The sequence below is a fragment of the Lotus japonicus genome, chromosome 5, assembly GCF_012489685.1.
Source record: "Lotus japonicus ecotype B-129 chromosome 5, LjGifu_v1.2".
Classification (NCBI taxonomy): domain Eukaryota; kingdom Viridiplantae; phylum Streptophyta; class Magnoliopsida; order Fabales; family Fabaceae; genus Lotus; species Lotus japonicus.
The window spans coordinates 32,097,179-32,241,357 of record NC_080045.1 but is presented as its reverse complement, the minus strand read 5'-3'; the positions used below and the strand labels follow the sequence as shown (position 1 = coordinate 32,241,357).

The following is a 144,179-nucleotide window of genomic DNA, read 5'->3' as shown; positions in this document are numbered from 1 at the left end:
AGTCATCCGTAATTGAGGTTGTGAGTCATCCGTAATTGAGGTGTAGCATTGACTATGTCGTCATTTGCGGTTGAGTGAGTCTTTGGTCTGGTCAAAGCATCATGCCTGTGTTGCCCTACGGTATTTTTTTATGGATGGGCCTCTTGGAGTAACAATACCGGCTCGGTGTCAATGTTATGTCCGCGTGGCCCAGCCTTGAGACGACCCGGATGTGCCCCCTGAAATGGTCTGTCCAGCCTAATAATGGTGTCTCATCCGGTCCAAATAACGGAGCGGTCCAAAAACATTAGTGAACCTAAATAGGTAGTCCTTCAATTTCTCACCTGTTTTCTGCCGGATGTTGAACAAGCTTGCAGAGGTAACTTGGTTGGCTTGCTTCGCGGAAAATTGAGACAAGAAGCGCTGAAGGTAACAATTGACTCGTCCGGAAGGCTTGCACACCATGTCAGCGCCGCCATTTTTAGGGTCCCTTGGAACATCTTACATTTTAGAGGTTCGGTTGCGCCGTTGATCAACATTTTGGTATTGAAAACGGACAGATGTTCACGGGGATCGGTAGTCCCATCATAAGAGTCGAGGGCTAAAGTCCTTAAGTTTTCCGGTATCATGACTGTCGCAAGGGCTTCTGAGAACGGCTGGAATTCGATGACCGGCTCGGCTTGAAGAATCGGTTGCCTCCGATCCCTAGTTAGATCTGCAACTTGTGCCTGCAACGCTTGGTTCTGTAGGCGGAGCTCTTCCAATCCGGCGATCTGGGCTTGCATCGTCTGGTTCTGCTACTGCATCTGGGCCATCAGGGCAATCATGACCAGTCGGGCCATTAGAGTCGGTGGTGGTGGATCTGGTGTCTACCATTCTCCTTCAACGTTGGTAGTAAGACAAGTACTCCTTGAGGACTCGGGAAGAGTTTTACCGAGGCCCCACGGTGGACGCCAATGTTCACGAATGAACTTTCAGTCAGTAGACCAATGAAAATGACTAAGTGTGTTTGTATTGCACGAGTGAAAAATAAGATGCCTTTGATACATACAGAAGACCCTCTTTTATAGTAGGTGAGTCTCCAACCCTAGCTCTCATTTCTATTACACAGTCCATTGACTAAAACGGTCGGATCGCACTGATCAGGGTGGACTTCTTGATTTTCCCGTCGGTCATGATGTGATGGCGAGTCATCCGTGTTGTGATTGTGAGTCATCCGTAATCGAGGTTGTGAGTCATCCGTAATCGAGGTTGTGAGTCATCCGTAATTGAGGAGGGCCTGACTGTAGCACTGACTATGTCGTCATTCGCGGTTGAGTGAGTCTTTGGTCTGGTCAAAGCATCATGCCCGTGTTGCCCTACGGTATTTTTGGATGGATGAGCCTCTTAGAGTAACAATACGGGCTCGGTGTCAATGCTATGTCCGCGCGACCCAGCCTTGAGACGACCCGGATGTGTCCCTTGAAATGGTCTGTCCAGCCTAATAATTGTGTCTCATCCGGTCCAAATCACGGAGCGGTCCACTTTGTTTGTTAGAGAAGAGAGAGATAGAGAAGAGAGAGTAGAGAAGAGAGAAGTTGTGTTGAGAGAAATAGGTGAGAAATATAGTAGATTTAGATGTTGTTTGGTATGATAAAAAGAGAAGAGAGATAGAGAGGAGATAATGTTACTTTTGGGGTTTAAAAATAAATATTTTTATATTAAACATTTTTCGGCGGTCTGAAAGTAAATTTGAACCTGGGATTCAAAATAATGATTTGTAATATTGAACGATTTTTGACGGTTTGATGACATTTCTCTTCTTTATCTCCCACCTCACACTCAACAAACACACATACTTTCTCCTTCCTTCCCCTAACTCTCTCTTCCTCATCTCTCTCTACCCAAACCTCCCTCTACCAAACATAGCTTAAGGGTAGTTACGGCCTTCTAAAATTCACATTTTTATTGATGATATGTACTTTTATATTGAATTTTTTTTGTTTTTTATTAAATGAAACACAACAACAAGAGATTTAAAGTAATAAAAAATCGGATAAAATTAAGTGCTGACAAGCATCAATATCCCACTCTGCAGATCTAATCTCATCAACAATTAACCTCACAAAGCTTCTAACGGACCTAACGGTGTAGCGAAGAATAATGATAAAATGGTGGAACGTTTTTTGGTGCCACCCCTTAGTATCATTTTTTCCCGAAATGCCTCTCTCATACTTAAGCCATCCCTTTGCTTATCTCTACCATCCTATAACCCATTCACCATCTCCTTCCCCTTCATACTTCATCTCTCTCATTCTAGGACAAGCTTGGTGATCATCAAGCTTCTCCACCATCATCTTCATCTTCCATCTGTTTTGTTTTCTCGATGTGAGGTTTCTAAGCTACAATAACAATAACAAAAGCCTCTTTTCAATAGAACAACAACACTAAGACAGGTAAGATATGGATTTAAATAAAAGTCTGTAATTAAAGATACTATTCACCTTCTGGAACTGATATCTTATTTATGTCAAGAAAACGGTAAACATTAACTCAACATAAGCACACCATGCAAATGAATTCAGGTTTTGCCCAAAATTTTATAAATACACAATTATGAAAACTGAAGAATATTTAGAAAATTATCACTGTCTTTTCAGCAACCTATCAAAATCACAATGCATAATGCCTTGTACTCCTCAAAGTCTCAAGTTTTACTAACTACATTGTCAAAAGAATCATACTACTATTAACTCACTATAAAGGCGAATATTCTATCGGACTATCACCCACAATTCTCTAACTCTCAACAATCATGTTAGACAAAAAAAAATGAAGAAAAAAAACCTAACTTTCAGGTTTCTGTACAGTCTCTCTTCTACTTGAATAGAATAATAGCATTGAAAAGCATGAACTTGAGCTACAGTTCTAATTGCATCGACAAGAGGAGGGGGTTCAACCTAAGGCAAAACAGCAGCGTCCAGAACAAATGTCAACACCGCACTTAGGTCAAACCGTCACCCAACACATCGTGAGCAGAACGTGCTTGGCAATGACATTGCAACCCTGAAATGACCCTCATGCCAAATTTTTCGCATATGGCTGAAGGGTTTACGCGGGGGGACACCAGAGAAGAGAAGGCATCCTCGAAGGAAAGGAGCTCGAATTCGACGAAATGCGTGCAACACATTGTCGTGTGGTTGTCATTTTGGGCGATGAAGGAGACAAAGAGCATGGCTTTTAGAGGCGGGGACGAGTGTAGGTAACCACTTGTGAGGGAAGTGAACCATGGCCCACACTATGTCCTTAGTGTAAGATCAAGTTTTGATCTAGTAATACAACTCTATGTTTTGATGATTACAAGTTAACTATTAAGTATTAACAATTATGGTACTCTAACGTTGTTTTCTGAGTGTTCAAATGACAGGCCAAGACTTTGGACCTATCTCACAAAAATTAGAAGCACAATGCTCAAAGAGTAACCTCTGCAACGCTTTCGCACGTACTATGTTCAATCTGAACAGTAGATCAAGCTTCAGAAGATCTGAAGATTACAAGGCTCTGATATGGATTCAGCTCACTAGAAGCTCTGAAGGATCAGACGCTCTGAAGGATCAGACGCTCTGAAGGATCAGAAGCTCTGAAGCATCAGAAGCTGAGTAGTGAAGACTCTGAAGTCCAAAAGTAAGCTGGCTCTGAAGACCAAGTACTTCTCCTCTGAGTCCAGAAGCAGATGGTACAAAGGTCAGAGGATCCAAGCTTCCCTCTTACTCTGATCATCAAGCTTCACAAGTTCCAAGATGAAGCATCCTCTGATCAGAAGTCAGCAAGGTTGAAGGTCATGTCGCTATCCAAAGTACAAAAGCAATTGTACCATTCCTGACGACCTTACCTAACTGATTCAGCCACAACAGAACTTGGAAATCCCATATCTGCCCTCCAACGGTAGCATCTCCATGCAACGTTCAAACCCTAATCCTTGGAGTATATAAAGAAGCTGAAGATTGAAAGATGCGGTCTAAGAAACTTACTCACGCGCAAGAAATATTTAAAATCTTCTTAGCAATCTTTCTTCAAATAGAACCAAGTGTGTTTACTATCAGCTTTTGTAGAAGCACTTATTTGTAAACCCAATACTTTCAAACAGTTGTTTGTTTTACCTTTAGGAGATCAAGGTTGATCGAATCCTAGAGAAGACTAAGAGAGTGAATCTTAGTGTTAGCTAAGTCAGTGTATTGTTAGTCACTTTGCAGGTAGCAAGTGCAGTTGTAACAAAACTCTGATTAGTAGATTGTCTTCATTCTAAGAAGGAAGAAATCACCTTAACGAGTGGACTGGATTAGCTTGAGGGATTTATCAAGTGAACAAAGATAAAATCATTTGTGTGCTTTCCTTATCTCTTATTTCTGCACTCTTATCTTTGGTGTTCCAAGAGATTTATTTAAATCTCAAGTGGGTTGAGTTTTTAGTTGTAAAACGCTATTCAAACCCCCTTTTTCTATCGTTTTACATACCTTCACTTAGTACTGCAATTCATGCTTATACCAATGTCTGTGCACCCTCAAATGAATTCCAATTTCATCATGCACCATTTTTATATTTATGTGTTGGCCCTCCATGGCGATATTTTCATGGCTTTACCCTCTCTTTCCTTTGAATTGTATTTTTTAGGCGAGTAGTGGCTCATAAATTACAATATTTTCATTTTCACAATACTTTTTTTCTTAACCAAAGTATCTCACAGCGTGAGACTAATCATTCATCCCACTGTCAGCACACTAAGCGGTAGGAGACTGACCAATGAGTTTTTTTTTAATCACAAGAGTTGGGATTCGAACCTTCATCCACTTGCTTAAGGGACGAAGCGAATGTCGCCACCCGTTCGGGAACTGTTGCAGTTGCATGCTACAAAAATCTAATTTCTAAAGTTGTAAAATCAGTAAAACCAATCTTATTTAGCATCATTATAAACACGATTTTTTATGAACTTCAACAATAAATAAAATACACAGAAAAAACAACAGTCTCTTTCAACTCATCATTTCAAGAACCCTACAATTTCAAGCTCTCCAGCTGCTCCCCTGCCGAAACCTGAGATCAGGAAATGAAATAATACCAAATTAGCCAAGAGTCCCATTCAAGAGAGAATTATTACTTAAAACCACTCCTCATAAAGGGGCACACAAGAAGTTCAACCAGTTTCAAAAAATCATCCTGGATAACCCTTTGAATAGAGACTCAATTCAAGTGAAGTAAACAAAAACAGGGAAGAGTAATCAAGTGAAACATAAAAGCAAATCTTTTCATCAATCTTTACTTTGAAATTCAAGCACAATTTACACTCTTCTTTGCTGAAACTTAAATCTTACAAGTGAAAGCGGTTATGCCACCATATTAATTGCTAATAAACTTAAAAAATATATAATTACGGTACCACATAAAACTAACTTTTTTTTCTGAGGCTAACTAATGTTACTTAGCCATTCATTCTAACATAGTTTCTATCTTAAATATTCGTATGGTCTTAATTTTATTATCTCCTTTATTAAGATCGTATATCTAACTTCGATATAAAGCAGCAACCTAGAAAAAGCAAATTAAGATGAACCTTATGTTTCATCAAAAGTGTAATCTAGAGAAACAGATAAGTTGTCTAATTTGCATATATACAGCATTTCCTCCAAATTACTGTAAGGCCACCATTTTATAAATCCATTAAAAAAAAATTATTTCAAGTTTTCAACAATCCTTTAACATACAAGTTTATACGAATTGTCATGAACCAATTAACTCAAAAGCTTAAGCTGCAGGGTAAATGACACATGAATGGTTTTATATTATATTTCTAACATGAATTAATCTATATATTCTATAAAAATTGAAAGAAGAATGAGTGACACTAACTTGCTCTAACTTCAGATCAGCATCCTTGAGTGCTCGGACAAGATGAATAATACGATTTTGAAGTTTCTCATTTTCTGCAGCAAGCATCTGAACCTGTAAATCAAATCATTTGTAAAAGGAAGTGAGACTCAACACATTACAGAAAATGAAATGTAAATAAGTCTAACCTTCTCTTTTTCTGAAATTAACTCTGCATTAGCATCTTTTAGCTTTGATTGAAGATCATTAATCACTTTAGATTCTTCCTCATTTCCAGTATCTGAGCAAGTTTCATTTTCAGATATATGTAATTTAGGCCCACAACATCAGGAACAAATTCCAAGCTAAATATACTATTGCTTGTTCTGAGTACCTTAGCACCTACCTTTCCTACTGTTAAAAGCAGCTTCAAGCCTTGATAAGCGGTCCTGCAAAAAATATATGCTGGTAAGAGATTTGTAAGAAATCCTTTAGTAATTTACTTATACAAAAAGCTTTAGCAAAACGCATCGAGAGAGAGAGAGCTTCAAATAAACTTTATAAGATATAGTTTAGAGCACAGAGGAAACATGGTCACCAATCACATGGATGTAAGACATAAGAGTTGTTGATTCTTAAACATAATGCTAATCATCAATGTCACTCCCTGTATAAGAAAATTTGAAGTTCTTTCAATTCCAACACGGAATTCTTAAAAACAAATATTCAAATTTATCTTACAAAGGAGTCATGCCGCACGACATGGCACCAAAATTCCATACAGTTGTTAGTGCAGTAAGTCATATGAGTAAATAACTAGAAAGCAAAGAAAGAATGTCCAGGACAAGTCATTTCCATAATTTTACACTGACAAGTTAATAGTTAAGTCATTTCTATCCTAGAGACTTTCAAAACACAGTTTCACGTAGTTTGGGTTAGTTGACTTAGCAATAAAATTACTCACTAAATATCCTACCTAATACTCGAAACATCGTGCTAGCATGAAGAAAATTTCCATTCAAAATAGAAGGAATGTTGATGCGAGAGAGAAAGAGGGGGGGGGGGGGGCAATTATTATAATGTTTTGACTTTGATGATTGCAATATTTGTAGGAGTTACTTCTGGGTATTCTATGTACTTATTAGGCAATTACAGTAAAACTCATTTCCTAACAAAATGCTATACAGATTACGGGTGCCCTTGAAAATTGATTCGCTCCCAATCAATCTTAAGGTGCCTATAAAGAGCTATGTATGTGTAATATCACATAGAAGATTAGAGCCTATATTTTTCACTCATGAATATTATTCTAAGGATTCTCATCATAATCTGGTGAATTTTAGATCTAAGGTTTCTAACCCGGGAACCCTTAATTTTGAAACCACTATCCTTCTACCCTAGTTCTGTCTCAACCTAGTTTGCCTTCCTATAAATGTAATCAAATTACTAGAATTAGCAACTGAAATTTGGTACCAACTGAACATAATAAAAGATAAAGAACCACAAGAAGTTCTTTTGGAAACAGAACCAAAAAAAAACTTTCCCAATTTAATGTCTTTATATTACATAACCTACAGGATCAATTCAAATTTTATCTAGTGCATATTTCTTGAACAGTTGGACTCTTAATACCCTAGACATTAATACGAACTTGGTTGCATTGATATAAAACGAAAATACAAAAGAAACAGAATCATACATTTCAAAAACGAGAAGCTTCAGCTATGGCAGATTTTTCAAAAAAGAAAAGGGGGAAAATTTTGAAGTTGTGAATGATGAGAAATCGGGGAAATGAATAGAACAGTTACCTCTGCTTCTGAAGCTCTCTGATAGAAGGGCTTTAAGGTGAGTTCCAGGTCGCATAGTTTTACGGACTCCACCATTCTTCGCTATCAGCGCCTCTTCACACAAGCGCACTCAAGTACTGCCCGAGGTTTAATAACAACCACTTGCGGCTCTAGCCAAGTAAAAATTTAGGGGTGAGCAAAAAAAAAACTTGGTCCAACCGAAACCGGTCAATCCGAAGGCACTTCTCGATGTTGATGACTAATTTACTAACATTATTAACGGCTAATATTTGCTTATAAAAAAAACATTCTCGATGTTGAGGCGGGTCCGAGCAAGTTAACGGTTTACATCAGATGAAAATATACAACTAAACACAGGTGAATCGGGTGGGTTGGTATATGAGCGCTACTGTTTACATACAAACTAGTGAAATTACCCTTGCAATCCGAAGGCACTTTTTGATGTTGATGCGGGTTAACGGTTTATATCAGATGAAAATATACAGCTAAACACGGGTGAATCGGGTGGGTTGAGATTTACAATATTATTTTTGTCGGTACATGAGCACTACTGTTTTCATACAAACTAGTGGAATTACCCTTGCAACGCACAGGAGACTTTTGTTACATAAAATCTAAAGTTTGTGCAATATTATATTTTTACAACTTTTTATTAATTTTAATTTCTAAAATATATAAATAACTTTTATAAATATAAATATAAATTTGATATCTTTATTTTATATATTAGTATTTTCTAAAAAATAAGAGAGGTTAATGTTGATTGAGAAAATCTCTTGGATAATAATTTTACATAAGATATTTCAATTTAAAATTACAACAATAATAGAAATGATATCAAGGGTTGTGAATGATAACTTTACTTAGTAATTTTCTTCCTCTTCTTCTACAAAAGGCTTTAAGTTGACACTTATATAGTTTAGTGGTCTTAGGGATGGCAATTGGTCTTCGACCCATAGGGTACCCGCAAAAAATATTCACAATGGGTAGGGTAAAAACCCACTACATGAGTATGGGGTTGGGTATGGGTAAATACCCGCAAAAATTAATGGGTATGGGTACTATAGTTGATAGCAACTCCGCAAGTATACGGATTGCCCGAAGTAATACAAAGATATCGAACCACAGAGATAGTTGTTTATCAAATTGTTCAAAGACTTTAGTGTTCATAATTGTAAAAGGCAAAATCAATATATGTTTGAAGTTTGGTTGTGTGTAAAAACACTTGTAATCGAAAGCTAGAATTATAATTCAGAAAAAGAAGTACCCTGGGCAAAGCTCCACTTAGTCCAATTATGTTTCTCAAAACCAAATTCTTATATGAAATTTAGAATCCTTATCCATGATGTTATAGCCTCTACCTCTACTTGTTAATACCTTAATCAAGTAAATCCCATTTGCCAAACCTAATGCCTTAGTGCCTAGTCAATTCAATTGAAGAATGAAGTTTATAAGTTCAGGCCAACACAATAAGTTTCTACTCTTATACCTAAGTGATAGAAAACAAATCAATCTAATCCCAAGTCTCTTAATCCTCACCAACTACCGTTGTGCAAGAAGAAAGCAAAACACTTGTGTGCACTCAAGAGAATATTGATTCAGGGAAAATATTCATGGAAAAGAAACTTTATTCATATAAGAAATTCAGAAGTTCAAACCATAATCAGAACTAAGGTTCACTTCACCCAAAGTACAAAGAAAAACTAGCCAAGCATGGCTAGGGAATTTATACTGCAAATTAAAAGAACAAAAACCTGAAATTAGAGTGTCAAGAAGCCTCCCACAAGCTCCAAGAAGCTAAAACTTAAGAAAAGCACAAGATACCTAAAAGAAATAACAAAATCCTAGTTTATAGACTTTGCAGCGGCCCGCCACGCATGTGCGTTGTAAGATCAAGGTTTGATCAGTGGTTGCATCTCTATGTTTTGATGATTACAATTAAGGTTTGTGATGATGAACAATTGTGGTACCCTAACGTTTGTCTTTTTAAGTTGTGACAAATAGGTTCTGAATCTGACCCAAGCCTATTCGTTTAGAAGAAGAAGAACCAAGGGTTACTAAAAAGAGAGTTATTTAATCTATCATGTTCGTTCTGAACAGTGGCAAATACTTCAGAAGCTCTGAAGATGGAAGCTCTCAAGAAGATCTGAAGAACTCAAGTCAGAAGATCTGAAGACCAGATGTTCCAGTGGAACGGTCCAGAAGCAGAAGACTCAAGTTCTGAAGACTTGCAAGAAGTTGGTTCTGAAGACCCAGGCTATTCTAGCTCTGACGATCAGAAGTTCTGAGGAACTCGTTCAGAAGTAGAAGTTGCATGATCAGAAGACTCCAAGCTTCAATCTGACGATGATCAGAAGCTTCATCAACGTTCATCTGAAGCTCCTTCATCACAAGTCAACTGGTGAAAGGACAGGTCGCTATCACAGTACAACGTCGTACAAAGTCTCAGTCTGTCCGCCACCTACCTTGTACAGCCTAGCAGTCTGATATTACAGAATTGCCACTCCAACGGATAAAACCCTAGCAACGGCTACATCACAAGTGTTGGAGTATATATAAAGGCTGAAGAAAGAAGAAAGAGATGAAGAAACTCTGCTGAAAATATTCAACATATACGAACCATTCTCTTAGCATTATTTCTTCACTGTTCTTAAACTTCTGAGTTTACTATTCGCTTGTTAGAAGCACTCTTTGTAAACCCGAAACCTTTTACATCATATTGTAAAGTTCATCAAGAGACCAAGGTTGGTCGGATCTTGAGAGGGCTGAATCAAGGTTGATTCAGTATTTAGCTAGTCTTAAGAGGATCGGTAGATCAGCTTCTTAAGAGGATACTAGTGAGAAAATCAGTGTACTGTTAGTCACTAAGCAGATTGCAAAGTGCAGTTGTAACACTCATTGATTTTAGTGGATTGCCTTCATCAGAAGAAGGAAGAAATCACCTTCACAGGTGGACTGGATTAGCTTGAGCTTTTATCTCAAGTGAACCAGGATAAAATACTCGTGTGCTTTACCTCCTATCTTTCTGCACTTAGTTTTTATCTTTGAGTTTTGAAAAAGCCAAAAAGTATATCTGGAGATTCAAAAACTCTATTCAAACCCCCTCTTTCTAGTGTTTTTCGCACCATCAATTGGCATCAGAGCTCCGGTTCTGATTTTAACACCTAACAGTGTTCAGTGATCCAGAGCACCAATCTTTGTTGTGTGAAAAACAAGCAATGGCCCAAGCCAATACTTCCGCTGACAATAACAACAACAACAATCAACTCAGAGCACCAATCTTTGATGGTGAAAAGTTTGAGTACTGGAAAGATAGAATAGAATGTTATTTCCTTGGAACTGACCCAGATCTCTGGGATATGGTCATTGAAGGCTATACTGATCCAGTAGATGCTTCAGGTGTGAAGATCCCTCGTTCTGAAATGACTGACGCTCAGAAGAAGCGTTTTAAGGATCATCACAAGGCGAAGTCCATGCTATTCAGCTCAATATCATATATTGAGTATGAGAAGATCTCTGACAAAGAAACTGCTAAATCCATCTTTGACTCCTTGGTCATGACGCATGAAGGAAATGAAGAGGTCAAGGAAACCAAGGCTCTTGCTCTCATACAACAATATGAGCAGTTTAAGATGGAATCTGGTGAAACCATTGAGGAGATGTACTCAAGGTTTCAAACTCTGATTGCTGGAATCAGAGTGCTAAACAAGGGCTACTCTACTGGTGATCATGTCAAGAAGATTATCAGAAGTTTGCCTAAGGAGTGGAGAGCTTTTGTCACTGCACTGAAACTCTCCAGAAATTTGAACTCCTTGAAGTTAGAAGAGCTCGTGAGTCATCTCAGAAGCCATGAGATTGAACTCAAAGGAGACAAGCCTCAGAAGAAAGACAAGTCTATTGCTCTTAAGTCAAAGTCTGACAAAGCAAAAGCCTATCAGGCAGAAGAAGAAAATTCATCTGAAGAGCTGTCAGATGCGTCTGATGATGAAGAGCTGTCTCTTTTCACAAAGAGGTTAAGCAAACTCTGGAAGAACAGACATAGCAAAGGCAAAGGACCAAAGAAAAGTTCAGGAAGATATGAATCTTCATCTGGTCAGAAGAAGTCATCTGGAAAGGAAGTCAGTTGCTTCGAGTGCAAGGAATCTGGGCACTACAAAAGTGACTGTCCCAAGCTTAAGAAGGATAAGAGACCAAGAAAAGTCTTCAAGAAGAAAGCTCTCATTACCTTTGATGCAACTGATTCTGATGAAGCTGAATCAGAAGAAGATGAAGCTGTGGAGGCTCTAATGGCTATCACTAGCAAAGGTGCTGGAGCTTCAGAAGATGATTCAGACTCTGAGAATGATGATGAGGTATTCTCTAACTTTTCTCTATCTGAGCTAAGAACTGCTTTATCTGAAATAATGAAGAAACATGATATTCTGCTAAATAAGCATAAAGAGCTCAAAAAGAAATATGCTGCTAAAACTAGTTCTATAGAAGTTCATGAGAAGTCAGTCTCTGAACTCATGGATGAAAACTATATTCTTGTTAATGACAATGCTGTTCTTCGTGCTAAAAATGATGTGCTAGAAGATCAACTTCCATCATCTGATGTTAAGTATGAGACAAAATATGAGAAAACGTTTCAAAAGTTCCTTGCAAAGGGCATAGACAGAAGTCTTATGGCTTCAATGATCTATGGCATGAGCAGAAATGGGAACAGTGGCCTTGGCTACTTTCAATCCATGAAAGATAAGTCATCTGAGCCCAAACGCGAACCCTTGCATAAACATTTCGTTCCCGCTGGCACTGTCATTCCAGAAAAGGTTACACCAAAGGTGGTGAAACCAAAGGGGAAGTTTAAACTTGATATGTCTAAATATTACACTCAAGTTCCTCTGCATTATCCTCATGTTGCACCCAAAGTTCCAAGAACTTCTGGGAAAACTAACAAGAAAGGACCCAAGATATGGGTACCTAAAACAAAAATTATTCCTGTTGCAGACATCTTATGCAGCTCAGTTAAGACACCTGTCATGGTACCTGGACAGTGGATGCTCGCGACACATGACGGGCACAAGGTCTATATTCCAAGAACTGACACCGCTTAAGTCAGGAGGGGACGTTGGCTTTGGAGGAAACCAGAAGGGAAAAATTATTGGAAAAGGTTCCACAGGAGATGGAAAAATTCCAGTTATCAATGATGTACTTCTGGTGGAAGGATTATTTCATAACTTGCTCTCCATAAGCCAAATTGCTGACAGAGGTTACGATGTGATCTTCAATCAAACCGGATGCAAAGCTGTTAGTCAAACAGATGGATCCGTTTTATTTTCTGGGAAGAGAAAAAATGATATTTACAAGATCAGATCCTCTGAACTGCTATTTCAGAAGGTCAAGTGTCTCATGTCAGTTAATGATGAGCAATGGATCTGGCACAGACGTCTAGGAAATGTAAGTCTCAGAAAAATTTCTCAACTTAGCAAGCTAAATCTCGTCAGAGGATTGCCTCATCTGAAGTATTCATCAGAGGCTCTATGTGAAGCTTGTCAGAAGGGTAAATTCACCAAGAAGCCTTTTAAAGCAAAGAATGTAGTATCTACAACAAGGCCCCTTGAGCTACTTCACATTGATCTCTTTGGACCAGTGAAAACTGAATCCATTGGAGGAAAGAAGTATGGGTTAGTCATTGTAGATGATTATAGCAGGTGGACATGGGTAAAGTTCCTAAGGCACAAAGATGAAACACATACTGTGTTTACCAACTTCATTACCCAAGTTCAGAAGGAGTTTCAATCTTCCGTGATAACTGTCAGAAGTGACCATGGTGGAGAATTTGAGAACAAAGCTTTTGAAGATTTATTCAACTCTCAAGGAATCTCCCATAACTTCTCTTGTCCTCGCACTCCTCAACAAAATGGAGTAATTGAAAGAAAGAATAGAACTCTTCAGGAGATGGCTCGCACCATGATGCAAGAATCAAGTATGGCCAAGCACTTCTGGGCAGAGGCAATCAACACTGCATGCTACATTCAGAACAGAATCTCCATTAGACCAATTCTGGAGAAAACTCCTTATGAGCTATGCAAAGGAAGGCAACCTGATATTTCTTACTTCCATCCTTTTGGAACCTGTTGCTACATGCTCAACACCAAGGAGCAATTGGGTAAATTCGATTCTAAAGCTTTAAAATGTTATTTTCTTGGTTATTCTGAAAGATCTAAAGGTTTTAGAATTTATAATATTATTCATCAAACTGTTGAGGAATCTATCCAGATTAGTTTTGATGATAAGCTTGGCTCAGAAAAGTCAAAGCTGTTTGAAAGATTTGCAGATTTAAGCATTGATTGTTCAGAAGCAAATCAACCAATGAAAAGCCCAGAGGATGTTGCTTCAGAGGCAGAAGCATCTGAAGATGTTCCAACAACTTCTGATCAACTTCAGAAGAAGAAAAGAATAGTTGCTTCTCATCCAGAAGAACTGATCATTGGCAACAAAGATGCTCCCGTCAGAACCAGGTCTATGCTCAAACCTTCAGAAGAGACTCTTTTGAGTCTGAAGGGATTTGTGTCTCTCATTGAGCCGAAATTAGTTGATGAAGCTCTTGAAGACAAAGGCTGGATTCAAGCAATGCAAGAAGAGCTAGATCAGTTCACCAAGAATGATGTATGGACCTTAATGCCTAAACCTAAAGGTTTCCATGTCATAGGAACCAAGTGGGTATTCAGAAACAAGCTGAATGAAAAAGGAGAAGTAACAAGAAACAAGGCAAGACTGGTAGATCAAGGCTAAAGTCAACAAGAGGGAATTGATTACACTGAGACCTTTGCTCCTGTAGCAAGGCTTGAAGCTATAAGGCTACAGATTTCCTTCTCAGTAAATCACAACATCATTCTCCATCAGATGGATGTCAAAAGTGCCTTCCTCAATGGCTACATTTCAGAAGAAGTGTATGTCAAGCAACCTCCAGGCTTTGAAGACAACACACATCCAGAGCATGTCTACAAGCTCAAGAAGTCACTCTATGGATTGAAACAAGCTCCCAGAGCGTGGTATGAAAGGCTCAGCTCCTTTCTTCTACAGAATGAGTTTGTAAGGGGTAAAGGTGACAATACTCTTTTCTGCAGAACCTATAAGAATGACATTCTTATAGTTCATATTTATGTTGATGATATCATTTTTGGTTCTGCTAATCCCTCCCTGTGCAAGGAATTCTCTAAGTTAATGCAGGCTGAATTTGAAATGAGCATGATGGGAGAACTTAAATACTTCCTGGGAATTCAAATAGATCAACGACCAGGAGTCACCTACATCCATCGGAAGAAGTACACCCTGGAACTTCTGAAGAAGTTCAACATGAGTGACTGCAACATCTCAAAGACTCCAATGCATACAACATGCATTCTTGAGAAAGAGGAAGTTTCCTCTAAGGTTTGTCAGAAGCTCTATCGTGGAATGATAGGTTCTCTTCTTTACTTAACTGCATCTAGACCTGATATATTGTTTAGTGTGCATCTCTGTGCTAGATTCCAATCAGATCCTAGAGAGACTCACTTAACTGCTGTTAAGAGGATCCTCAAATATCTGAAAGGAACTACTAACCTTGGCTTGATGTATAGAAAAACATCAGAGTATACACTTTCAGGTTTTTGTGATGCTGACTTTGCTGGAGATAGAGTGGAAAGGAAAAGCACTTCTGGAAGCTGCCACTTCCTTGGATCAAATCTTGTCACATGGTCAAGCAAGAGACAGAACACAATTGCTCTATCAACTGCAGAAGCAAAATATGTTTCAGCTGCCACTTGCTGTACACAAACCATATGGATGAAGAATCATCTAGAAGATTATGGCTTGTCTTTGAAGAAAGTTCCCATCTACTGTGACAACACAGCTGCTATTTCACTCAGCAAGAATCCCATTCTACACTCAAGAGCAAAGCATATAGAGGTAAAGTATCATTATATTCGTGATCATGTTCAGAAGGGCACTCTATCATTAGAGTATGTTGATACTGACCATCAGTGGGCAGATATCTTTACTAAGCCCTTGGCAGAAGATAGGTTTTTATTCATTCTTGAAAACCTGAACATGGATTTTTGTCCAGAGTAAGGTTTTCTTCAGAACTTCTGACCATGGTACCTCTGAAGTCATCAGATGTTACCTCTTTCAGAAGTTACTCGATCAGAAGCACTTAACCCACTGGTTAAACTTCCGTGGTAGACAACAATACACGTGTCACTTCATTTGTGACATAGTTCCTTGAGTCGCGTGGTATATCTGCTATAATGATGATGTCTACTCTCCTCTACTATGCTATTTTCAGACTATATAATTTATAACCGTTGATTTTGCTTTTAATTTCTTAGAAAAACTGTCAACGGTTACCATTAAACCCACTATATGCACTATCACACACGATCTCCCACTCACTTACACTTACGATTTTGAAACTATTCGTGTGCATTGCATTCATTCATATTTCTTCCTCCAACATTTCCCCTTTCTCTCTGAACCCTAAACCTCCATCTCTAAGAATCATGGGCAAATCAAGGAAACCTAAGGCGAATGTTTCTGCTTCTACCACACAAACTGCCAAAGATCAAGAGAAGCAAAGATTCGAGGAAGCACAGAAGATTCTGAATGCACCAAATGTTGTCACCTGTGCAAAGAAAGTGGAAGAACTGAGTGTGTGCTGCGAAGCAAGATTTATTTTGATAATCTTGCTCAACATGGGTTTGATATTAGGAACCAAGTCGAGTTGCAAGGATGGTCTGGGTACTTCAACAGGCTCGTTGGTCCAATCTATCACAAATTGGTTGTCGAGTTCTGGAAGAATGCAGTTTGCAACGACTACTACGTCGTCTCCCATGTACTGGACAAGAAAATTGTGATCTCTGAAGAATCTATAGCAAAACTGCTGGGTATGGAGTTTCAGCAGGGAAAAAGGATCAAGAATGTTGAAGCAAATGTTGCTGGAATGAGGACCGTGGTCAACAAGGCGCTCTATGATAACTGGTCCTACGAGAAAACCAAGTACAACATTAAGGACTTAAAGTCTGAGATGAAGATTTGGCAAAAGATCTTCATGCACTGTATTCACCCCAGAATTGGAGGAACTGATTACCTGAATGCAACTCAGAAGGTAATCATGTACTACATTTCAACTGGTGAGCTTATTTATCTGCCATTCCTACTTTTCAATTATCTGAAGGAGTGTGTTGAGAAATCAAGGACCACAACTGGTTCTGAGAACAAAAGATTCATCTCTTATATTCCGTATGGAAGGCTGCCGTCAGACATCTTCGTCCAAAATAAGCTTGTCAAGACTCTATCAGATCTTGGACTTCACGAAGATCTGGCCTTGACAGTTGGTGATGCTCTCAATGGCACAAAATTGAAGAAAATGCAGATCATTGAGAAAATTAAAGTTGCTCCCAAAGAAGACACCTCTGATGTAGTTCGTCGGAGAAATTACCCCATTGATGACTTTCCCATTTGGTCCAAGAAGGACAATCCAGCATGCATTCTGGAATATGTAAGGATGCTCAGAAGACAAGGAGATCCTATCACCCTTACAGAATTTGTTAACACTCTTCCTGAAAGTCCTCCTAAGCTGACTACCAGGAATTCCAGGAGAGCAACAAGTAGCAAGCCCTCAGATCCTAAGGGAAAAGGGATTCTGATAGAGGAACCTGCAAAGAAGAAGGTTGCTTCCAAGACTGTGATCATCAGGGAACCATCTCCTGAAAGGGCTCAGAAGAGAACTTCAGCTCAACCTCAACAAGATTCTAATTCTGAAGGCTCAGAAGACTCATGGAAAGACTCCTCAAGTGAGGAAACTGAAGATGAAGACATACCTCGGGCTAAGAGACGAAAAATTATTCTTGAGGAAGAGGAAGATGAGCAGGATGACCATGAGATCATCCAGAATGTGATTCAGGGCATAAGAGACTCCTCAGAGGCTGAAGAATCCACAGATTCTGATGAGGTACACTTGGTAAGAAGAAGAAAGCTGCCTCTGAAAGGTCCCCTTCAGCAGAAAGAGACAGTTGCAGAACAAGCTTCTGAACCTGCTTCAGAAGTACAACGTGAAAGAAGATCTAAAAGAACTTCTGATCCAGCAAGGGCTGTCAAACTCACCAGAACCTCACCCATCAGAAGCCCCAGTAAGGTAATTACTGAAAGCATTAATTCTGATTCTGCTTTAGTAGTTATACCTGAACAACCCCTGCCTATATCTACTTCCATGCCTACCTTAACCCAAACAGCACCCACTCAACCTGAAACACAAACTCACACACAAGCTGAACCTCAAGCTCATACTTCAACCATCCAAACAGCTACCACAGCCATCCCTTCCATTCCAATTTACACCTCTTCCACATCCATCCCAACTGAACCAGTACCTCCTTTCAATTCCTTCATTCAAGGCATTATTCAAAGTGAGGCAACTCTAAAAACCTTAGTTGAGCAATTCACTCCCAAGCCAGCATCCACTCCACACACCTTTCTCATAACCCAAACTGGTGAGATCCCTGCTGAGAAAGAAAAGGAAGATGATGATGTCTAGATCCTTGAGCCGCCTTTCAATGTGAAGCCTCTTCAACAAATTGCTTCCAATTTTGAAGATCGGATTCCAGATGCTGCTGAGACCTCCTACGTGTCTTTGTCTAACTACTCAGCAGTCAACTCACAGGATCTGAGCTTCACTTCACCTGAGAAGACTGTCACCTCAAGGCAAAGGCCAGATTCTATCTCTAAAGCTGAGTATATGGATGAATCAGATCACTCAGGCGTAGAGAAGATCCATGAGATTGGTTCCACTCTCTCAGAGAACATGGATGAATCAAATGCTTCAAGTTCCAATGCTGCCAGAACTCCTCAGCCTGTCCTGACCCTGGCCACCTCTTTCCTTCCTCAGAATCTTCCTCAACTCATTCAGGAGTTTTCTGAAGAGGCCACCAGAAGGCTGAACTGGCTGTATCAGGTAACTGATAATCAGTTTGATGCCTCTCTTGTTGATAGTCTATGGTCTGCATTTGAGAGATGGTCAGAAGGCAAAGGTCATGAACTTCAGAAGCAACTTAGCAGGGAGAAAAGACTAAGAGTTCATGATGCATTCGAAAGGGCCTATGAGCAGAGGCAGAGAGTGCTACACAAGGTCTGTGAACCCTTGAGAAGAGCTATGGCTGAAAGACCATGTGTTGTCTCTGAATGCACCTCAGAAGATGCTGTGATGGTATCAGCAGAGGAAGAAGAAGAAAGCTCAGATGGCATAGTCATTCTGGAAGATGCAGATGCTGATGAAGTTCAGAAGCAAGGGCCAATTCAAGCTGATATTGCAATGTCATCAGAAGCTGCAGTTGCTCCTCATGTTCAAGCTCCAGAAGTTCCTACATCTGATCCAGCTCCAGAAGTTGAAGTTCTTGCTGCCCGCATTGACAGAATTCAGAATGATCAGCAGAGGTTATTTCAGATGGTTGAGGAACAAGGACGTATTCAGAATGAGCAAAGCAAGCAAATTCAAGAGTCCTCAGGCAAAATGGAAGCAATCATGCAGTACCTAATGGCCAACCTTCCCTCCTCTTCCAAGCCATGAATCCCCTACATTTATCATGCATGCACTTATTCATTATGACTAAATTTATTTCATGTTGACTGTGTTAATTTTTCATTCTCTGATTTAATGCACCGTCCATTTAGTAACTCACATGCGTTTATGATTGATAAGTTTTATGCATGTTTTTCTGTTACTTTTCTTCTTTATATTCACTGCGTTCGTCTTCCCCTTCACATTCAATCTCATTCTTCTCTATTCTTATCTCTTCCAAATCACAATGACTACTGTCAATTTGATTTCTGAACTCAAGACTTTGGTATTTGACCAAGTCTTTCCATGGAGTGTTAATCTTTCTTCCTCTCAGATCTCTCAAGCTCTTGAGAAGATTGAGCATCTTCTGACCTGTTGGCTCACTTCTCATCAGACTCACTGTCTTCAGAACCTTCAAGATGTTCTGAATGATCTCCTCCGTCTGACCAATCGCCAGGAGGACATCGAAGCTCAGCTCCAGGGCATTTGCATGCTTCTGGAATATGAGGAAGATCATCATGAAGCGGATCCAGAGGCTGTCCAGGAGAATGTTGCCTTGAAGGAAGATTTGGCTACTTAGTTAGCCTCCATTGATAAGGACATTCGTCCTCTCCATCTTCACCTTCTCTCCTTGAAGAATTCTCGAGCTTTTCTGTTTGTCTAGGCTTAGTCTTCTTCTTTCCTCTCGATCCTTTGTACTCTTTTTCCAATCAATAATAATACCTTATCTTATTTGCATCCCTTCTCTGTTATTGCTATTGTTGATTGTGTTTTTCACTCTTTTTGATTATGACAAAAAGGGGGAGTACATAATAAATTGGTTTTGATAAATTTTTATATTACATAAAACCAGTAGAGGAGAATAAGTATCAATACTTATATCACATAGATATTGTCAAGCGTCTCAGATAAGGAATACATTTTGAACTAATCTTGCTTCTAACGCTTTATTCCAATTATATCTGGACAAGACTCTATGTTATTATGTGAGATACGCTAAGTTCTGAAACCATCACTTCTGATGAGTATACATCTCTTCAAGCGTAAATTCTGATCACATAACCAGACTCCGAATCTAGAATCTTCACAAATTCATCAAGTCATAGATTCAGGGGGAGTCAGGGGGAGACCCTAGCTTAGAAACAGGTGCTGTCCTAGATTCAGAAAGAGCATAGCAAACTGTCACACAAGGATAAGTTTATTCTCTGATCTTTTCTCTCTTGTGTATTCAGTTTATTGTGGAAAAATTGTTCATCAAAATACTTGTTTTGTCATCATCAAAAAGGGGGAGATTGTAAGATCAAGGTTTGATCAGTGGTTGCATCTCTATGTTTTGATGATTACAATTAAGGTTTGTGATGATGAACAATTGTGGTACCCTAACGTTTGTCTTTTTAAGTTGTGACAAACAGGTTCTGAATCTGACCCAAGCCTATTCGTTTAGAAGAAGAAGAACCAAGGGTTACTAAAAAGAGAGCTATTTAATCTATCATGTTCGTTCTGAACAGTGGCAAATACTTCAGAAGCTCTGAAGATGGAAGCTCTCAAGAAGATCTGAAGAACTCAAGTCAGAAGTTCTGAAGACCAGATGTTCCAGTGGAACGGTCCAGAAGCAGAAGACTCAAGTTCTGAAGACTTGCAAGAAGTTGGTTCTGAAGACCCAGGCTATTCTAGCTCTGACGATCAGAAGTTCTGAGGAACTCGTTCAGAAGCAGAAGTTGCATGATCAGAAGACTCCAAGCTTCAATCTGACGATGATCAGAAGCTTCATCAACGTTCATCTGAAGCTCCTTCATCACAAGTCAACTGGTGAAAGGACAGGTCGCTATCACAGTACAACGTCGTACAAAGTCTCAGTCTGTCCGCCACCTACCTTGTACAGCCTAGCAGTCTGATATTACAGAATTGCCACTCCAACGGATAAAACCCTAGCAACGGCTACATCACAAGTGTTGGAGTATATATAAAGGCTGAAGAAAGAAGAAAGAGATGAAGAAACTCTGCTGAAAATATTCAACATATACGAACCATTCTCTTAGCATTATTTCTTCACTGTTCTTAAACTTCTGAGTTTACTATTCGCTTGTTAGAAGCACTCTTTGTAAACCCGAAACCTTTTACATCATATTGTAAAGTTCATCAAGAGACCAAGGTTGGTCGGATCTTGAGAGGGCTGAATCAAGGTTGATTCAGTATTTAGCTAGTCTTAAGAGGATCGGTAGATCAGCTTCTTAAGAGGATACTAGTGAGAAAATCAGTGTACTGTTAGTCACTAAGCAGATTGCAAAGTGCAGTTGTAACACTCATTGATTTTAGTGGATTGCCTTCATCAGAAGAAGGAAGAAATCACCTTCACAGGTGGACTGGATTAGCTTGAGCTTTTATCTCAAGTGAACCAGGATAAAATACTCGTGTGCTTTACCTCCTATCTTTCTGCACTTAGTTTTTATCTTTGAGTTTTGAAAAAGCCAAAAAGTATATCTGGAGATTCAAAAACTCTATTCAAACCCCCCCTTTCTAGTGTTTTTCGCACCTTCATGCGTGGCCTCCTCCACGCACATACGTGGATCATCTGTTAGAAATCAGCTTCCAGGTCAGCTTGCCACGCATGTGCGTGGCCAAACCGGCGCACATGCGTGGCCTTCACGCTTCTTTGTTCTTTTTCAGCAGAACCACCATGCATGTGCGTGTCCTCCTCCACGCACATGCGTGGGTCATCAAATTTCTCATCAATTTTGTAATTCCTTCTTCATCTATCATCATGGCTCATTACTTGGCTTTCAATCATCATCATTAGCCATCAAAACCCTATCAAACCTGAAAAGCATCTCAAGAAACCATCAAAACAACAATGTAACTCATGGAAACATCTCATTAATCATGGTAACTCATCAACCCCTCATTCAATTCAGCAAATAAGAACCCCCAAAGGACCATAACCAATATTCTCATAAGATTCTAGCTCAAACCTGACCATAGGGATTAACCTTAAACTAAAACTAATAAAAACTAACAAAAAGATCAAATAAATAAATTAAGATTCCTAAACTAATGCAGATGCATAAATGAACTAAGAAGGACTCAATTTGACTTAAAACTTGATAAAAAGACTCAAAAAGAAGAGTAAAGGAACAAAAATGACTCGATAAACATAGAATAAACCTCGGGTCATCACACCACTATACTCAACGGCAGCTTGTCCTCAAGCGTAAACTCAAGGTAGTTTGTCCTCAAGCACCGAATAAATCACCCCTTCTTCAGCTGCTTAAGCTTTTTAACACAAACACATCTCAAAACAGAGAAAGGTCAGTTGTAAACATGCTAAAGATGAAAGGAGAGTAAAAATCAGCAAGAATTAGAATACAAGAGTCCACCATAATTCATCACCATGTAAGCACTCATCTCACCATTTTTGGTGCTCTAACATGCAAGCCCAAAATTTCAGCTATGGTAATCAATCAAATCAAAGTTAGTTGCAAAGTAGCAAGAATTGAAGAGAGACTGAAAAGGGTTGTAACTTTGGCTAGTGTAAAAGTAGGGAAACCAAGAAAAAGATAGCACAAGGGGCTTTTAAGACATTTTGGGGTGAGTGAGTTCTTTATTCAATACAACCTGAGCCGAATGTTAAGACTTTCGGACTTTGGGACTCCTTCCTTCTTTTCAACTTTTTTCTTGCTTCTAGGTAGTGTAGATACTTTGAATGTTAATGGGTACTTGAATTGATGATGAAATTGATGTGTGTTTGCCCTTGAAAAACCTTGCCCATTATGTGTTTGATGAAATGCCTCAATGAGTTCTCAGAAACTTTCTTGTGCATTTAGACAAGAAATTGATTTGATAACAAACCCAAGAAGTTTCTGAGGCTATCTTTTGTAAAAAAAAATTAGTGTGACTTGATTTACTTGAGGTTGCTAAAAGTGGTGTGGGAACCCACAAGGGAAAGAATTAGTTGTTGTTAGTGCTTGTTCTAACAAGTTTGCTCCTATACTTGGTCTTTAATAGTGTTTTTGCAAATGGGATCAAAGAAGTGCTTCGTCACGAGAGTCTCAGTATGACACTGCCTTCACATCTTTCAGTAGAGCGAAATCTTACGAAAAGATGATGCCAAAGGCCAGTGTCATCAAAGAAATACCTGTGGGAATGCTCTCTAAAGGGGACGAATGGGGGATTAGTCAAGCCTTGGCCAAGAGAAAGTGAGAAATGCTGTGCAGTCTGGATGAAGTAGGATGTGTGAAGTTGGTTTCATAATTCTACGCTAATGCAAAATTTGATGAAGTAGAATCAATTCCTACAGTTCCAACCTTTACTTCCACTTTCCGCGGGGTGAAAATCAATTATGAGCCTGAAGTCATTTGGAAACTCTTAAAGTTGCCCACTCCCCAAGCTGATTTGGAAATCTTTGGGAATAACATGCTTGATTACCATTCTTTGCTAGAAGACTATCCTGAAAATGATGTCTTGACAACTCATGTTGTCCCTGGAGCAGATTAGGAAAGATCAACTGAAACTAAAGCTCCCAGGTATATTTACAGATCTTTCTTGAAAACAAGAGCTAGAGTCTGGTGCCATTTTGTCTTGGATACAATAATCCCCAACTCTAACAAAACAAAGGTTGGGAAGGACGCTGCTTTGTGTATTTATTGTTTGATGAAAGGACTCCCAATGGATGTCGCACGGATCATTTCCAATAAGATCCATGCAACGGTGAATGGAACCAACAGAACAAAGGTTGGTCTTGCTTATCCAAGTCTGATAACAAAGCTGGTGCACACTAAAATGGACGCAAGGGCCCCCCCGGTGGAGGTTTGTGTCACTAGGGAACGTACCTGGGAACCTTTCAGCAATGGCCTTGGCAATTTGGCCAACTTGAGTCTCCAAATTTTTTATGGAGGACTCATGATTCTTCGAGTTGGTTCTGGTTTCATTCATGAAACTCTTATTGGTAAGTGCCAAATCAGCCACAATCTCCTCCAAGCTCTTCTTACCATTCCCCAGAATTTTAGGTGGTGGAGGCCTTTGATTCAGCTGGTATTGCCTCTGATTTGGAAATTGCTTTGAACCACCAGCATCTCCTGAGTTGTTTTGGTCCCTCCAAGAGAAGTTAGGATGATTTCTCCAACCTGGATTATAAGTGTTGGAGTATGGATTATTTTGATAATTCCCCATGGCCTTCACCTCTTCATCAAATTCAGCATCCTCAGCACTTCTTTGCCCTCCTTCGAGCCTCTTTACCATGGCATCCACCTTTTGTGCAAACTTTTTGTTGGATGCAAGAACTGCATCAAGAGTCTCAACCTCATAAAACTCCCTTCCGGTTCTGCCTGTCATTGTTTGAATGTGCAGCTCTAGCAGCCAACTTGTTTATGATATCAAGTGCTGGTTGGGTTGCTAGAGCATCAAAGGCTCCACTTGTTGCTGTGTCCAACTTGTCTCTAGTGTAGTCATTGAGAGCTTCATAGAACTTCTCCACTTGGTCAGCAGTGGAGATGTTGTGGCCTGGGCATTTCATCAAGAGTCTTTTGAACCTCTCCCATGTCTCATAGAGATTCTTAGAGTCCAGCTGGATGAAGGAATTGATCTCTTGCTTCAACTTCCTTATGCGGTTGTAGGGAAAGAACTTAGCTGTGAATTTCTCAGCTAAATCATCCCAAGAAGTAATACTCCTCAATGGTTGTGTTCTCAACCATTCTTCAGCAACATCCCTGAGAGAAAGGAAACAATATTAACCTGATAGTGTCCAGGTTGACATTCCTTCTCGGTGTGGAGCAATGTCTGGTAAAACGCTCCAAGTGTCCATGAACATCCTCATTTGCGCTCCCACCAAACTGGTGTTGACTGAGCAAAGTGATGAAGTGTGGTGGGATTTGGAAATCTGGAGGAGCATCTTGAGGTACAACAATGCTCCCCTCAAAATTGTAGTCCACACGAGGTGCAGTGATGTCCCTCAAGGATCTTTGAGCCTCCTGCTCTTCTCGAAGTTGGCTATCTCTTTCATTCTGGGCAGCAACTTGAGTAGTGATCTCAGCACGAAGCCTTGCTTCCATCTCAGCTCGAAGCCTTGCTTCTATCTCAGATGGTGTTTCTTCAGTGGCCATGTTAATAGCCTGAGTGCGTCTCCTCTATTGTGCAAGTCTGCGATGGAAAGTACGGTCAATCTTTGGATCAAATAGTAATGACTTAGGATAAATTGAACCTCGCATAAACTAAAAACAGTTAATAGCACCTACTCACTCAGCAAAGATTCAATCAAGCAAGTAACAAATATTCTATACAAAAACAATCCAAGAATGTTTGATAAAACTCAACTATCCCCGGCAACAGCGCCAAAAACTTGATAGCAATTCCGCAAGTGTACGGATTGCCCGAAGTAATACAAAGATATCGAACCACATAGATAGTTGTTTATCAAATTGTTCAAAGACTTTAGTGTTCAGAATTGTAAAAGGAGAAAGCAATATATGTTTGAAGTTTGGTTGTGTGTAAAAACACTTGTAATCGAAAGCTAGAATTATAATTCAGAAAAAGAAGTACCCTGAGCAACGCTCCACTTAGTCCAATTATGTTTCTCAAAACCAAATTCTTATATGAAATTTAGAATCCTTATCCATGATGTTATAGCCTCTACCTCTACTTGTTAATACCTTAATCAAGTAAGTCATTCAATTTCATTTGCCAAACCTAATGCTTTATAGTGCCTAGTCAATTCAATCGAAGAATGAAGTTTATAAGTTCAGGCCAACACAATAAGTTTCTACCCTTATACCTAAGTGATAGCAAACAAATCAATCTAATCCCAAGTCCCTTAATCCTCACCAACTACCGTTGTGCAAGAAGAAAGCAAAACACTTGTGTGCACTCAAGAGAATATTGATTCAGGGAAAATATTCATGGAAAAGAAACTTTATTCATATAAGAAATTCAGAAGTTCAAACCATAATCAGAACTAGGGTTCACTTCACCCAAAGTACAAAGAAAAACTAACCAAGCATGGCTAGGGAACTCATAATGCAAATTAAAAGAACAATAACCTGAAATAAGAGTGCCAAGAAGCCTTCCACAAGCTCCAAGAAGCTAAAACTTAAGTTTTGTTCAGAAAAGTACAAGATACCTAAAAGAAATAACAAAATCCTAATTTATAGACTTTGCAGCGGCCCGCCACGCATGTGCGTGGCCTCCTCCACGCACATGCGTGGATCATCTGTTAGAAATCAGCTTCCAGGTCAGCTTGCCACGCATGTGCGTGGCCATGCGTGGCCTCCTCCACGCACATGCGTGGGTCATCAAATTTCTCATCAATTTTGTAACTCCTTCTTCATCTATCATCATGACTCATTACTTGGCTTTCAATCATCATCATTTGCCATCAAAACCCTATCAAGCCTGAAAAGCCTCTCAAGAAACCATCAAAACAACAATGTAACTCATGGAAACATCTCATTAATCATGGTAACTCATCAACCCCTCATTCAATTCAGCAAATAAGAACCCCCAAAGGACCATCAACACCAATATTCTCACAAGATTCCAGCTCAAACCTGACCATAGGGATTAACCTTAAACTAAAACTAATAAAAACTAACAAAAAGATCAAATAAATAAATTAAAATTCCTAAACTAATGCAGATGCATAAATGAACTAAGAAGGACTCAATTTGACTTAAAACTTGATAAAAGACTCAAAAAGAAGAATAAAGGAACAAAAATGACTCGATAAACATAGAATAAACCTCGGGTCATCAATAGTACCCATCTCACCCCATACCCGCACACATAATTGGTAGTATATTAATAAACTTAGAGTATTACTTCCTAACTTCTTTTAAAAAATATGTAAGTGAAGTATTCATCACGTCCCTGGGGAACCTGGGTGGAGCCACCGACAGGGCTTCCCCACCCACCTTGAGACCATCAAGCGCACATATAGTAGAAGAGGTTTGCTACACTGAGAGAAAACAGACAAAACCGAAACGTAATTGCCTCCCAATCTTGCGATTTCGTTGGACAAAAACCCTCAAGATGCTTCCAAACAGAGAGAAAAGGCCCCGAATGTGATGGTAGCCAATCGACTCTTCGATACCGTCGACAAAGAGAGTAGAAACGCCGCTCCATGACCCGTTGTTGCTCGGATGAAAAACCCCCTTCTCGCACCTTGTTCCCCCTTTTTTTTGGCTCATCACCATCGGTGTCCAGGGCTAGTAACGGGCTGCTCCATACCTCCTTCGGTTCATCATCTTCCACCTCGCCATCTTCCGCCATCGGGCCTTGCCCTATTTCGCCTCCAGTCGCCGCATGGTCTGCTTGGGTTAGAGAAACCCTAGCAGAGCTTGACATGTCGCTCTAGAAAAACATATTTTTAATAATTGATCACTAAACTAATTAATATGAGGCCTTAAATTCTTTACCTTTTTCTTAAAGCTCTTATTTTGAGCTTTAACTTAAAAGTAGCTTTTAAGATAAATAAAAATCTGGGCCAAACTGTATTCTACTATTATAATATTATAACAATGTTGCTCATGCCTTTTTTTTTTATAATTTACTCATGCAATCTTTAGTAGGCTTACTTTGCTTCTTAATATATTGAACATTTCCTCTCTCCAACCTATATGTCCCTTAGGCTATGTTTGGATTGATGGAATGAAATGGAGCGGAACGGAATGGAGTGGAGCGCAATGGAATAAAAATCTCATCTCAATGTTTGGGTATTTTATGGTGGGACGGAACAAAATTACTACTCCATTGTTTGGATAACGGACGGAGCGGAATGAATTATAAGTTTTTTATTCCAATTTTATCCTTCCTTTGAAACAAGACTTGTCTATAAACTCCTAAATAATTAACATTTTCTGTCACCCTATCATAATAGTTTACATTTTTTCACACCGACTTGCAATTAAACAATGTATTTCAAGAATCAATTCATACCACCCAAATTGGAAGGGAGGCAAAATGGGGAAATCAATGGAATTGGGTGGTATTCATCCCACTCTATCCCATCCCATCCCACTCTTCATTAACATACCCAAACAATGGAATCTAAAAATATTTCATCCCATCCCACCCCATCCCACTCCCCACCATCAATCTAAACATAGTCTTAACTCTTACTACTTGAACTATCCTTGAGGAACATTTAACATTTCCATTAAAAAAACACAATCAATTATCTCAAATTTAATTATTTCGGTCAAATTTATGCCTCATATTATTTTATCCAGTCAATTATGATTCTCAAAAGACCATCAATTCTATCAATCTTAATTATTTAATTCAGTCAAATTTAAGTTTTTTTTTTCAACAGTCAAAATTTAAGTTTACGTAATTTTCTGTCAAAAAAGTTTACGTAATTTAATTATTATTAGACCAAACTTTAAAATAAACCAACTTAATTTCATGGTCCTGAGTCCTGACTCCTGACTCAATCAAGGACCCGTGTGGCTTCCGGGTTTGGATCAGACCCGGAAAATATCCGATCGCGTAGTCTTTATTTGAGCAAGCAGAGTGCAAAGTACACCAAACCACTGCCACACATATCACAACACACAGCGAGAGTGAGAGTGAGAGTGAGAGTGAAGATGGAAGACACGAAACCCGTTGAGATCAGCAGCTCAAAGATGTTCGGTGGTTACAACAAGAGATTCAAACATTTCAGCCCCACTCTCGGTTGCTCCATGAACTTCCACATCTACTTCCCTCCTTCTCCATCATCATCTTCTTCTCACAAATTCCCTGTCAGTAGTAGTCTCTCTTTCATTTCGTGATTTCATTACTCGCTCTTTAATCTTCTTATGTTTCTTCTCATGATTCCTATTCCTAATTCCCAATTCAATTCATTCGTGTTCATTTCAGGTGCTTTACTGGCTCTCCGGTCTCACTTGCACTGACGAGAATTTCATTTTCAAATCGGGTGCTCAACGTGCTGCTTCCAACGAAGGTGTTGCTTTGGTTACCCCTGATACCTCTCCGAGTAAGTTTCTTTCTTTCACTGCTAAACGCTGCGTATTTGATTAGGGTTTTGAATTCTATCCTTATTTTGACTGAACAGCATTTCAACTTAGAAGTGGAAATGAAAGTGAATGAATCAAACATTTTAGTGTAATTTTTGGGATATATTTTGCAAATAAAGCTTATATGTGTTTCAGTTATTCCCAGTTTGTTTCTGTAATCGGTTTCAAAGGTTCTACTTACTCACGCGAAAACGTTCATTTACATTTTGTTAACTTTTTTACAAACAGAATAGTTATGGAATATGCTTTCGTATGTTGTTGTCATGCCCTGATTTGGGATTCTGTTTGTTTCTCGCTTTCATTATACAGGAGGCTTGAATGTGGAAGGAGAAGCGGACAGCTGGGACTTTGGTGTAGGTATGCCACTCAATATCCTTATATTTTTCTGGTCTAATGGAGTTGGGAATGATCGCGCCCTCAGGCCTAACTTTGCATGAGAGTTTGATTTGTTTGGCTTGAGGGTTGAGGCTGAGCTTTAAAATCGATAGACTCAAGCTTAGGCCAGCTTCGTGCCTGAGTTTAGCTTGTAGACTGTTTGTCATAGGATTGTTGAATTTCTTGAAAATGATTGGTGTTTGTTTCTATCCTTCTTTAACTCTATTGCAAGTATAAGTGGCCAGGATTTCATTTTATACCACCTCGTTGATTGCTTTAGCCTTATTAGTTATTAAGAAATATATTGTGCATATACGAGGATTATTTGATTATCCAATACTATATTACCTATGCAATTTTTATGTGTAAATAAAAGGAATTTTGGCTAATAATCACTGCTCATGGATACTTCCGTCAAAAAAAAAAAAAACGAGGTGGACAGAGAGACCACGGGAAAGAAACTAACTTAATGAGGGTTTAGTTTGGAAGAACTTATTTGAGCTTATCTTATAGCATAAGCGCTCATGCAAGTGTTAGAGATAACTTATGTTTATAACTTATGGGTATCTATTAGCTGTTTTGAGCTTATTTTTGGAATCTGTTTAGATTAGCTTATGACTTAGAGCTTATGTTTATCAATAACCTATTTCCAGCTTATTTCAAAAAGTTTCTCAATTTAGCTTATGAATAAGCATTTATGCCATAGGCGCTTAATTAAGCTGCTTACCCAAATGCACCCTTATTATACTTGCCAATAAGGGGAGAGAAATTTATTTTTTGCTCAGAGGCCAATCCTATTTGTTACTTAATGCAGCTCACATTTTCACAGTAAAAAATGCTTCTTTTATTTTCTTTTTATCTTCTTATTTTGTTTTCTTTCTACGTACCAGACCAGCAATCTTTATGTGTTCTTTGAAATTAAATATGGAATGAAGATTTTGATCATTCAATCAAGAATTCATGTTATGGTTTTGTTTCATTAAATTTGGATTTAATATTCAGAATTCAGATAATTGTTATTATGCATGGTCAAACCTTTAATCTTTAATCCCATTCAAAAAAAAAAAAAACTTTAATCCCAGTTTATACAGGTTGAATACGTGTTTTCTTTTTTGTACCTCGTACTGTTACTAATTGTATTACCTGAGCTTAGTGAATCTGGTTTACCTTTTATGCTTGTTTTCATAAGCCAAATTCTTCTTGGTAATTTGTGTGATTCTCAAGTTTCTGTCATTTGTATTGTGGAATAGGTGATTGAATTCTCCACATTTGGAATATCTTCTTTAAACAAAAATGTTGGGCACTTAGATAGAAGTGGAAAACAAATCATATATTTTAGGCCATAGTAATGTAAAATATTGGAGGTTTGCTAGTGGCATGCGCAAAAAGTCAATCAACGAATTTGACCATTTCCTATTCCTTTTATCACCTTATTTTATGAACCCAGAAGTTAGAAAAATAATCTATTGTTAGTGAATGAAAAGAATAAGTGAGAAATCTCCTCCAAGGGTTTCGCTTTACAACTGAGCCACTGCTACCTTTTTCCTAAGTATACAACTGAACTGATGCCTCTCCAATCTCACATCCCCTATTTTTGTATCTAACTTATCCCCTCATAGTAACTACTAACTAACTACTACACCAACTGCTAACTATTATAAAACCCTTAAATAGTTTTCCCTTCTTTTACATCCTAACAATTCCACCTGATTACAATTCAAATATTGGACAACAGAGAGAGAGAGAGAGAGAGAGAGAGAGAGAGAGAGAGAGAGAGAGAGAGAGAGAGAGAATAAAACAGAACAGTTTAGATGAAAACCAAAAAGAAGATAAAGATGAAGATGATGAGATGATTCTGGTCTTATCTTTCCAAAATATCCTAACAAATAATTTAATTATACCTTATCTATTTGAAATAATTCAGTTGAATCCATTACCCTCCACTCAACACAGCATCCTCCTCTGATATCTGATTGTTATGTGCCCTCTCTTCCCTTCTAGAATAAACTTCCCTTACTTTTAGTGCATGGCTTCATTGATCTAGGACCAGGCCCATATCTTCTCTGGGCTCACCTTGCCGGGCTATATCAGCCCCAAATTTTGGAAAGGAAGCCAATAGCTCATTTCTGTTTGGAAGACATTAATGTTGTCTGGAATAGTTTTAATTGCTGTAGGCTGCCTGGAGATATGCAATATACATTTTTCTTTACAGAAGATATCTAAACTGCATATTTACATTCTGAAACAGGTGCAGGATTTTATCTCAATGCTACACAAGAGAAATGGAAGAATTGGCGCATGTATGACTATGTTGTCAAGGAATTGCCAAAGCTTCTAAGTGATAACTTTCCAGAGCTTGAAACATCAAAAGCTTCTATATTTGGCCATTCTATGGGCGGGCATGGTGCTTTAACAATCTACCTGAAAAATCTGGATAAATATAAGGTGTTGGTGATTATGATACTGAGCACTTTTCATTTTCATATGAAGGAGTTTTTTTTTTTGAAAATATTGGCAATGTCCTGAAAATTATTATTGATATTACTGTTCAAATAGCAGATTATTTGTTATTAGCCGCCTTCTCTATGATACTGCACATTAATACAAACAGACTATTATTTTTTGTTTTTTTATGAATATATATTCCATTTATATGGATCTCAATTGCATCAAGAGAGTAGGTAAATATTCCATGATGTATTTTGCATAAGGGTCAGTAGTTTCATTACAGTTCATGTTTGCCCTATGCACAAAATGCATAGTTAAGGTATCTCATATTTGTCTTACAAGGTGATCGGGACGCAACACATACAATTTTAGTTGGGTGTATAAAATTAAGAATGCTTCAAACATTTGTGATTGCAAAGCACCTAACAATCCGAAGGAAAATTTTGTTGATAGTTATAAGTTCAGCGATACTCTGTGGAAGTGAATGTTGAGCAGTATAGTCTAGCAAAAATATATGTGATGGAGATGGAAATGTTGAGGCAGGATGAGTGGACTTACAAATCAGGGTTAGATTGGAAAAGAGTATACTGAGGCTCACTATTGGGAAGATGATAGAAACTCGTTTACGGTTTATTGTTCAAAAAGCATGTAAGGTGGAATCGCATTCTGCACAATAGTTTTGTATTCATAACCAATTTATGTTTGGTATTAGTTAGAACCAAATATCTCATCCTTTTGGTGATCTTTTTGGGGTTTTTAGAAGTCTATTTCCTAGGACAACATAGAACTATACTGTGTCTCTTGAGATGTTGTATGTAATAATAGATATGATTATTTCATTCTTTCCTTATTTGACTGATAAATTCTTTTCTTATTTAGGCTGAATATTATCCTTAAACTTGTGGGATTATCTTTGTAAATAATGTACCGATTGTCATGGAATAATACAACCAGAACATTTCTCTTAACTGTGTCCTGAAAAGATCTGTACTTATTACTTGGATTCTAACTTTTTATTCTTCTATTTCTTTACATGACTGTTCTAGTCAGTTTCTGCCTTCGCACCAGTTGCAAATCCTATAAATTGTCCTTGGGGACTGAAGGCATTCACAAACTATCTGGGTGGCAATAAATCAGATTGGGAGGTAAATTAGAGGGGAAACTGACATGTTTGCTTTACTTATTAAATTTTGATATTTCATTGTGACAAGAGTTTAAAATTGCAGGATTACGATGCCACTTGTTTGGTAACAAAGTTTCCCAATGTATCTGCCAGCATTTTGATTGATCAGGTAAAAGATTATGTTAAATTTTGTTTAATTTTTGAAAAAATTTCGTGAATGGTATCAAGAGTGACACAATTCTGGTTGCAGGTATCCTGCGGGGTTTGATTAGATTGTATTGCGTTTAAGTAATCCATTTTAATCTGAAACTGAACATATCAAAATGACCTGCCATTTATAGTGCTGTTTTCATTGAGAGGTTTCAATTTGTAAACATGTACTTATAGCCTGTTTGGCTTAATTTCTTTTTCCCAATCAATTCTAACACCCAAAAGCTATTCACAGAAAATTTTGGCTTTAGAATTAATTTTAGATGAATTTCCAGACATGCACTTATACTCTTGCTGAACTCTTGCTGGTTTTGTCCGCTTCTTAAAGCTGTTCTGCTTTTCAGGGGGAAGATGACAAATTTTTGCAAGACCAACTGCTCCCTCACAAGTTTGAAGAGGCATGCAGGAATGCCAATGTTCCACTGCTGTTACGTCTTCAACCTGGTTATGATCACTCTTATAATTTTATTGCCACCTTCATAGATGATCACATCCGACATCATGCTCAAGCTCTTAGGCTTATTTAAATTGTGTTCACTCTGATGAGCTAGAACTATCTTGAATACTAATAAGCTGTTTGCCGGTGTTGTAATACCTTGGTATTTGACTATGGGTTGGAACTTGTTTCTTCATGTAATCATGCCAGTTCGAAACTAATCCATGTCTAAGGAATGTATAATTATTTAATATAATTTGTTGAATATATTATAACTATAATAAATGGGTTGTCTAAATTGGGGCTCATTCCATGTCACTGGATTTCAAATGACATCGGTCAGTGGCGGTCCCAGCTATAAGCTAAAGGGGCGGTTGCCCCCCTAAGGTAGAAAGATCACTAATATGTAGTACTAGATGCTATATATTGGCCCCCCATTAGCTAATAACTGCCCCATTGGCCTCAATTTACCCATGTAGCTGAACACAGATAAAGCTGGGCTTGTTTTAGTAGTAAAAAAGAAATAACCTGGACATGATTGAAATAGAAGTAAATGAGATGTCAATAACCGGGATATGAATGCCTTAAGAGAAAACAATTCAGATTTGATTCTTAACAGTAATTGTTATTCCCACCCTGACATTTTGTTCCACCTCCTCTGTGAATATTGAAATCCAAAAACACTCTTCAATTTTTTATCGATTGTGCCTTGTAACTACGTAGGCTATGCATTTTCAAGCTACGTAGCCTACGATACGCACTTCAAACTGCGTTTCAAAGTGCGTACGCACATCGACCACTTTTGACTGTAACTGATGTACATTCTGAAACTTTCAATTTTCCAAACTCTCAATTTTCAATTAAAGCACATGTTACACACTAATTTGACCGTTAATTACTATGATAATTCGTTAATTCCTATAGTAATTCAAATTCTATAAATAGTCACATTTTTACACTATTCTTCATCCATTCATTCTCCATTTCTGTCCCTTTCTGCATTCGTCCTTTTGCTCAGATGGTTAGTGATCTCTGCATTTCATCACCAACATTAGCTACTTTGCGTGTTTTGAATTAGGCTATTCAGATTTAGAACACCAAAGTAGCTAATGTAGGGGGTGACAATCTTCTCTTATTCAGAACACACAAAGTAGCTAAATATGGAAGCATCAAGATAATGCTCAATTGAAGAAAATGCTCTTTGGAGACTATTTGGAATTATGGAAGCATCAAGATAGTGCTCAATTTGAGAAAAGTGGAGACCATTTGTTATTATGGAAGCATCAAGATAGTGCTCAATTGGGTCTCTCTGCAAAGCATTTGACATTCGCTTCCGGAGCTTAAGAATTAGCCTATTTATCTTGTTCAACGACTAGTACCTAATTTAGAATTCCCAACCCGCTTAAGAATTAGCATATTTCTCTTGTTCAGCGACTTGTACCAGATTTAGAATTCCCAACCAGCTTAAGAATTAACGTATTGCTCTTGTTCGGCGATTTAAATGTACTACTTTTGTTATGTTTAATAAATGGATTTTACCATTTTCATTTGTATTGTTTACTGATTCTGATTCTGTGTTTGGTTGCTGCTGCATTGTTACCTTTTCGTAACGCACTCTAAAGTGCGTAGTTAACGTTAAAGTGCGAAAAAATGTCTGCTGGCTTAGGGTTGGGATCCTCTCCATTGGATTTGTCTCATGTTTTCTCCAGTGGACATTTGTGGCGGTTTTGAACCGCCACAAAATGTTTCCAACTGCCACAAATTCTGTCAATTTTTTGCAGCAGCATTTTGTGGCAATTGACAACATTTTGTGGCGGTTTAAAACCGCCACAAATGTCCACTGGAGAAAACATGAGAGAAATCCACTGGAGAGGATCTGGACCCGCTGGCTTAACGGACAATATGACAGAAAGTACAATGATAGAAACCAAGCACGTAAACATATGACCGAAATCAAGCAAGAAAACATACAAAACCAAATTGCAGTCAAGCATACATAACCATACAACGCAGGTAAACATAATTGTACGTTACAATAACTGTCACAAATTGAAATCCTAACCATGCAACATATGAATGAACACAAACTTAGTGTTTTCACACACTGAAATGTTAACATACAAACACATTCAAACATACTAACATCCTCAACCCCTGGAGCTTGACTTTTCCCTCCTCTTTTTTCTCTTCTTGCCTCCATGTCCTTGTCCTTGTCCTTCTTCGCCTTCGCCATTGCCACTACCACTACCCTAGGAGCTAGAGCACCAAACAAAGCCCGCTCTATGACTGTGTGCATGTTCTGGTTAGAATTTCATATCTGTGATCCCTCAACATATCCCGAGGATGCAGGGTCCATAGTTACCAAGCTCAATGTTCTCAATTCCTCCAAAACATTCTGATAAAAATGTAGAACAATTTAATAACACAAAAAATGAGAAATTTTTTAACTAACATATTAAAAGCATAAAATAAAAAGAAAAGACTCAAACCAACATCAGACACTTTCAAACTGAATTTATAAGGTGAATTAGTAGCTGACATGGCCTTTATTCGTGCCTGAAGTGATTCATATTGGGACGGCGGTTCCCCCATTCCTGCTCAATTACTATTCCTTGATCTTTTATCAGCATCCATCATTGCAGCCAAGGACCCCAAATCCAAGGTACCCAAGTAAAATTTATCCACATGAATATCTGAGAAGCTTGGAAGGTTTAGCATCATAACCAACTTATCATAAACTAGAGGAATCTTGTAAGTGATACCATTCCCGATTTCTAAAAGGCTTAGTTAAGTTTTTAGTCCCTATGTTTTGCCATAAATATGGTTTTAGTCCCTCGTCGGCGTAAATGTGAGGGTTTGGTCCCTCCGGCCGTTTGGGTCAACGTCGAAGCTCCGGAAAGCTCATGTGGCTTTTCTTTTTCATTTAAATCCTAGAAAAGACATAATTAAAACCCTTAACTCCCTTCTTCCTAATTAATCCTTCACCTAATTAAATCATTCATTTAATTAAAATAAAAAAATCAATTAACACAAAACATAAAAAAAAAACCATGCATCTGAGAACTTTGATATCTTTCTACAGTGAATTAGCTTCAGAGATCGAAGCTTTTTTAGAACCCTTGATAACAAGTTTGAAGCTATTACAGATAACAAACTCCATAAGGCATGACTATTATTTTTTAAACCAGAAAAAATACTGACTTTTCATTTCTCTATTGTTATTCTGAATGTAGAAAAAAAAAGAGCAGAAAAAGAAACAAAATACAGATTTCCAGAATACAAAAGAGCGTCTTTGAGACTGTATTTCTGTGTTTTAGGTTCGCAACGTCTATGCACTACTTCTACTTACGAAGGTAAGGGTAACTCAGTTTTAGAGCGTCTTTGAGTCTTGCCTGCTTTTATTGCACTGCATGCGTTTGAGATGAAGATGTTTAAATTTGATTGCCATTTGATTTTGATTATTGTGCTGAACTAGGAAATTTTTTTCTGGAGGCTTCGGCCGAGTGAACTTATTGAGACGTGTGTCTCCGTTTTCTAAGAGGTTTCGGCCGTTTACTGGTTTTTGTCATTACTGCTTTCTAGTGGATAGGACATGATTATGTTGTACAACACTGAATTGTTGTTTCATCGCTCAATAGAGCTTGATGTGTTTGTGCGAATGTTGTAATTATGAATAACATGTGGTTACCTTGGATTGGTCCTTGGTTGGGCTTTGTTGTTGTCTGACTTGGCCTATAGGGCTTAAGTATAAGCGGCGATCAGGAGGTGTGTCCTATGATTGTCCTGCCTTGTGTGGCGCAATAAGCGGCGATCAAGAGGTGTGTCCTATGATTTTCCCGCCTTGTGTGGCGCAATAAGCGGCGATCAGGAGGTGTGTCCTATGATTGTCTCGTCTTGTGTGACGTTTAAGTGGCGATCTGGAGGTGTGTCCTATGATTGTCCCGTCATGTATGACACTATAAGTGGCGATGAGGTGTGTCCTATCATTGTCCCGTCTTGCGAGACGATATTGATCGATCCATTTTGTTAGCAGCATATAGTTGCATTATAGAGTACTAATATTTGATCTGACTTGTTGAGGTTATTGTTATCTGAGTTTGATATATGTTGTTAAGTTGTTAATACCTTATTTGATTTTATGTTGTTGGATATATGTCGTCATCTATCTGGAATTAAGTTGCTAGCTTATGTGCCATGTTATGCACTTAAACTTTAATAGCATGCTTTCCCTTTTATACGTGGTAATTGCATGTAGTTAACCCTTTATGTTTGCTACTTGTTGTTTGGGCGCTTAATGCTATTAGACGATGAAGAGCCTTCCGACGATGCTTAGTTATGATCGAGATGGAGGAGGGACAGTAAGCGGCAGAGCAGAGATGAAAGAAGTTGTTTGATTTTCTTTTAAGTAGTTTATGCTTTGAGTCTTCTTCAACCTCTGAAAACTCTTTTACTGGAACCCTGTCTTAGCCACTGTTTAAGTGTGCATACTTATTTTGGAACCCTACTTATGTCTTTGTAAGTTACTATTACTATATGTCGGTAATGAGTTGTTTAATTATGACTATGTTATGTTTTCAACTATATTTAGTTTGTTTTCAAAAAAAAAAATCATGTTTTCTTTAGAATTTCAAATTAGTCCTTATACTTTGATATGTTTCTAATGTGATTCCTCAGTTGAGAAATTGGGGCGTTACATAAACGATCCTTGATGCTTTGATTGCTCTTGTCTTGTACTATCTTCTACTTTGATCAATCTTTTCTTCTATTTCTTAGACGATTTGACTGATTTGACTTTCTTTGCTTGCATAGTCTGCTATGCGCGTCTTCTTGCTTTGTCTTGCACTTAATCATCAAACAATAAGGTATGGAGGATATAAGTGTGATTTCCTGAAATATAAATCATGTGAAATATTTAACCACTTCACTTATCCTCTTAAAATTGTTATCACTCAAAATATGGTAAATGATATATCTAGCGTTTTGAACTTAACAATCTCCCCTTTTTGATGATGACAATTTTAAAGAGAAAAACAAGGAAATACATATTTTGAAAAGATGTAGAATACTCCCCCTGAGTTTTCTACTTAGGTGCTCCCCCTATCGTTTGCACTTTAAGCACGTCTTTTTCAAAAGAGATATAATTTTCATAAGTATTTGTCGTTCTCTCCCCTTATATGAATTTGAAATTTTTCAAAGTGTTTCAAAGTGTTTTTACATATAATCATTTTCTATATAGCACTTTATTTTTCTTTATAAGCATTTTCTCATCAAAATTTCTTTTTCTCTCTTTTTCTCTTATTCTTCTCCCCTTTTAGCATTATCAAAAAGCATTGCAAGTATGAAATGCATACACTAATGATAAGGATAGCATGACATATATAATCAAACAATAATATGCATAAAAACCAAGAATATGGCAAACAAGTTAAATTGTCAGGGATTGAGACTAAAAAGATGTGAGCATAAAAGATAAAGGGATTGAGAGTTGAGAGTTGAGAAGATAGAGCCTCTATTTTAGTTTGTCCATGATCTTGACAGTGGCGATCTCCTCATCAAACTTTGCTTTCTACTCTTTCAAGTCTTGAGCAAGCTAAGCAACCTTGTCTGCATTTTCTGGTGCATCGACCTGTACATTTGCATCTACAATATCAATGTGTGTTTCCTGGTCATGTAGCCAGTCTTCATCATCAGCTTCGAGTGGTGCAAGATCTCAATCTTCGAGGGGTGCTTCAAGCTCATCTTCATCATTTTCTTCCTCAAAAGGAGAAAATGACTCAGCAACATTGTTTCTTAATGTTCCTTCACCGCTTGGTACATGATGTCGTTGCAGGTTGGCTTGCATCGTCTCTTTGTTGATCTGAATTGGTAATGAGCAGCGAGAGAGGAGACGATTGTGACGCCCGGGGCCGACGAGGGCGGGGAGTGATCGCCGGTGCTGAGGCACGGACAAGGAGCGGCTCCTGGCAGACTTCTAGGCGGAGGGGCACATGAATGAACCGATCTCACACCCGAACAAGAGGTATTTCGAGACTGTATAGCGATGGACTATACAGTTGAGGAGGGCATAAAATATTTGATTGTACTACCCATAACAACAAGTTGCAACTTCTTTTCGGGAGCCCAACTCATAAGAACTCCATGGTTAAGTGTGCTAGCCTTGGAGCAATATTATGATGGGTGACCTCCTGGGAAGTTTTCCCGGGAAGCGCGCGAGTGAGGACAAAGTGCGCTGAAAAGACTCATGTTGTTACCGTGAGGCCAGTCGTCAAGTCAGGATGTTACAAATGGTATCAGAGCCAACCTCTTCCAGTACGGTGTGGTTCGGGGACGAACCAAGCGGAAGTTGGTGGGCCTGTGACGCCCGGGGCCGACGAGGGCGGGGAGTGATCGCTGGTGCTGAGGCACGGACAAGGAGCGGCTCCTGGCAGACTTCTAGGCGGAGGGGCACATGAATGAACCGATCTCACACCCGAACAAGAGGTATTCCGAGACTGTATAGGGATGGACTATACAGTTGAGGAGGGCATAAAAGATTTGATTGTACTACCCATAACAACAAGTTGCAACTTCTTTTCGGGAGCCCAACTCATAAGAACTCCATGGTTAAGTGTGCTAGCCTTGGAGCAATATTATGATGGGTGACCTCCTGGGAAGTTTTCCCGGGAAGCGCGCGAGTGAGGACAAAGTGCGCTGAAAAGACTCGTGTTGTTACCGTGAGGCCAGTCGTCAAGTTAGGATGTTACAACGATCAAGTGCATTTATACCAAGTGTTGGAAAACCTGCAGGTAACAGAACAAATGGCCAAGAGGACCATGGAGCTATGAATGCCCAAGGTCTCTAGATCAGAAAGTATGGGGTTGTTCCTACATATCCAGCAACCAGAGACAGTTGCCATTGTGAGCGATCAGCTTCACGAGCAGGGGCAATGTCTCTCCTTGCGTAGAGAGTGAAGCTCTGGTTTGGTGCAAATGACACAGTCCAGGAATGTGTAGTATATTCAAATTCAGATTCCAGGATTTGTTGATCAAGTTGATGCATAAATGGAGTCTCGAAATTTGATGCATCTGTTGAAGTTTTTGCCTTCTTCTTCTTCTTCAAAGATTCTTTCACAAAGGAGTTGAGACGTCTTTTGCAAGCTTTGGAAGCAGCAAGAATGGTGCCAACCTTGGAAGACAACGCCTTTGGAGTGTTGTCCTTGGTTGGGAGGAGTCATGTCTAATACTTGTTGTGGGAGAAGTCTTGTCGAATGCTTGTGGTGGTAGGAGAAGTCCTTGAAACTTGATAGTGAAAATCTTGGTAAGTCAAGGACTGGACGGCCCTATCGTTTGTGGGTGAACTAGGATATATTGTTGTGTTCTTATCGTTTACTATCTTATACTTATATTCGTTGCACCATACGATTGCAAAAATATTTTATAAACTTATAATCGTTTGAAAAACTCAAGTTTTACACGAACACAATTCAAACCCTCATTTCTTGTGTTACATTATTACATTTCAATTTGATACATTGGGGATATTCAGCTATGTTGAGAAGCTTATTTGGAATTTGGACTAACCTTCATGACATTGCATCTTGATCGGTTAAGGGGATGAACATTAATTGTGTTTGATTTGATCAGTTAGGGAGATGGACCCTAATTGTATTTGTTTCAACAAGAGGTTATTCTTGAGAAAGTGGCAAACGTGTAGATGACGATGCGTGATTAAGCTTCCCCCTCATTGTTGTTCGAGGAGCCGTGTTTGTCCTGTCTTCCTTATGGTCAGTGTTTGTTTGTCCGGATCATTTGTTATGTTAAGGGGATGGACCTTATCTGTGCATTGATACCTAGACCAACCCTAGGAAACCACTTGACTAGAGCCTTTAACTAGGATTGGATGTTCAACTATATTTGCCTTATCTACTTGCTATAACATGCTTGATGAGAAATGAACATATGAAGATGAAGATGAACGTGTAGAAGCTTGACTCCACCAAGCTTGACCCAAAGCTCTTCTTGATTTCCACTTGTGAGGATAGTATGAAAAATAAAGGCTTAAATACTCTAGGGGTCCCTGAAATTGTACCCCGTATCAAAATAAGTCCCTGAAAATTTTTTTTCCGATTCCGGATCCCTGGAATTGTTTTTTTAATCAGAATAAGTCCCTACGCCGGAGAAGACGGTGGTTGACGACGGCGGTCATGGCGGCGCTACGACCAGGGTGTTGGGCCGGCTTCGTCTCGTCCTCAGGAACTCAGTGGTGGTGGTCTCGTGGGTTGGGTCGTCACAGTTGAAGAGAAAAGGCCAGTCGCAAGTTGATTTCTTCTCGCCGGAATTTATGGAGCTTCTCGGTTTCTTCGTTTTAGCTTTGTTTCTTGCGATTTCTTCGCCCAGATCAGATATATGAAGGTCTAGGAGTGCTTTAAACATGTTATTTCATGGTTTGTGGAAACAATGAGGAGGCAACCACTGTCTTCTCCGGCGTAGGGACTTATTTTGATCAAACAAATTTTTCTAGGGACCCGGAATCGGAAAAAAAAATTTCAGGGACTTATTTTGATACGAGGACAATTTCAGGGACCTACAAAGTATTTAAGCCAAAAATAAAATGGGTGGCTTAGGTATCATATGGGTATTTTGGGAACAAAGTTTGTGAAAGGGTGACATCAATATTGATGGGGTTGACTTGAAAATCAAAACCCATAATATTTGAAGACAGGGAGACAGACTAGCAAGAGTATTTGACTTTAGTTTTAATTGATTGAAAAAACGTGACCATGGAACACAACCATAGTCCTAATTTGCTTTGCCACAGTTTTTTTTTTTTGTTGGTACAAGTTTTGCCAGTTGCCACAATGTTATGAAAATATTTTTGTCACGTCTAATTCAACAGCACAAATATGAAATATATAATGAACTTATTAGTATTTCTTTTTTATATGATTATTTTTTAATTGTGTAAAATAATCTATTACTACATCTTCTGTTCCTTTTATAAGAACCAAATGGGAGACCTTTGTCCTTTTTAAGAACTGACTTGGAATTTGTATGTATTAATTATTTTTGAACAAGAATGCCGTTATTGAATTGAATTTTCTCTTTTTCCACTCTCCATAACATTTATGATGCATAGAAATTAGTAAGAATAATGAGTAGAGGGTAACCTTGGAAAGCGAATATAAATTGAGAACAAAATTAATGCAATTACCTAAATTAACTAAATTTTTTAAAGGGTGTGAAACGGGTGCTTGGTTCTTATAACATTTATGATGCTTGGTTCTAAGGAACGGAGGGAGTATTTGAGAAAATCCATTCTCCTCATATAGGATCCGCAGTCTTTGTAGATATAGCATTCATCCACTTGAGATCAACATTACATTAGATTTTTGTACAACCACTTAAAACAAGAATATAAAACATGGCCTGAGTTTCTACAGCATATCGTCACAGTAAGCTCAAGAATTGTTTTGCATGAGCTAAATTTGCCTAATGAGGGTACTCCAGCATGCAGATCTAAATGGTAAACCAGTGAACCTTTTCCATTATGTGGCTTTACATTGGCAAGCTCACTCACTGAATAGCTTTGAAAGCTCACTCACTGAATCTTCAAGAAGTTGACTGTTAATGTTTCTCTTACCCTTCAAAGATGGGAGGAGAGCATAAACTTCATCAACAATTTCTGGGCACACATTAGCAATCACACATACCTCACAATCAGTGAGACCATTATCTACAAGAGGCGCAACAATGAGTCTGATGAACTTGGCATTTGTATACTTGCTTTTGGCATATTGCAGTACCTTTGATCAGGGATTTTGATAGTTCGATCTCTAGATAGGACGACCATCTGCTCTTGAATTCCCTGTAAAATATCTACAGCCTCACAATCCATCAGGCAGTTGACATTTGCTGGAAGTTCTGCACATGTGACCCAAAAAGAATTATATTGTTGATATTGTTAAATCAGGGATAAATCACAATGTGTCAACATACAAGTACAAATTAAACACATGAAATTATGAATGCAGGCATTAACCTCGGTCAATTCTAAGGTCTTGTGAGCCTTTTGACACAGGAGTCTTTCAACCAATTCAACTGGGCCTTCTTTAGAAAACTGAACCTTCCTTCCTTTTGCTGATTTTGTTGCACTGTCATCTTTCCCTCTCAGGGATCCTCCTTTGCAAAAGAGCGAATAGCTTCACCCGTAACCACTTTTGCTACATCTTCCAAACACACACATTACAATGAGCACAGTGATCAATCAGAAACTACTGAAATTCATCAAACAAAAATTGAAGCTTTCAAATGATGTTTAACAATTGAAATTCAACCCAGAATCTCAAGAAGAATGCAACAGGAATACAGAACTAAACCCATACATGATGTCCCTCTTCCCAGAAATAAAAAAGGAAGAAATATAATTCAGCTCAAGCTTTTATATGAACTATGAAGAAAGTGAAATTTTTAAGGTGTACAAACGTCAACAGTTCATAAAGATAGAGCTTACCCAATGTTTGAATCAATATGGAAAGGGGGATGCGATGTGTACCGGTCACTGTAAAGTCCTCCTTCAAAATCACTTTCATGATCAGGGTCCATCAAAACTATCAAGTCTGCGATTAGAGGCAGACAACCTAAAAGAACAACAAAAGATCATCATGTAGGAAAAAATAATTGTTCCTAGTAGAGTAGTTACATGGTGCTGACTTTGACAACAACAATCTAGAAAAACAAAATGGTGCAAAAACCCATTTTGACATGACCAAGATATCAGAATTTTATAAGAAATAAGCCATGTTCTGATTGTTTTGAAGATTTCTTCTATTAGAGACAGACAACCTTAAAGAACATCATTTTGGAAAGCATAAGCTTCAGAGAAGTCTCGTTCAAAGGTGAAGCAAATTTGCAATTAGTTGTACAGAAATACACTTATCACCAAAAAATTGCAAAACCGTGTGACAATTTACAATTGAGATCTTACAATATAAAAAAGGTATGAGACCTCTAGGATTCATATATCAACTTATAAAATTTATTAGTGTGAAATATACATAGGCAAACTAATATGAAAGCCCTCCAATGAGAAAAATATAGAATTTAATCAAATTTATTCAGGGAGAGATGAAACAACTAATTTGATAAACAATTTAGAATTTGACAATATGTAAATAAATTCATCTACCAACAAAGATTACCCGGTTGGGGGAGAATAAGGACCAAGACGCGAACTATGAAAACACAACCGAATCTGACCGCAATTGCAAAAGCAGAGGGCAAGAGCGACACGGCTAGGCTGTAAGGAAGATAAACAGGTATCATGAGATATGTTGAATCCAATGATTCATATAACAACACACTATAAAGGCTAGAGGAAACATATAACTCACATTGCAAGAAAGCCCTGAAATTTCGCATGAGACAATCTCCGAATGAAGCAAAATCCGGAGAGCTCACTTGCCATTGAAGAAGCGATCTCTGAAATCTCACTTTGCAGAAGCAAAATCCATTATCGCATCGCTGAAATCCAGAATCCAACCTCTGAAATCCCAGATAATATCACCCTATGCCATGTTGCTATGAATCGCAGAAGTAAAATCCAAAGTCTCCAAATTTTCACATGATTGATCTGGTGGTTCATCAACAGTTACGATAAATTAGAATTTAAGCATCATTTTTTTTTTACAGTGACCATACAAAAATTGACTGTTGACAAACTGAATTCTTCGAAAGAAGAGTTTTATAAACAAAATTTACCTTCAAGTGCCATATTTCTTATATGTACGCCAAAAAACAAGAGTAAAAAAATCATATGTGATGAAAATATCAAATGGACATCCATACAAGATACCACGCGGACGGAACTGCACATTAAAGTTGAAATAAGTGCCAAAACAAACATAACAGTATATTAAAGCTTGGACCCAGCATGATAAAAAATTTTTTGACAGCAACACAACATGACATTCATTAATTCATAACAGAAGGAAAACAAGTCTGCAGATAAAATAGTGTTTAGGCCAGGAGGACCATCCTCAATCCACACATTATCCTGCATACTATAAAAAAAACTGGGGAAAAAAGATCTTGCACTTTTATATGCAGCTTAAACTGGTAAAGAGAAGTAATGCTTAAAAATAGCATGCAATATGCAAAATTCATTGTACCTATTAAAGGTAACGTCCGACACGTGGCGCAGCCAGTTGATATCCAATGAGGAAACATCCTCCACACTGCAAGTGACCAGTCCCCTCTTAAGCACACCCACAACAACATCCAATATCGCACAAACTGGAACACTGTTTCTTGAAGCCTTGGTTTCATTCTAATCTCTCTAGTTTCAGATGGGAAGCGATCAAATTGCATCCTGAGTTTTCTTTGAGTGAAATCATCAATTCTTCTTCGCAAGCCAATTTTAACTTATTTGGTTCTAACATGTCAATACTCTGATCAGGAAATAGAACACCCTCCCCAAACTTTTCGATCCAGCAATTGGATAGTGTGAAAATTCAAATGATGCTGCGACACTATTGGCTCAAATTTCCTCAACTATTTGTCACGAAATGGTAATTATCATTGTACCGCAAACACACATGAGATTCAAAGGCTCGGTATGTGAAGTAACATAGAATTCAAGGGTCATCAAATTCCGTTTTAACCTTTGCATGGACCAGTCTGCAACCCATCTTTGGGGATCAATAACTTGTATTCTCGATACTTTTTTATACACAATACCTGCCATAACATTGGGAAAATTTCCACGAACTTCCATATTGTTTTCCTTAGCCAATTCAACTGTCTCCAAAGAAGTGCAATTTCTCACAAACGAATATCTAAGGGATGGTGGAAGCTCTGGGATAGACCTAAGCCTCTTGCAGTCATTTACTAAAAGATGTTGCAGCCTTGAAAGACACTTGATGCTAGCAGGCAAGGTCTCAACATTGCAACCATCTAGCGACAATCTCCTCAACGATTGGAAGAGGTTGATATTGTTGAAGAGTTTACCGAAATTACAGTAGTCATCCAGAAGCAGTTGTGCTAAATACCGTTGAGCACGTTTTACAGACGCACCACGTTGGTGGTGACTGTGAACATAGCCAAAATAAACAAATACTTCAGCCCCAACACTCAAGCACCTATGATGCATTCTAATTACGTCAACATTCTTAGCACAATGAGTTAATACAAAATATTCTCCAAGACGTCCATCGGGATGCTCGGAAACTCTTTGTTGTTCTGATGGCAATCCAAGGTTGTTAGGAGGATGAGCATACTCACGAAAGAGCTCATAGTTTCTTTGAATTGTGTTGACTTCAAACTCAACATAACATCTCTTACCTTCTCTTTTACTTAGTTGTAGTTCATTATTTGAGCTTTGCATGATGTCATCTGGAGCATACAGTGGTCGAATTCCACATTGCTTCACAACGCCTGAACTACGAGGCCTAACAAAAAATTCGAAGGAGATCTCATCATATGAATTAACATTTCCTGTTTCCTCCTCAAAATTTAGCAATTTGTCATACCAAAGCCACACCTGGCCTGACTTAGCATCACTGGAAGAAGATCTTATAATGCAAGTTCCAGAAAATTTTCCACCAAAATAGTATCTACACCCTGCCATGAAACCAACATGACTATTTTTCTCCCTAGTTGAGCAAGATGGTCCTGATTCAGGACCATCTCCTAATACAAGGCAGAAAGCAAAGCCCAGGTAATTGAAATAACGGTGCCACCGTGTAGAAACTTTTATGGTTATGGTTGAGGAGTCTGTTTCTTTATGCATAAACCAATCTGGCACTTCATTTCCCGGCATAATAATATACACCGAACGGGAACTATATTTAAAGTCTTCAGGGTTGAAATTCCTGGAAACTTCATCAGTTTGACAATAAGGATCATAACACTCTTCAATCATTGTTGACAGGTATGCAGCTAGCTGAATTCTAATCAGTGCCTCCTCCATGACAGTCTTGCGTGCAATCTGATCCAACTTTATGCAATTAGAAAAATCAAATCTTTCTAAATAGTCACCATTACGAATGGATATCTTTTCTTCCTCTTGAATCTGTCTGAGCAGTGAGCTCTTTTTCAGTCTGCCAACAGAATCTTGCAACATTGTGATCCCTAAATTTGATACTGCTTCCAGGGAAACACAGTTACTTGCATTCAAGTCTTGTAACAACAATGGGAGCTCCGGCAAGGACCGAAGCCTCCTGCAGTTGCTTAAATTGAGAGTCCTTAATTGTGAAAGATATTTGATGCTACCGGGCAAGTTCTCAATATTGCTTCCTCTTAATGAAAGTTTATTTAAATTTGACAAGAGGCCAAAGTTTTCAGGAAGCTGTGACAAATTTGAACAGTTATCCAGACAGAGAGTTGTGATGGACAATGAGCTGTCAAATGTTGGAGGTAAATTCTCAAATTTTGGGCAGTCAAGAAGCAGAATAGAACAAGCTAAACCAATGGTATTTGGAAGATGTGGAAGTCTTTCACCATGATCAAGAGACATGCTTGAAAAGCCCTTGAGCTTTCCAACTAATGAGGGAAGTTCTTTTATTCCCGTCCCATCTAGGCTCAGGTACTCCAATTTCTCTGAAGAAAATGAGTACTTTACAAGTCTTGAGCACCCTCTCAGATTAAGCCACTGAAGAGATTGAGATTGCTTCTCACTTTGAATGCAACGAAGCTGATTACATCCTCTCAGATTTAGTGCAAACAGACTATCAAGTGACAAAATGGATGAAGGTACACTCAACAAACTTGTACAATCATCAAGATGTACTTCTTCAAGTTTTTGGGCGCTAGAGAAATCTGGGAGCTCAATCAAGCGGTTGCAACCACAAAGGTTTAATGACTTCAAATTCACAAGATCCTGTATTATAAGAAAGCTAAACTTATTTAGACAAGAGGTGGATGATAAATCGTTTATCATTCTTTTGCATAAAAAGTTAATAAGTTCGCTATCCAATAAGATACCTGCTCTCCATCCCAAAGTTTTTCAAGGAGGCTATGTTTTAGATCAAGTTCAACAAGCTTCTCTGCACTGAATGATGGTGGCAAGGATTCCAATGGAAAACAGTCCCATCGGAGATAACATAATTCATCAGGCATACATTCGAGGCCTCTGGAAATATGCACATTGCTTATGTTTTCCCGTGAAGACATGTAAAAATTCAACATCCTTAGCTTGTACATTCTGTGAAAAGCTTGAGGGTTTAATGTCACATGTTTGATTTGAGACATGTCCAATGCTATGCTTTCAATGCTGTCAGTTCCCTGGAAAATAGAAGTCACAAGGAAATTCAGAACACAAATGCCTGATAATAAGCAGATTACTTTACTAATATGTTCCACAAATTTATAAAAACGTAAACGAAGTGATTTGATCCCTACTCTGTTATTCTTGAGGACATCATAAATTTCCTTAGGATCCCACAGCCGAGTTCGTTTTCCAGGATCTTTTGCAGATTCTTCACGAACAACTTGCCAACCCATTTCTTGTATCAAATCATTCATCTGTACGGTTTGGTCCTTAGAAACAGTTATAAGAGACTTATCTTGAAGGCTTCTCATGCCAAGATCTGTAGAAAGGCCACAACCATCTAATAAACTTGTTATCTGGCCTTTTGTCTCTCCTTTCAAACAGCATGCAATATCTAAGAATATGTCCTGCTCTTCAGGGTCTAAACCATCATAACTCAATCTTAGCACATCATAAATTTCAGCTTTGGGAATTTTCTTCAGTTTTTCCAATGCACTTTCCCATTCTTTCGGCTGTTTTGAATGAAGATATGAACCCAGAACTTTAAGAGCTAAAGGAATGCCCTTAGCATATTCTACTACCCTTTCTGACAAGTGTGTGTACTCCCTCACTGGATGGTCTTGTTGAAAGGCATTCGAGCTAAAAAGCTCTAGTGCTTCATGAAAATTCAACTTCTTCACTTGGTATACTCTAACTCCTTGGCTAAACACGTCTTTATTTCTGGTTGTCACTATGATTCTGCTACCAGGTCCAAACCAATATTTCTCTCCAACAAGGTATTCTATTTGTTTTGAATCACTCACGTCATCAAGAACAACGAGGAGCTTTTTCCGCTGTAGCCTTTCTACAATAAAAGTGGAACTCATAGTAGGGGTGCTAATATACAAATTTGGATCCCCCAATATTCCAGACAGAAGTTTATTCCGCATATAATTCTCTCCATGATTTTTCCATTCTTCCCTAACATTGGCGACGAAGTTGTATCCCTCGTATTGAGAAGAGAGTTTTGCACATAGAGCATCTGCAATGGTTGTCTTACCTATACCACCCATGCCCCAAATTCCAACAATACGTACATCAGTTGACCCTGTGCACAACAATGATTCCACAGCTGCAATGTGTTGTGCAATTCCAACAAGCCCCTTTGGAACATGCGGGCTCATACGACCCAATTTCTGTAATATATCCTCCACAATCTTTTCAACTAGTTCGGACTCCAGTCTATATGAAGAAGAAATTTTTTAAATTTAATAGACAAGTAACAATAAAATAACAAGTTTATTTGTACGATTATACTTGAAACTCCTAGTACTTATTTCCATACTTGACTAATTTAGTTGCAACAGAACAAACCCCTTTAGAGTCAGACAATGAATCGAAGACACCATACAAACTGGGCAAGAAATCAATATAAAAACTTCTCTAAATGTGTTATTTTTCTTTGAAAACAAGTTTTACTTTATATTGGTAAACCTTTCCCCAGGAAAAAATATTTCACAGTGAATATAATAACTCTATGTATAAGCAGGTAAACAGGGCATCTAAGTGTCAAAATAAACTTGTACAGAAAGCCTTAATGATGAGTTCTGATATATTCACCCACTTTTTCTTCAATTTGATTTTCACTCATTTTCTCTTCTTATCTCTTCATCTTCTCCTATCACATCATCTACCATATATCTTACTTCTCTTTCTGCGCTATCTCTCTTGGCGTGAGTGGATTTTGGATGTTGACGTAGTTTTTTCCTTAGATCATAAAGGATAACTGCACTTACTTTAGAAAATTTTAACTATTATACTAAAATTGAAAAGTTTGTGTGTTACCGAATATTTGAGGAATCCCATCCTGCTGAGTTGGCTGCTTCACGCAGAGAAGATCTCCACTTTTGTACCTTGATTAGATTGCCGCTGAAATTCCCCTCATGTTTGGTAAATGCATCTTTATAACTTCCCCTCTGGTGTCTCACATGTGCTGGATCGATGTGATAGAAAACAGGTATCACAACGAGTTGTTTTTTCTCCTTACATTCAATAATCTTCTCGAGTTCATCCAAACACCACGCAGAAGAAGCATAGTTTTGTGAGAAGATAGTCACGGAAATCTTTGAGCTTTCAATAGCTGAAAGAAGAGTCGGTGATAGTGTATCCCCTCTGTTAATTTTCTCGTCGTCAATGAACGTTTGGATTTGATTCCGACGCAAGGCAGCATAGAGATGGCTTGTGAAAGTGCGACGGGTATCTTCTCCTCTAAAGTTGAGAAAAACATCATGCTTTGGTTGCGGAGCGCCATAAGATGAGGAGGAAGAAGCCATCAAGCAAGCAAGTCCACTTAGGAGTTGACTTCAGTTCTAAGTCAACAGAGACCAAGCTTAGATAAGAGAGAAGATGAACTCTCAACAGAAAAGAGAAAGTGAAACTGAATATTATTGAATGAAAAGGAAAGTTAGAAAGTGTGAATGCAAGTGTTGATTATAGGTAGAAGAACAGCTTCTAACTAATTCTAATAATCCAAAACTAACTGCAACTGAACTAACAAGAGCAAGTCTCAAACAGTTTCCAAACTGCCTAACTGCATAACACTCTAATTTGAAACTCGTGTCATGTGAATCAAAATCAACCAAAAACTACATGGTAATGATTGAGCTTACCAATTATTAATCAAGAAAAATATAAATTAGACAAATTAAAGCAAAAAAAAAAAACAAAAAGAAGGAGATGAATGAGTACCTCATTTTCTGATGTATTTGAATTCACTTTCTCATTCATGAAATATTTCAGTTACAAAGTGTTATTAGAGACATAGAACAAGCTCTTGTTCCAGTTGAAGATGAAAAGAACTAGTCACGAACTCATGAATAGTAATTTTCCGCACGCTCTTTCTGACTAATGTCAACCACAAACTCTGATATATAATTTGAATGTAATTTCCACGAATTGATGAGTTGTGCTGCTTTGAAACACCCTCATTAGTTTAGTTTAAGTGGTAAATGATTGATTCTTAAGCAATGTCTCTCAGATTCGAATGTTGTTGATGAAAAAATCTTCGCTGAAAGAGTTAGCCCCACCGGCCACCATGATGTAGATGTTTCCGGCTCTCGAACAACAGGATTGTTTCCCGTTGAGATACTTGTAAGAACCAAAAAAGAAACACTCTACCTACGACGGCACATACCGTGCACCGGTGCACCCTGGTAGTGACCGTTTGCTCTATGCTACTTGCTGCTATCATTATTTCTTTGCAATTGAGCCACTGAAATTTTGGAATATTGCACAACTACCTCAAATTGAAGAGTCAAAGGTCGTCGTCAATGGGTTTGCAAGTTTGAGATCGGGAACAGGTTGAAGGAGGAGGCCATTGAACGAGTTACCTAAAAAGATTAAAAAAACAAGAAAAATTAAAAGGACTTAAAAAAAACGGAGTAAATATTCATCTTACATTCTTATTTATTAAAGGCTTAATACTTAAATTGATTCTTGTCTTTGTCTTGTCGTTTGAACCAGGTCCCTGACCGGAAAAATTTGTGGAATAAATCCCTATCTTTGAAAAATGTATGGAGCTAGTCCTCGCCGGACCCGGAGTGTAACGCCCTGATTTCTCGAGTGTCACACAGTAACCAAACGTCACAAGTTTCGCAAAGAATTTTCGTCGATTCAATTATTAACTTTTAATTAATGATAAAACGTTCACTTATTATGAAGCTCTTGTAAACTTAACCCAAAAGAAAATTGCGGAAATAAAGAAATAGTCATAACCTCAACATTAAAAGTAATCCATGACATAATAAGATAATTGTGAAAAGATCCTCAAAGTATGATTACAACAACCTTCCAAAAAGGAAATAAAATCCAAAGTAAGAAAATAAATAAGTGCGGTGCTAACGATCACTCAACCCAACAGTAAAGTAAGAGTCACTCGGACTCCTCTTCATCTTCATCTTCATCTTCATCTACCTCTATGGGCTCCAGTCGATCAAAGAATCCTCTAAGCTTCTTCCGCGGCCCTTCCTGTTCCTTAGTCTTCTGCTTGTCGGGAGCGGCCATTGGGTCTCGTACCGATGGTGTACTGGGTCCTGCCAATAACTACCCCAAAGCGATCTCCATATCTTCCGAGGGATCTAGCTCCTCCTCAGATACTTGTGCAGATGACGTCCTGGATCTCGCGTCCATAGGGTATTGGAAGCGGGGGGGTGCATAGGGCATCTTCACCCTCCCATGTCCCATTTCCTGAATTTGGATGACTCCTCCTCTGCTGTCGCGTCCCGTAATCGTAGCCTTGCCGACATAAATACGACGTACTTGGCGCGAGTCGGCCACCCAGGCATCGCCATTGTCCTCATCATGGAGTTTGTAACACCCCGATTTCCAGGTGCCACTTTAGTAACTAAAAATAAACTTTACGCGGAAAACAGGTAATTTTTTTTTTCGTTTGATTCCTTTTAATAAAGCGATAGAAAAATAAAGACATAACCCAACAACTAAACTAACCGATATACAAATATATACACATGTACAGCCTCAGCTGCACTCCCACGTCACGCGCACTCGCAGTGACTCCAAAGTAGTGTGCCCGCAGGCAAATATATACAGAACCAGTACTGTGAGTAAAAGTATCAAAAGTACAGTCATCCAAGAGAAAGTCGGCTCCAAAAATGGCCTGAACAAAAGACCCCTATAATCCGACAGACTCTCTGTGATTCCTCATCAAAAGAACCACACAAAAAGCCACACATCGGGAACCTACCCTGTCCCAAAAGTAAGACGAACCAGAGCTCTACACAAAAAATGACGCTGCCTAACCTACCCTCCCAGTACCGCTCATAGCTCCTCCTCCTCTCCCTCGTCGCTCGGCGAGTAGCTGTCCCCACTGCTATCGGAGTCCGAGTCGGAATCCACCGTAATCATCTCGGTGTCTAAGTCCACGACCTCCCTCCTAACTGTCTTGCGCACCGTCCTAGTCAAGCCCGTCTCAACATCCACCTCTCCAGTAAGAACATCCTCCTCCACCACCCTAACTAGGGGATCCACACGGTAGCCGCGCGGTGGAGTAAAAGGAAAGCGACGTGAGGCAGATGGAACAACAGACTCCCTCTTCGGCTGCACGAGCCTCGAGGACGACGCCACGTCGGTAGGATCGATGGCAGTAGCAGGAGGTGGCGCAACAGGTGTAGCAACATCAGCCTCGATCTCAGCTGGGTCCTCGTCATCGGAAGAAGATGAAGTCGGAGGTGGTGCAGGTGGTCCTCGACCAGTACCTGGTCCACAGCGAACTGTAGGTGGCAAGTCAAAGCTCAGCTCCATACGTCGTAGCACTCCCCTCGTCAATCGTCCACGCTCGTCTGTCCGGTCCTCCATGACCCTTCCCCGGTACGTCGCTCGGTGACCCGCAACATCGATCACCCAAGCGGTGGGGGCATGACGGTCCACCAACTCATACTTGATCCCCCCCGAGGGAGAGACCATCGAAAACCAGTCCGCCATCGACATCTGGCAGCAGGCCGACCGCCCAAACACAAACATGAAACCAAAGCCAAAGCGCTAGGGTCAACTCACGGAAATAAGTAATTATACACTCAACATGTGATATGGGGTATAGATATATATGTTGATATATATATAAATAATCCTAGCATGTTATTGGCTCTAACAATGCTTCAATAAATCAAATAGCATACAATTCCAGTCAGAGTGAATGTATGCGTGAAATGCAATCAATATGATCCGAATAGTCGTGAAGCATTCCCGTTCTTCACTAGTGAAGCATTCCCGTTCTTCACTATTGATGAAGCATTCCCGTACTTCATCCTTGATGAAGCATTCCCGTTCTTCATCGAATGATGCATTGGTGAAGCATTCCCGTTCTTCACCATCGGCGAAGCATTCCCGTTCTTCACCGAATGATGCATGATGCAATATGGTTAGCCAAACATCGTATCGTCCTCACAACACAAGCATTTAGCTCAAAACCCAATCTCAAAACCCAAGAGTTAGTGTCGGTCAATACAACACAACTCCAACAACAAAACCCAATGTCAAAACCCAGAGTTAGTGTCGGTCAATACAACACAACTCCAACAACAGGAGTACTAAAGTACTCGGTGACTTTCAATCATCACCGTGGCTCACCCCCCCCCCCCCTCTTGGTGTCCAGCAATTCTCCAAAACCCACAACAAAAGTCGACTTTTCCCCGTCTTTCGCAATTATTTTCCCCTTTAGTTTTCCTATGTTTATTCGTTAATAAAAATTATCTCGAATCGAATTAGTCAAGTTATGAGTTTATTTCTCAAAGTCTAAGTTTCCCAAAGTCTCTAGTTTTCCAAAATTCTAATCATTCTAAGTTTTCCAAAAACCCACCAATAGAAATTCCCGGGGAAAGTCTAAGTATATGAACAAATGGCTAAGTCCCAAACCCCAAGTTTGAACTTGCCTAGGGTTGTTTCCCCAACCCGAAATATCAAATATCACCAGTTCAATGAATCGCCACTCCGAAGTCCCGTCAAAACGCACAATTCAATAACATCTCAATATCATAAGTTATGGACAATATCATAACATTAATTCATCATCATAACCAATATCAAAGTAAAGCATATGTCGAATTTATCGACGCCTATCATGCAGTCATAACTAACAGTAAGTTGCCCTAACCTCGAGCTGCTCCAGTCTCGTGGTTTAAATATCCTTCACACGATTGCTCTGAAAAACCCAAAGTTCCTTCAACTGAACCTCGGAGAAAACAAAGCAAAAATCCAAACAAAATCGATTAGCTCGATCACAATACAGCCAATTAACGATAGACAAAGCGTTAGAGCTTCAGAATATAACAATCGGGTACGAAAAGACAAGTTTTCGAAAACGAAAAACTCCCCCCCCCCTTGAAATAGCTCTCGGCCATAAAGAGAAAAGAGCTCTGGCTCTTTTTCTTCTATCTAATCTGTTTACAAGGTAGTTTTAGGGTAAAACTAAGGCAAAGAAACTGTCGGAAAAATTTTCGGACGATTGGATCGAAATACGGCTGTTCAGGGGCGTTTTGGTCCAAAATAAAAGCTCAAAACCTCAAAGTTAACACTTCGGAAAACAAATTTGACAGCGACGATCCTAACGACATTCGTAACAACTAATCCTAAAGGCACGAAGTCGGATTGCGACTTTTCGACATTAAAGTTTCGAAATGTGCGCAAAAAAGGGTTTTGAATCAGTTTTTCAGATCCTTGACAACTCGATCAAAATCGGCAAATACCGACGAAGGTTCTAGCCTCTTGGGCACGTACATAAGATACCCCAACAGAAAAATCAAGAAAAACGGACAGTTTTACGAAAAGCTCGAAACTTTGAGCACAGAAACAGCTAAAGAAACGCAGTAGAAACAGTGATCAGATGTAAGAATCAAGCTAGTTACCTCGATACCTTGAAGTAGGAACGAACTGCGCGAAGATCGGTCAAGTTTCGGCGAAAAATTTTCCTCTCCTCTTCTCTCCTTGCTCGCGGCCAACAATGGAAGAAAATGAAGATATTTTTGAATTTTTAACTATTTATAGGAAGGTGAAATCGCGGGAAAAATGAAAATTTCGCGATTCCGATTTTTGCAGCACCTTCACCGATGAATTCTAAGAGAGATTCTGGCGACAGAATTCCAGAACTCAAAACAAATCTCTGACATTTGGGAAAAACGATCTCTAAAATCCCAAAAGCGGTGTAAGTTAATCTGTCCCGAAAAACTACTTTTTGCTGTGATGGTCAGACGACAAAACTTCGTTCTGAAGAAAGATTGGAAACATCGAAACAAATCTAGCAGCGCGGACGGAAACTTCGTTAAAAACTCCGAATAGAAAAAGTCTTCATTCAGTGATTGAATTTAGGGTTTCGAAGCAAAGAAATTAGCGTCGTCGGACTTCCGAAAAGTGAATACTATCGTGCGTACAGTCCAGGGTTCCGAAATAAAACACTGGTCGAAGGAAAAATAAAGAGAACCTTTAAATTTTTCCAAGGATTTGAAATCTCACTTAAACGTTGCTTTAAAAGCGAAATTAGCCTGTTCTGGACACTCTCGCCATAAGGCAGGTGTGCAGACGACTCGCACTAACTCCTAAAACGACTACGCAACATTCCTCAAGCAATTCCTGAACTTTCTTCTTCATTAATCTTTCTCAAACATCAAACTCCTGTCACGCTTACACTGATTCTACGCGTGAGTCGGAAATTAACTTGCTCTGTAAATCCAGGTCTTACAGAGTTTCCCTGTCAAAGAATACACCGAACTCGTGATCAGCACCATCTGCCCCCCCCCCCCACAATAAGCAAATAACAGATAATAGAGGGTCAGATCCCATGCAATCCTCACAAGTAAATCAAATAATCACATAATATTATCACATGCATAAACAGGAGTTATACATATTCACATCTCAGTTAGCAACCTAATAGTTCAGTTAGGCTAACGTCCTCACCAGCACACAACCACCATCTTCACCTTGGCCAATCACGATCATCCGCAGATGAACAATCTCGAAGGGACCACACAGTCAACCCACATTTCTCGGGGATACCACACATTCAATCTCTAACCCATGACTCTGTCAGGGTTAATCACATGGAGACCACACAGTCAATCCATAAAGTTTCTCTCTCGCGTGCAAGCAACCATTTGTCTCTAACGGCACCAGCGTTCTCATGGGCCATAGCTTATACCCTAGCACTATAACCATATCATTCACTACTTGCAAGCGAAGTTCGCATCTCTATAATTGGCTACTAATATCAAAATACATAAGTATACCAATAAGCCATCATGCATTGTATATTATTAGGGTTTTTCCCCTACATCCTTGCCAAAATAGGCAAATTTAACAAACATCTCCCGTCACATAAACAAGATCAAACACCTAACCCTAGGGAGCATTGGGGTTCGGCCTAACAACACTACTTATCACATATTCATGTTCTCATATTAATCATACAAAATTCAGTACCAAAACATCAAGCTAATATATGGGCAAAAGATCATAAGAAAAATCCGCCGAAAACCCTAAAATAGGGATCGGCCGTGAGCACACTTAGGCCAGGGTTTTCCAAATTTTTGAAACTTGTTGAGTCAAGGTTCTGAAGCCAAATTCCAGTAGGGTTACATCATAATATCTCATCAAAACTTCAGATCCATTGGATGTTATACAATCCAAGACAAATCCAAGCAACATAGTGGAAAAATGGCAACTTTTCTCATGTGATCAACAAGGATTCATGGAAACACATAAAGACATGATCAAAAACAGAAACATTGCACCTTGTTCATGCATAAGAAAGCCTTTTATCATGCCAATACTTTCCCCCTAGCATAACCCATCCAGAATTGCATATTTTCACATAAAGTCATAGGTTTTTCATCAAGTAATTCGCCTAGACTCTACCTGTACCAGATCTTCCCTCACCTTAGTTTTTGGTATGAAAGGATGATGAAAAGGTGATGAATGAAGAGACAACTCCTTGCTGCTCCTCTCTGGTTCGAGCCTCCTTCACCCTTGATCTCTCTCTCCGCTTCTCTTTCTCTTCTTCTCGAGTTCTTCTCCTCTTCTTCTCCCTCTCGAGCTCTATTTCTCTCTTTCTCTCCAACTCTTTTTTTCTTTTCTTTTCTTTCTCTCTTCTGAAGTTATAAGGAAAATAGAAGGAGGTTTTTCTCTCTAAGATCAGCTTTTGTGGAAAAATAAGGATTTCTCCCCTCACCCCCTTTAGTAGTCGCGGCTACACACACACACACACACACACACACACACTAGAATTAGGCTTTTTTTTCTTTCTTCCTTGCTTCCTATCCCAAGCCCAAGACAACCTAATTAATCTCATTAATTACTAATTAAACACAATAAAAATCAAAGCAAAACCCCTAATTCCCCTTTAAGTGGCTGGCGGCCACTACAACCCAAGGCTAGGGTTTTCAAAAAAAAACTTCCTATCTCATAATATAATCAATCAAACAAAACCCATCATTCACTAAACTTCACATTCATTATTTATCTCAAATAGTAATACAATACTTATTAAAGTCAGGGTCTTACACGGAGCTCTAGCGAGTGATGAAATGGCCTGCTGACTCAATAAATGAAGCCGATGTGGATTTCTTTTAAATTAAAAAATTACACATCTGAAAAAGAAAAAAAAAAGAAAAACTGCAAAAAAAAAAAACAAATCATCTCCTTAATGAGGTCACTGAACACAAAAGTATTGAACCCATAAATTCTCATATCATCTCCTCCTCATTTTTTTTTCCAAAGCAGAATGATCTGAGAAGAAAGCAAAGCAATTTCTAGATTGGGACACAATCACCCACATTTTCACACACCGTCAACCCCATCTTCAACTATTCTGACGAAAAAAACCAACTTCACTCATTGTAACATCCTACCACCATGTGAATTGAAAAAACAAAGGATGCCCATAAGCATTAGTTGCAAAAAGCATGCAACTTTACAGACAAAACTCAAACGAAACTAAGTATGAGAAAATGATGACATGGGAGCAACCTTGCAAAGCACCTGGGCTACCCACGACAACACTGAGGTAGAAAGCAACCCTTGATGCTGCAAAACGACGATGGACCCACCCAAACCAAACACAACCTTCAAAGCCACCACACTTTCGTCCACCTTGCAACTTCAGTGCCTTCACTTCATTCCAATGTTGAGACCTGACCACCACAATCTTCACCCTCTCTACCGAGCCAGAAAAACAACAACGAATGAGAAGGATACATAGAAAGAGAACCTCAAATCAAACCAGCACACCCCCACCTCCATGAGACCCAAAGCGCCAAACACTTCGATCTTGCCGCTTTGATCTAAAATCTGAACTTTCATGCCCCCAAACACTTCGATCTCGTCGCCTCGATCTCCTCTCCAAACACTTTATGTTGCTTCGAGGGGTTTTTTGGAGAGGTTCCTCATATCTGAGAAGAGAATGAGATTCGGGATTGGGGAAGGGGAGACGGTGGAGGGATGGAGGAGAAGAGAGAAGGAGTGGGAGGAGAAGGTGGGGTTCAGGAAGGGGAATGATGACTGGAGAAAAGACGGGGAACAGAGTAGAAAAGGTTGGTGCTTTGAGGAAAATTTGGGTGCTTTTTGTGGAAAAGTCTAGAAATTGCTGGGTTTGAAGATGAAGGTGGATGTGAACATGGGAGGTTGATGAAGATGAACATGAGTTTCGTTTTGGTTGCTGGGTATGGGTGGGGTTGCTGGGCTGTTGAGCTTGCTGAAGGTGGGGGTGGGTTTCTGGGTGGTGAAGGTTGATGAAGATCAACATGGGTTTGGTTTTGTTGAAGATGAAGATGATTTGGGGTTAATTTGGGGGAATTTAATTTGGCTAATTAAATTAGGGTTAGAATTAGTTTTAGGCTTTAATTTTGTTAATTATATGATGTGTAGTATTTTTTATTTTTTTAAAAAAACCCACGTCGACTTCATTTATTGAGTCAGCATGTCATTTCATCACTCGCCAGAGCTCCGGGCTCCAGCGAGGACTGACTCCATACGTTTTTCAAAGATAGAGATTTATTCCACAAATTTTTCCGATCAGGGACCTGGTTCAGACGGTGAGACAAAGACATGGACTAATTTGAGGATTAAGCCTTTATTAAAAGGTCATTTTTTTACCTTTTTTTTTTGTCAATCAGTCCTTGTCATTGAAAGAGGCCTGGAGGCCTAGAGAAATAGACATGGGCTCTAAAACTGGTCCCAAAGATACAGAAAGGAGCACGGATGCCATCAAACACAAAAGTATAAAATCTAGCCTAGTCAAACGAAATTGGCCTAGTTTGAATACTCAAGTTGACACTATGAGGAGGGGACACCTATAAAAGGACACAAGCGGAGGTGGTCATAGGACAGAACCCCGTGAATGACAAGTGCAAGGAAAGCAAGCATCGGTTGTAATGCTAAATGGAAAGATTGAGACTATAAACTCCAAAACCGAGCCAGTCACCGGGGTGTATCCTTGGACAGAGCAAGTAGAACTGAAGGAGGGGGGGTTGGAGAACCACCGGGGAGGAAGCCTCTTCTCCATATGCAACTTAGCCAGCAAGTGGGCTACACCATTCCCTTCCCTCTTAGTCCAAGTAAAGCAGCAAGTTGGGATTTCATTGGCTAAAACCCTGATGTCTTCAAGTGTAGCACGAACCTCCCCCAAATTCTTCTCCCCTTTGCAAGCTTGGATGAGTTCCTTATTATCGGATTCAATGATCACCTTAGCTAGTTGGAAATTGATTGCCAGGGTGAGCGCCTCTCTTACTCCTAAAGCTTCTGCTGCAAGTGGAGAGTGGGTGAAACCAGACCTGGAGGAGCCTTCTTACTCCTAAAGCTTCTGCTTCCATGTACTCCTTTTGTTGCAGCTTTGCACGAATGATGGTCGATTGTGGCTGGGAGGTTTGGATTGGAAAATGAATTCATTCCTTCCCTTCCAAATATACTAGAGGGTGAATCCCAGGGTTGAGAATCCTTCCGCGCCTTGTTCATAGACCAATTGCAGAGCCTTTGCTTTCTCCAGAAACCACAGGTCAAAGCGTGAGACACTAGAGGGGTCCACTGTGAGTTGAAGGCTGGAACCAAACCATACCGGCCTGGTCCAGGGGCAGAGGAGGAGCAGATGTTCCATCGTTTCTGGATGATTGGAGCAGATAGGACGAAGCGCACCTTCTTTTTGCAAGGTTTTCCTTCACTGGTAGGGCGTTTTGACAGGCCTTCCACAGGAAATTCTTGATTTTCGAAGGGAGGGTAGTATTCCAAATATGCTTCCAGATATTAGGATGGATGGAGAAGAAGGTAGATGAGGTGGGGGGAGGTGAGCTTGCTTCAAGTTTTGCTATGTGATATCTTGTTTTGACAGAGTACTCGCCATTGTTAGTATGGGGCCATACCATTTTTTCCATCACCCCTGTCATGCTCACTGGAGTTTGAAGCACTTTTGTAGCTTGGGGTGGTGGCAGAAGCATGCGAATCTTGGTGGTATCCCACTTTCTGGTGGAGACGTCGATGAGATCAGAGACCTTAGTTGCGGCATCACTTATGAAACTCTCCAGTCTTTCCCCTATCCATAACCATTGGTCCTCCCATAGGTCTATGCTAGTCCATGTTCCGACTGCCCATCTACCATGGCGTCTAAGGAAGTCTCGACCATGTAAGAGGCTGTTCCAAACCCAGGATGGGGTCCTTCCTTTTCTGGCTGAGAGAAAATCTTTGTCAGGGTAGTAGATTGATTTAAGCACTTGGACCCAAACAGAGTATGGGTTTTGTAATACCCGCCACGCTTGCTTTGCTAGGTTAGCAAGGTTGGTGTGTTGAAACTCTCTAAAGCCCATTCCTCCATCTCTTTTGCATTTTGTCATAATGTCGCAATTGCGCCAGTGAATACCTTTCCCGCTTCCTTGATTTTTCCACCAAAAGATTGCAACAGAGGCGTTAAGGGATGAGCAGAAAGACTTAGGAAACTATATCACATCCATGGAAAAGGTAGGAACCGCTTGAATTACCGCCTTGATGAGAACCTCTTTACCCGCTTGATTAAGGAGGTTTTCTTTCCAGCTAGCTTATTTGCCCTGAATGTTCTCTTTGATCCAATCTAACGATTTGACCTTAGATCTGCCCCAAATGGAGGATATACCCAAATACTTGCCCGGGTCCTCACAACATTGTATGCCCAAGATTGCAGAGAGAGTATTCTGGACTGGGCGAGACCCAGGGGCCCTCGCCCAGAGGCGCTTTCCTCAGGGCGGTGAGTGAGCCAGAGAGTTTGGGCCTCTTCCAAGAGGCCCAACTGGCCCACTACGGACAGTTAAGAGCACAAGGCCCAACCCCGAGCCTATAAATAGGGGGCGGTTACCAATTGTAAAGGACACTTAGCACATTTGAGAAATAACAAGCTTGAAATTCAGTTATGTTCTCTCTCTAAGCGGTTACATCTTTTCTCTCTGAGATTCTCACATCGCAATCCTCTCACTCAAGGTACCATACCTCATCTTTATGTTCTCAGGATAGAACATTTGGCGCCGTCTGTGGGAATCGGTAGATTTCGATTCCCAGACTACGTGGATTGTGATTTCGTTGAGAGAAGTTTGATTTTCTGCATTATTTCCTTTGATTTTTGTATTTCCAGCCAAATTCCTAGTTTGTGATTGGTATTTGATGGAGACACGTCGTCGACGACGCGACAGAGAGTTGGAGCAGAGACGCGGTTCACCACCGCGTCGTGTAAGAGGAATGCTGCATCAGGAAGAGGTTCGTCGTGAGCAACCTGAGCAACTGACTCCTCCTCCGCCTCCACCACCGCCTCCTCCACCTTCTCCGACACATTCACCGGAGGTCTCAGGAGATGGAACGCCGCTAGCTCAGGCTCCGATCACTGACCGAGATTGGAGACGCCTGATCCGTAATGTTGATGACATACGGCAACGGAACGATTACTTGCAGGAACAGTTAGAGTACTACCGCCTCGAGCAGCAAGACGAGGGAGAGCGGGAAGCAGAGGCCGTCACGGTGTTCGAGCCGTTCTCAACAGCGGTGAGGGAAGTGGCCATCCCGGACTACATGAAGAACCTTGTTCTCGAGACGTACAGTGGGAAGACCGATCCAAAGGATCATCGAGCCGTTCTCAACGGCAGTGCAGGATGTTCCTTTCGACATTTAAGGGTAAACGATGACTTGGTTCACGACTCTGCCTCGGGGATCTATCACAAATTTTTCGCGACTTCTCGTCGAAGTTCCTTGTTCAATTCTCTGTGAGTAAGATCAAGCAGGTAACGATCGACGATCTGTATAACGTCCGCCAATCAGAGGGTGAAACTTTGAAACAATACGTGAGGCGGTTCAGTGCAGCATCTGTTAAGATTGAGGAGTCGGAACCGCATGCCTGTGCGCGAGCTTTTAAGAATGGACTGCAGCCGGGGAAGCTGAACAGTAAGTTGAGTCGTAAGCCCGCTCGGTCGATGGCAGAAGTACGTGCTCGGGCGAACACCTACATCTTAGATGAGGAGGATGACGCTTTCAAAAGGAAGCGCGCAAAGATGGAGAAGGACGACGACCAGAGGGATGTCTCGCCGGCGGGTAAACAAAGTCGGGTAAAAGGAGAAAGCAGTAAGCGGAAGGACAAGAGGGGCAAGTCAGTTGAAAAATTTGCAAAGGAGCAACTCTACCCAAAGAAGGAAAGTTTCGAGAGTCGACGCCCGTGGCGTCAAGCCGATTCTCGCCGGCGAGAGGAATCGGGCAAAAGTCTCAGCGCACATCTGCCAGAATTGCTCCGGGAAGTCAAGGCGACACACGCAGTCGAAGAGGGCAAGAGGGAGGCTAACCCGCCTCAGGCGGCAGTTGATAAAGTCAAGTGGTGCGAATACCATCGATCGGCGTGTCATGACACCGAAGATTGCTTCACGTTAAAGAACGAGATTGAGAGATTAATCAGGACGGGACGCTCACAGTTGAATGATCGAGGTGATCGCTGGCAAGGCGATCGACAACATGGAAATCGCTATAAAGGGAGTCGTTAGCAGGATGATCGCAGACGAGACGATCGTCGTCAAACGCCAACAGCCGACAGGAAGGAGACGTTGGCGACAAGAAAGAAGGGAGTTGAAGAAACCTTCAACAAAGATCTCGAACCGCCGGTGGGAACGATAAATATAATTGCCGGAGGTTTCGGTGGAGGCGGTGACACACCTTCGGTGAGGCGCAGGCATGTCAGGGCGGTAACATCAGTGCAAGAGAATGCATCCCCATTCGGTTTTCATCACCCGGACATAGTGATATCATCGGCAGATTTCGAGGGAATCAAGACGCACAAGGATGATCTTGTGGTGGTAATGGTAAGGATCAATAACTTTAATGTGCGAAGAGTACTTTTGGACCAGGGAAGTTCTGCGGATATTATTTACGACGATGCGTTCGAGCAATTGGGACTAACAGATAAGGACCTGATGTCGTACACTGATACTCTGGTAGGTTTCTCGGGAGAACAGGTCTGGGTGCGTGGCTACCTAGATTTAGACACGATCTTTGGAATAGACGAGAACGCCAAGCTTTTGCGTGTAAGGTATTTGGTATTGCAGGTTGTGGCGTCATACAATGTTATCATCGGGCGGAACACGCTAAACCTTATCTGCGCAGTAATTTCAACGGCTCACCTAGCGGTGAAGTACCCACTAATCTGTGGTAAGGTGGGAAAGATCGTGGTAGATCAGCGGAGGGCGAGAGAATGCTATAATAATTTCCTTAGTATGTATGGAAAGAGGGGAGTTAGTGATGGACACAGATGCCACGAGATCGAGATTTTGAAAGGCGGTCAAGGTTAGCAGGGTTTTCAAGGCCAAGGGCGAAACAACGCAGGGAGATTGGAGCAGATGGTTGCTCAAAAGAGCGAGAGACTAAGGAGCATCCAAGGTCAGAGAAGGTTAGATTGTAGGACGGGAAAAGATGGGCAGTTCACTAATGCCCATGCTGAGGAATGCTGGGCGAACATAATCGAGGACTTGGAAATGTACAAATTTAGCAGAGGAGTGCTGGCGATTGAGCCCAGGCTCACGACTAGCCAAGAGAGGCGCCTAGAGAAACTGGTGGAGGAAAATTTTGACCTCTTTAATTGGAGTCAGAAAGATGCAATGCTCTGGGGATTGCCCAGGTTCAGGAAGCCGACTCTTTTAAGCACGAGCCAGGAGGAGAGCAGAGAAAATGGGGTGGTAACGAAAGATGTGGTTCGAGTGGGATCGAGCAAAGCGGATGGAGAGCATTTGAGCAACCCTAGGGAAAACCAGAGAAGGTGCGAAAACAGAACCGAGCGCGCCGCCGCGAGAGCAAGAAAAAGGGAAAGGCGGGATATTGGAGGCCAGTGGGATCGGCGGTCTTTAAACCTTCAAGGCCAGCTAAGCGCGACAAGCAAAGAGGCGAGTTAGAAGAAGATCTTCTTTACTGCGGGGCGGCCTAGCGAAGGGACTGGCCTCACAAAGGCCAAGAGGAGGAAGCGAGCACATCAGGTTTGAAGGATGGAGTGTTTGGCGTGGTGCTCTGATTAGGGGGGCAGAAGATGAGGCAGGGGTGCGACGAGTAAAAGCAGGAATTAGGACAAAAATAAAGATGCACTCTTTTTCTCCACTACGGGTGTTTTTTAATGAGGCATCCCTCAAAATGTAAAATTTTTTTACAAATCAAATACAAAAGGATATTCTCAGCAATACTCCTAATTCACAAACTGAATTGTCACGGTCGCCCGGTGGGAAAAATTCCCTGAAGGTGGCGATCCCAACATGACCTTGATGTCTGAGGATTGCTCCTGAAAGTCCAGCGCGAACCGCTAATCACTCGTTGGCGACGTGTGCGGATAAGCTTCTTATCCCAAAAGCCTCCTCGAAATATGGGCGAGCGAAAGCCTACCCGAAATATGGGCGAGCGAAAGCCTACCCGAAATATGGGCGAGCATTCAAAACTAGGCTAAGTCTCGGGCAACCCACATGGCCATTGGGACCCCAGCCACTATAAGTCCTCGCCAGGACAAAACTGCAAGGCCACACCTGATCTTACGGGAAAAATGGTGTGAACGAAGCCTCCGTTCAAAGCTGAGCGAAAGTCCTGGTTTTCTTTGGCACACATTTAAAATCGCTACATGAAACTCAAACTCAAATCGTAAACAATCGCAAAAAATAAAACGCGGCAGGGCGATGAATAGAAGAAGGCAGAGTAACACCACAACAAACTTTCATTAATAGCTAGCCCACAGGGAAATATTAGTTACAAAAGTTGTAAGGGAAAGATAATTACAAGTATTCAAACTGCATTAATATTTTCTTCTTTCCTTGCATTTTCAGCAGCTAGAAAATACTCTGCATTGAAGCCTGGAGGATCGTCAGGACCGAGCAAACACTCGGGGGTAACTCTCTTGAAAGCCCCCATCCCGCTAAGATCCAGCCCCTCGTAAAGGTGCTGGACCTGGGCCTTAGCAAGGAAGAAACCGCGACCACGCTCTTCCACGGCCTCAGCATCAGCTTCAATCTCCAACCTCGTTCTAAGGGCCCTGGCCTCAGAAGACGCCCGAGTTTCCGCCTCCGCGATAGCCCTGTTTTTCGCTTCAAGCTGGGTTCTCACCGCGGCGAGGGCTTCGTCCGATGTCGCCAAATCACTACGCAAGGACGCAAGTTCCTTATCTTTGGTGTCACAATCTGCCTTGCTCGCAGCAATCGCCTCAGCCCTCGCCTCTTCTTCCTTCCGCTCATCCTCAGCTCATCCTCTAGTTCATCCACTTTCCCTTCGTAGGCAAGTAAGTCCTCTTCGCGGTGGTTCATCTCGATACCCAGGTTGTTCAGTTTGATTACCTGGGTCGTCACCTGGGTTAGCAGCCTGTCACGCTCGTTGTACGCCTCGAGCGTGGCAATACGATAACTCTCTGCTTTCTGTCGGAGCTCCTCAACTTCAGCGGCAGAGGCCGAATCTTGCGATAGCTTGGCAAAGAGGCACCCCGCGCGGAGGAGGCTCGAAATAGCTTCTTGTGTCATGCCATCGAGATCGGGATTTTCAGCATCTTTCAAACCACCGAAGAAAGGATCGGACAACATAAAGTTGATGGGGGTGGGTCGCTGGTCCAAGTGGGAGCTTTCTTTTCCCTAGGTGGTCAGGCAGCTAGGAGCAGGAGAAGAGTGGTGAGGGGATGGCAGGGCTATAGGAGCCTGATCCTCATCGTCGCGACTCATTTGATGAACGGGCGAAGCCTGGGGTGAATCCATTTCAGCTTGTTGAGTCAGATGGTCTGGATGGAGGGCGACAGGAACGGAATCCTCGGCTGCACCCTGGTTGTCGAAAGTTTCCTTAGGGGGGAGCAGAAACCCTACCCCATCTTCAGGGTTTGGGTCGTTCTCGCCAACCGGTCTCCAGCGAGGAATGGCTGTCTCGCCGGTTTTGTTTTTCTTGATCTTCTTTTTCTTCTTCTTCTCTAACGAAGGAATCGCGGCTCCGCCCCCTCCGTCCTCGTCGGTCTCAGCCTTTTTGGATTTAAGGGATTTCTTTGAAGGGGAGGGGTGAGCAGCATCATTAATAACATCCAACGCTGCCCCACCAGACTAAGGGAGGACAGCGACACCTGGTGTTGGCTCGCCGGATTCAGGAGCGGTAGTGCTTGGTATTGCCTCGCCAGCCTTAGGGAGAGCAATGCCGCTTGTGGCTCCAGGCGTTGGATCAATAGACGTTTTGACCCGCTTCATGGGAAGAGGAACGGAGGCCTCAGCGCCGGCATCCCCAGTAGCGCGTCTTCTCTTACCCCCACTAGTGTTGAAAGTGGGGGGAAATTTGATCACCTTGGCAGTGAGAGCACGCTCCAATTCAGCCTTGGTACACTTTATTTCCCCTGAGAGAAGCAAGAAAAACATATGAGTAAGTGATAAACTCCACAGGGAATATAATGTTGCGGTGAAAAAGGACAATCTAACCTAGGAATGAATAAAGGGTGTTCTTGCGGGCGACTTCAAGCAGTTGAGATGATTCGAGAACAGGAAGGTCGGCGAGAAAGCTAAGGATGACTTTATCTTCATCACTCAGTGACGCGTCCGGCGGCAGCGGAACGACGCGGGGGGTTTTGGTCCAGTAGAAAGGGAACTGGGCAGTCCCGTCCCGAAGGGTAAAGGCTTCAGGGTACGTGGGATGCACGACTATGCGGAAGTATCGGCACCCGGGACCCATCTTGACGTTGCTCTTGTAAGGGTGAAGGCGTTGTTGGCCTGTGCGGGATTTCAGGGAAACCCCCTTGGGTTTTCAAGGACTTCGGCTCCACGACGTAGAGGTAGAAGAAGTGTGAAACCTTTGGCTCAATACCGAAGGCGCTACACAAGATCTCGAAACACCGGGCGAAGGCCCAGGCGTTTTGGTGAAGTTGGCACGGAGCCACGTTGATCTCCCCCATAACTTGTAGAAGAAAAGGAGAAAAAGGTAGCTTGATTCCCAGGTCAAGGAACAAATATTCGTATACATAAAAAAATGAGGTCTCTTCACCCCGTGATCAACCGTACGGTGCTGCCAAGGCCGGTGGTCGCCTGGGCACTTCCCGGTGACAAGAACGTCCTCAAGGAGTTTCTCGTAGCAGAGCCCGCCGGCTTGGCGAGCCGTCTCGATGACAGAGTCGTCGGAGGTCTGCTCGGAAGGCTGACAAACAACCTCCTGGGTGGGGGTCTGGTTCGTGGGCTCTGGAAGAGTGGCAAACACCCGGAGCCAAAAGGCTTCGATGTCCTCGTCGCCAAGGGGTAGTCCTCCAGGAGGGGGAAGGGCAACTGGGGACGGAGATGCAGAGGCGTTGCTTTGAGAACGAGAGGATTTCTTATAACGGCGTTGAGAAGTCATTTCCGCTAAAAGCAAAGTAAGAATGAGGATGAGAATGGGTGCTAGGTTGTTAAGCTCTTTCGCAGGATATGAGGATTCCGAAAATGGCGAATGATGGGGTAAAAAGGGGATGAAGAGGTTAAGAGGAGTAACGGTTGGGATCGTGGCCGCGTGTGGAAGATTGTGGGAGATCATGTCCCAACGTGGATTTTGGGGGATGGGAACAACGCATTAAATGGGAGTTACAACGGTTGAAACCGATTGGTTTGAAATTCAAATTAGCAGGCTTTATCATAATTTGAGGGGACGTTTCGAGGACAGCGGTTGGGATTCTGCAGATTCACTGACCTTCGCACTTCTTCAGTACATTACAAGTGGGCTACACGTGTCAGGCAACCATGATTCACGGCGGACACGGCTGGGACTGGGCGAGAGGACCAAGCACCGACGCCACAAGACTACCTGTGGACTTGTAGGCACGAAGGGGCTTGTGAAGCGAACCAGAGATTAGCTTTTGCTTTACTTACTATGCCATGTTGGCAATCATTCTTGATCACTAGGCTTTGGAATTTGTTAGTTTTGATTATTAAGACACTCTTAGCTCTCATGCTTCAAGCTCAGTGTCGTGTGGACTGGGCGAGACCCAAGGGCCCTCGCCCAGAGGCGCTTGCCTCAGGGTGGTAAGTGAGCCAGAGAGTTTGGGCCTCCCCCGAGAGGCCCAACTGGCCCACTACGGACGGTTATGAGCACAAGGCCCAACCCCGAGCCTATAAATAGGGGCGGTAACCAATTGTAAATGACTCTTAGCTCATTTGAGAAATAACAAGCTTGAAATTCAGTTATATTCTCTCTCTAAGCAATTAAATCTTTTCTCTCTGAGATTCTCACATCGCAATCCTCTGACTCTAGGTACCATACCTCATCTCTATGTTCTCAGGATAGAACATATTCCTTGTAGCATGGTCTTTTTTTTACCTTGAGATTGTAGATTTAAAAATTTATTCAGCAGTTCCCGAATAATAGCTTAAGTGGTAAGAGCTAGGGGACATATGAATTGGATGGGGACGTCCACGAATCAATTCTTTAAGGGTGTGATTTATCTTTTCGATGTAAAAAAATTATTTAGCAATCTATTGCAAAGTTGTTTTTAGTTACATCTAGTGTAACTTTTAAAATATTTACCAAAATAGTGAAAATTATCACCAATGTTGACAATATCATATTTCTTTTTAATGTTTAAAAGAAATCGTGAATACCATTGATAGTATATGTTTCTTTTCCTCATTTTTTAGTTTCTTCATTCTTTTTTTAGGTACATCTCCAAGGATTGATCTCTATACCTCCCCACTCCAACTCATATCTCCTCTAACTCTTACCACTCGAACTATCATTCGGGGACTAATATCGTCATTCTAATGGCGGTTTTAATTTTTTTCTTTTTCTAAATAAAAACGCCATTGCTATTGGCGATTTGTTTTTTATTTTTACGAAAAACACTAACTACATTGGGATTTGTGTATTTCTTGCTATCGTTATTAGTGACGAAATCAATTCCCTCTCAAAATTTCATCTCTAACTCCCTTCTGATAATCCGCTAAGATTTTGTGACGGTTTAAGCTTTGTCACAATGAATTTTCCTCGATCCACGTGCAAGGCTTGAATGCGCCCTAATCCATATGCATTCAACGCCTCTTTGTTAACGCCTGACTCCTACATCCCATCATGTCAGACTACACAGGAATTCGCCTGCAGCTAGGCGCAATCTATAACACCCCGACTTTCGGGACGCCACTTTAGTAACCAATTATAAACTAACAACGGAAAAACAAGTATATTTTTTTTTTGAAATTAAAACAAGACTTGTCCAACGAGGACTTAAATCAAAACTCCAGACATACCCCGATAACTATATATATATAACAGGTACAACTCATGCTGCACCATAAACGTCACCAGAACATGTAAGTGACAGAAAGTATGCCAAAAGACAAGTGTACGCAAAAGTGATCAAAGTAAGTGTAATAATTACAATCCTCCAAATATGAGAGAGTCAGCCCAAAACAGCCTCCTCATACCTCCTAGTCTTCCAACTAATCTCTGTGATTCCCATACAAAAATCAAGAACCTCCCTCATCAACGTCTTACGTGCCACCTTAGTCAAACCGGTCTCCAGGTCGACTACGTCGGTAGCGATCTCCTCCTCAACCACGCGAACCAAAGATTGCACACGGTATCCACGAGAGGGAGTAGACGCTCCAAAACGAGTCGGAGGCATGGCGACAAGCTCCTCCTTTGGCTCAACGAGCCTCGAAGAAGACGCAACGTTCGTAGGGTCCACGACAGCAGGCGGTGTCGGTCCATACGGTGTCTCCACAGCAGCATCGATCTCGGAAGGATCATCCTCATCAGACGATGATGACGACAACGACGATGATGACGTAGGTGGTCGCAATCCACAGTCAGGTCCGAAACGATGTACTTACGCAGAACTCCAGTAATCAGATCTCCATGTCCATCAATCACATCCTCCATCACTCTCCCCCTATAAGTCGCGTGGTGGTTGGCGGGTCCAACTCCCATGTTGCAAGATCAACTCTATCAATCATCTCGTATCTGATTCCCCGGAAGGGCGAACCAACGTGAACCACTCCCCCAGCGACATCTGGCAGTTTGCCGACCGCCCAAACACAAACAATACAAACAAGGCAAGGCGCGAGGGTCAACTCACAGAATATGGTAGACAGTACAGAGAATAGGTAAAGCATAGGGATAGATATATATAAGTTCAATAAATCTTATCATGGCAAATAATATCATATCATCAGGTTACTGTATCAACATGCATAAATCATCAATTTAGCAAAACACATAGCGATGTCTATCGACATGAAATCATCAAACTCATAATGATGTTTATCAACATCAAATCATCAAATGAATAGTATGAAATGCAATGTTATGCTATAATTATGCTCCGAACAGGCTGGGCACGTATTTCGAGTTGGTATTTTCACCGACCTTTGTGTTAACCATAAGACTTGGTGTCGCTTATATCCTAAATGTAGTCAGATCAGCCTTAATCCGTAGGTTAGCCTCTAAGTCTGCTACTTAAGATACACTCTTGGTGATCTTATGTGGTAACCTGATCTTTCGATCATTGTGGTTCCACCGAGGTCCGGCGTCCCACCGCGTTAACCTCAAACATGAATGAATGATGCAATATGGTTAGCCAAACATCGTATCGTCCTCACAACGCAAAGTGTCTAGCTAAGAATATTGTCTCTAAAAATACCCTAATGTAATTGTCGAACTATCGACCTCGAATTCCCATAACGAAGAGTGCAAACACCCTTGATGACTGCTTGAGTCATCCGACTCATCCTTAGATGGTCGAACTGCTTTGAGAGCAAAAGAGTACATCGTACCTATAAACTTATTGGTTTCCCAGACTTATCCCTTAGGTAGTCTAAACATTAACTGTCGGTTGGACAAGGTGTAAAAGCACTCAAGGTTTCCCCTAAACTTGGATCATCGACACTTCTCGTATTCCCAAGCTCTTATTCAAGCTCTAAGTCTTCTTCACTAAGTCATCAATACTTTAAAGTGTTCGAATGTTGTTTAGCGTATTATGAATTTCATTTATAAAACAATTTCTATTCCTTTTGATCTCTAACTCTATAAGTTCTAAGGTTTTCCTTAAACCCGTGTAATTCCCCGAGAAGGTCTCGATCTCCTAAAATAACAAAGGTTCAAACCTTGGTCCGACCTAGTAATCATTCCCTTAAAAGTTTCCATCACTAGCATGGCATAAATCATTGCACAAACAGTTAGTACAATCCGATAACGCATATTCCAATATATCATCATATTCTACAATTAGCCACTTAGCACATAAAACATGTGATTCAGTCAACATCAATCATAGAACAATCAAGGCATAAACACATATGTCGGTCGAAGCCCTAGAAACCGGAGACACAAGTCTCAAGTTTTAACAACGGCCGAAGCCCAGAAAACATTTTCCAATTCGGTTCAATCAATATCAAAACAATCAAATAAACAAGTCGAAAAGTTATCAATACCTAAATCATTAACTAGTAAGTAAGTTGCCCTCACCTCTAACTCATCCAGCTTTACAATCCTCGAGCTCCTCACTTGTTTCCTCAACAGTTCCAGAAGTTTCCAAAGCTAAATCTTTGAGTAAAAACAACATTACTCAGTCAAAAACAATCCAAACGACTTAAACAATATCGACTAACGTCCGACGAAACTTTAGAAGTTTCAGAGCAGGGGCGGACGCACAGCTAAGTCAGGGGGTTAAAAAAAATTTCCTACTTACCCCCTATAATGATTTTTTTGAACCCCTTGAGATTTTAAAATTGCACCCAGACCCCACTTAGAGCATCTCCAACAACCAGGTGGAGATGCGCTAAGGAAGTAAGATACCGTCCCTTATTTTTCGGCAGCTTTGGAGTTGATCTAGGTGGTAGTTTGGCAATTTTCTATCACCAAAACCCAACTGATTTCAGTGGGAATACAACAGAATGAAGATGAAAGCAAGAAGAAGATGAAATTGAACACAGCACAGAACACAAATATGCAGAATAGAAGAGGAAGACATGAAATTAAAAATATTATTATTAATTTTTTGAACATTATAGAACAGAAAGGTCAATATTTTACATAGAAAAAACAAAAATACAAGTATGGAAGCTCCAATCTTGCAGTGCATGTGTGAAAAAGAACCTCCTTTCCTCCGATCACGTGGAAAAGGAACCACATTTGCTCCGTAATGGTGGAAAAGTAACCACCTTTGCTCCGATCTGGTGAAGTTGATGACGGGAAGTGATGGGGATGCCAGATTTGATGGAAAAGGAAGCTCATTTGCGAGCTCGAAGCCTTTGAGCGTATGAAACAAGGGCTGTGGGGGGGGGGGCGAAAGGTGGTTGTTTGGTGGCGGTGGTGGCCGGTTGGGAGCTTAGGCCAGAGAGACAAAGAAGAAGTGAGGGAGAGAGGATTTGTACCAAGAAGTCAGAGGAGGAAGAAGAAGTGAGGGAGAGAGGAAGAGAAGAAGAAGAAGTTCAGAAGAAAAGAAGAATGAGACATGAACGAAAGAAGAAGGAAGACTGAGAGCAGAAAAAGAGATCAAAGAGTGTGAGAGTAGGGAGGCAGGGGTGAATGGAGGCTAGGGTTTCATCAACAGATTGGGGGATTTGATTTTATAGGTGATCGGTTCACCGGGTCATCCACCCGTTGGGACCGGTTCCAGACTGGTTTTGATCGGCTTGAGCCGGTTTTCAAACGGTTTTGGGTAAAAGTGACCAGTTTTTAATATTAAAATTGAATTATGGATTTAATATTTTAATTTAAATTAAAAATTGATGAAAATTAAAATTAATCTTAAATTAGATTACTTCAAAAAGAATTATTGTTATAAATATTAATTAAATTGATTTAATATTAAATTTTAAATCTAAAATGGGTGAAATTATATTTTTATCGATGTGCTCATTTGTAAAATTTGCACCCACTGACCCCGGGGTCCTAGATCCGCCACTGTTTCAGAGTATGATAATCTAAGACAAAAGACAAGTTTTCACGAAAAAGAAATTCTCCCCGTTGCCCAAATGAGCTCTCGGCCACTCCCCCCTCTTTTAGCGTTTCGACGCTTTTTCTTTGATCTAATTTAATTCCTAGGTAATCTAGGGGTATAACTAGGGTAAAACAATGCTCGGAAATTTTTTAGGAATTGAAATGCAATTAGGGATATTTGGGTCAAGACTTTAGGCTCAAAAACTCAAAATCGAAATTTTTGAAAAAGAATTTGATAGGGTCGTAGAGAAAAGCGTTTATAGCGACTAATTCGAAAGGCGGTAGGTTAAATCGTGATTTTTTGGTTCAAAAAGCGGAACTTTGGTGAAAATGGGTATTTCCACAGTTTTTCAGATCTACGGCGACTTAGAGAAAATCCGAGCGCACCGGCGGTGAATATGGAACGCAGGAAAGACATAAAAGAGATTAGAAAGAAAAAATCGAATTAAAAAGATGTTTTTGGAAAATGCTCAAAACCTTAAGCACAGAAAGACATGGTTTAAAGTAACAAAAAGTAGAAATAAAGGTATGGAATAGCAAGATTACCTCGCTGTCGATCCAGAGAAACTAAAATTGGGTTGATCGGACAAGAATCAGCGAAGAAATCCTCTCCCCCTCTCTCTCTAACCCGCGGCCTCTCTCTCTAATTGGGTGGGAAATGAGATAGTTTCTCATTTCTCATTTCCTGCCTTTTATAGCGGACGTCGAAAAAATAAACTTCGAGGTTTTCTGAATCCGGTCGTCCTGGCACTTTCATCTATTGATAAGAAGTAAATATTTGGTGACAAATTGCCAAAAATCAAAATGAGGTTCTCAGAATTGAAGAAAATGATATAAACACTGTATGGATCAAAATACGCCGAAAAACTACTTTTTGCAGTTGGCGTCGGATGAAGAAACTTCCTTATGAAGAAAGATCGCAATTGTTGAAAGAAATGAGACAACGCGAATGGAAACTTCGTTTGAAGCTCTGAATAGAAGAATGCTTCATTCGGGGTCTTAATTAAAGTCCCCGAGAAGATAAAGCCTAGCTTCGACGGACTTCCGGGAAGACAAAGCTATCGTGTGAACATTCAGAGTTCCTTAGCGAAACACTTGTTATGGGAAAAAATACTTGGAGGTTCTTATTCCTCTAACGATTTTGAATTTCGCGTAAACAATGCTCTAAGAGCGGAAATAACCTTTTTTCGGACATTCTCGACCTTAGCCGGGTATAGAAATGGCTCGAGCTATAACTTAAACTGCCTATAGTACCATCTTTAGTCATTTCCTGAACTTTCTTCTTCATAAAATCATCTAAATCGGCATACACTTGTTCAAGTTCCTTTCACGTTACACCGAAACCTAAATGTGAATAAGAAATTAATTATTTAACCTATAAATAAAACTAGGGTCTTACAAAATCAATGACATGAAAAGCTACCGATTCACCCACGTATGGAAAGAAAAGATTCACTGAATTGTTGTAGATGATAGGAATGCGCTACGCATGAGGCGAATTCCCTTGAGATTTGCGTCACCCCACGCCAATCCCACCCCCAAGCCACATAAGCTTCCAACAACCCAAATTCACATCATTTGGATAATTCAATTTTTTACCCCTTTTGTAATTATTATTTTTAGGTTAATGATCAAATTAATCCCTAAATTTGTAAGTAAGTTTAATTTTAGTCTCTCTAAGTAAAAATGATGTTTAATAATTGTCATTTTACTATTACTAGCGGTTTTTTACTGTCTCTAAAATTGATTTTCCCCCAAAGAAATAAAATCAAACTCGTTACAAACTTAGAAATTAATTTGACCATTAATCCTATTTTAAAAACTTCATGTGCGAATTGTGAGAATCAAGGTAGTCAAATCGAGATACGTATCGTGTATCGCTAGACCCTAATTCCGTGTCGCGTATCGTATCGTAACGTGTATCGTAAGATACGGACACAAAAAAAATTAAGTCATAAATTAAATAATATACTAATATATTATCTAAATATAGTTCAAAATAATCAAAGATCCAAGTCATAAGTAGAAAAATAGTCTCACAAAGTTCAAGTTCAACCTAATTCCAAGCCATAAGCCAAACTAAAGTACTAAACATCAAAGAGATGAAATTAAATGCCCACTCCCTAATTCCAAGCCATTAAAGGGATGCTGAAGTTGAACGTGAAAGGGTGAAAGAATCAAAGAAAACATCACTTTTTAGGGAAATTTACTAATTTTTAATGAAATTAAATTCCCACTCCCTAATTTCTATGAGAGTCAGATGAAACGGCATTTGAAAAACTGTTTTTGTATTGTATCAGGATACGTATCGTGCGATACTCATGCGATATGTGCGATACAGGTCACGATACGAACACAAAAAGATACGTACATGGGATACGTATCGTTTGGTTGATTTTCGTATCGTATCGGGATACGTATCGTGCGATACTGACTACAATGGTGAGAATGTATCAAAATAATTTCATTTTTATTTACTGATATTCTCAGTCCATTATATAGCATCCCTTTCTTAGCAACACGCCAAAACAACCCCTGTTCCCCGCATTTAATAAATCAATTATTTAGATTTCAGAGAACGCAATAGAAATTCAACCCCTCTCTTGTTTCCTTCACTCACATTACTGATTACTCTTCCTTCTTCAAAATCCCTTCTCATTTCAACATGTCAGGCTACCCCAACAAGCCTTCCGGTTACGGTTACGGCGCTCCGCCGCCATACCAGCCATACGGCGCCGCCCCGCCATCCCAGCCATACGGCGCCGCCCCGCCATCCCAGTCCTACGGCGCTCCGCCACCACCTCAACCCTACGGCGCAGCCCCGCCATCCCAACCCTACGGCGCTCCACCGCCATCCCAATCCTACGGCGGTCCACCTCCGCCTTCTCAGCCTTACTCCGCTAGCCCCTACGGCCAGCCGTCCGCTCCTTACGCCGCGCCCTACCAAAAGCCCCCCAAGGACGAATCCCATTCCCACGGCGGCGGCGGTGGTAGCGGTTACCCACCGCCTCCATCAGCGTACGGGAGCCCGTTCGCGTCACTGGTGCCGTCGGTGTTTCCTCCCGGCACAGACCCTAGCATAGTCGCATGCTTCCAGGTGGCGGACCAGGACGGCAGCGGCTTGATCGATGACAAGGAATTGCAGAGAGCTCTCTCTTCCTACAACCAGAGCTTCAGCTTGAGAACCGTTCACCTCCTCATGTTTCACTTCACCAACACCAACGTCAAGAAAATAGGTACCTTCTTCTTCTTCTTCTGGATCTCTTTCTCTCTACAACACTTGCTCCCATAGAAATCGAAATTCTGAATCGGAAGCGTTAGGGTTTCCGCTAACTTGCGCTGGGCGATGAGTGTTCGCTGCGCACGGTGATAAACTGCGCCGGCGTCGGAATGGCCGTTTTACCCCTGGTCATACGCGCTTTTGCGTTTTTCAACGGGTTAATGCTGACGAAGCGTGTTAAGTAGCATTTATTAACGATTTAAAATATTATATTAATTTTTTAGTGTAATAAACAAATACTACTGGTATTTTTAATTTCTTAATTAAATTATCTTTACTTTGCCTGTAGTAAAGGGGCAGCCCAAAACGCGTGTGGTGTTGCTTTCAATGCAAATGCTACTAGCTAGTTTATTTTTATTCTTTGCTTACGCGGGGACTTGTATGTCGTTTGCGTGATTAGTTTCGGTTTTGACTTTTGAGGGAATCCTATGGGCAGTGGGTACCTATTCCATAGCACCCTATGATCCACACAATGCAGCCGTTAATTCTTTATTATGTTACTTCCAAGAGCATTGACATCATTCACTCCATTATTTAGAACGTAAAGAACATAGTAGTCAATCCGGGATAGCGGCCGACCCCGAAAGTGGGATAGTGGGCGGCCGACCCCGAAAGTGGGATAGTGGGATAGCACATAGTGGGATGGCTGCTATTCAGATTTTTTATATAATTAATAGTTTAAATACCAAAAAGGTCAAATATTGCCCAAAATTCATAACATTCATAATAACAATAAAAGTCATAAGTCTTGAACAATAACACAACTAAATTCGTAGGCTCCTAGCTACATAAGAAATCAATATCATTCATTATCATCTTCTAACACCGAAGGGTGGTCGCTAGTGAAGGATGGTCTCCGGAGAAGGGGGTGGTCTTTGGAGCTCCAAGGTGAGAAGGCAAAGTGAATAGTGAGATGAGGGCATAAACGGTCCGATTTGAAATTCTGAATGAAGAACAAATTTGACCAAAAATGGCCCTAGAAGAAAGTCCTAAAGTGCCCCTAAAAAGGTTCCCCAACGGTTTAAAACTAAGGGGCTTGAGTCATTTTGCCCTTAGTCTAAATGGCGCCGCTATTGTGAGGTGTGCCGGCTGCAGGGAGCCACCCCGCTACGCCGCTATAGCACGCTATTGACTACTATGGTAAAGAATTAGATTGCAAATTATAAAAACTAATAATAAAAGAAAACATGACAAATTATTGCAAAATGTATGAAACCGCTCCACTTTTAGACGGGTACCAGAGAAATTGATGTGCGGTCAAATTTCATCATATGTAATATAATATTGAATTTGATTTGGTTCAATTTGTTATTTCAGCTATTGTGAAAATTATGATGGAATTATGTAAAATTGCTCATTATAACAAATGGATATTCTGCATCTTAAGATTCTTGGTCTTATTTGAGGTCAACTCTTGGACAATAGATGTCAAAATTAATTTCTGAAATAGGATAACCTTTTATTTTAGTAGTGATATTTCTCAAAAAAGTACTGGGTGTGGCTTGTTTAAATTGATTTTTTTATGTTGAACTTGAATGTTGATTAATGTAAGGATTTATTGGAAATCTTTTGACCTCCTGCCAGAATAAGTCCTATGAAGTACTGCCTGATCATTATTGGCTGCTGTTAATAATTAAGTGTTACGGATGGTAGCAGGGGGGAAGTTTTGGACCAGTAAATGCTGATTACTGATTCCATGTCTGCTATAGATGTTTCATAATATATTCATGTTTTTTTTTTGATAAGCATAATATATTCATGTTGTGATTTAAGAAATTGGAACAGAATGTGTACAATTAATGAAGAATTGGTGTAAATGGGTGTGTTTGCAGCATTGTTCCTCGGTTGTTTTATTCTCTAAGCAATATATTCGCCTCATTGTCTAATGTGCTGTTCAATTATTTGTTCCTGTCAATTTGTTGTCCTCCTCACTGTATGAATTCTGAATTTCAAAATGCAGGACCCAAGGAATTCACATCTCTATTTTACAGTCTTCAGAACTGGAGGGTATTTCCTTTTTTTAAGTGTTTTCCGCTTTACGAATCTAGATTTTCAACTTAGACAAATTATACTCTCTTTATTGGAACATACTCTTCTAACATATTGGTGATTATTGCAGGGCATATTTGAGAGATTTGATAAGGACAGGAGTGGTAAAATCGATTCAAATGAGTTACGAGATGCGCTGCTGAGTTTGGGTTATGCTGTTTCTCCTGTGGTATTGGAATTGCTCGTCTCCAAGTTTGACAAAACTGGTGGAAAAAGCAAGGCTATAGAATATGACAACTTCATCGAGTATGGCTTTGCATTATTTTTTTCTTTTATTGGAGAAAAATTATTTATATTAGAACAAGGGATTCTTGTTTTGGTGTCATTTCTATCCCCCCTCCCCCTCCCCCAATAGTTTTAGTATAACCAATAGAGAGAATAAAATGTCCTTATACAATAACCATGAAGGCTCGTACATTTGTAGTTTGAAATCAGTATAGGTTTTCATGTTTTTAAAATGGGAGAAACCTTCATTAAAATTGGAAGTTTTTCTTTATACCATTATGTGTGCGCTTATCTATTTTGGTCTCAAATGGATCTTAATATTGATTCCCTTTTCTTGTTTTCTAATGCAGGTGTTGTCTTACTGTTAAGGTGAGCTACCAAATAACTCTGATTTATATTTTATCAGTTTCTGCAATTAAAATTGCATGTTAATAAACCTGCTATGAGATCTCGTTAGACTACGTTCTTAATAGAGATTATTGGAGCTTATTTACGAGGAAAAAACACTAAATACATGCTTTTTGGTTTGCATCCAAAAGTGAAATGACTATCAGTGATAGCAGCTCTTTAGTAGCGCATCATCATACCTGTTTATAAAACTGTGAATATTTACCCAACTACATATACAACCTTCTGAAAGTTTGCTAGATTATTCACTTCTACGTTGGAAAGTAAAACATTATTGTCACGATACATGATGTTTGTTACCGGTTAAGTTCATTTGAATATTATCATGGGCAGTCAAATGCAGACATGAAATTCAGCTTCCAATTCCATGTTCTGCATTGTGTAGTATGTTTCACTTCATCTTTAAACCTTATAGAATCACTTCTTTTCGTACAAAAGCTACAAGGAATAGATTGTCCCAAAATCTACCGGGTTTCCAAGCACACTTGACACATTCTCATGAAATTTAGTGCTACTTAGGTGATTCATGAAACATAATCAACCTGGTTTTCTTTCTAAGTATGAAGCGCAAATTTTGCTCTAGTGTAAGGGTTTATGGTAAAATCAAGCTTTAGTGTGGGAAGGTTAAATTTCTCACTCTATCTTGTGCGCATTGCAGGGACTAACTGACAAATTCAAAGAGAAGGACACTGCATATACCGGATCTGCAACATTCTCCTATGAGTCGTTTATGCTGACTGTCCTGCCATTCCTAATAGCTTAGGAAAGTAATGGTGTATGGTCGAGGAACTTTTTCATATTCTATTATGCTGCTATCACCTGTTGTTTAGTTTATAAAAAACAAATCCTTAAACATTATATTTTCAGCTTGTTGACAAGTTTCTTCGGGTGTACTTTGTGTGAATGAAGCCATAAAAATTAGTTTTCGTGCTTATCCATCTCAATGGTAATGTTTGGTAGACAGAACTGGGCATAGCATAAGATATTGGGATAGTACAAATCGTGCAAGTGTTCCTACAAATCGTTTGTCAAGTTTTATTCAGAAACATGATTTGGGGATATCATGTTAGTACAAATACCTACACAAGATACTAAAGTTTTGCACGTCTTGTTACTACCAGTCAATGCACAAATCATACCTATATGGTAGATTAGAAAGAGAACACGTGAATCCTGAAGCTATCACATGTCCTCTAATAGTACGACCTTGCCTCCTAAATTCCTCTTTGTAGAAGTCACCCAACCCTTCACTTATCTCGCCCGCATCTTAGACATGACATAGCTTTGACCATGCCACTCACTAAGACCAAGGGATCTCTAATTCTGTCCAAGTTTCATCCAGAAGACCAACCTTTATTGCTGGAGGTATGTGCAGCAGTACCTAGTTGTAACTAGACAAGACCAAAAAAATAGAACAATGAGAGGCTAACCAAAAACCATGATTTAGTTAATGTAATAACTTGTTAAGTATAGAATGACTGATTGAAGTCCATAACATACAACTATCCCTACCAAAATCAAGAATACCATTAATTAGGAGAATCAGAAGTCATTGTCATATTGGATATAGCTTCGTGTAGCAATAAGGCACAAGAACATGTAAGAGATGGATTTCATAGAACAACCAAAAGCAAATATTACTTTGTTGTTTAAGTAGAGGTGTTTCCAAAAACACATGCAATAACAGAATGTGACATTAGATTCATTAAAATGATGATATTTTGTGTCAGGATTAAACATTATTTTAGTAATAAAAGAACTTCTGGCAGTTATAACAATTCTAAAGTATTAAAATTCAATGATGTTAGAATGGTCAGTTACATATAAAAAAGGATGGGAAATAAAATTAATCAACATTAAACATATTACTTAGGAATGAATTAACTCTTTGTTTCAAAAAAAAAAAAAAACTTAACTCTTGATTTGATGTGCCATCAGATTTTTAAAGAAACTAAACTTCAGAGCCCCAAGTGAATGATTAACAGAAATTAATCAACATTAAGCATTTTTTTGAGATAATCAACGTTAAACATATTACTTAGGAATGGACTTTTTTTTTGGTCAAGACTTAGGAATGAACTTAACTATTGATTTGTTGTACCATAAGATTTTTACAGAAACCAAACATCAGAGCCCAATGTGAATGATTAACAGAATCACAAAACCTGCTTGTGTAGTTCGCTTCCTTTCCAACTCCCATTCAAAAATAAAATGTGAATACTTATAAATTCCATTGCACAGGAATAGATGAGTTATAGAGGGAGTGAGAGACAGACAGATTATTGAAAAAGAAAGAATACACACATCTTCAATTCACATCACTGATCCAAAACTCATGTTTTGCTAGAGCTACACATGATTGGGACTACATAAAATACTATCCCATAAAAACTTCATGTAATTTTTGCATTCATACAATTCAAACAGTGTTATGAATTGAAGGTAGTATAGGTGACAGGGTGAGAGAGGAGAAGAGAGAAACAAGTAGTCATGTGAAATGTGGAATGAGGGTTATGTTGCTTGGTGGAACCACCCTTCTTTATATAGCATTAGGTCAAGACAAATACACATGGGCCAAGCTCATACTTTCTAGTATGGCCCAAACACCTAATCCTGATGGTCATCTAATTATTCACAACACTCCCCCTGGATGACCATCCCATAAGAATGTGTCTCATTAAAACCTTACTAGGAAAAACCTAGTGGGATAAAAACCTAGTAAAGGAAAAATAGTACATCATTCTATAGCTCGTTTTTGTACATTGCCTCATTAAAAACCCTACCATGAAAAATCCAATGGGAAAAAAACATGGTTAAGGAAAAAAGAGTACAATGCATATTAATTGAGATCCTTTAGCTGACGAACTCCGATCTTTCGCACAAGCTTTTCAAATGTCGTTGTTAGAGGAGCCTTCGTAAATAAGTATGCCAAATTATCACTTGAACGAATTTGTTGGATGTCTATGTCACCATTCTTTTGTAGATCATGAGTGAAGAAGAGCTTCGGTGATATGCGATTTGTTCTATCTCCCTTGATGTATCCTTCCTTAGCTTTGTGTTGTCTGCAAGGTGATGCATGAATCTCCGATGTAGAATTTTCTCATATTCAGATTTGGGCAATGAAACCGAAAATGGTTAAAAACATGTTCCATTTTGTCAATCAATGACCAATTCAGAACCAAACAATTATGCAATATCATTTTCTATCTTTGGGGTATAGACTTCAAGTCCAAAGACTCGAAGTCAGGACAGAGAAAACCGAGAGATAGGGCGGAATGAACAATCTACTTGCACCATTGATAAGAGGCGTTGGGAGAATTGGGATATGGACGCATCTAGTAGGGGCGTGCTTGCAATTGAGCCCAGGCTTACCGCCGAGCAGGAGGGGCGCCTGGATAGGTTGGTAGAGGACAACGTGGACCTCTTTAGCTGGGAACAAAAGGAGGCAGCGCTCCGGAGATTGCCCACATTCAACAGGCCAGTACACTTGACGAGAAGAAGGGTGGAAAGGGCGGAGCTACAGGGGGCAAGCAGGGAATTTGGTCTGACTCAGGGTAATGGGAGTACGGAGGAAGAAGGGAACTAGTCACAGTGTCGTCAGGATAAGAGAGGGAATAATACGAAGTGCGAGAAACCAGCGGAGGCCACGCGTATGTGGCCAACAAAGGAGAACCGACGCGTCGGGCGAGAGAACGAGCTAGGAAAGCCTCCCTTTTACTATAGGGTCGTTGAGCAGGGCGACGGGCCGAAGGATGGGGTGTTAGGTGTGGTGCTCTGATCAAGGGAGCCGGCGACAGAGGAAGGGCGCGGCGAGGAAACTGAAGAACTAGGACAAAAATAAAGATGCACTCTTTTTCTCCACCACGGGAGTTTTTTAACGAGGTATCCCTCGAATGTAAAATCTTTTTACAAATCAAATATACAAGGATATTCTCAGCAATACTCCTAACCCTCAACTAAATTGAGACGACAGCCTGGTGGGAAAAATTCCCTGAAGGTGGCGATCCCAACACGACCTTGATGTCTGGGGATCGCTCCGGAAAGTCCGGCGCTGACCGTAGCCACCCGTTGGTGACGTGTACGAATAAGTTTCTTATCCCAAGAACCTCCCCAAAATATGGGCTAGTCAAGTCTCCCCGAAACGCGGGCGAACATTTTTAACTAGGCCAAGCCTTGGGCAACCCACATGGCCATTGGGTCCTGAGCAACCATAAGTCCCCGCCTAATAAGGCTGGTGGGGCCACACCTGATCTTACGGGAAAAGCGTGTGAACAAAGCCTCGGTCGAAGACTGAGCAAAAGTCCTAGTTATACCCAGCACACTCTCAAGGTTATTCACGGGAAACTCAGATTCAAGCACTGGAGACATGTGTGAAATGGCGATGTAACGTAAGGCGAGACACGTAACGGGTCGCCAGACTCGCTCATTCATTCATTCATTCATTCATTCATTCATTTATCTGTTCACTGTGTATTTGCTCGTTCATTCCCGAGGAGGGTTTTGATTTGCTTTAAAGTCTGATTATGGTTAATTAATGAGTAATTAACTAATTTGACTATTTGATTTTGGGCTTGGGCCAACTAGTGAGTAAAAGGAGAAAGAAAAACAAAAACCTAGCCCATGTTTAGCTTGGCCGCCGGTTTTGCAAGGGGTAAAGGGGAGAAAACCTTGTTTTTTTTACACAAACAGAAGTTGGAGCCTCACCATACATCTTGCACATAAAACTCAGCAAAGAAAAGAGAAGAGAAAAGAGAGAAGGAAAGAGAGAAAATGAGAGAGAGCAAGAGAGAAGCGAGAGGGAGCGTGAGAGGGATAGCGAGAGAGAGGGATCGGTTGGGAGAGCTAGGAGAAGAACTTGGACAGCAACTTGTTGGCTTTCCTTTTCATCACAAACCTTTGCTTTTCCATCATCTTTCATTCAAGGTAAGGGCTGGTTTAGGAAGGGTAGATGCTTAGGGTATTTGCCATGAATTTCCATGAGAAAAGCCATGGTCTTGTATGTGTTTGCATGTGATATGTGAAAGAGGTTGTTGCTGGACTTTTGGGCCATGAAAACCTTGTTTACAAACCCTTATTTGTGCTAAGTTCAAACGCATCATAACGTTTTTAAAATCTTATTTTGATCATAACAATTTTATAAATAGAAGGCTCATTTAAAATTCATTCACTAACAATATCTTTTATTTCAGGAGAACATGGCCATATGAAATAGGCTACAACGTTCTATCACTTACCAAGAAGGATTTTGTGACTATCGTATCATCTGACCGTTTAATGACACATCACTAGTCAGATTTGCCAAGCAATATTTTGAGCGCCAAAGAATCAATTTGATTTCAAACAATTGTCCCACATTCATATCTAATGACAATAGTTTGAATCTCGTTCAAGTTGAATCAGATGAAGACAAGCTTGCTTTAGCAAAAGGCACGCTGACCAACGAGGAAAAAGGACAAGCCGTCAACATCAAATTGCCAAATTGTCTCATATCTGAAAAGTAGCCCAAAGTCTACCACCACCTACTAGCTGACAAACATCACCTTTTGAGCTAAAGGATAGACTTGCTTCAGAAGTAACATTTAATGAAGCCACCAACCAAGCCTTTGAATCAACGGTCCGATCTCACCTTACAACGGCTATCTCAACGGTTGGAAATAATCTCACAACGGCTACAACACTAGCAAGCGAGTATTTAAGCCACTCTTGAAGATCTGAAGATAGAAGCATTAACTCTGAGAATTCAAACATTCAAGCATTCATTTCAAACTTCTCAACAGCATTCAAAGCTAAAGTAGAAATTCCCAAGTGTCAAACACAAGCCATAAATTCTGCCAAGTGAAAGAGAGAAACCTCGTACCTTAAAAGAGTCACATCTTTTATCCTCTTCACACTATTGTAGTAACTCTGAAGTGAATTCAATAGTCAAATCTAAACCCAAACACATAGAGCTCCAGTGCCATAAAGTCTCTACCCTCACTCTTGAAAGAAGAGAACCATTGTAGAGTATCATAAATCTTTGTAAAGATTTAGGAGAAGTCCTGTACAATACTTATAGGAGGAGTCCTGCAGAATACTTGGAGAAGTCCGTGATAATACTTGGAGAAGTCTGTGATAATACTTGGAGAAGTCCTGGATAATACTTGTATTGGAGAAGTCCTTGATACTTGCTAGTGAAAATCTTGGTGGTGGCCAAGTACTGGACGTAGCCCAATCGTTCAGGGTGAACCAGTATAAATCTCTGTGTGCTGATCGTTCTGTTCTGTTTACTGTTTTACTTTCGCTGCACTAAACAGTTTTTGAAAAGTCACTCTTAAACGTTTTGCCTAAGAACTAATATTCTTTTCATAAAACAAAGTTTTAAAAAGTAATTTTCAAGAACACAATTCAAACCCCCCTTTCTTGTGTTACTTTATTGCATCTCAATTTGATGTACTTGCTATTGCTCTATGACCTTATGCATAAATCCTATGACTACTTGCTAAGTTTGGCTTGTATTTCACTTGTTTCAACATGATGATGGATGGATATATAATTCTGGAATTTTTGGGTGATTAAGTTGATGTTTGGGGCTGGACTAAGGCTTGTGAGATTGAAAAGAAAGAAAGGAAATTTTTTTACAAACCTTAGGGCCATATATGGGTTCGGCCGAACCCTATTTCAAGGGGTTCGGAGCGTTTCTTTCTTTCGTTTCATGCTCAAATCGTTTGATGTCTCGTTTGATAAACTTGCCATGATTTACAAAGCATGAGAATATGATTATGATTATCTATATGAGATGTATAATGCTTGACTGAGGAATCGTTACAAGGGTCGCTCATCTAGCCTTAATTCTCACTGTGGTTGTGTATGCTTTTGTCGTTGTTTATCCAACGTTGAATTCTAAGACTCTAGGTTGACTATTAGAGCCATGAACAAAGAGAATCGAGATTTAATCGCTTGCAAGTAAATGTGAAATTAAAATGGAACATAGGTCAAGTTAAGACTATGGACCATGAGAACGATGGTGCCGTTAGAGACAAACGGTTACTTGCACACGAGGGTGTTTTTTTTTGTGGATCATTGCGGCTCCACGTGATAAGGTTGACTGCGGTCTCCTTGAGATTAAGGGTTGTACTGTGTGTCCCCTTGGGATGACTGCGTGTCTCCCCGTGAACTGAGGGTTGTACTGTGTGTCCCCTCCGAGAATTGTGCATCTGCGGATGTTCGAGATTGGCCAAGGTGTTTTGGTGGGTTGTGTGATGTGAGAATCGTTAGTCTAACCAATACTTAGGTGACTAACTGTTATATAAAATCCCATAAAAGCAAAGAGATAATACGTGTTGTGATTTGCTATATAATTATGTTTGATTTGTAACCTGACCCTTGCATTATTTGTTTTGGTGTTATTTGTGGAGGGGTAGATGGTTCTGAAGACAACTTCGTCGACCCATTCCTGGGAGATGGCATTGTATGATGCAGAGAAGGATCCGGCCTGGACGACCGACACGTCCGGAGTTCGCCTAGTCTATGTCGGCGATGCTAAGCTCACCGGGAAGGACAAGCATGGTAACATCGTGGAGATACAGCGGATGACGGGTGGAGTCATCACTTTGCCCTATCCACCCCCACGGTTCTATTTCCCAGAGGATGTAGGATCCCATGTAGCTTCAGTGGAAAATGACCCTTCTAAAGAGGTAGTAGTAGAGTCCCATAGACCAGTGGAGCAGATCGTTGTTCCAACTCAGACGCCGGCTGAAGAACCAAAGCTTGATGACGATACATGGTTGACTGGACGTGTACCTGTGGCACCTTCTTGGTGGGGTGATATGGAGGCCTGTTGTGTGTTGGGTCCTCTTGATTTGCCACTTGAGTCTCTTCCACTAGTCGAGCCGTCTCTGAAGAAGTGCCGCCGGGACAGAGATTTATTCGGGATTGAGCTTGTGGAGATTTCCAGTGAAGACGAGGACAGAGATTGAGGGTAGTCTACTTGGGAACTCGGGAGTGAAGCATCGGATTTTAATTACTTTCTTACTTCGTTGAACTATTTATTATGATTTTGTCGTTTCATTTTCAGATGTAATAAGTTAACAATTTTTGTACTTGGTTATTTACACACATGGGTGTGGCTACAGTTAATTTTATTTTAATTACAAGTATCGTTTCAGTTAATTCGATTATTCATATCTAGACGCACAGTTCGATTCTAATTGATTTGCGATTAAAGTTTTAAGAGTTTTTGTAAAAAGAATCCTTTATCACTAAGTGAAGATTAATAATTGAATTGACGAAAATTCTTTATGAAAATTGTGACGTTTTGTTTACTGTGTGACAAATCGGGGTGTTACATTCTCAAAACAGTTTTATGAATCAATTTTCGAAAACTGTTTTTGGGGAGAGATTGGAGAAAAAACTTGTTTGATAAATCTAGTTTTGAAAACTGTTTTTGAAATGGAAAAACAGAAAACTTGTTTGGTAAAATCATTTTGAAAACCTGTTTGGAAAACTAAAAAATAAAAAACTTGTTTGATTGTGTTGTTTTCTTTTATGAGATTTAAATGAACTTCATATTTAAATGGAACAAGAACTGGTCTTATTTTATGAACATGGGAATATTAATGCATTTTTTAGATAAGTTAAACTAAAAAAGCACTTACATACGTTAAAGTCAATTAAAATCTAATAACTAGGAAAAGTGTCATATTATCATATTACAACTTGATAACAAAGTCAAAGTGATAATATTTAAAACTAGTGCGGTCTAATATCAAACAAAGTTAAAATGAGTCAATTATCAATGTCATGATGTGCCCACATCCAATCTGCAATTTGATTCCTTTGCATTGCTATTTCAGTTGCATCTTCATTAGGTAGTCTTGCTAAATTGTCATCATGTGAGGTTGTTCTTGCAGTGCTAGGACCTTCATTCATGCTATCAAATTCCGCGGGATCCAGTTCTTCCCACATCCTAAATAGTTCATCATTCAAATTCCACTTACGTATGTAATTATGAATAGCACAACATGTTGTTACTATAAGTCGTTGCCTACAAGGTTTATATGAAGTCATCAACTTTAGAATAGGAAACCTATTTTTCAAGACTCCAAAGCAACGCTCAATTGTCATTCGTAGGGATGAGTGCCTATAGTTGAATAACTCTTCACGGTTCTTAGGTTGTCTACCTTGGCCTCTATATTCTTGTGCATGATACCTTTCACCCCTGAAAGGTGGAAGAAAACCTCCAGTACATGGATAGCCTGAATCAACAAGATAGAAATAACCTGCGTTGCATAAAATATATTAGTTTTAAATGTTTATTCCATCTAAAGAAAATAATTTAATTTTAATTTACTACCCACCTCTAGGTGGCCAAGGAAATTCTGCATTAGGATTGGTAAGTGCATCCAAAAATACCTTAGCATCATGTGCACTTCCTTCCCATCCCGAATATACATATGTAAACATCATATTGAAATCACAAACACACATAACATTTTGTGTAATTGTTGTCTTTCTACCTTTACATGACATTTGTTTGTCAGCAGGAACCCATGCACTTATATGTGTACCATCAATTTTCCCTATGCAATTCTATAACCAGAAAACCCAATGAGTACCTTGAAAACAAAATAAAATAAATGAATAAAATATGAAGTAATTAAATACGAAACAATATTGCATACATACCTTGAACCACGGATAATACTTGTGGTTACTTTTAATGTTATCAGACAATTCTGTGGAATCTGGTCTTATAAGCTCTTTCCCCAATCGGCATACTGCTCTTAAAACTTCCTTAAAATAACGTGAAACTGTTTCTGTGGAATGCTGAAAGCGATTTGCAACAGCCCTGTGCCAAACACTATGACCAATAATGAACAAGAACATTGCAACTTTTTCATCAACAAACACATCCCTTGAGTCACTTAAGTAGTTTTTCTCCCTCAATTCATTACAGAATCTAACAAAGCATGACCTCCTCATTCGAAATAAATCAAAGCAAACCGTTCCTGATCCATTCAATATTTCATTAACAAATTCACGACCAGACAATTTAGAATCATGCACTGCTGTTTTATTCAAATAATCCTGGTAATAATCATAAACCATATTAATCATTAGCATCTCTGCCATTTCATCATCACTTGAACCTGAAGAATCTCCATCAATATCCATAATGGAAATAACCTGCCATTTAATTTATATAACAAAATCTCAATAACCAAATCATAATAAAACATCCAGCACATTCAATAATCATAATAAAAAATCCATCACATTACATCCATAATAAAACATCAAACACATTCAATAACATAAAAATAAGAAAATATCCAGCGCATTCAAATTCAACACAAAGACAATAAATAAAGTACTTAAGTAGTATATCTCCTAACAAACACAAGATAAGCAATCAAAGTTCCACCCCTAAAGCCTATGAAGTCATGCTTGTCTCATTTCAGCGGACATAGCAAGAAACATCTCTCTATATTTAGCCTCTTTAAACCAACCTGAGATTTCAATTATCCACAGCGCCACAGATAGATGGGTGTGAAATCGTTCCAGAAGTTCAATGGGAAGAACGTGAGTTTGCTCAAAAAAACCTATTTGAGTGAACATATAAGCGTTTTCTCTGTTTGATAATATTTACAACTTTGTCATTACTGAAAAGCGGCACTTCTCCGTGTGTTTTCTGTTTTGGAGAGAGAAAAGCAAAATTGAAAAGCAAAACTACTTTTACCTGTTTCCGTTTTTCAGTTTTTAAAAAGCAAAATTGAGAACAGTTTTTAGAATTGAAAACAGATTTTTTACTACCCAAGCAAGTTTTTCAGTTTTTTAAACTGAAAACAGTTTTTGAAAAGGGTTATCAAACATGCCCAAAGTATTTGACAATTTCATTTAGACGTTTCTTGTCAAAAAAACTCCCGAGATGGAGAAAAAGAGGGCGTCCTTATTTTTCGTCCCTACTTCCCAAAGATTTCCTGCTCGCAGTGTTCCACTGTCGCCTACCCATGCCCCTAGCTACAACAATTCTCCTAGCTTCACATCCTTCACTCCCGAAGCGCTTGCCTTCACTTATCATCCTTGAAGAATCCTTCAGCTCGCCTGGATGCATTACTGACCTTCGCCCATCCTCCGCCTCGCTTGTTATTGACCTTCTTGACCCCTCCTTTCTGCCGTCAACCCGCCTTTGGAGCCTTGAATCTTCCTCTCGCCTTCATGGCCTTAGCTGCAGCTTTTTCCATCTCATGTTGCATCGCCTTCCCTCTTTCTTTGTCCTTTGGGTAGGGCCCTTGCGACGCTAGCGGCTTGACCTTAGATATTCCCCACTTAGTTGGGTCGCTCTCGCTCCAGTAAAAAAGGTCCAAATTATCGCCCAGCAGTCTTTCCAAGCGCAATTCCTGTTGGGCAGTGAGCTGGGCTCCGATCGCCAGAATTCCCCTACTAAATTTTTGCTCTTCAAAATCGGCAATGATATCCACCCAGCGGCTCTTAGCCTTTGAGTCAGTAAACTGACCTTCTTTTCCTGTCCTTCTCAAGCTGGGGAGATCCTGCCATGGCTGGCGCACATCGACCTCATAACACCTGTGCCCAGCAGCAGCGCCTTTCTTCCCATACAGGCTCAAGCAATTGTTGTAGCATTCTCTAGCTCGCCTTTGGACGACCGTGATCCTCCCGACTTTTCCGCTATTAAGCGGGTATTTGACCGCCTAGTGAGCCGTGGAAATCACCGCACACAGGCGGTTCAATATGTTTCGGCCAATGATCACATTGTAGGAAACCACTACTTGCAAAACTAAGTGCCTTACTCGCAACACCTTCGCGTTCTCATCAACGCCAAAGATCGTATCAAGGTCCAGATATCCCCTTATCCAAACCTACTCACCTGGAAAGCCCACCAACGTTCCTGTGTAGGGGGTTAAGTCTTGGTCTGTCAACTCCAGCTTGTCGAACGCATCGCCGTAGATGATGTCCGCTGAGCTGCCTTGGTCTAGTAGAACTTGCCTGACGTTGAAGTTATTGATCCTCACCATGACAACAATAGGATCATCCTTATGTGTCTTGATGCCCTCAAAGTCTGTTGTTGATACCACTATGTCTGGGTGCTGGAAGCCAAAAGGAATATCCTGAACTGAACTTACCGCCATCACGTGTCGCTTCCTCGCTGCCTGGGTGTCGCCGCCACCTCCAAAGCCACCTGTAATTGTGTTTATGGTGCCGATCGCCGGTTCCATTTCCTTATTGAAGGTTTCTTCAGCTTCACCCCTTCCGGTCACAACGTTTTCTTTTGATCCTTCTTCGCTGCCTGCTGGCGGTTCCCTTGCTGGCGATCTACTTGCTGGTGATCCCCTTGCTGGCGATCCCCTTGCTGGCGGCCTCCTCGATCATACTGCTTCAGCCGCCCCATCTTGATCAATTTTTCTATAACCCTCTTCAGGGTGAAGCAATCATCAGTGTCATGGCCCACCGACTGGTGGTACTCGTACCACTTGGTTGTGTTGATTCTGCTGTGCGGCGGGGGTTTTGTCTGGTGCGATTCTCCTACCATGTGTGCGGCCTTCACCTCTCGGAGGATATCCGTCAAATGTGCATTAAGTTCCATGTCCTCTTCTCGCCGGCGAGATCCCGACTGCTTCCACGGTCGACAACGATCCAACGCCTCTCGCCGCGGGTATAACTCCTCCTTTACCAACTTTGCCGCTGACTTACCCTTCTTCTCCCTGTGTTTACTGCCTTCGGCCTTTTCCTCTCCATGCCTTTCCTTTCCTGCTTGTTTCTCACGAGCACCGTCACCTTCCTTCTTTGCTCGCCTCCGCTTGAATGCATCATCTTCTTCATCCAAATTGTACGTGTTTTCCCGAGCTCGTATCTCCGCCATAGACCTGGCTGGCTTCCTACTCAGCTTGCTGTTTAGCGAGCCAAGAAACAGCCCATTCTTTGAAGGTATGAAAAACACTAGAAAGGATTGAATAGGGTTTTTAGCTTTTAGAAAATTCCCTCTAAGATTAAGGATAATCATTTCGGACTAAAGATCACGAGGTGCAAGAGATAAGGGAAAGAGAAAAGCACACAATTATTTTATCCTATTTCACTTGATATATCACTCAAACTAATCCAGTCCACCAGTTAAGGTGATTTCTTCCTTCTTAGAATGAAGGCAATTCATTATTCAATGATTGCTACAACTGCACTAGCAATCTTGCTCAGTGACTATTAATACAATGAACTAGCAGCACTAAGACAACCTTGTCTTAGTCTTCTCAAGAAAACTGACCTCACTGGTCTCTCAAGGAACTACAAACAAAGTTTGTGAAAGAGTTTGGTTTACAAAGAGATGCTTCTAAACAAGCACACGTAAACTCAATAAGAACAATGAAGAAATATTGCTAAGGTATTCGCTGAAAGTATTTCACATGTATGCACAAAGTTTCTTAGCTGATTTCTTCTATCTTCAGCCTTTAAATACTCCAAGGTTTAGAGTGTGTATCCGTTGGATGAATCTGTACGTTCGAGGGCAGTTCTGGAATTTCCAGAGCCTGCTATGGCAGAACATCGTAGGTAAGGCAGTCAGAATAGTACATAAGCTTTTGTACGAATGACAGTGACAATGCCTTAGCCTAGTTGACTCTTGATCTTGGGCATCGCTTCATGTTGGAACTTGTGAAGCTTGTGTGATCAGAGTCAGAAGGAAGCTTGGATCCTCTGACCTTCAGAACTTCTGCTTCTGGACCGTTCATCAGAACATCTGGCCTTCAGAGCATGAAGTGCTTTTGGTCTTGAGAGCCAGCTTTCTCTTGGACTTCAGAGGTTCCAAGTCTTCAGCTTCTGGATTGTTCCTCAGAACATCTGGTCTTCAGAACTTCAGAGCTTGGATCTTTCAGAGTCCACATCAGAGCTTTAATCTTCAGAGCGTCTGAAGTGTTTGCTACCGTTCAGAAGAACGTAGTTAAATGCAGAAGCGTTGTGTTGGTTACTCTTGGTCTTCAACCTCTGATTAATATATCGTCTTTGAATTAGAGTCAGAGCCTGTTTGTCACGAATTAAAAGGACAAATTTTAGAGTACCACAATTGTTCATACATAATAATAAACTTGTTATCATCAAAACATAGAGTTGTACCACCTGACCAAATCTTGGTCTTACATTCTTGAATGCCAAGGCACAGGCGCGCGGCTCGGAGTCCTCGATTTTCACAGACTTGGCGCTGTAACGCGCCATGTACTGTTTTAGTGTTTCTCCTTCAAACTGGAGCAGGTTATACAGATCATCGATCGTAACCTGCCTGACTTTGCGCTCGGAGAATTGGATCAGGAATTTGGACGAGAAGTCACAGAAGTTGGTGATCGATCTGCGAGGCAAGTTCGTAAACCACACCATCGCCGTACTCTTGAAGGTTGAAGGGGACATCCGGCACTTAACCGCGTCCGACGCTGCACTGATCACCATCTTTGTATTGAAATAGAGCGAGTGATCCTTCAGATCAGCTCTACGGCTGTAAGACTTCAATACTAAGTTCTTCATATTGTCCGGAATAGCGACTTCTCGCACCTCCACCGAGAAAGGCTCAAACTCAGCAACCGCTTCCGCCTCACGAACACCTTCGTCCTGTTGCACATGGAAGAAGAAATCAAGTTGCTCCTGGAGATAGTCGTTTCGCTGCCGGATATTATTAGCGTTGCGCATCATTCGTCGCCAGTCTCTTTGAGTAACTGTCTGTTGTGGAGAAGGAGTCAAGTTCTCCGACGAAGCTGGTGCGCAGAGGAGATGGTGGGGTTGGTAATGGAGGTGCTGGAGAAGGTGGTGGAGGAGGTGGAGATGCAGGTGGTGACGGAGCCAATTCATCCTGCTGAGCGTCTCCACGACGGGCTCTAACTACTTATTCATGCGCTCGAGAGCGGCACGGAAGGGACACTCGCCTCCATTCCGGTGAGTTGCGACATCGCCGACAACGTGTTTCCATCAAGAAATGCCGAGGGAACACTGAAACTCTAGAAATTCGTCGGAAGAACAAGGAATTCACCAGAATTTGGAACTTTCTTTCGCTGTGCAATCAATCCACGTGATCCGGGATTAGAAAATTTACCGCTCCGCACAAACGACGCCAAATGTTCTTGCCTTGAACATTAAGATAGGGTATAGTACCTATAGTAGAGACATTGCACTAAGAGAGAGAATCTAGAGAGAGAGAGAGTAACCGCTCAAGAGAGAGAAAATTACTGAATCTCAAGTGTGCATTGATCAAATGAGCCAAGAGTTCCTTACAAATGGTAACCGTTCCCTATTTATAGTAGGGGAGCTAGCCTGATGTGCATAACTGCCTCTGTTGGGCCGGTTGTGCCTCGCAGGAGGAAGCCCAATTCCCAGGCTGGGCGACCTCCACTTAGCGGGTAACCCCTGGGCGTAGGCCCCCAGGGGCTCGCCCAGTCCAAGAAGTAATTAAATAATGAAAAATTAGGTAATATTAATGGTAACATAGAAAATGCAACGTGAGAACTTAGAAATGCAACGTGAGAAGTGCAACTTTGTAGTTACTAGTAGTAGTATTTTATATTAACAAATTTACATTTTCCAAAATATAAGTAAACAAAATATCCGTTATTTTTAAATTCTCAAAATTGAAAAAATTAATTTGTATTCATAACTGTTACTTTTTTTTTTATGACTTATGTATCTATAGTATTGTTTCTTCTCAATAAGAAGAATTTTTGTATTTTTCTACATTGAAGTAAGTTATCAAATGAGTTTTTTGAAAATAAAGTGTTGTAATTGTTTCATTTATTGTGTTCCCTTTTCTATTGCTCATACTTTTTTATTTATTTATTTTGCAGTATAAAATTTTGATAAATGATTTTGCAGTAGAAGGGTAATAAAAAAAATTGAAAATTTATATAATATATCACATTTCTTTAAGATTGTTATCAAAATAAAATCACTTTAACATTTTCGTCTTAGGCCTCAAAATCTCTATGCACGACCTCACTTGATTGGATAAGGTTTTTGTTGTCGTATAGTTGAGTTGAAGTTTTCTTACTGTTCCTTCATGAACATTGAGATGAGGTATAGTACCCAAGGTGTAAGGAACGTGATGTGAGATTCCTAGAGAGTGAGAGCGTGACCGCTTGAAGAGAGAGAGAGAGTGCAACTGAATTTCAAGTTTGTTATTTCTCAAATGAGCTAAGAGTCCTTTACAATTAGTATCTCTCCCCTATTTATAGTTGGGGGAGTTGGGCTTAGCGCCTCTAATTCATTCTAATGGGCCAGTTGGGCCTCCGGGATGAAGGCCCAAGTCCCTGGTCCGCTCCTCGCCTTAGGCCAGCGCCCCTGGGCGAGGGACCCTGGGGTTTCGCCCAGTCCACAAGTCCACAAGACACTGAGTTTGAAGCATGAGAGTTAAGTGTGTCTTTAAACAAAAGAGACGAGACGATGGACGTAAGAAATTAACTAATGCTAAACATAAGGTACGAAAATGAAGAGCAATAGCCAACATGGCTTGGTAATTTAAAGCTTAAAAATCTACAATGTTGAACGCCTCGTCACGCCCCCTTGGCGGCTCGAGTCCACAAGCAAGCTTGTTGCGATGACGCTTGATTTGCTCACCCCGTCGCGGCCACGCATGTGTCCTAAATCCTGAGACCTTGATGCGCTCAGGACCTTCAACACGTGGCAGCTTAGGTCTGCAAAATCTCAACTGCTTCCCCGAAACGTCCCCTCGAATCCTCAAAAAGCCTGTCAGTTTTGGATACTGGGCCAACTATCTCTAGCCGTTTGAAATTTCCCCTTACTGAGTCATTCCCACTTCCAGAAATCCCGCAGCTACAATCATTCCTCCCGTTGTTACGGGGCACGATCTTCCACCTTTCCTCCACATTTTTCAACAACTGCCCTCAACGTTCCTTCACACGTTTCCCTTAATCATTACCTTTTGCTTATAAAGACGTTGTTCCACTTATCCCTTAATCTACGACGTGCGAATATCCCTCTACAAACCACTGTTTTACTTTCATAGCTTCCCACGCGCCGCCTTTCCTTCCGGCAGATCTCCACAACGTTAAAGTGACCCTTACTTCTTATACCTATTTTCGCGATGAGACCGAAGCGCCGTACCAAAAACCCCAAACGCGACGTCACTGTCGCCACCCCCTTACGGTGTGTTCCTCCTGTTGATCTGCCCCCCCCAAGGGGAGCTCCGCTTGAATAAAAGGACATTGTTGCCTTCCGAACTAGAACCTGGGAATCCTTGCCGATCCCCGCTGTTAGGGCTCTGCCCGCCGGGACGATGCCCAACCAACCATCAAGCTTGGATCAGTGGTCATCCATTTGCGAAATTTCTTCGGAATCCGGTGGGTTTTGTCATGAGAAACCTCTTGACAACCTTATGCTTTACGGCGTGTGCACAACCGCCGAACATACTTGGCTCTGTCCCCAAGACAACCACGTGGGTGTCCCCCACTTCTTCTATGCGTATGGATACATGTTCACCAGTTTGAAAATTATGTTTCCCTTTTCCCCCTTCATATGCTCCATGCTTCATAGAATCAATGTCGCTCCCAGCCAACTTCACCCCAACAGTTGGGTTTTTCTAAGATGCTTTGAAATCCTCTGCGACGTGATTCACCAAGAGCCTGAACCCTCCCACTTCTTCTATTTCTATCGCGTGTCCGCCGAGCCGTCGCCACCACGTAACTGGGTTTCCCTGGAAGCTAGACCCGAGCGTCAGCGCTTCAACCATTTTTGGCCCAACATTACCGCCGATTTGGCTCGGAAGTTCTTCAGGGTCGTGGTGTCCAATGAGTATCCTGAGGTTTTTACCCATAGGGACGGCACCGCCCGATTCCCCCTCTACTGGACCCAAGAGGTGCTCCAAGTAATTGACCCACCTGAAGATTCCTTAACCCCTGAGGACAAAGCTGTCATCAGCTTCCTGGCTAGACTCCCGGTTTTAGATTGCCCTCATGTAATCGGTAAATCCTTTCTCACTACTTACTCCGTCTTTCTGCTAGCTTACCTTCGCCGCTCTTTGCTTCAGGAAAAATACGCCAAGTCAGCAAAGGCCGTCTGACCGCCTTTGAGAAGAAAAGAAACGTCTCGTTCCCCCCCCCCCCCCGAATTAACCTGAAGGGCGACAAAACATCCTTGTCAAAAGTGAGTGGGAAGAGGGCTCTCGGCGAGGAGGCCCCCCGCCCTTCCCTAAAGAGACCGCACTCCGCGGCTGCTACATCGTCTTCCGGCGGGGAAAGAACTCCTGTCATCTCCCCAGCTTTTTATGAGTCTGAGGAGACTCCCAAGTCGAACCAGCCGGGTGAGCCTTCACTGGTGGCTCCGGTTTCCTCGCCCCGCGCCTTGGGAGGTTCCGTCGACAATCCTCCCTCCAGTGCAAAAGTTACCCTACCACCTCCTGGTCAAAACTCAATGCCATTGGCTAGCGCTTCATCGCCCAGTCATAGCCCCGCCCCGCCCCGCCCTAGGGCTTTGCAAATCGAGAGCCTCCATATTCTTTGTCCTTGACGTCAGCGCAAATTGCGAGGATGGATGAAGTGGTCAAGCAGCAAGGCTTGGACATGGTTTCAGAAGGCGCATTGGGGACGACGCTTCACACTTTTCATCATTATAAGCGGTCCGCCCAGGATGCTGAGGTGTTGCAATCAGAGGTGGCGCGCCTCCGCGCCCTCAACGTTGGATTTGTTGAGGAGCGCCAGAAGTTCCTCGCCCAACTAAATGCCAAAGAAACCTCGTTTGCCAAAGAGTTAGCCGAACAAACTAGCCGTGCTGAGGTCTGCCTGGAATTCCGAGACAGAAGAATCTCTGATTTGGAGAAGGCCCTTGCGAAGCTTCAGCAGGAGGCTCAGGAGGAATCTGAAGCAAAAGTGGATCTGGTGGCCTCCAAGGATCAAGCCCTTTCTTCAATGGAGACTGAACTCGAACACCTTCGTGCTGAACTGGCGAATAAGGATGAAGCTTTATCCACGATGAAGGTTGCTCTCTCTGGGTTGGTTGGTATCGACGATCCCCCAGGCTTTGTCGCCGAGCGTTTCCTTAATGAAGAAGATGTAGTGGAAAACGAAGAATGTTACCAGTTTTTATGTCGATCTTGTAACCGCGATCTATTTTCTTGTTTATCTTTTAATGCAAATTCCAGTTCCGTTTGTGTTCTGCCTTGCTACGTTTTTTTTTTGCTTAAGCCTTCCTTCTTCGTACACGCCGTTCCTGCCACGAGCTTTGGGCAATTGCACCGCAGAGTCCTAGGCTGTGAACCATGCGAGTCGTCCTTCCTATAGAGTCCTAACCCTTGCACCTTAAACGCCTCTTCCCCAGATTCCAACAGAGGGTTACCATTGACCACCGACCAGGAATACTTATGACTTTATTGCGAGTTGCATCATTTTCCAAGGAAAAACTCCTCGAGAAACCGCTTTGGCAATAACTCCTGGAGACTGAACTTAGTGTATAAATGGCTGTTAACTCATAACAGTCTTCACATCTCATTTGTTTCCTAATTCAAACATCACAATGGCGTCCTTCGAAAGTTGTATTAGCGAGCTGAGGAAGAAAGCTTTTGATGAGGACCTCTATATCAACGTTAGACATCCAGAAGATCCTAGCGTCTACCAACTGACCAATCGGTTGTTAGGCATGGGTCTAAGCCCCGAGATGGACAACAAACTCAGAGGGTTCCTCGCATTTGTGGAGGAGCTCCAGGATTTGTTCCAGCGGGAGCTAGACAATTATGCCGATATTCGAGCGGTGGAGGCTTCACTGAAGGTTGCGGTGGAGATTCCTGAGAGGCAGGAGGTTCGTCAGAGTTTGATCCAGTTGGAGTACAAGCGGCATCGCCTAGAGCTTGAGAAAACAGAGTTTCGTCGTCAATGTAGGATTATGAGAAAAAATCCTCCGTTTTAAGATGTAATAAGAATGATATGAATAAATGAGTTTTTTTTTTATAAATGCCTCTAGATGTATGTTGATATGAATGCGAGCAGGTAAATAATGAACGGAAAAATGAAAACGGGTGAATAGATAAATGGGCAGGGCGAGCGGGCCGCCCCGGCTTGATCGTCGTAATTGGGCGAGGCGATCGGGCCGCCGCGATTACGGGCGGTTTCGCCATGAATCCCGCCTTTCGTTTCCTCGTCGTGTAGCATGTGTTTTCAGTGCCTAAAGCTTTGAGAGTGTGCCATGTATAACTAGGACTTTCGCTCGATATTAGACCGAGACTTTTTTTCACACGCATATTTCCCGTAAGAGCAGGTGTGGCCCCTCCAGCCTTATTAGGTGGGGTCTTATAGTTGCTCGGGGCCCAATGGCCATATAGGTTGGCCGAGACTTTCAGCCTAGTTAAAATGCTCGCCCGCGTTTCGGGAAGACTTGACTCGCCCATATTTCGGGCAGGTTCTTTGGATAAGAAGCTTATCCGCACACGTCGCCAGCAGGGGCTACGGTCAGCGCCAGACTTTCCGGAGCGATCCCCACACATCAAGGTCGTGTTGGGATCGCCATCTCAGGGAATTTTTCCCACCAGGCTGCCGTCTCAATTTAATAATTAGGAGTATTGCTGAGAATATCCTTTTGCATTTGATTTGTATAAATTTTTACATCGAGGGATACCTCGTTAAAAAACTCCCGTGTTGGAGAAAAAGAGTGCATCTTTATGTTTAGTCCTATCTTTTTGGTTGCTTCCTCGCAATATCCCCGCTTTGTGACCGTTCCCTCGATCAGAGTATCGTACCCAGTATTCCACCCTCGTCGCCCTGCTCGGTGCGCCGGGCTGACTTCGTTGGCCTCTCACTCCTATCGTCTAGTTGTTCGCATTTCCTCTTATCCTGACATCACTGCCACTGACTATCCCTTCCTTCTGCCTCTCTCTTTCCCACAGCCTCAGTTCACCGGCGAATTTCCCTTTTTCCTGCCTTGAACTCCGCCCCTTCTCCCCTCTCTTCTTCCTTCTGCGTGGGCGGGCTAGATGTGGACAACCCCCTAGAAGTAGTTTCCCTTTGTTTCCAGCTAAAGAGGTCAATATTGTCCTCTACCAACTTACTCAGGCGTCGTTCCTGCTCATGGGTGAGCCTAGGCTCAATCGTCAACACGCCTCTACTAGTTGCATCCATGTCCCAGCTCTCTCCATACCGCTCTCTATCTGTACGAGTAAAGGATCCGCCTTGCCCTGCCTTCCGGGCTCCCTCGCCCTGACTTCCCTCTTTCTTCGTCCTATTCGCCTTTATGCTGACCTGCCTTTCTCGTTTGCCCGCGTTGCTCTGGCTCTGTGTAGCCGGACGCTCTTGCCCGCCTTCAACTACCTCAACCTCATGACACTTGTGTCCGTCGCCGGCTCCTCTCTTACCATTCAAGTTAAGGCTACTGCTGTAGCACTTCCTCGCCCCTTCTTGATCTTCCGCTATTTTCCCTATCCTTCCGCAGAGCAGTGGATACTTTGTCGCGAGGTGGGCCATGGATATCACTGCATGAAGGCGATTTAAAGTGTTTCGTCCTATGAATACGTTATAAACTGCTGCAACCTGTAGGACCAGATACCTTATCCTTAGGAGCTCGGCGTCCTCGCCCACTCCAAAAAATGTGTCCAACTCCACATAGCCGCGTACCTGAACCTGCTTTCTCGAGAAACCTACCAGGTTTCCTGTGTATGACATCAAATCCTTGTCCGTCAGCCCCAACTGTCGAACGCGTCCCCGTAGATGATATCTGCTGAGCTGCCTTGGTCCAAAAGCACCATCTGCACATTGAACCCATTAATTCTTACCATTATCACTAACGAATCATCTGTATGGGCCCTGATTCCCTCAAAATTTGCGGATGATACTACTATATCTGGATGTTGGCACCCAAATGGAGCTGGATATCCCTGGACCGATGCCACCGCCTCTCCCCATTTTTCCCTTGCCGCTGATGTGACGCTGTCGCCGTAATGGCCCCCTGTGATTGCATTAACCGCTCTGGCTATCGCTCCACCCCTGTCGTCGACGTCTTCCTCTGCTTCCTTTCCTCTCGCCATATTCATCTTCTCGCCTCCCGCATTTGGTGCTCACTTCATGTTGTCCCTGTACAACCCATGTCCTGCAACCCGTGGTTGCCTCGCCTTGATCAACCGCCTAATTTGGCCCTTCAGATATAAACAGTCACTGGTGTTATGGCCCCCCAAGTTGTGATATTCACACCACTTGGACCGGCCCTTGACGTCATGCCAGGGGTCAGTTCCGTACTCGCCATCCTCGCCCGTTTCCACAACCGTCGCCTCCAGGAGTGACTTTGCCGATTCATCGCCCGCGTTCCCCTCTGGCCTCTTTCGTCGGCGAAAGTTAGTTGCCCGTCGAGAACGCTTTCCCTTGAATTCTTTAATTAATTGGCCAACTTCCTTAACCTTCAGCACATTACTTACTTCCTTGTCCTGTATCCGTTTCCTCGCCAGCGACACCTTTGCCGCCTTCAACTGTTTCCTCTTACATGCGTCGTCTTCTTCTTCTATGATGTAGTCTCTCGCTCGGGTGCGTACCTCTGTCATCGAGCGCGCTGGTTTCCTATCCAGCTCGCAGCTCAGCTTTCCTGATGACAATCCGCTCTTAAAAGCGCATACGCATGTCCGAGGTTCCGCCTCTTCAAATCTTGCGGACGCGGCGCTGTACCGTTCCACGTACTGCTTCAACGTCTCTCGCTCCTCCTGCTGAATCTGAAACAGATCCTCGACCTTGCCGGCAGAGAACTGGCCCAGGAATTTCGACGCAAAGTCGCGGAACTTCTTTATGGATCCCTGTGGCAGGGCCATAAACCAGGTCATTGTTGCGCCTCGGAATGTGGACGAAAGCATTCTACACTTTACCGCATCAGAAACCGCGCTTATCGCCATCTTCACATTGAAACGTAGTAGATGATCTTGCGGATTAGTTCGTCCGTCGTACGTCTCCAACACGAGGCTTGTCATACCGTCTGGTATGACCACCTCTCGCACCGCTGCCGAGCACGGTTCGACCTCCGCAACAGCCTCCGCCTCCTTCTCTTCCTCATTCCACTGCTTAAGGTGATAGTATTCCAATTGCTCCTACAAACACTCATTTTGCAATCTTAAGTCGCCACTCAGTGCTCGGCGTGCCTCCGCTCGGCGATGTCTACCTAGCCTTGCGGTGCGCGGGGAAGAAACGTGGCTCCGCTCCGGTTCCTCGCTTCACCTTTGGCGAAACGATTCCATCAGGCTCCGTTGATGAACCAAAAATTCGACCAAAAATCTTCAAATCGCAGAAAACCTCACAGAAAACCGAATTTTTCTAAACCAAATTGCAATCCACGTAGTCCGGGAATCAAAATCTATCGTTCCCCATAGACGGCGCCAAATGTTCCTTCATGAATATTGAGATGAGGTATAGTACCCAAGGTGTAAGGAACGTGATGTGAGATTCCTAGAGAGTGAGAGCGTGACCGCTTAGAGAGAGAGAGAGAGTGCAACTGAATTTCAAGTTTGTTATTTCTCAAATGAGCTAAGAGTCCTTTACAATTGGTATCTCTCCCCTATTTATAGTTGGGGGAGTTGGGCTTAGCGCCTCTAATTCATTCTAATGGGCCAGTTGGGCCTCCGGGATGAAGGCCCAAGTCCCTGGTCCGCTCCTCGCCATAGGCCAGCGCCCCTGGGCGAGGGACCATGGGGTTTCGCCCTGTCCACTTACAATAATGTCTAGTGAGAGCTCGACTTTTGTTGTCGTATAGTTGAGTTGAAGTTTTTTTTTTATAATAATGTTATGTGAGAGCCACGCTTCAAGGAAAGTAAAGAAGAATATGTTATGAATAATTTGGATGACCATCATGGGCCAAGCTCAAGCCCATGTAACTTGGCCTTTCATCCTTATCAACCCCTATAAATACAAAGGAGATGCATCAAGATGAGCACATCTATTCACAATATTTGTACCTTATCTTGCTCTTGTTTCTCTCCTCTCATCTCTTTCATCACTTGTTTAGACTTCATTTCATAAAACGTTATCAGCACGATTGTTTTCCATCTCCTCCTCAAGAATCAAGTTCTTCATCACCTCAAGCATCAAGCAAGTTTGTATCATTTTTTTAAATCAAGTTTCCATCTATATAGTTTTTCTTCTTCATGTTTTATGGAGATTGATTGCTATTATACTTGTGATTCCAGAAGGATCATAGTGAGTATGTTCAAAATATGAATCCTGAAGATTCATAGTGTAATACACTCATGGTTCCAGAAGAACCATAATATGATACATTTTACCTGTGAATCCAGAAGATTCAAGCACAAATAAACATAGAACATGATTCCAACGTATGATGCACTCTAAACTTTGAGTCCAGAAGATTCATAGTACAAATCGAAGTGAATTACAGATCCCGAAGAATCATAATATGTTCAAGATTCATAGCATAATATGAACAATAAGTTCAAGTCAAATGATTGATGCTTTGGGCATGATTAGCTTTTTTTTTCTTTGGATGTGATTAACTATTTTTTTCCAGATTTGAATGGAAAAAACCAAGTATGGTTATCTAAGTATCTGACATACCTTGACCATGTTCGAGCAATAAAATCTGGCAATCAGTGCAATAATTATTCATAACAGAATATGCATTTTAAAGAGATAAGTTACATAGACGAATGAGAATAAGAGTATATAAATGTAGTGTCTCACGGTCCAAAGTGCAAGTGATGACTCAAATTTAAAATATAGAGATGTATGTTACAACTGAAAATGAACTAAAATAATCATCAATATTTGTTACTTTCAACACATAAAACATGGCTAGCTATTGATAGCTCTATAGTATAAAAGTGTTTATATGTGTGAATTTGTGCATGTAATATATATATATATATATATATATATATAATATATATATATATATATATAAAAGATGTATTTTGTGAGAAAAATCATTGTATATGAGAATATAAGAATAAATTGTAATATTTCGCAGTTTAATGTGCAAAGTACATTGTCTTAGAATTGAACGTTTCAACGACCGAACTATGAGTGTGAGAGCTTTGCCAGATTTCAGTTTATGTTGTAATGGCATAGTCTCCTAGTCTTTCCTTTTGCATCGTTCATCTCTCTGATCAACAATTTTTGTTTATCTTCATGAGGTGGATGCTTTGATTGCTTGGGGTGATGGCATCTGATCGAGTTGAACTATTGCACTCTCATTTATACAAGTCTTGTGCTATACAACGAATGCACATGTCTATTTCCTTGTTGTCTTCAGCTCTTCTCTTTAGTGTCTCCTTCTTCTTGGACGTTGTGCTTTGCTAGTTGACATATGGTATCTTTAGACGATGGCTTCATATCTTCAGACGAAGCTGCTTTAAGATTATTTTGAGCTTGTCTTCACCCTTCCTCAAGGCGTTCTTGGTCTTGATCCTCTTAGCATTGCCTTGACTTTGGTCTACTTGGTCTTGCTCTTCTTGACCTTGTAAAGACATGTTCTTGGTCTACCTCTTCTTTATGCTTTGCGTTGATCTTGTCTGTAAAGTTCAAACACTGAATACATCATTTATCATATTTTGAATGATAACAATTTTCAAAAGTATAAGTGTAATGGTTGAAATTTCATTTGAATTATATCTTGGTTTTCCTAAGTCTAAAATTGTGTAAGGCATTTTGGAGCTTCTCTAAGGTTCTTTCTCAGGTTAAAAACTATGTTTACCTTAGTCATGCTTGGTTAAGTTTCTTTTAGCATTTGGGATGTGGATCCCTAACATGTTTATGCTTTAACTTTTGAGTTTTATATGGATTATGGAATAAGGTTTTCTTTCTATGAGTTCATGTTCCCTTCTATAATATCAGCTTGAATGCATGCAAGTTTCCTTACTTATTCTTTGCACAAATGGAAGTTTGGTGGAGAATAGGGGACCTAGGATGGACTTATTAAAGAACTTGCACCTTAGGAATAAGGGTGAGGTCTAGTAGTTGATGGCCTGAACTAAAATGAACTTAATCTTCAATTAGATTTCTCATATGTGATGAGGAAGCAGACTAGTGAAATCTATTGAAAGCTCAATTTGACTTGAATGAATTCCATTTTCATTCCATATAAGCTCATTTCTCTTAATTGAAGTATAACTTGTTTTGGTGAAGTTAACCCAAGTTCTACCTTCTAAACATTGTTTCTTCTACACTTCTGAACTCCAAGTTCTCTACCAACCAATCAATTATAATTTTATTTTACTTTTCTTCTGATTTAAGCAATCATTTCTCTTATAAATCGATTCTTCCCCAATCTCTGTGGTTCGACAATATTTTATACTACTTCAGACATTATGTGCATTTGCAGAACACGTATCAAATGTGAATCTGAAACCTTTCTTCAGCCATAAACATTCCCTTCAATGTGACTTTTCAACCTTCCTTCCGCCATAAACTTCATCATCTCTTGCTCTTCATCATCAAAGAAAGATTCCCAAACACTTCATCCTGAGCATTAATTAGGGTTGCACACTTAATGCACTAATCAAAACTCTCTTGTAACAACAAACACCCAATTATGCACATAAAGCTTAATAGAATTCAGACCATGTTTAGCTCAAAAATCCTTTCCAACAATGCCCTCAATTCCTCCAACATGTTAGACTAAGGACTAAAAGCTAAAAAGATAAAGTCTAAGGCTAAAAATGCAATAAAGACACTAAGAATGACTAAATTGCAAATTACGATGCTAAAAATATAAAATGACACAATTAAGCCTAAAAACACTAAATGAGACTCAAATAGATAAAAAGAAAGACTAAAAAAGAAAGATAAAACATAGAAAAAACATCATATAAAGTCGGGTCATCACGAGACATAGGATTGCAACCGCTCCCTTGGGCCCCACATGCGTCGCTCCCTATTTGATTCAGAATGCGTAGAAGAAGAACGAGCCTCCCATCGATCCCACCCTGAGTGACAACCACATCCGCTCACCGCACCATTCACCTACGAAGAATCTCGATAAGCTCTGCATCTTGCACGCTGACCATCATCTTTATCGTGTTTAAAAGCCCTAGAACCATAGCACCGAGAGGGACGACCAAAACTCCGCCCACACCGCCCCCGCCAAGCTGCCCGCCGATTCCACCATAACGGCTAACCCTCTCTAGGGTACAAAACCTAGCAGAGACTCTCTCTCAGCCTCTCAAAAAAAGAGACCAAATATATAAAATATTCTACACAAAAAATATGAAATTTAAAATATAGGATTAGAGATAAATATTTTTTAAAACAAGTAAATTATTCATTTTAAATAAAGAATGAAAAATAATAGTCGAGAAATTTATTAGATAATATTAGAAAACATAATATTACTTTCATTTTCAAAAAAAAAAATATTAGAAAACATAAAATTAAATTTTCAAATTTCAAATTTAATTCCCTCGCATTATTTTGAGGATTCCAAATTATTTTAAAATCAATCATTATTGAAACTATAAAAATGAATTTAATTAAAATATGAGAAATATAATAGACCAAAATATGCAGTAAAAAATTAAATACAGTTTTCCATTGACTAGTAGATAAATTAGTTAGTTTTAATTAATAATTTCAATTCTTTTTTTGATTATCTTGTTTATGTGTGTACTCTTTTTCCTTACTAGGGTTTTCCTCACAGGGACTTTTCTAGTAAGGTTTTAACGAGGCACTTTATTCAGAGATGATCATCCTAGGGGTAGCAACGTGGTAGATGGTGTTAGTGCTGCGTTCAACGTTTGGTGGCTAAGATTGTGTTTGTCCTTGGTTTCTAGGTTGTGATAGCAAAGACACTTACTTTAATCTTGTTGTATGGTAGGCTCGTCCGACCGAGTCAGTGTATGCATAGTCCTCCGGTGGTCGTTTCTGTTCGAGTTGGTCATGGATTTGTTGTTATTGCGCCTTGAAGCTATTTGTTGAATGCGACTGAGAGGCTCCACATTGATTGCATTAGTTGTTTGCAGTCGTTGCTTGCAATCGTTGTTAGAGGTCGTTGTTGTTGTTTGCGGTCATTGTTTACGGCCGTTGTTTGCATCGTTGTAATTATTTCATTGTCGAGAAATTTGTATCTTGACTTTTTATTCAATAAAGATTCTGATTTCAAAAAATAATTATGTATAATAAATTTCTCATAATTCAATTTAATATACTTCCTTTTAAATTTGATATATTGATTGATTTTAAAATATTTCTTAATCTTAGAAAGGTTGATTAATTTTGATTAATAATTCTTTTTTTTATAGACAAATGTTAGTTGTTAGTAATTTAGTACAAATTATCCCTCCTCAGGGTTCGAACCCTGGCCCTTCACCTGCAATTACCCTTAGCTAAACCATGGGAGCTACCCACCCCACCCGATTAATAAATCATTTGATGTGTTGACCAAATTTGCATTAACTGAGAACAAAATTTTGGTCAAAAGTTGATTTTAGAACACAATTTTCATCTCCAAGCAGTGTTTGATGACGTTAAAAAAAGAAGAAATTCATAGGAATGAAGTTTGAAGTTGTGGGGATTTGAAAAAACAGACATATCTCTCTGTAAGGAAAAAAATGAAGAATGAAATACCTTATTTGGTCATGGAGATTGGAGAACCACGAATATGGTTTTTGAGGCCATGAAGCAAGAGATCAAAACACAATAATGAATAACCTATAGATTGATAAAGGTGAACAAATAACAACAATTAAAAAGATGAAAAAATTATGGAAGACAATGGATAACACAAATATGGAAAACGAGATCATTATATGGGGTTGTTGGAGACGGAAAAGAGAAATTTGATAAAAAAAAAGGTAGATTTGAAAACAAATAGGAAGATTAATTCTCAAATTCCATGATTGTGGCTTAGATTTATTATTTGTTTAATGAGATTTTAAAGAATTAAATGTTGATGTTGACTTTTTTAAATCTAACGTATTTTACGAAAATTAGAGAGGATGAAAGGGAGAAGAAAGAAGGAGGGGAAGGAGGATGAATGATGAAGTGAGATGTAGAATCATCAGATGCCACATCAGATATTAGGTGGCGAAGAATTTTTACTATGGATGATTTGTAAAAACTATAGTTATCAAAAGTGTTGATATCAATAATAATAATAATAATTAATTAATTATGTACTAAATTATAAGAAAATAAAGAATAGGTAAAAAAGTGAGATGTCGAATTATCCATGTTATGTTTTGATACCCATAAGTTAAGTGTTAACGAACATTAGAACTCACATTGAGGTATAAAATAAATGAAAATCTTCTTTTAAATTAGGTGAAAATACTTTCATATTAACTTAGTTAGTATTTAAAAATGTACTAAGTCATATATGATACAAAGACAAAGAGCCTATTAATTAAGATGAATTCTCACATGCATTCAAATCTCAACAATCAAATTTTATATTTATGGTGTTTGATTTCACCAAACAACAGAAATCAAAAGGTCCCAAATTTGATATACCTGCTTTGATTCACTTCTTTTTTTCTATTATTTTCCTTAACAAGGACCTATGATAGAGCTCAAGGGAAACATCAAAAATGGAGGATCCCAGGCGTAAGTGAAGGTGATGGTACCCTTAGCCTTCAAAAGATTTCCATTGATGAGGAGGCAACTATCACCACTCTTTGAAAAAATTGAAGGGCTAACATTTTCAACACTTTGAAACCCTTGGCAAGACAACCGTATATGGCTCTGTGCACAAGAGCAGTTGTTGACCACAATCACTTTCCACTCAGACTTCCCTTGTATTACTCTCCCAGTTCTTATTGTCCCAATAGTGATGTTGTTCAAGTTGCATACTTCGCAAGACCCTGAAAATTTGAAGGATAAAAAAAACACTCACACACACACAGAATATGGTGATGAAATTATAAGAAAAGAAAAATGAGGAATTTTAAAAAGAAACAAGAGCATACCTTTAGTGACAAGAAGAGTGAGGAAAAGGATAGAAATAAGGCACTTGAAGGTTGATAATGCCATTGGTCTTGGTGGCTCACTCTTGTGGCTTTGGTTGTCTATTTATATTCGAAATAACTCCCTAGTATTTGGCCAAATAGCAGCACTCACATCATATCTCTATTAAAAACAAAACTTTTATTTGTTGAAAAACATTTCCATCCCTCCATGTTGTTTCCTTTCTTATAATTGAACAATAAAGGATTCTGTCATGTCGTGATAATATTAATGATTATAAGTAAAAAAAATAATGAGTTTTAATTAGCATTCTAATGATTAAATTTAATTACGAAAAGGGTAAGACAATGAATTTTCTCAATTGTAAAAATATTTAATTGTATTAAATTTTATCATTTCTTTTTGTTACACTTGAAAAATTGAAAAACAAGTTAAAGCAACACCATTTTAAACAATGATTTTATTTCCTTAATTATTACATCCATCAAATTACAAAAAAATATAATCGTTAGATAATTAAGTTATTGTTGGTTCAAATAAATGTAAGCTTGTGGTAGCGTTTGGTAGACAAGTGTGAAGGGAACAAAACGGGACATATGAGTTCTGTTATCAATTCACGCTTTCTATAATCACCTACACGTAATATCAATTAATTTCTCACAAAATTTTCGGACTATATAATATCAAGACGAGTTGAAATACTGCACCATATAATATCAATTAAAATACTGCACCATATAATATCAATTGATGAATTGAAACATGAAATATAAACATAAAAAATGAATTCGTTTGACGAATTTTATAAAATTCATCTAACGCTACATATTTGTAAATTCTATTGTTTTGATAAAAAATTATTATAAACTACAATAATTCTAATTTTTAAAGTTTTAAGTTAATTTGTATACAAGTATTTTATTTAATTTATTTTTTATATTTAATGAAACATTAAATATGATAGGGGTATGTATGTAATTAATCATGTGGTCCTGTTCTGTCCATTTTGTATTCACCAAACATTGTTCACATAAAAAAGTTGTCCCGTTCCATTCGTTTAGGTTCTGTTTCGTTCTGTTCTGTTCTGTCCCGTTCTTTTCACTTTCCAAAAGCTACCTATGGGTAGCCATGTAAGCAGACTGAGAAACTAACACAATGATTCTATATGTTCCTAATATACTCCAAAAAGATCTTTGTGATTGTTATTGAGAGGTTGAAAATGAGGCAGTTGAGTGTAACTAAGATAATAATGGTGAAAAGCGGCTAATAAGTGAAAGGCGAATATAAGCCATTCCTATGGATTAACATAATGGTTACATCGATAATGCTTCTCAGTAATTGTAGAGCCTTCTCATAGTAGTCGGCTAAATTGTGGTTGATGTAACGCCCAAATTTCTCAACTAGGGATCACATTAGTAACCCAACAAAGACTAAGGACTGGTTCTGAATTTCCAAAAATATTTAGTATTTTTTTTCTACAAAACACCAAGTGATGAGAAGATAGAACAAATTCAATCTTAAAAAAATAGAAACAATATTATAATACCCAAATTATATAGATATGATTAAATTCAAAATAATTATCTATGACTCATGTGCTTCAACAAAACAAAAACAAATCTAAGGTTCAAATAGAAGATAACAAGATGATAAAAACTAAGGTTCCTTCATAGCTTTCGCATCAAAAAAAAGGTATAGATCTCCATCTTCACCGCCTCAAGCTTCTCATAGATCCTACGTATAGCCACGTCGCAATCCATAGACTCTAAGCAAGTCAAACTTCACCACTTGACGGTCCATGACTGATGACCCGGTTTTTGTCCTAGTTTTTCGGGTCATTTCTTTATTTATTTTGAGTCTTTTTCTGTGCCTCATGTAGTGTTCTGTACCTTCTCATGCATTTTTATCTTTATTTTTGCATTTGCATTAGTTTGGTAATTTAGTAGTTCTTCAGAGACCTTTTTCTTATTTTAGTTAAGTTTTGGGCCTTTTTAGTATTTATCATTTTGAACTAGGTACTCATTGGTAAGAGATGTTTGGTATTCTAAACTTTTCCCTGAGCTTGATAAGGAAGCAATCAGACTTGAGCTGAAGGAAGAGGAAATACCAAGAGGTTTCAAGGCTTGATGGTGGCATTAAAGGAGCTGAATTGATTGTTGGGGGCGTGGAATTGGCGCTCGAGCGGCCATGATCGTATGCTATGCTATATATAAGAATTTAGTTATTTTCAGAGGGGATCTCTCATTCTCTTACATAAGTTTGGAACCTAAGTTTTGTTTTGGAGCTTGGGGAGCTTTCCCATACCCTATGGTCCAGGTTTTGTCTTTATTTTATTGTATGAATTCCATAGCCATGAGTGTCTAAACCCCTTTTGCTTTGGATTCTTTGTAAGACTTTGAATGTTTTAGTTGTAATTCCTATTTCTGTTCATGTTGATTATAGTGAACCCCTAAATCCCATAACTATGCTTTAACTTTTAAGCTTGAATGCATGCTAGCTTTTTGCTTTTCTATAATCAGAACAAAAGTATGTTATAGATTACAGACTTGTTGTGGGATTACCCCTTCTATGCTTGCTGCTAGGAATAGAGGAAGGGTTGGGGTTTGTTGGCCTGAATCCACATGTTTAGTGCCTCAAGCAAATGTTTATGTTGGCAAGGAATTGTGCTTATCTTTTGACATGAGAGGGTTGTCTATGCGAAGCATCGGTAGATGATTGAATAGGATTTAGCATCAAGGAGAGACTTAGAGTTTTTGTTGATATAATAGGTTTTCTAAAACTGAAATAGTTGAGCAAGAACCCAAGACATTCTCGTCATTGATTTTCTTCACGCACCTACTTTACTAGCTTGTTAATTAAGTATCTCACAAACAATCAATCATAAAACTGAATTTCTATTTGCTATCCAACTGTTAACTAAGAGCTTAAGCTGAGTTTCGCAATTCCAACTCCTTGAGGTTCGATATTTAAAACCGGGTGATTTTTGTACACTTGTAGAATAACTAACATGTTTTTGGCGCCGTTGCCGGGGAGTTGTTTGTGATTTTTGGTTTAAGTTTTTATTATGTAGTTGTTGGTCAATCTGCAAGTGCACAGAATCTACACGGTTTTAATTTATCAAACCACAGGGAATTGGTATGCGAATTCAGTTTAAGCCTCGAGTTCACGGTAGGAAAGCGAGTAAAATTTAGTTTTAAGGTTGATTGTTTAGGTGATTAATTAACAAGCAATTGAAATATAACGGTGTGAGAATAATGGTGAGCATGCATTGGGTTCTTGTTTAACTAATTCAGTTCTAATCAACCTATTCTATCCACAAAGTTCTGAGTCTCTCCTTGATGTTCTAGCCTAATCAATCATCTATCGATGCCTCGCATAGACAATCCTCTCAAGCCAAAAGATAGGCACAATTCCTTGATAACCTAAACATTTTCCAAAGGCATTAAGCATGCAATTCAGGACAACAAACCCCAAACCTTCCTTTATTCCTAGTAGCAAGCATAGAAGAGGTAATCCCAGAACAAGTCCCTAATCTATAACAAACTTTCGTTCTATTATAGAAAAGCATAAAGCTAGCACGCGTTCTAACTTGAAACATAAAGCATGGATATGGAATTCAAGGGTTTACTCAGAGAATTCATGAATAGAAATAGGAATTAAGATTAAAACATCATAAGTCTTACAAAGAACCCAAAGCAAAAGGAGTTTAGCCAAGCATGACTATAGAACCCATACAAGAAAGAAAGGATAAAACTTGGAACATGGACTTGGAGAAAGCTTCTCCTCAAGCTCTAGAGCCTAACCTTACTTCTAACTTATTTAGGAATGTATAGAAATGACAAAAGTTACAAAAGAAATGACAAAAAACCTATTTATAGGCAAACAGGTCGAGTCTGGGCACTCAGGCGCCAATTAAGCACGCCTGAGCGCCAATTCCAAGTGGAAAAAGCAGCTTCTAGAGGTAATTAGCGATCAGGCGCTCAACAGGAGCGCTCAGGCGCCAATTCCTTTCTAGCATGACAGAAACTACACGAGCGCCTGAGCGCTCTCTACATGCTAGAAAGCTTCTTGAACTTCTTCTTAACTCCTCTTTGTGCCTCCCTTCAATTCTCCAAGCCTCTTGACCTTCTTTCTTCATCAGTTTTCAGACCTAGCTGTTTGGGAACAAAGCAAGGAAAATATCTAGGATTTCCAAGAGTTTATTAGCACAAAAGACCCTCAATTCAAGTAGAAAAGATATGCTAGTCCTAAACTTACATAAAATGCAAGAAAGGTCCCTATAAAACTATGAAATTACCAAAACAAAGTAAAAACACAAATAAAGATAAAAATGCATGAGAATGCATGAAACACTACATGAGACTCAATAAAAAGACTCAAAACTAACAAAGAAATGACCCTAAAACCACTACTAAACTAGGGTCATCACACCACTATACTCAACGACAGCTCGCCCTCGAGCGTAAACAACACTCGCTTGCCCTCAAGCGCAAGAAATGCTCCCAAAACAAGTTCTCAACAAGGAATACTTATCACAAAACCGGGGGACAAAGCAACCACCGCTGGTTCCAAGAGAAAGACCCAACAACCTACTTCATGCATCTTTTGAAAAGAGAAGGGTGTAGAGTCCACTCATGGGAAGCATATAGATCTAAAATCCTAGGATGAGAGATTGATTTAGTGCACTGAGCACACAAGCAGTTCATAGGTTCTGGATATCATTCACTCAAGAGCAACAGAGATCAAACATGCACAAATTCAAAGAGACTCCACAAGGGTTGTAATGTTAGCTTGGTGAAGTACAAGGTGGTTGGTCCCTAAGGAAGTCTAAAGCTTCAAGCACTTGAGTGTGGTCCTATTAGTAACCCCGGAGCTTTCAACAACAAACTTTTTAAGCACAAGTCTCTTGACCCCTTTTTCAACTTTCTTTTCTTCTATTTTTTTCTTTTTGCAACTCCAACTTGATTAGGAGTCTTTTTTCTTTTTCTTTTTCTTCTTTTTTTTTACACTTGGGGCAAGAGACATTTCCAACTTTAATTACTAGCTCCAACACAATGCAAGGACCAACACTCCCCAAAATCCAACCTATCATCCATCCCAATCATTTAGCTAACAAAGAAATCTTCAATAGGCTCAAAAGGGACAACTAGGGACAAATGTTCAAGCCAACAAACTCTAAAACTCAAAAACCTACAGGTCTCAAGAATTGTGCAAGTATCACAAAGCATGCAAAGAGTGAAATCTATATAGAACCAAGAAGTACAAGTGAGTCAGGATCCTCCAGGGAAATTATATCGTGAAGGGTCAATGATGGACCCTTATGGACTCACACCAACTCTATCCTTAAGAAACACTCGGAAGACCGAAGTCTCATCCTCTCTTCCCCAAAGCATGCAATCACTCATCCCCAAAAGACAACACAAGTATTTACAAAAACATTTTCAAAACCAGCAACACGTTATAGAGCATAACTATGGGCAAAAACATGTGTGTATAGGGAAGTAAAGACCAAAAAACGACTCTAACAAAACAATGCATGAAAAAAAGAAAATTAAAAACTACAAAAGAAAAATATGTAAAAATGCATGAGCTAAACTAAAGGAAAGAGTCGACCTCCTTTACCAATTACCATGGAGGCCTTAGATACACATCCTACTCCAGAATTCAGACTCTCATTCCCTGCAAAATGCAATAAACAAAAAAGCAAAAGAAAACAAGACTTGGGTTGTCTCCCAAGCAGCCCTAAGTTATAGTCCTAGGTGGACTCTCCTTCCTTTGGTGTTAGGAAGGAAATTCCTTACCATCAATCTTCTTTCCACATGTGCAAGGTAGGAACCTTGCACAAAACTTTTGGAACAATTCCTCCCAAGAGAGGGTATCATCTAAACCATCGTACCAAATCCTTGCTCCCCCCTTCAAGGAGTGAGGGAAGAGCTTAATCTTGAGCTCATCACTAGTCACACCTTCCATCTTAACAAGGTGACTAGCTTGTGTGAACCGGGCGATGTGGGCTTGGAAATTCTCATCTTTAGACCCCCCCATACTTGTTTTCACCAACAAGCTTGATGAGAGCTTGATTAGGCTCAACATCTTTTTCCTTCACTTTGGGGGTCTCTTTTGAAGACCTGGACAAGATTTTGATCATATCACAAACAAAATCATCATCATTAATGTTAGTTTGCGAATTAGGATTGAAAACCGAAAATCTTACCTTGTCCTTACCAACTCGAAGAATGAGCTGACCCTTATCAACATCAATCTTAGCCCTACTAGTGGCTAAGAAGGGTCGGCCTAGAATGAGAGGAATCTTTGCATCCTCCTCCATGTCCAGTACCACAAAGTCCACGGGGAACACGTACTTATCAACCTTAACCATCACATCTTCCACAATCCCATAAGGTGTTTTTAGGGATCGGTCCGCCATTTGTAAGGAGAGCATGGTTGGGGTAACCTCACCTAAGTTCAACCTCCTAAACATGCTAAGCGGCATCAAGTTGATGCTCGCTCCTAAGTCGCACAAGGCTTCAACAACAGTCAACCCCTCAATCTCCACTGGGATAGTAAAAATCCTGGGATCCCTTCTCTTCTTAAGCATTTTTCTTTGCAAAATGACACTACACTCCTCAGTCATCATGATAGTTTCATCTACCTCACTCAACTTCCTTCTTTTACTTAGGATATCCTTCATGAACTTAGCGTAGATTGGCATTTGCTCCAAGGCTTCAGAAAAAGGAATATTGATGTGGAGTTTCTTAAAAACCTCCAAAAACTTGGAAAACTGTTTATCCAGATTTTTCTTAACCAAAGCCTTGGGGAATGGAATCTTGCTGAGTTCAGGAGAAGGAGTACTCACAACTCTAGCTTTCACCGGTTCACTCAGTCTCTTCTCCATGACACCCTCATCTTTTTGCTCTACTTTCTCATTTTTCTCTCCCTCAACTTGTTTTTTTGACTCATGTAACACTCTCCCACTCCTAGTGGTAACAACAATAGAATTTTCTTGTTTAGACAAAATTAAAGAATCGGGAGAAAACTTACCTTGAGGTATCTCAGCCATTTGCTTGGTCTGCTGGCCAATTTGACTTTCCAAGTTCTTTATAGCCACCTCTTGGTTCTTATAGTTGTTCTTCATACGGTTGATGCAGCTCTCCAATAGCTCCGCTAAGCTCTTCTTGCCACCATCATTTTCACCAACTTGCTCTTGGACTTGTTGAGAAAGTCCAGAGCTTTGACCTCGGAAACCTTGATTAGGCATGGTACAAAAATCACTAACATGAGGCCCTCCAATAGCCACACACTCCACTTTGGCTACTGTAGCACCAACCAAATTGGTCGCCTTTATGTGATTTTGAATCTCCGCCATTCGTTCGGAGAGTTGCTTGTTGGAGGTCAAGAGCTTGTCATAAGCTTCAACTTCAAACATACTCCTTCGGGTTTGGCGATCATTTTCAGAGTTCATGGCTCTCGCTGCCATTTTTTCTATTAAGTCATACCCCGCTTGTGGGGGAAGAGCATCGAACTCTCCATTAGAAGCCGCGTCCAAACTAACTCTCCAAGAGTATTGTAGACCATCATAAAACGTTGCAACCGATTCAGCTTGGGTGAGATTGTGTTGAGGGCATTTCCTCAAGAGCTTCTTGTAGCGCTCCCAAGCTTCATAGAGATTCTCTTCAGCGGTTTGCACAAAAGTCATGGTGTCTTTTTTTAATTTCCTCAAAAGAGCTCTTGGGAAGAACCTCGTTGTGAATTTTTCTGCTAGGTCTTCCCAAGTAGTGATACTCCCTTGAGGTTCTGAATTCAGCCATTCCTCAACTGCATCCTTAAAAGAAAATGGAAACAAGCTCAACCGAATTGCTTCCGATGAAACATTGCTCCCTCGATAAGTGTTGCAATTCCGGATGAACCTCTCCATGTGAGCGAGAGCATCTTCGAAAGTACCTCCACCATATTGGTTTTGGCTCACCAAGTTGATGAATGCCGGTCTCAACTCAAAGTTTCCCACTCCCTCGGGAAAGACAATGCTCCCGGGATAGTCATAACTCATAGTAGCTGAAGTGAGTTCTCGTAGAGACCGATTGGCATTCTCAATTTCTTGTTCTCGTAACCGGAGGGTGATCCCCTCTTGGATTCTCGCCTCAATATGGGCTTCAATCTCCTCCTCCGTCATACGACAACCCATGACGATGTCTTCTGTGAGACTAGCCTGAAAATGTGACACTAAAACAGAGAAAGATTAGTAGCACCAATTCTAGACAAAGATCAAAACAAAAAATAAAACCACAAACTAAAAACTTAAACAAAAAACCACAAACAATTCCCCGGCAACGGCGCCAAAAACTTGTTGGTCAATCTGCAAGTGCACAGAATCTACCCGGTTTTAATTTATCGAACCACAGGGAATTGGTATGCGAATTCAGTTTAAGCCTCGAGTTCACGGGTAGGAAAGCGAGTAAAATTTAGTTTCAAGGTTGATTGTTTAGGTGATTAACTAACAAGCAATTGAAATATAAATGTGTGAGAACAATGGTGAGCATGCCTTGGGTTCTTGTTTAACTAATTCAGTTCTAATCAACCTATTCTATCCACAAAGTTCTGAGTCTCTCCTTGATGTTCTAGCCTAATCAATCATCTATCGATGCCTCGCATAGGCAATCCTCTCAAGCCAAAAGATAAGCACAATTCCTTGATTACCTAAACATTTTTCAAAGGCATTAAGCATGCAATTCAGGCCAACAAACCCCAACCCTTCCTTTATTCCTAGTAGAAAGCATAGAAGAGGTAATCCCAGAACAAGTCTCTAATCTATAACAAACTTTCATTCTATTATAGAAAAGCATAAAGCTAGCACGCGTTCTAACTTGAAACATAAAGCATGGATATGGAATTCAAGGGTTTACTCAGACGATTCATGAATAGAAATAGGAATTAAGATTAAAACATCATAAGTCTTACAAAGAACCCAAAGCAAAAGGAGTTTAGCCAAGCATGTCTATAGAACCCATACAAGAAAGAAAGGATAAAACCTGGAACATGGACTTGGAGAAAGCTTCTCCTCAAGCTCCAGAGCCTAACCTTACTCCTAACTTATTTAGGAATGTATAGAAATGACAAAAGTTACAAAAGAAATGACAAAAAGCCTATTTGTAGGCAAACAGGTCGAGTCTGGGCGCTCAGGCGCCAATTAAGCACGCCTGAGCGCCAATTCCAAGTGGAAAAAGCAGCTTCTGGAGGTAATTGGCGCTCAGGCGCTCAACAGGAGCGCTCAGGCGCCAATTCCTTTCTAGCATGACAGAAACTACGAATCAATTGGCGCTCAGGCGCTCTGGACATGCTAGAAAGCTTCTTGAACTACTTCTTAACTCCTCTTTATGCCTCCCTTCAATTCTCCAAGCCTCTTGACCTTCTTTCTTCATCAGTTTTCAGACCTAGCTGCTTGGGAACAAAGCAAGGAAAATATCTAGGATTTCCAAGAGTTTATTATCACAAAAGACCCTCAATTCAAGTAGAAAAGATATGCAAGTCCTAAACGTACTTAAAATGCAAGAAAGGTCCCTATAAAACTATGAAATTACCAAAACAAAGTAAAGACACAAATAAAGATAAAAATGCATGAGAATGCATGAAACACTACATGAGACTCAATAAAAAGACTCAAAACTAACAAAGAAATGACCCTAAAACAACTACTAAACTAGGGTCATCAGTAGTTTTATTTTCATTTTGAACTGTGTCTAGAATTGGTGCTTGTAAGACCCCGTTTTAGCGCATATTATTTTAATAATAATATTAAATAATATTCTGGGAATTATTTGTGTTATATGTGATATTATGCCTTTAGAAAGGACAATTATTTTATTAGGGACATTATTAGACCTTAATAATTTGTGTTATATGTGATATTATGTACTCGTCTTTACGAGCGTTTTGACTGTAATATTGCTAGGGTTTTGTGACAATGACTTTTAGGTCAAAATCGGCCCAATAACGACGATGAGTTGGCGAATCGAGTCGGCGAGGACAATTTCGTAGGCCACACTTTATGGGGAGGTTATGGGCATGATTCTTAGGATATTCCATGAGGGAATATTCCTTTCTTTTATTTTTGAGGGTTTTATTTAAATAAAATGTATTTAATTATTTTTAACCTATGGTTTATTAAATAATCATTGATGAGATTTTTAAATTTAAAATTTGGAGTTTTGAAGAATTTAGGAGAGAAATTGTGTAATTAATGCATTAATTATTTCTGGGTTTTTATTTAAATTATTACTTTAAATATTCTTTTGAGAAAATCTGAGCATTGTGAAGGTGGTGGACGACAAAGGGTTTGGAGAGGAGGAAAAATGAGACTTGTGCAAGTAAGACCCAAGTTTTTAAGTTTAGAATAAGGGAATAAAATTCCTATTCACGATTAGGTTTGATGTATCGTGAAGGAAAACCTGAACAAGTGTTTATTGAATGGAATAAATTTATGAAGGAGAAAGTTCAGGAAAAGGCTAAGGATTGTATCAAAGTCGATAAAAGTTATAGCACGATTAGTATACGCTTAAACCTAGGGCAAGAGCGCTAGTAAATAGCTAATTTGCACTTAAAGACACGATGGAAACTAATTCCAAAAAAAATCTTCAGAGAAATGTTAGAACTTCTCTTAATCCTTCCATGACAAGCGTTTCGATGCGAAACCCTGAGATATACGAACATCCGATTCCAATCCTCGGAGGTTTGCCGAAACTAAAAACCTGATAGTTCAAGAAACCTAGAATGAACGGTTGATGAAGACTTTTTCTATTCGGAGCTTCAAATGAAGATTCCACACGCGTACACCCATTTCTCTTGATGTTTCCAATCTTTCTTCAGAAGGAAGTTTTCTCTTCCGACATCCACTACAAAAAGTAGTTTTTCGGGTAAAATAGATTTACACCGACTTTGGATTGTTTACCTTAATTCCAAGAAACCTCTTTTGAGTTTTGGAATTCTGTCGCCAAAACCTATCTTAGAATTCACGGAGGATGGCGCCGGAAAAATCGAAATCGCGAAATTTTCATTTTCCCGCATTTTCCCATCCCTTATAAATAGGAGAAAAACCAAAAACTCTTCACCATTTCACCCACAAACCCGCGAGCTTAAGGAGAAGGAGGGGAGAAGAGGATTTTCGCCGTTTCTTGCTTGATCGTTGCTCTGACAATTGCTACTTGAAGGTATCGAGGTATAGATGCTAATCCTTACTTCTGATCGTCAATTCCGTCGTTTTTCACTATGTCTTTCTGTGCTCTAAGTTTTGAGGTTTTTGCAAAATTGTCCAAATAACTTCATCTTTCTATCTAAACCTCTTCCCTACGTGCCCAAGAGCATGTTTAGCGGATTACATTTCGCCGATTCTCGCCGAATTGCCGCCGAGTTTCAATTCTGCTCCAAATACCCATTTTTAGACAAAGTTTCATCCTTTATACTGAAAACTCTCGACTTAGCTTAGCGCTAGTAGGATTAGTTGTCATAAACGTCGTTGGTGACGTCCCCATCCAATTTGTTTTTCGAATTTCCAATTTTGAAATTCTGAGCTAAAAATATTGACCAAAATACCCCTGCGACAGTTAATGATAACCTAGGAACCAAGTTTGATCGAAGAAAAATTGGCGCACACAATTAAAGTGTGTGGCCGTGAGCTCTCCAAGGGAGGGGAGAAAATTCCTTTTTCGAAAACTTGTCCGATCGCGTTAGATTATCGTACTTCGGAGTATATGCTACTTCGTGTAACCTTAGTGAGTATTGAGTGCTGAGTTTCTGACTGATTATGATGGAATTATGTGGTTTTTGCTCTAAGGTTCATTTGAGGAGTTTCAAGAAGAGGAAGGCGTAGAGTGTGAAGGAACGCTTGAGGATAACGCTGGAGGAACTGCAGGTGAGGGCTACTCACTGAACTATTAGTTAATGCTTTAGGTGGTCGACGAATTCGACTTGATTTACTGTTTATGCACTTGTTTGTGTTTGACTGGGAAAATGTTTTCTGAGGCTTCGGCTGACAAGGATGATTAGTCATCTCTGAACTGTTTTTGAGATTGATTCACATGCTATGTGCTAAGTGGTTAATCTAGGATGTGTGATATTTGATCTATATGCTAAGTTCTACATGGTTAATCTAGGATGTGTTGATATATGTGCCATGACTGTTGGATTGTGTTAATTTGACTATGCTATTACACATATATCTGTTATGCTTCAGAGTGAGGATAACGGGCATGTTATGCCAAATTTATTATGAGATTTTGGGAAGTTTGACGGGACAAACGAAGGTTCGGGCCTTGTTATTGTTTTAGTAGATCGAGACATTCTCTGGGAGTTATTTGGGATTATGGGATCTTTGAAACTCATAAGATTTGCGATAAAACTAAATGGAAACTATTTTACAAGGAAAATTCATAAGACATTAAACAACCTCTAAATCTTCAAATAATGATAACAATCTCGAAGGAAAGCTTAGGATTCAAATCTTAGTTTTGGAAAATGAGAAGTGTCGTCGAGTCCAAGTGTTGAGGAAACTAATAAGTTCTGAGTATGTTGATACTCTTTTGCTCGAGGAGCAGTTTTGTTGTTGGGCTATCTAAAAGATAAGCTGGGAAACGGGTAGTTTCCGAGTATGTTGATACTCTTTGCTCGCTGAGCAATTTTGACCACCGGATGGAGATGAGCCGGATGATTTTAGAAATCATCATGAGATACTGTGTTTATAATTAATTGTCTTTTGTCGCAGAATCGACATTTGTCTTAGGGTATGCTTTTAGAGACAATGAGTTAGCTAGAACACGTGGCGACGTGTCGAGTGAGGTCGGAGACGTTGTTTGGCTAATCACTTTGCATCCATGCTCACATTAAGAGGTTAATACACGGTGGAATGCCGGACCTCGGTGGATTCCAAAATGGTCATAAGACCCGAATTTCCACGTAAGAACACTGCGATGATTCTTAGTAGCAGACCAAAATGGCAGACCTTCGGGTTTACTGCTGATCTGACTACCGTTGTTGTTGGTGTAAGAGGCACGCGGGCCGAAATGGTCCCACCGTGGCTGGTGTTAGGGCTGATCCGTTGATGCCCATCCCTCCGTAATGCATCTTGTCAACCGACATCTCATTCATGCAACATGCATACTGACTTAGTTGCCGACTGTGATTGATACTTGTTAATCTTACTTGATGCATGTTAATTGTTATTATTGTCATTTATATTCATTGGGAGATATACAATGTTATGATGCTATCACTAACTACTAAGCCTAAGTAGCTATCCCTTAAACTGTATCTATTGGAGTTATTACTTACATAATTCTTTGGAGTTGACCCTCGCGTCTTCTGTGTGTGTTTTGGCGGACTACGCCCTTTGTCAGATGTCCATGGCGGACTGGTTCACCCTTCGGGGGGGACTAGATTCGAGATGCTCGATCAGGATGACCCCGGCTCATGGGTGGTCGACCCCGCTGGCCACCGAGCGACTTACTCGGGGAGGATTATGGAGGACCGTGTCGACCGTCTGGGACACTTGACGGAAGGAGTGCTGAGAAGATACACTATGAGCTTCAACCTGCCACCCGACGTGCACTGCGGACCCGGTGTAGGAGCACCACCACCACCGTCATCCTCGGATGATGAGGACCCCTTAGAGGAGAAGCCTGTGGGAGGGACTTCTACGGAGTCTAGCTCACCCACTGTTGCTATCATTGATGACCATGGCTCGGGCCCTAAGCCCGTGAGGCCAGCACAGGAGCGTGTCGCGGTAGCGAGAGGAGGGAGGATGGTGTACATTGACTTAGTCGTTCTGGATTCCGATTCGGACGATGATCATGCTAGCATGTAGTTGTGAGTGCTGGTGTGAACTCCTCTAGACAGGATTAGTGTAGGAGTAGAGTCATAGCTCTGACCGTCATGTTTCATTTGGGGACAGGGTAGTTTCCTGGCCGATAGCTTTTTGTGTGGTTTCTCTACAGAAATCACAGACAATTGGTTGGACTAGGGGGTCTTGTTTTAGGCCGTTTGGGCTGACTTATTCTCATTTTTGAGGGATTGTGTTGCGGACACTTGACCTTTCCTTTTGGATTGTACATATTGCCTACGGGCGTTACTTTTTGTTACTTCCCGTCACTGGAGGATACTCGTGACGTGGTTCGCTACTTACAGCGGGGGCTGTAATTATATATTGTACATTAGTCATGCTGTCTTTTATCTTTGAGTTTTATTTCATTAAGTTCGTAGTTTTATCAGTTAAACAAATCGAAAAAAAAATATATACACGTTTTTCCGCTTTAATTTCTTTTTGGTAACTAAAGTGACGCCACCGAAATCGGGGTGTTACACAAACCAGCAATTAATGCTTCATACTCAGCTTGGTTATTGCTCGCCCTGAACTCAAACTTCAAAGATTGCTCAATTTTCATTTTGTCGGGACCTTCGATAGTTATGCCCGCTCCACTTCCTTTATCATTTGACGAGCCATCTATAGAAAGGATCCACTCCGCATCATTCTTTGCGCATTCATTTGGCGTCATTTCAGCCACAAAATCGATCAAACTTTGGATCGTCACTGCCCCTCTTGGCTCATATTGAATATCATACTCTGAAAGCTCTACGGACCATCTTACTAACCGTCCTGACAAATCCGGTTTCTGCAAGACTTGTCGTAATGGAATGTCAGTTTTGACTTTCACTTGGAAACTTTGAAAATAAGGCTTTAGTCGCCTTGCGGTTTTTAGTATTGTCAAAGCTGCCTTTTCAATTTTTTGATAGCGTATCTCCGCCCCTTGAAGGGTGTGGCTAACAAAATATATTACTTTACATTTCTTGTTTTCCTCTTAAAGCAAAACGGTACTGACAGCTGCATCTGTGACCGCCAAGTAAAGGATCAACGGTAACTCTGGGGTTGGCTTGAACAAAATCGGCGGGGTTGCTAATAATTTTTTCAAGTTTTGGAACGCTTCTTCACACATGCCTGGCCACTGAAACGTGGTGTTCTTTTTTAAGCACGCGAAGAAAGGGGCTGCCTTGTCGCCCGCTAGAGGCAAAAAACGGACAAGGCGGCCAATCGCCCTGTCAACCGTTGAACTTCTCGAACGCAAATTGGGCTCTTCATTTCTAAAATAGCTTTTCACTTGTCTGGATTTACCTCTATGCCTCTAGAGGTAATCATGAACCCTAGGAACTTTCCGCCTTGAATTCCAAAAGAGCATTTTTCTGGGTTTAATCTCATATTATACTTTCTCAACTGGGCGAACGCCTCTGATAGATCTTGGCAGTGTTCTCTTGCTAGAACTGATTTGACTATCATGTCATTTACGTATACTTCCATATTTTGCCCCACCTGGATTGCAAAGATTTTGTCCATCAAGCGCAAATAAGTTGCGCCCGCATTTTTCAAATCAAACGACATCGTTTTGTAACAGTAATTGACTTGGTTTGTCATGAATGTTGTTTTCTCCTCGTCTGGACGATGCACTGCGTCCATAAGACTCAACAATTCATTTCCTGACGCCCCATCCACTAGTTTGTCCACATTTGGGAGAAGGTAAGAGTCCTTTGGGCACACCTTGTTCAAACTTGTGTAACCTGTGCACATTCTCCACTTACCATTAGCTTTGCGTACCATCACCACATTTGCTAACCAGGTTGGATACTGCACCTCCCTAATAAAATGGGCTTCCAACAACTTTTGAGTTTCAACCTGCACTGCTTTATCATTTTCCTCGCCCATGCGTCTTCTTGCCTGAACAACTGGTTTCGCCCCTGGCCTTATGGCCAGCTTGTGTGAAATGATATATATTTAGATCGATGGTCGGGGACATCTTTGATGGTTCAGGTGAATAAGTCTAGATTTGCACTTAGCAAAGAGGTGAGGCGGGTTTCCTGTTCAACCGACAAGCCACTTCCAATTTTCAATGTTTTATCCTTTACCTGAATAGATTTCATATCCTCGGCAGGCTGAGATCTTAAGTCTCTCACGTCATCCCGAGGATCCAAGGTAAAACCTTCGTGAGGAAAAATTTTCGTGATCCGATGGCTCCCCTTGGCTGCCTTTTTTCCATACATAGCTAAACTTTGTAGATAGCATTCTCTTGCCGCGTCTTGGTCCACACGCAGGATCCCAATTTTGCCATTGCACGCCGGATACTTAACAATCAAGTGAGCGGTAGAAATTACTGCACATAACTTGTTAAGAGTATCCCGCCCAAGAAACGCATTGTAATTCGCCCTACAAGCAATGACCATGTACTTAACTTGAAATTTTTTCACAAATTTACCCTCGCCAAAGGCAGTCGGGATTTCCACATATCCCATCATGTTTACTCGGTCGCCAGTAAAACCAACCAAAGTATATGGGTAAGGCTTTAAGGCCCAATCTCTCTAATGCATCGCCATAAATAATGTCCGCCGAACTTCCCTGGTTCAGAAATACTTTCTTTGTTTTGTAGTTGTTCACTCTAATTGTCACCACAATTCGATCATTATCATATGGAATGACTTGCGTAAAGTCTTGTGGTGTGAAAATGATAGGAGAATGATTCAACCAACACGCGCTGATGACCGAGTTTTTGTCCTAGTTTTTAGGGTATTTTCTTTGCTTCTTTTAGTCTTTTTCTTTGTCTCATGTAGTGTTTCATCCTTTTTCATGCATTTTTACTTTTATTTGTGCAATTGCATTAGTTTAGTAGTTTTGTGGTTTTATGGGGACTTTAGTTGCATTTTAGTATAGTTTTGAGTCTTTTGTTAATTGTCATTAGTTTTTGGGTCCCTTGTGCAATTCAATGGTTGGTATTCTTGATATTTTTCCTTGAGCTTTGCTGAGAATAATCAGGTGAAACTGAAGAAGAAGAAGAAAGGTCAAGAGGTTTCGAGGTTTGAAGTTTGCATTGAAGTGGAGTTAAGTTGGAATTCTGAAGGTTTTTGGGCAAGCAATTGGCGCTTGGGCGCTTAGCCCCAACGCTCGAGCGCCCAACACACATAAGCTTTTGCAGGCAATTGGCGCCTGGGCGCTCAGCTCCAGCGCTTGAGTGCCCAGCACTCTTATGCTGAAAATTGCTTTCTAGAGCAATTGGCGCTTGAGCGCCAATTCCTAGCACTCAATCGCCCTGGCACTTCATAAAACTCTATAAATAGGTGTTTAAGTTGTTATCTTTTGTAATATTTTCATACTTTGTAAAACTCTGAGGTAGAGAAGCATCTAGGAGAATGTGAGAAGGCTTTGAAGCTTGTAATTCAGGTTCTTAGCCTGCCATGCTTGGCTAATCTCTTCTATTGCTTTGGTTTTCTTGTAAGACTTTTTATCTTTAAGTTATAATCTTAAGTTCTTTCCCACATGTTCTTCTTCTTTCCTTGAATCCCATTTTCTGAATTTCAATCTTAGCTTGTATGCATGCTTGCTTTATGCTTTTCTATAATCAGAACGAAAGTTTGTTATAGATAAGGGAACCGATTTGGGATTCTCCTTCTATCTTGGCTACTAGGAATAGAGGAAGGGTTGAGGTTTGTTGTCCTGAACATTATAATCTTTATGCTTCAAACAAATATTTAAGTACACAAGGAATTTGGCTTATTTTTTTGTTTGAAAGAACTATCTATGCGAGGCATCGATAGGTAGTTGCTTAGGCTATAGCATCAAGGAGAGATTCATGAGAACATGTGCATATAATGATGTGCTTGAATTGACTAGTTGAGCAAGAACCCAAAGCATTTTCTTTTATGAATTGTCTTTTTATTTTCCTTTTTCCTTAATACTACTTCGACATATGTTTATTTCAATAAAACAAACCTTCAAACTCAAGACTTGAACTGAATTTATTCACTCACAATCCATGTGGTTCGATATTTAAAACCGAGCGAATTCCGTACACTTGCGGATTTCCCAACAACGCCCCATTCGTATGCCTTGTGTAATGAGTTAACAGCCGCCACATGACGTTTTCTAGCCTAGCTTGACAATTGGCCACCGCCAAATCCTCCAACGATGGATGAGCATTCTCTAGATGGCTCGCCCAATTCTTCAACAACTTCTTTACCTTTAGCAATGTTTGCCTGCGCCGCCTTTACGGGTTAAACCTGGGCGGGCTCGTTTCCAACAAAATTCGCCAAGTGGCCTGCTTTTATCAAACGGTCAATCTCCTTACACAATGGCCAACGATTGACAGTGGTGTTCCCTACAGCCTTGTGAAAGTCTCACCACTTCGTTGAATCGACATTTGCCTGAGGTCGCCTGGGTGGTCTTGGGTACTGCACAACATTTGTTTGCCCCACGACGCGCAATATCGCGCTTAGCGGGGCGTTCAGTTTTGAAGGTATGAAAAACGGTAGAAAGGGGGGGTTTGAATAACGTTTTCAGTATAAAACTTCCACCTTAAAGATTTTGACAAATCTTTCGAGAACTTAAGTGCTAAAGATAAGAGATAGAAAAGCACACAAGGATTTTATCCTGGTTCACTTGATAAATCACTCAAGCTACTCCAGTCCACCCGTTAAGGTGATTTCTTCCTTCTTAGAATGAAGGCAATCCACTAATCAGGTAAGAGTTACAACTGCACTTGAAACCTACAAGTGACTAACAATTACACTGACTTAGCTCACACTAAGATTCACTCTCTTAGTCTTCTCTAGGATCCGATCAACCTTGATCTCCTAAAGGAACTAAACAAACTGTTTATCAAAGAATTGTTTACAAGAGATTTTCTTCTAAAAAGCTAATAGTAAACTCAATGAATTTCAGATGAAAGAAAGCTTAGAAGAATTTAAGTTTGTCTTGCGCGTATGTGAATGCTTCTAGCCGCTTCTTTCAGTCTTCAGCCTCTTTATATACTCCAAGGATTAGGGTTGAGCGTTGCATGGGAAATGCTACCGTTGGAGGGCAGTTCTGGAAAATCCAGCTTCTGCTGTGTCTGAGACTGTTAGGTAGGTCGTCAGGAAGGTACAGTTGCTTTTGTACTTGGATAGCGACTTGACCTTTAAACCTAGGAGACTTCTGATCAGGGGAATGCTTCATATTGGAACTTGTGAAGCCGGTTGATCAGAGTCAGAGGGAAAGCCCAGATCCTCTGACCATTGTTTCTTCTGATTCTGAACTCAGAGGGAAGAACATGGTCTTCAGAGTATCTTGCTTCTGGACATCAGAGTTTCCACTAATCAGCTTCTGGATCTTCAGAGTCTTCTACACCATCAGAATATCTGAGCCTTCAGTGTTTCTTGGTTATCAGACTTTCTGGATCTTCAGAGCTTCTAGTGACTGAGTCCTCATCAGAGTTTGTATAACTTCAGAACTTCTGAAGCTTTTCCACTGTTCATACTGAACATGGTGAATGCGAAAGCGTTGCTTGGGTTGCTCTTTATACACAGTGCTTCTGATTTGTGTGAGATTGAGTTGAGGTCAGAGCCTGTAAATAGCACACTCAGAAAAACACGTTAGAGTACCACAATTGTTCATATCAAAAGGTTAACTTGTAATCATCAAAACATAGAGTTGTACTACTAGATCAAAACTTGATCTTACAATCTCCCCTTTTTTGATGATGACAAAACTAAGATTTTTGATGAACAATTCTTAAACATTAAACTGAATTCACTCAGAGTTTAGAGATATAGAATAAGACTTATCCTGATGTGAATAGTTTATCTTGCTCATTCTGAATTCAAGTCACTGCTTGATTCTGAGCTTAGCTCCCCCTGAATCTAATACTTGATGAAAACGTTAGTAAAGTCTAGATTCTGAGCTAAATGATATAAGAGTTCAGAGTGAAAAACTTATGACATAGATGAAAATCGAGTAATCAGAGCGCATAAGTAATCAGAGTCACGGACAAGGTATCAGAGTCTGGGGTATCAGAGTCAACTAGAATCACTTCAGAAGAAGTGAAATGTATTCCTTGTATTTGCCCAGTGACACATCTATGGTCATGAAGGTGGAACTCTTAAATTCTCCAAAAGAAAAATAAATCACACTAACACATCTTACACATCAAAAACTGGGTTTACTCCCCCTTTTTGTCATAAGCAAAAAGCTTGGGGTGTGAAAAACTTAGCTTGAAGTACAAGGTACTCCCCCTTAGAGAAGGTCTAAGTTTAAAGAAAATGAAAATTATGCAAGAATCAGAGTTAGGCGAAATAAATAGAAGAGTTAATGCAAGAGAAGAACGTTTATCACCGGTCAAGGGAGTAAAGAGAAGGGTCAGTTACCAAGAACTTAACCTCGAGAAACTGTAGGAGCATTAACTTTCAGAGAGAAAGTGAAGCCTATATAAAGCGTTGGAGAGAGAGGTAAGCTTCACACCTCGAACAATTTTCAGTAAGGAAAAAAAATGGCATCATACATCGTAGCACTAGAAGAGCTGAGGAAGAAGGCCTTCGAGGAGGACTTGTTCCTGAACATCAGGCATCCAGAGGGTACAGCGACCATCTCGGAGCTAACACGGACACTGCTGGAGGAGGACCTGCGTCCAGAGTTGAAGAGAGACCTGAGGGAATTTCTTGCCTTCGTTGAGGAGGTGCAAGAACTCAGCAGGCTTGAACTCAAGCTGCTGGAAGAAAAAGAAAGTTTGGAAGAGAAGCTCAAGACTTCAGAAGAGATTCTGGAGAGGGATGAGCTAAAGAACAGGCTCAACAACATCCAGCATGTACTGGAGCGTCTGGAGAAGGATAGGTCAGAGCAGCGCCAGGAGTGCAGAAGAATGAGGAGAGATCCTCCATTCTAGACTTTAGGGAAAGAATGTATGATGTAAACATAAAGATATTATGAATAAAAAGATTTTTTTTGCAAACATATGTGACACAAACATATATATAGATATGCATAGATAATCACAAACGAACAAAGTAGAATAATTAAATGAAAAGAAACAGAGTTTAACAAAAATAAAACAACGTTAAAGAAAAAAAGAAAAACGAAGAGATCCTAAAACTAAGGTTTATCAGTGCGACGCAGAAGTTCCATCATCATGTGCTTCATTTCAATTAGCATGGATTCATGAATGTCAAGACGCTGTTCCATGATGTCGAGTCTAGATGAGCTTGACTGAGTAGAACCGGGAGGAACATTCTGAGCAGCTTGAGGATCTGGAATGGAAGCAGAAGCAGCAGGAGTAAACACTACTGGTGCAAGTGCTTGGCATCTAAGAGCTTCAGCCTCAGCTTCAAGTCGTTCTGCCGCTAGTCTGGCTTGTTCAGCTTGAGCTGCTGCTTGACGTGCAGCTTCTTCTGCTTGAGCTTTCTGTCTCTTGGCTTCTTCAATAGCTTCAAGAAGCTTATTTCTCTGTTCTTGTTCATGAAGAGCCACCCTTCGAGCAAACCTTTGCTTGGCAGCCTCAATCCTCTGACTTCCCTCTGCATGCAGGAGCTGCATCATAATTGGAACTTGAGCCACTAGCCAAGTGCCCAGAGTGTTCCACTCATCAGCCACACGTTCAGCATTCTCACTGAGGTCAGTCTGACCGTGCACATTGCGTAGCCTCAAGGAGGCTTCATGATAGAAAATATTGATGCACTCAGAGAGAGATGTGGGTCGGAGGGGAGTATAAGGAATTATGGAGAGGTTGGTTTCAGGAGAGGCTGGGTGATTGCTGCTGTGGGCTTCAGAGGCACCTTGTGGAGAACCAATGCTAAACATTTGAGCATTGGGTTCAGAGGTTCCAAGGTGAGGTTCTGAAGTTTCAACCAGAGGATGAGGGGATCTAACCGAGGATTGGTTAGACACAGATTGTTCTGGTTCAGGTTCTGGTTGAATAGGCTCTTGTTGGTCAGGGGCAGGGTGAGCTTGTAGAGCCAAAGGGTCTGCCTCTTGTAAAGGATTGGCCAAGATAGGTTCATCTGGGTCAACTAGACGTGCAGGTCTAGGGCCAGGATATCTCCTAGGGCTTGGACAAGTGAGATAATACTCTTCTAAGGTAGACACCTTTTCTTTTCTGACCTCCATGAATTTTCTAATGGATTCAGAGTTATTGGAGGGAGAAGAGTCAGCAATATGGGTTGGGAAGGATACAGGTGTATAGGCTGTGGAAGAGTCTGTATCAGTAGTTCTGGGAGCCAGACGTTCTGATGCTCTTGGGACAGAGTGATCAGAGGTTCTGGGTCCAGGTTCTGTGTGGGTAGGCTCTGGTTGTTCAAGTGGGTTGTATGGAATGGTAATGGGAGAGGTAGGTTCTTCTGACCTAGAGGGTTGGTTCTGAAGCAAATTCCAGAGAGGTGCTTCAGTAGGGGAAGGTTGAAAAAATGAAGACCTTGGGGAATGTGGTGGAGTGGTGGTTTGTGCAGCTGGTTGGGATTCAGGAATAGGAGTGAGGAGATTTGAAGAGTGTTTGAGCATGGCAGAAATGGGGAGTGCATCAAATAAATTCAAATCATCATCAGAAGCAATCGCAGACTTACTTGAATGTGCTGATGATCGTGTCACTCTGGCAGGAGGTTCAGTCCTTCTGATCACTTCAGCAGCTGGTTCCACCCAAGTAGGCTTCACCACAATTCTGACCTGCTTCTTCTTCTTCTTAGGAGGACCATCCTCATTATCACCATCATCACCATCATCAGGCTTGCTGGTTTCATCTGGCTTCCTCTTGGATTGACCAGCCTTCTTCTTTTTGATCAGAGGGACATCTGATTCCTCAGAAGATTCTTCTAGGACCATCTTCCTCTGAACTTTCTTCTTGGGAGGAGAAGGAAACTCTGGAGCTGGCGGCAGTCTGCTGAAGAAGTCATCGAGATCAATCTCGAATCCTTGAGCCCTTAGGTCTTCAACATAGCACCTAATGGCGTCAGGATTGTCTGCCTGAGTCCACAGAGGGTAGTCATTTAGAGGCATCCTTCTACTTCTGATCTCAGAAGATGTGTCTTCATGGGCAGGAGCAATCTTCTTCTTGATTAGGCCCATCTTCTTTAGAGAGTTTGCCGTGAAGACATCACTGACAATGGTGGTCAGATCCTCTGTGCATCCAGCATTTATCAGATCTTGAACGAGGCCACTCTCAATGAAGAGATCAGACAAGAGTCTCCCGAAGGGAATATACTTGATCGCTGACTTGATGGAGGCAGTGGTACGAGACTTCCGGATACATTCCTTCAAGTAGGAGAACAGGAAGTAGGGAAGGCAGATCTTCTTCTGGTCTTGGATGAAGAACAACATCACCTTCTGGTTGAAGTTGATGTAGTCAGGGGAACTGCCCTTTGGTCTCTGGTTTATGCAGTGGAGCAAAATTTTGTGCCAGATCCTGAGCTTGGGATGAAGGTCCATCACCTTGTAAGTCGTCTTGCCCGGTTTGTAAGTGGTGTACAGGGCCTGGTTGATTGTATCCTTGGTGCTGGGTTTCAGCTTCGATTCCGTGAGTTGGAAACGATACCCAAAAGCAGTGTCTGCACCCAGCAAATTCACGAAAGACTTCTCAGTGATGATGATCTTTCTTCCAAGAATGTGAGATACCACCTGAGTATCATCGCAGTCGGCGTGCTTCCAGAATTCCTTTACCAGTTTCTCATACACCGGTCCTCGAAGTCTGTTGAAGTAATTTCCCCAACCTTGAACTTGGACTTCAGGACGAAGATCATACCCATTTGTAGCCAGGTTGTCGAGGTCGAATCTCCATTCTGCCAGGACTTGAAGTTCCTCAGGAGCAAATACGCAGTGAACGGCACAGCCCCGTTCTGCAATTGGAAGAATCTGCTCTTGAGCTTGACCTTGATCTGGTGTCGGATTCTCAGGGCCCCTTTGACCCGTTGCTAGACCGACTACCATGTGAGGGAACTGGGGTGCATCTGCAGTAGATCTTCTGGTTTGACTCACCATTTTTGAAGCGGTTGAAGGTTTAAGGTAGAAGATGAAGGTTGAAAGATGAAGAGAGATCGAGAGAGAAAACGAGGAAAAGCGGTTTCGAAAAAGGCAGAGAGAGAGAGAGTAAAAACCGGAAGTGAACGAGATCGTGTGTGTATAGTGGGTTTTAACAAATAACCGTTGTTGATTCAAAAAGCACTTTAAGATCAACGGTTGAAAATTAAAGATAGATAGTAACAGTAAATACACAAATCACACACAGGAGAGAAGCACATCTACACGCAATCATAACAGACTGTCACACGGGCACAAGGAACTATGCATCAGAAATACTGACACACGTGTTGCTGTCTCAGCTTCAGAGTCAGTACCAGTGGGTACACACACTCTGATTGAGTTACCTTCTGGACTAGACATCTTCTGATCAAGAAGTATCATAGTCAGAGGTTCTGATCCATCTTCACTCTGGACAAAAGTCCATGTTTAGATTTTTCAGAATAAAATTAAATCTATCCTCTGCTAAGGGCTTTGTAAAGATATCTGCCCATTGATGGTCAGTATCAACAAACTTCAGAAGAAGTACGCCCTTCTGTACATAATCTCTAATAAAGTGATACTTTACCTCAATGTGCTTTGCCCTTGAATGCAAGATAGGATTCTTACTCAATGATATTGCAGTAGTGTTATCACAATAGATTGGGATATTGCTCTCAAGGATCTGATAATCCTCCAGCTGATGTTTCATCCAGAGCATCTGAGTGCTGCATATTGCTGCTGAGATATATTCTGCCTCTGCAGTTGATAGTGCAATGGTTGATTGCCTCTTGCTTGCCCATGAGACTAGATTGCTTCCCAGAAATTGACAATTTCCAGAAGTACTTTTTCTCTCTGTTCTATCTCCAGCATAATCAGCATCACAGTAACCTGAAAGCTTATACTCTGATGTTTTCTTATACATCAAGCCAAGGTTAGTGGTGCCTTTCAGATACCTTAGGATCCTCTTAACAGCAGTTAAGTGGGTTTCCCTTGGATCTGATTGGAAACGAGCACATAAATGAACACTAAATAGTATGTCTGGCCTAGATGCAGTTAAGTATAGAAGTGAACCTATCATGCCACGATAGAGCTTCTGACATACTTTACCACTTTTATCTTCTTTCTCCAGAATGCATGTAGGATGCATTGGAGTCTTGGCCACTGTAGATTCCAGCATATTGAACTTCTTCAGAAGTTCTTTAGTGTACTTGCTCTGATGGATATATGTTCCTTCTGGTGTTTGATCAACTTGTATTCCCAGAAAGTACTTTAATTCTCCCATCATACTCATCTCAAATTCAGCCTGCATCATCTCAGAAAATTCTTTGCATAGAGATTGATTAGCAGAACCAAATATAATATCATCAACATAAATTTGCACAATTAAGATATCATCTTTATAAGTCTTGCAAAAAAGAGTTGTATCTACTTTACCCCTTACAAACTCATTCTCCAGAAGGAATGAGCTAAGTCTCTCATACCATGCTCTGGGAGCTTGCTTCATACCGTAGAGTGATTTCTTCAATTTGAACACATGGTCTGGTTTCTTCTCATCTTCAAAACCTGGGGGTTGATGAACATAGACTTCCTCTGAGATATAACCATTTAGGAAGGCACTCTTCACGTCCATCTGATGTAGAACTATGTTGTGATTTACTGAGAAAGAGATTAACAGTCTGATTGCCTCCAGTCTTGCTACTGGAGCAAATGTTTCAGTGTAGTCTATTCCTTCCTGCTGGCTGTAGCCTTGAGCAACTAGCCTTGCCTTGTTTCTGACTACATCTCCTTTCTCATTCAGCTTGTTTCTGAATACCCATTTCGTTCCAATAACATGGACACTCTCAGGCTTCTTCACTAAGCTCCAAACATCGTTCTTGGAGAATTGATTCAATTCTTCTTCCATGGCCAGAATCCAATCCTTGTCCTGAAGAGCTTCATCTATGGACTTGGGTTCAATTAAGGACACCAATCCTTTCAGACTGAGCAAGGTCTCTTCAGAGGGTCTGAAGGCAGATCTGGTTCTGACTGGTTCGTCTTTGTTGCCCAGAATCAATTCCTTAGGGTGAGCTGCAGTGATTCTGCTCTTCTTCAGAGTTTGTGAGTTAGAGGGACCAGCTTCTTCCTCTGGTTCATCTTCCTCTGGCTCAGCTTCCTCTGGAGCTTTGCCTTTGTCAGAAACATTAATGCTTAAATCTGCAAACTTTTCAACTAGCTTTGACTGGTCAGAGTCAAGCTTATCATCAAATCTAACATGAATAGATTCTTCAATAGTCTTAGCATCAGTATTATAAAATCTAAAACCTTTAGATCTCTCAGAGTAACCGAGTAATAGACACTTAGAAGACTTAGCATCAAATTTATGCAATCTATCCTTAGTATTGAGAACATAACAAACACAACCAAAAGGATGAAAATAAGAAATGTTGGGTTTTATGTTCTTCCACAATTCATAAGGAGTCTTATTCAGAATTGGTCTCACAGAGATTCTGTTCTGAATGTAACATGCTGTATTTACTGCCTCTGCCCAAAAATGCTTAGCCATCCCAGTTTCTTGGAGCATGGTTCTAGCCATCTCCTGAAGAGTTCTGTTCTTCCTCTCAACAACACCATTTTGTTGAGGAGTTCTGGGACAAGAGAAATCATGTGCAATTCCATAGGAATCAAACAGACTCTCAAACTTGTCATTCTCAAACTCTCCACCATGGTCACTTCTGACACGCACAATCCTACAAGCCTTCTCGTTTTGCACTTGAGCAATGAATGTAGAGAACACAGCATGAGACTCATCCTTGCGGGTTAGAAACTTTACCCATGTCCAGCGGCTATAGTCATCAACGATAACCATCCCATATCTCTTGCCACCTATAGACTCAGTTTTCACTGGTCCAAAAAGGTCGATATGCAGAAGTTCCAACGGCCTTGAGGTTGAGACAACATTCTTTGCCTTGAAAGGGACTTTTGTGAATTTGCCTTTCTGACATGCTTCACAAAGAGCGTCTGAAGCGAACTTCAGATTGGGTAAGCCCCTGACAAGGTTTAGCTTGCTCAGCTGAGAAATCTTTCTCATACTGGCATGCCCTAACCGTCTATGCCATACCCACTGCTCTTCATTAACAGACAGAAGGCACTTCACATTCTGAGCCTCCAACTCAGATAATCTGATCTTATAAATGTTGTTCTTCCTCTTGCTGTTAAACAGAACAGAGCCATCGATTTGACTTACAGCCCGACAGGACTTTTGATTGAATATAACATCATAACCCTTGTCAGCTAATTGACTTATAGACAATAAGTTATGTGTTGTGTTAAGCCGTCTACCAATAACACATTATCAATGCATGGACTACTATCTACACAAATAGTACCAGTACCAACAATTTTACCCTTTTCATTTCCTCCAAAGCCAACTTCGCCTCCAGGCTTAAGTTTCAGCTCTCGGAACATACGCCTTTCTCCCGTCATGTGACGCGAGCATCCACTGTCCAGATACCATGATTGGTGTTTCAGTGGAGCTATCAAGGATATCTGCAACATAGATAATCTTGTCCTTAGGTACCCACTTTCTGGGTCCTCTCTTGTTAGTTACCCCAGAGGTTCTGATCACCTTGGGTGTCTCAACATGATATTTTAAAGGAATATTTGCATGATATTTAGTCATAGAGAAGGATCCCTTTTTAAGAGGGTGTTTAGCAACTTTAGCAGGTACAGGATCAGGCAATATGGTACCAGAGGGAACAAAGCATTCATACAAGGATTTAGCTTTAGACGCAGAGGGCTCATTTCTAATTGGTTTAGAATAGCCAATGCCATGCATTCCATTTCTGCTTACGCCATAGATCATTGAAGCCATTAAGCTTCTATCCACGCTTTTAGCTAGGAATCTTTGAAAAGACTTTTCATACTTAGATTCATTTCTACAATCAGAGGCATCACAGGCAACAATTTCTTCTAACTTAGCAATCTGGTTCTTAAGCACAGAGTTAGAATTGATCAAGGCATGATTATCATTTTTCAAATCAGAAATAATTTTCTCATGTTCAGAAGGAGTCTTGGAAACAGCAGATAAGTTCTTTTTCAGCTTCTTATGCTTAGACAATAAGGAGTTATACTTATCCATAATATCAGACAATGCATGTTTCAGTTCAGAGGTAGAGAAAGAAGCGAATACCTCATTTTCATCGTCTGAGTTAGGATTTCCTTCTGATTCTGAGTCAGAGTCAACAGCTCCCTTTGACTCTGCTTCCTTGTCTTTGACAATAGCCATGAGTCCTTGGACTTCACCATCAGAGTCAACATCCTCTGACTCTGATTCATCAAATGTCACCATCAGACTCTTCTTCGTCTTGAAGTGCTTCTTTGGCTTCTTGTCCTTCTTCAATCTTGGACAGTCACTTTTGTAGTGCCCTGATTCTTTGCACTCAAAGCATGTGACTTCCTTAAGCGAGGACTTCTTCTGACCTGAGGATTCAGACTTTCCTCTTGCCTTTCCAGAGCCTTTGTATTTGCTCTGCCTGTGCTTCCAGATGCGATTGAGTCTCTTGGAGATCAGAGTCAGCTCATCTTCATCAGAATCTTCTGATGCTTCTTCAGATTCCTCTTCTTCAGCTTGAAGAGCTTTTGACTTCTCAACCTTAACCCTTTCAGATTTAGATTTCAAGGCTATGGACTTTTTCCTCAGATTTTGCATCTCTGAGCGCTTCAGCTCATGGCATTTCAAAATGCTGATGAGTTCTTCTAAACTCATATTCTCAACGTCTCTCGTGAGCTCTATTGAAGTCACCAAAGGCATCCAGCTTTCAGGAAGACACCTGATGACCCTTATGACATGATCTTTTGTTGTGTAGCTCTTGTTGAGAGGTCGTATGCCAGCTACAAGCAACTGAAATCTGGAGAACATTTCTTCAATGGACTCATTTGGCTCCATGATGAAGGATTCATACTTTTGAATCAAAGACAATGCCTTTGATTCTTTAACTTTCTTGTTTCCTTCATGAGACATCTTCAGAGATTCGAAAATGCCTTTCGCAAACTCACGATCTGTAATCTTCTGGTACTCTTCATAGGAAATAGCACTTAGAAGAATTGCTCTTGCTTTGTGATGTTGTGAGTACAACTTCTTTTGATCTGCAGTCATCTCTGACCTTGGGATCTTCTTGCCATCTGCATCAACTGGACGCTCGTAGCCATCCACAATAATATCCTAGAGATCTGCATCGAAACCCAGAAAGAAACTTTCCAGTCTATCTTTCCAATATTCGAACCTTTGACCGTCGAACATAGGAGGCTTTGCATTGTAACCATCTCTTTGAGTTTCACTGGTGGTGGCAGCCATTGTTTTTCACACCGGCCCGGATCACTGAACACTGTTAGGTGTGGTAATCAGAACTTGCGCTCTGATACCAATTGAAGGTATGAAAAACGGTAGAAAGGGGGGGGGGTTGAATAACGTTTTCAGTATAAAACTTCCACCTTAAAGATTTTGACAAATCTTTCGAGAACTTAAGTGCTAAAGATAAGAGATAGAAAAGCACACAAGGATTTTATCCTGGTTCACTTGATAAATCACTCAAGCTACTCCAGTCCACCCGTTAAGGTGATTTCTTCCTTCTTAGAATGAAGGCAATCCACTAATCAGGTAAGAGTTACAACTGCACTTGAAACCTACAAGTGACTAACAATTACACTGACTTAGCTCACACTAAGATTCACTCTCTTAGTCTTCTCTAGGATCCGATCAACCTTGATCTCCTAAAGGAACTAAACAAACTGTTTATCAAAGAATTGTTTACAAGAGATTTGCTTCTAAAAAGCTAATAGTAAACTCAATGAATTTCAGATGAAAGAAAACTTAGAAGATTTTGAATATGTCTTGCGTATGTGAATGCTTCTAGCCGCTTCTTTCAGTCTTCAGCCTCTTTATATACTCCAAGGATTAGGGTTGAGCGTTGCATGAGAAATGCTACCGTTGGAGGGCAGTTCTGGAAAATCCAGCTTCTGCTGTGTCTGAGACTGTTAGGTAGGTCGTCAGGAAGGTACAGTTGCTTTTGTACTTGGATAGCGACTTGACCTTTAAACCTAGGAGACTTCTGATCAGGGGAATGCTTCATATTGGAACTTGTGAAGCCGGTTGATCAGAGTCAGAGGGAAAGCCCAGATCCTCTGACCATTGTTTCTTCTGATTCTGAACTCAGAGGGAAGAACATGGTCTTCAGAGTATCTTGCTTCTGGACATCAGAGTTTCCACTAATCAGCTTCTGGATCTTCAGAGTCTTCTACACCATCAGAATATCTGAGCCTTCAGTGTTTCTTGGTTATCAGACTTTCTGGATCTTCAGAGCTTCTAGTGACTGAGTCCTCATCAGAGTTTGTATAACTTCAGAACTTCTGAAGCTTTTCCACTGTTCATACTGAACATGGTGAATGCGAAAGCGTTGCTTGGGTTGCTCTTTATACACAGTGCTTCTGATTTGTGTGAGATTGAGTTGAGGTCAGAGCCTGTAAATAGCACACTCAGAAAAACACGTTAGAGTACCACAATTGTTCATATCAAAAGGTTAACTTGTAATCATCAAAACATAGAGTTGTACTACTAGATCAAAACTTGATCTTACAAGTTTTACCACCTGCACGGTGTTGGGTGTATTTGGTCCTTGTGCCCTTGGATTTGGCGGTGTAGCTAGGGCATTTCTATGCCAACTGTTGCTTTGTGGTCTGGTCGTGCGTGATGGTAAGGTGTACGCCTAGATTGGCGAGGTGTTTGAGCTGGCCTTTAATCACGAGGTTTGTCGGAGGTCGCAACGTTCGGTTGGAAATCCTTTCGCTAGTCTTCCCTTTCCTTCTTAGTTTGATCATCATGTTCCACCAAAATAAACTCTTACACTCTAGCCCGGAGATCCACCATATCACGCGTAGGGCGCCTAATTAAATCACTGTTCAATGATCCCGCCCAAAGGCCATTTTTAAAAGCTTCCACACATACTTCAGGGCTATCATCCTCCAACTATACAGAGACTCGACTAAAACGAGCCATATAGGTTTTGATCCTTTCGCCCGGCTGCTGACGAATGTTGAACAAGTTAGCAGTTGTCGCCTTTTGTGTTTGATTAGTAGAGAATTGGGTCAAGAACTTTGTGGATAAATCAGTGAAGTTAGTAACTGAGTACGACGACTGCTTAATAAACCATGTCATGGCCATCGCTTTAAATGTGGAAGGTAACAGGCGGCATTTTAGCGCATCAGTCGCCCCACCAATAACCATTTTAGTGTTGAAATATCTCAAATGATCCATTAGATCTGAATTGCCCGAGTACATATCTAGTGTTAAGGTTTGCAAATGTTTTAGGATTTCCACCGCAGCAACCATAAGGGAAAACAATTGAAATTCTACAGCGTCCTCAACCTCTACATGTTGACCATGTTGAAAATCCCTCATTCATTCATTGTTCAAAAGGTGTGTAGTACAATGAGGGGACCCACTTTTACAGTGGGTGTTGTCCTTATCTAGAATATTCTTGGGTTTGGGCCTCACAACGGTGGTGGAATCGTGGCAAACGAATGTCAGAGCAGGGAGAAAAACACGATTGCTTGGATTTTCCGGCAAACTCACCGGAAAACTGATAGTCACGAACCAGACTATGAACATGAGCCCATAAACTGTCCAAAGGAGGCCAGAACTTTGCCAAAGTTTCCAAATCCCATATTTGGACCTCCAGGAACACGAATATCAAGGTTTTAGAGAGATTTGGACATGTTTTATATAGGATTCAAAGAGGAACAAGTTTGGTGATGTTTGAGCATGATGGGGGCTGCCATAGGAGGAAGCTTCGTGGCTTCTGGAACAGGGAGAAGGCAAGAGAGAAAGAGAGATAGCTTCTGCAGAGAGGGAAAGGAAAGAGGCAGAGTAACTGTTCACGAATGAACTTTCAGTCAGTAGACCAATGAAAAAGACTAAGTGCATTGCTCAAGTGAGAAAAGGATGATCCTGATACATACAGAAGACCCCCCTTTTATAGTGGGTGAGTCTCTAACCCTAGCTCTCATTCCTATTACATAGTCCATTGACTAAAACGGTCGGGTCACACTGATCAGGGTGGGCTTCTTGATTTTCCCGTCGGTCATGTTGTGATTGCGAGTCATTCGTACTGTGATTGTGAGTCTTCCGTATTGTGATTGCGAGTCTTTCGTGATTGAGGAGGACTTGACTATAGCTTTGACTCTGCCATGATTCGCGGATGGGTGAGTCATCGATCTGGTCAAGGCATCATGCATGTGTTGGCCCTAGAGTATTTTTGGATGGATGGGCCTCTTGGAGTAACTAGACCGACTCGGTGTCAATGCTCTGTCCACACGGCCCAATCTTAAGACGGCCCGGGTGTGTCCCCTGAAGTGGTCTGTCCAGCCTAGTAATGGTGTCTCGTCCGGTCTAAATCGCGCAGCGATCCAGTAACGAGAGAGAATTTGAGAGAAGTGAAGGTGTGAAATGTTCATGAGCCTTGCTCATCTATTTATAGATGAATGGAGTGCGAGAAGGTGATTGCAGGTCACTTGAGGAAGGGAAACAGGTGATTGCAGGTTTCCATTCAGAAGGACGAAGGAGGATACGTGAGAGAGAAGGAAGGAAGTGATTATTCATCACTTGAAATGCTATGATTTTGCCACCTAGCATATAATTGGGTAGAAATTGATTATGGTAGTGCATGATTTAACACTTAAAGCTATAAAAAAACTATTGTGAAGATAAATCTTTATACTAAATGTAAACTAAGACAACTTTGGATAAGTTTAAGTGATCAAAGAACTAAATATAATTTTTAATCTTTTATTTTAGTTTTTTTTTCTTTTATTCAATTTTCTAACCATTAAGAAATTATATTAAAATTGCTTATAAAATTTATTCCAAAACCTAAATATTTAGTTATTAAATTTTAATTATCACCTTATTTAAACATTACCTAAGCAGGTGAAATCAGGGATGTTACAAGCACACTTAACTTTGAAGTTTTTATGAGTTACGCTCTCGAAAAGAAGATGCATTTTGTTGTTATGAGTAGTACCAATCAAATCTTTATACCTCTTGTTCGGGTGCGAGATTGGTTCATTCATGTGTCCCTCCGCCTACAAGTCTGCCAGAAGCCGCTCCTTGTCCATGCCTCACTGCACCGGCGATCACTCCCCGCCCTCGTTGGCCTTGGGTGTCACACGCCTACTAGCTTCCGCTTGGTTCGTCCTCGAACTACACCGTACTAGGAGAGGTTGGCTCTAATACCATTTTTAACATCCTGATTTGATGACTGGATTTCCCGGGAATCTTCCCAGGAGGTCACCATCATAATATTACCCCAAGGCGAGCACACTTTACTTTGGAGTTTTTATGAGTTAGGCCCCCGAAAAGAAGATGCATCTTGTTGTTATGAGTAGTACCAATCAAATTTTTTATGTCTTCCTCAACTATATAGTCTCGTACCTATACAGTCTCGGAATACCTCTTGGGATGAGTATAGTTCTGGGAATTTCAGTAAGTTTGGATTTGGGGAAGATGAAGATGATGTGTGTTCTTACATCAACATGGAGCTCCTAGATCTAGGGTTTAGGGTAGCCATTAGTGAGCTTAAGAGA

General features: G+C 40.5%; 7 protein-coding genes and 1 non-coding gene across 13 annotated transcripts; 4 read left to right on the top strand and 4 right to left on the bottom strand.

Annotated features, from left to right (window-relative positions):
* Positions 1-4,877: 4,877 nt before the first annotated feature.
* On the bottom strand, positions 4,878-7,745 carry LOC130718245 (uncharacterized). The gene is made up of 5 exons (XM_057568779.1): positions 7,629-7,745; positions 6,227-6,269; positions 6,030-6,121; positions 5,863-5,955; positions 4,878-5,049 (listed from the first exon to the last, which is right to left on the bottom strand). Exons 1-5 carry the CDS (start codon positions 7,701-7,703, stop codon positions 5,011-5,013), a joined length of 342 nt encoding a protein of 113 aa, XP_057424762.1. The 5' UTR covers positions 7,704-7,745; the 3' UTR covers positions 4,878-5,010.
* A 20,955-nt stretch (positions 7,746-28,700) lies between these two features.
* LOC130718701 (S-formylglutathione hydrolase) lies at positions 28,701-34,081 on the top strand. The gene is made up of 7 exons (XM_057569331.1): positions 28,701-28,928; positions 29,047-29,164; positions 29,514-29,561; positions 31,828-32,024; positions 33,074-33,172; positions 33,254-33,319; positions 33,705-34,081. The coding sequence occupies exons 1-7, from the start codon at positions 28,773-28,775 to the stop codon at positions 33,885-33,887; spliced, it is 867 nt and encodes a 288-aa protein (XP_057425314.1). The 5' UTR covers positions 28,701-28,772; the 3' UTR covers positions 33,888-34,081.
* Positions 34,082-43,073: 8,992 nt separating this feature from the next.
* On the bottom strand, positions 43,074-51,930 carry LOC130717443 (disease resistance-like protein DSC1). Of its 6 annotated transcripts, none has more exons than XM_057567663.1 (11): positions 51,767-51,930; positions 50,864-51,387; positions 49,171-50,260; positions 48,754-49,053; positions 45,942-48,649; positions 45,532-45,638; positions 45,165-45,403; positions 44,973-45,070; positions 44,285-44,411; positions 43,814-44,000; positions 43,074-43,695 (listed from the first exon to the last, which is right to left on the bottom strand). In XM_057567663.1, exons 2-5 carry the CDS (start codon positions 51,349-51,351, stop codon positions 46,331-46,333), a joined length of 4,197 nt encoding a protein of 1,398 aa, XP_057423646.1. In that variant the 5' UTR covers positions 51,352-51,387; positions 51,767-51,930; the 3' UTR covers positions 43,074-43,695; positions 43,814-44,000; positions 44,285-44,411; positions 44,973-45,070; positions 45,165-45,403; positions 45,532-45,638; positions 45,942-46,330. The 6 variants fall into 6 exon arrangements, with proteins under 6 accessions (XP_057423646.1, XP_057423644.1, XP_057423649.1 ...); XM_057567661.1 differs by having other exon boundaries at positions 43,814-43,994; XM_057567666.1 differs by having other exon boundaries at positions 44,327-44,411.
* Positions 51,931-64,869: 12,939 nt separating this feature from the next.
* Positions 64,870-65,358, top strand: LOC130719447 (uncharacterized). The gene has a single exon (XM_057570075.1). It carries the CDS (start codon positions 64,870-64,872, stop codon positions 65,356-65,358), a length of 489 nt encoding a protein of 162 aa, XP_057426058.1.
* A 12,138-nt stretch (positions 65,359-77,496) lies between these two features.
* Positions 77,497-81,846, top strand: LOC130717389 (calcium-binding protein CBP-like). Its single transcript, XM_057567605.1, has 5 exons — positions 77,497-78,186; positions 80,191-80,237; positions 80,350-80,525; positions 80,855-80,873; positions 81,571-81,846. The coding sequence occupies exons 1-5, from the start codon at positions 77,616-77,618 to the stop codon at positions 81,673-81,675; spliced, it is 918 nt and encodes a 305-aa protein (XP_057423588.1). The 5' UTR covers positions 77,497-77,615; the 3' UTR covers positions 81,676-81,846.
* A 21,078-nt stretch (positions 81,847-102,924) lies between these two features.
* LOC130719446 (uncharacterized) lies at positions 102,925-105,421 on the bottom strand. Its single transcript, XM_057570074.1, has 2 exons — positions 105,413-105,421; positions 102,925-103,935 (listed from the first exon to the last, which is right to left on the bottom strand). Exons 1-2 carry the CDS (start codon positions 105,419-105,421, stop codon positions 102,925-102,927), a joined length of 1,020 nt encoding a protein of 339 aa, XP_057426057.1.
* Positions 105,422-110,290: 4,869 nt separating this feature from the next.
* On the bottom strand, positions 110,291-110,838 carry LOC130717104 (protein TAPETUM DETERMINANT 1-like). The gene is made up of 2 exons (XM_057567216.1): positions 110,758-110,838; positions 110,291-110,652 (listed from the first exon to the last, which is right to left on the bottom strand). Exons 1-2 carry the CDS (start codon positions 110,819-110,821, stop codon positions 110,339-110,341), a joined length of 378 nt encoding a protein of 125 aa, XP_057423199.1. The 5' UTR covers positions 110,822-110,838; the 3' UTR covers positions 110,291-110,338.
* A 7,521-nt stretch (positions 110,839-118,359) lies between these two features.
* On the top strand, positions 118,360-118,466 carry LOC130721623 (small nucleolar RNA R71). The gene has a single exon (XR_009013549.1). It is a non-coding gene; the product is annotated as a small nucleolar RNA R71 (small nucleolar RNA).
* Positions 118,467-144,179: the final 25,713 nt, after the last annotated feature.

What these genes read in the sequence shown, in the direction of transcription:
- LOC130719447 (XM_057570075.1), top strand. Translation starts at nt 64,870, where the DNA reads ATGGTAAGGATCAATAACTTTAATGTGCGAAGAGTACTTTTGGACCAG.
- LOC130718701 (XM_057569331.1), top strand. Translation starts at nt 28,773, where the DNA reads ATGGAAGACACGAAACCCGTTGAGATCAGCAGCTCAAAGATGTTCGGT. An exon ending in TACCCCTGATACCTCTCCGA is followed by an intron (nt 29,165 to 29,513) that starts GTAAGTTTCTTT and finishes TTCATTATACAG; the next exon opens with GAGGCTTGAATGTGGAAGGA. An exon ending in CAGCTGGGACTTTGGTGTAG is followed by an intron (nt 29,562 to 31,827) that starts GTATGCCACTCA and finishes ATTCTGAAACAG; the next exon opens with GTGCAGGATTTTATCTCAAT.
- LOC130717104 (XM_057567216.1), bottom strand. Translation starts at nt 110,821, where the DNA reads ATGGCATTATCAACCTTCAAGTGCCTTATTTCTATCCTTTTCCTCACT. An exon ending in CACTCTTCTTGTCACTAAAG is followed by an intron (nt 110,653 to 110,757) that starts GTATGCTCTTGT and finishes TCAAATTTTCAG; the next exon opens with GGTCTTGCGAAGTATGCAAC.
- LOC130718245 (XM_057568779.1), bottom strand. Translation starts at nt 7,703, where the DNA reads ATGGTGGAGTCCGTAAAACTATGCGACCTGGAACTCACCTTAAAGCCC. An exon ending in TGCTTTTAACAGTAGGAAAG is followed by an intron (nt 6,122 to 6,226) that starts GTAGGTGCTAAG and finishes AAACTTGCTCAG; the next exon opens with ATACTGGAAATGAGGAAGAA. An exon ending in TAATTTCAGAAAAAGAGAAG is followed by an intron (nt 5,956 to 6,029) that starts GTTAGACTTATT and finishes TTTGATTTACAG; the next exon opens with GTTCAGATGCTTGCTGCAGA.
- LOC130717389 (XM_057567605.1), top strand. Translation starts at nt 77,616, where the DNA reads ATGTCAGGCTACCCCAACAAGCCTTCCGGTTACGGTTACGGCGCTCCG. An exon ending in CACCAACGTCAAGAAAATAG is followed by an intron (nt 78,187 to 80,190) that starts GTACCTTCTTCT and finishes TTCAAAATGCAG; the next exon opens with GACCCAAGGAATTCACATCT. An exon ending in ACAGTCTTCAGAACTGGAGG is followed by an intron (nt 80,238 to 80,349) that starts GTATTTCCTTTT and finishes TGATTATTGCAG; the next exon opens with GGCATATTTGAGAGATTTGA.
- LOC130717443 (XM_057567663.1), bottom strand. Translation starts at nt 51,351, where the DNA reads ATGGCTTCTTCCTCCTCATCTTATGGCGCTCCGCAACCAAAGCATGAT. An exon ending in TGGGATTCCTCAAATATTCG is followed by an intron (nt 50,261 to 50,863) that starts GTAACACACAAA and finishes TTCTTCATATAG; the next exon opens with ACTGGAGTCCGAACTAGTTG. An exon ending in ATGTCCTCAAGAATAACAGA is followed by an intron (nt 49,054 to 49,170) that starts GTAGGGATCAAA and finishes TCTATTTTCCAG; the next exon opens with GGAACTGACAGCATTGAAAG.